General features: G+C 36.7%; 3 protein-coding genes and 2 long non-coding RNA genes across 6 annotated transcripts; 3 read left to right on the forward strand and 2 right to left on the reverse strand.

Moving 5' to 3' along the window:
- Positions 1 to 7,468: 7,468 nt before the first annotated feature.
- LOC129267037 (collagen alpha-1(I) chain-like) lies at positions 7,469 to 48,304 on the reverse strand. Its single transcript, XM_064104160.1, has 10 exons — positions 48,169 to 48,304; positions 30,502 to 30,685; positions 23,617 to 23,698; positions 22,086 to 22,569; positions 19,204 to 19,364; positions 16,143 to 16,312; positions 15,480 to 15,657; positions 14,228 to 14,449; positions 11,719 to 11,788; positions 7,469 to 11,237 (listed from the first exon to the last, which is right to left on the reverse strand). Exons 1-10 carry the CDS (start codon positions 48,302 to 48,304, stop codon positions 10,306 to 10,308), a joined length of 2,619 nt encoding a protein of 872 aa, XP_063960230.1. The 3' UTR covers positions 7,469 to 10,305.
- A 4,467-nt stretch (positions 48,305 to 52,771) lies between these two features.
- Positions 52,772 to 56,604, forward strand: LOC135155101 (uncharacterized). Of its 2 annotated transcripts, XR_010294453.1 has the most exons (3): positions 52,772 to 52,925; positions 53,781 to 53,816; positions 54,666 to 56,604. It is a non-coding gene; the product is annotated as an uncharacterized LOC135155101 (long non-coding RNA). The 2 variants fall into 2 exon arrangements; XR_010294452.1 differs by having other exon boundaries at positions 52,772 to 53,816.
- Positions 56,605 to 59,170: 2,566 nt separating this feature from the next.
- LOC129266233 (platelet-activating factor acetylhydrolase IB subunit alpha2-like) lies at positions 59,171 to 80,714 on the forward strand. The gene is made up of 4 exons (XM_064104161.1): positions 59,171 to 59,224; positions 68,652 to 68,855; positions 70,297 to 70,419; positions 73,110 to 80,714. The coding sequence occupies exons 1-4, from the start codon at positions 59,171 to 59,173 to the stop codon at positions 73,356 to 73,358; spliced, it is 630 nt and encodes a 209-aa protein (XP_063960231.1). The 3' UTR covers positions 73,359 to 80,714.
- A 7,278-nt stretch (positions 80,715 to 87,992) lies between these two features.
- On the forward strand, positions 87,993 to 95,031 carry LOC129262883 (uncharacterized). Its single transcript, XR_010294454.1, has 3 exons — positions 87,993 to 88,120; positions 92,025 to 92,141; positions 92,685 to 95,031. It is a non-coding gene; the product is annotated as an uncharacterized LOC129262883 (long non-coding RNA).
- LOC129267036 (sperm surface protein Sp17-like) lies at positions 94,415 to 103,123 on the reverse strand. Its single transcript, XM_064103759.1, has 3 exons — positions 103,004 to 103,123; positions 98,298 to 98,474; positions 94,415 to 97,264 (listed from the first exon to the last, which is right to left on the reverse strand). Exons 1-3 carry the CDS (start codon positions 103,011 to 103,013, stop codon positions 96,984 to 96,986), a joined length of 468 nt encoding a protein of 155 aa, XP_063959829.1. The 5' UTR covers positions 103,014 to 103,123; the 3' UTR covers positions 94,415 to 96,983.
- Between the last annotated feature and the right edge of the window lie 1,682 nt (positions 103,124 to 104,805).

Raw genomic sequence — 104,805 nt, forward strand, 5'->3', positions numbered from 1 at the left:
CAGTTGTGTGCATTATAAAAGGCATGACCGCATTGGTCAGACCATGCCATGAGGACGCGCACTACTGCATATTGATCAATGAGATTGTGCGTTGCATTTCATGTACACGTTGGCATTTAAGTGCGACTTTTTTTTTAAAGCCGTACTTAAATCTTTGTGAAACGCCCCCCTGGAGTCGGTTTTGCATGTGTGATTGAGTATATGAGTGGTTCGAGGACGATGTTAGTGAGTGAAACAAGATTTTTAGCAAGATCATCAAGGTGTGCAGTGGCCCAAAGATTCATTAATTTTGTGACGTGATGTGCAAAAGCAGCTGTCCCGTATGTTGTGTAATGAAATTTACATAAGTTCTCATTTCTTAATGGTTCATGACAACATAAAAATATTTGTTAATGGCCAGAAATCCATCTTATATCATTTCCTCTCACTTCTCCCTTTTCTAGCTTTGAAGCATATTTCAAGTTTGGTTTAGAAGTATGATTAAAAAAACTATTTCAAGTCAACACAAGTGACTTTGTACAAGTCAATATTATACAAATGGGACCCGTCATTCTATTATCCAATGTTATCCCTTTCCCCTTCTTGATTTCCTTTTTATCATCCCTCTCTCCTTCCCTCCCTGTCTCGCCCCCTCTCTCCCTCTCATTCTCCATTTCTACCTTTTTTCTTTTGTCCCCTCACCTCTGTTTAGCTTGAACAATCAGGAAAGAAACAAATGATCACTAAAAATGTTTGTATACCAATTTCATTTAAGTGAGTTTATTTATTCTTGAATACACCTTTAAACATGTCTACAATATCATCAATAACAAAATTTGAACATGTACTAGTATGTAGCAGAAGACATGAAAGTATAAAGCTAAATGAAAGTTGAAGAAAAAGAAAAGACTTTTGAATGGAACAATTATCGTTATTGCTGGAAAGGTCTTTTCACATCAAAAACGAAAACTTTTACACTAGCATTGAATCTGTTTCATGCTCGTAAAAAACTACTGGATCAAAGATTTCACAATTGGTTCATTAAAATATGAACTATTAGGGTGTAATGAAAGAAATATAGACATTGTGTAACAGCATTATCATTTATATGGTAAATTTCATCTAATTGAATTCTTACTTTATTTAGTCCTAAACTTTCAAATATTAGGATTCGTTAAAGGCAAACCATTCATTACTGATGGTGAAAGACTTGTCACTTTAATAAGTTACAACTTAATAATCAGACACAGTATTCATTACATTCAAATTGCTTTTTAATGTAGCTCGGGATTCATTTAATAGCTTCCTGAGTAAAATATTCATCAAGGGTGAAAAAAATATAGGAAAAATTGACATTATATCATAAGCAATACATAGTATATCTGATAAATATAATTAAAGATATGACATTTAATACAACTGAGATGTCTCATGTACCACTGCAGGTTTCAAGAAAATGAGATGTATTCTATTGAAAAAGATTTTTTTCACACATGACACGTTGCAAGAAACTTGTGATCTGTTGCAAATCTATCGAGAGATTCCCAAAATCATTCATACGCAATGCAACTAATTATTACAAATTTGCAATCAGTTGTTGAACTGCTTCTTGAAACAAAAAGTTTAAATTGATTTTTACAGCTAAAATTGATCAATCAATCATCATATTGCAACAGAAATTGACATTTGATCGTAAATATTTTCTTGCAAAATCCCCGAAGGCAGCGCCATTGCATACTGATCATGGGCAAGACAACCTAACAGGTCTTCTTTTCTCTCCGTCTCAATTGAAAATTAGGAGTGTTACGGAGTTACATGCATGGGGGCGATCCAAGGGGGACGTGTCAGCCCCCCCCCCCCCCGGCCTGTATGTGTGACAGCCTATGGGAGATGTGCCTCTTCCTTATTCATTCTTCTATACATTGATTAATCCATTTATTTATTCATTCATTCATTGATTCATTCAATAATTCATTTAGTCATTCATTTATCTATATAATCATTTATTCACAAATCAATTTATTCGTTCATTTATGTCAAGTATTTAGGACTTCAAATAACTTTGGGGCAAGTTAGCAAGTAAGTACCAACTAATATTTAAAATACATAATAGGGAACTACTTAAATATACTAACTTATATTTAGAAAAAATTCAAAAAGGTATGCTAATTTTTGAAATAATTGATAAAAGATAAACCACCTGCAAATATTTTGATTCCTGTTTGATGTCTGAATTATTTGTTCTCTTTATCTTTTTATTGTCCCAATAAAGCATATACCAATCAAGAACATGAAAACTATTATTTTCCAAGATACCTTAACATAGCAGAAGGAATGTAAATTCTAATGCGATCTGGGGCATTTCATCAACAATTTTATCCAACGAGTTGTCAGATCTGACAACTTTCCTTGCTTTTGACTGGATTAGAAGCAATGTTGTAATGATAACTGGGATAAAATGGGACTTGTCAGATAAATCGTCCGACAGCCCCTTTCATAATTCACTCCTTTGGGCTATTATGAAAGAATAGCTATACAGTGCGTCCCAGAAAAAAACGAAACCGAGATTTAGCGATGATTTATCATAACTTAATCACAAATAAAATAGACAAATGATTATTTCTCCTTAACGCAGGAGTGAGCAAAAACAATTTGAAGAGGGGATACCAAAAAGTCATTTGGCGGGTTGTATCTAGCTTTCAAAAGGAAATGCACATTTTTAAAAAGTTCAATATCTGCTCTTTAATTTGATAACTCAATTTCAGAAAATGGTCAAGAAATAACAAAGTTCTGGTTATTTGAAATAAGGCTTGAATTTCAATAATTTCATAAAATGAAGAGGTTTTACAGGCTAGCGTTCAAACTCACTCGACACTCCGTTTTGTTTACGATCAGCCATGCATTAAGTCTTTTGTTAACCATGCGATAGCTTCTGTGGGAAACCGGTGAAAACAGTTTATTTAATGAAATTATGGAAATTCAAGCCTTATTTCAAATAACCAGAACTTTGTTATTTCTTGACCATTTTCTGTAATTGAGGTATCAAATTAAAGAGCAGATATTGAACTTTTAAGACATGTGATTTTCTTTTTGAAATTCATATACCCCCCGCCAAATGACTTTTTGGTATCCTTCCTTCAAATTGTTTTAGCTCACTCATGCGTGAATGAGGAATAATCTAAGTAATATCAGATGAAAGAGGAGATTCTAATAGCTTTACATTGGTAGGTAATTTGTCTATTTTATTTTTGATTAAGTTATAATAAATAATCGCTAAATCTCGGTTTCGTTTTTTCTGGGACGCACTATACATGAAGAAATGTGACTTTCTCCTAGCTCTACTTAAAGGGGAAGTGAACTGTGTGGGTTATATTATTGACTGTGTGTTATAAATACAGTCTTAAAATATACGTTTTATACAAAGAATAAGTTGACCGATAATTGTATATGTATAGAGAAACTAAATTGTTTTGAGAGGAAAAGTAATTGTTTTGCTACTTGGTAACACAATTTTAGCGGTATAAATGTATTGGGTAGTTGATTAACATGTTACTATTCAAGTGAGTCTATATTAGTAGACTACACTAGCATTATGGGTCAGGAAAATGGCCAGATACGAGTAGTTGAGGACTCAAGATGGCGCTATTGGTTCGTATCTGCTTTAACAGTTCCCAATTTGAAACCAGAGTGCATCTTTCAACTGGTAATAAAGATAGTTGTTACTTCTGGGTCGGTTTCATAAAACTTTTTACAATAACAAATTTATAATACCAGTTATAAGCTACTGAAATCCTTCAATCTGATTGGCTGTTAGTAAATTTGTTATAGAAATCTTGTGTTTGCAATTGTAACAAATCTTTATGAAACGGGGCCCTGAGGGCATAAAACCAGGATTCATACCTGACTGATATGCATCTGTTTACCTTTGATTATATGTATTCTACTTCTAATTTCACTCATTCTTATCAACTCAATTGGGGTATTTATATTGATTAGTACGTGAAACATAATGACTTGTCGTGCAATTAAAGAAAAAAAGTGCATTAATAAATGTAGGTAGAAAACATAATTTGGCAAGTTAGAAAGCAATTAAAAATGTTATAAATACAATAATCTTCATCTCATTATATAAGAATTTCAATATATACAAACAAAAGAGTTTAGAATGGAAGGAAACAAAAGGCAAATATATATATATTCATGTAATTAAAATCAAAATCATATAAACCAACTTTCCCATTATCTTTGACAGAGTATAGTGTCATTTCAATCTACATATCTATATTTCTATATGTATATCAACAATATGTATCTACAATGGTAAGAATCACAAAGCGGGTCATGATACGTAGGACATTAAAGGTAAATGCCAGTTGTGGTAACGATATCAAAATGAGTTTGTACAGAATCCAATGGAATGACCACCAAAGTGTCTGTTTGTATAAATAAAACATGTGCCAAAGAATTCTGGAAGAAATTGTGTAATTGCTGAAAAATCAGCAAAAAAAATCAGCAAATAAGCACAGGATTCGGGTCAAGCATCGGGCCGACATTCAAGGCAATAATAATACACTGTCCCACGTGCGCTTATCTGTGTTGGTGATCTTCAGTGTGAACATTTTTCAGCGTAGATTTCAAGATTTCACAAAGTTCAGTTTATGTAACTGTACCAGATCTAGATCCTCGATGATATACTGACAATTAAACCTGGTTTACAGACTTTCTCATGAAATCAGTGTTTACTGCAACTACTGGCATTTCTCTTTAACCACAATGCATCAGGAATTACATTCTAAAAATAAAAGCAACACCCAAACTTTAGCAAAGGATTATGGAAAGTAACGTCCGCTATGCTACTTCACACCGATGAAACCAACTATTAAGTGACCGATGATACGTCATTCGAAGTAATGTAAACAATTTGTCAGTGTTACTGTTGCATTATCATTGAGCTTGTTAACCATCACTGATTTTGTGCCCCAATCGGGGATTGCATAACTTTTCTGGTGTTTTATACCTTAGCCAAGAGTTGTTTACTTTTTACAATCAAAATAGAACCAAAAAAAATTACAAAAGGGAAGCTTGCTTTGAACAACTTACAAAATCACAGGCATTTTCATTCGAAGACGAGTAAACTCTTTCCAAATCTAATTTCTGATTTTTGCATTTTCCCTTTTATAAGTTTTGGAATTGCATACTCTTTTCTTAAAAGACAAAGGGGAGGGGGTATTTAAATGCCTCTGCCCCATTCCCTCCCCATACCAGACACAAATTGACAGTCCTACATGTTTTCTGAAATATGATTTCTAATAATAGGGGTTCAATCGAAAAGTGTTGAAATGGAATCTATCAGGTGTACTGCCAAAAAAAATCATGAATCGTAGTACTTCTAGAACACAATGAAAAATAAACATGTTAAATTAAACAAACAATAATAAACAACTAATAGTACAAAAGTTGACAAAGAAATTTCAAATGTTAAGAGCAAAAAAAGCGAACATAAAAACTGTTAACTTGAGCTATGGTTAACAAACTAAATTGTTATAAATAGAAGTAGAAATCCAGAGAATAATTTGGTGGCAGTTCAGATAAAAAAAGGGGACAAAGAAAGGTGTATATTTTTTATTACACAAAATACTTTTTAGAGACAAATTGGTAGAAATAAAATAGGTTAACAGTTGCCCTTGATTTCCTTTGCATTGGTTTCAATGACAAAATTCCTTGAACCTTCACATTTTTTCCTGAAAGTAAATGGAGTAGTAAAATCATGTAAATTAAAGATTTCCACCATGATAGGCATCATTTTTTTTATACCTTCTAAATCAGTAAGGAATAAAACATCTTTGATAGACCTAAAGGGAATTTTAAAACATTCAATGAAATTGAAACATAATAGTGTAAAGCAGTTACATAATACTTACAAAAATTACTTTCCACACTGAAAAACATATTCATGAGTTTTTCTCAATATCAGAATGAAAAAATATTTTTCTTTATACCATCAGTTGTTCAACTAATAAAACAGTTTAAAGCTTGATATATAAATGTAATAAAACCGTTTTTCACCTCCACTTGGTGTTTCCTTTAAAACAACATGTTTTGTTTCAAGAGTAAGCATGCCTTGAGTCAATATTTGACCCCCTTTTCGCTCTTAACAGATGATTCTATGTCAAAGATAAATATGTTATAAACAATGAAAGTTGTGTATGAAAGGAAAAAAATGATTTATGAAAGGAGAATTATCAGAATAAAATATCAGATTAAAAAGTATTTATCTTATCAGCTGTACAACTTTTCACCTTTCACCTCCACTTGCTTTTTGCTAATAACATAATTGTTCCAAGAGTAAGCATGCTGAGTTTATAAAGTTCTACCCTTTTTTTGGATCTTAACAGATGATACTATGTCAAAGATAAATATGTTATAAACAATGAAAGTTGTGAATGAAAGGAAAAAAAAACTTATTTATGAAAGAATTTGTATAAATTGCTCTACGCATGAAAGAACATCATCACAACAATATTTTCTAGCCAGAGATTATTAAAAAAAAGAGAGATGAAAGACAGCTTACATGTACCTCTGCAGAGTTGTAAACAAGAACTAAAATACATCTTCTTAAAAACAAGAACAAATATCAGCTTCATATGAAAGATATTTGTTCAGCTTGAAGTAGTTTGTGCAAAAGCTTTACTACCAACATTATTTGAAGTATATGGAACTCATGATGCACATTATTCTTAGTAAAAATAATTTTTATTTTCCATGTACATTTTATAGATTCCTGTACATGTTCATAGTTGTATAAAAAAAAGGTAGAGCTCTGCGTCTCTTTAAAATGACAATTTTAACTTTATATGTCAACAGATATGTTCATCTTGAAGAAGTTTTTGCGAAGTTTTATACAACCAACATGATTTTAAGTATATGGGATATGCATATGATTTTGAAGATATTCTCATTTTCTCCCATGATCTACAATAGATCAACCTGTTCAGAGTTGTGTTTTTCCAATGAAAAATATATCTACACACTTTACCTATAAAACCTGTAATAAATCATAATTTGAAACTACAATAATGATTTCAATTTACGAATAGCATGCAAATAAACTACGGTATTTAAAGCTTGGTATATAAATAAAATTAAAACAAATATATATATATATATAACATTGATAATCTCAAAGCATGTTTATATAATATACAGTATACATCAACACTTCCTACTACAGAGATTCTTGATAAAAATAGAAAATTGTACAAGATATTTCATTAGTAGTATACACAGCCAATTAAATGTATATACATAGATAGGTAAATGTACATTTATATTAAAATTTGACCTCTGTTGGTATAAGCACAAGGCTAACATTAGGCCTAAAAAAAATTGGTATGTTGCCCTCATCCGACCGACCGTAAATTGCAAAAAAACAGTCACATGATTTTTGCACGCAAATGCAATGTTCCTGTGAGAAAAAGGTCAGATTTGAATGAAGAATTAGCTCAAATTTGTATTCAATAGCTTAACAAAGCACTTTATAATGCTTTTTGACATGTTTGATGGCATAAATGAATCATCCCTTGCAAGATTTTCTTTGTGCAGCGCAGCAAGCAAAATACTTTTTTTTTTTTTAGAAGAAAAAGAAGGCCGACCGACCAGCTGATTTTGGGCTGATGAAGGCAACGTAACAATTTTTTTATGCCTTACAATAATAAACATCATCCGTTTGGAACAAGATGGGTTGTCCGCTTTATAGAGATTCCGAGGCCATGAAATGTTTTTGAAAATGGTGTGTGCAAGCACTTGCTTCCTAAAAGCACCTAGGCTGTTTCAAGGTTGTTATTAGTATAAAGGTACTTCTACTGCATTTAGGATGCTCTTCAGAAAGTGACCTCTGGGGACCGTTTCATAAAGCTGTTTGAAAGTTAAGAGTGACTTTGAGAAGAACGACTGGTGATCCTTTCTTGTGGTAAATGATAATCACCATTAAATGTTCATTGGTGATTATCAAGTGTGTAAGAAAGGGTCACCAGTCGTTCTTAAAGTTGCTCTTAACTTAAGAACAGCTTCATGAAACACCCACCAGGGAAAAGTTGGCTCTCATTAGGGTTTGGCCATTCAAAGACAACATGGCAGAAATCTTCCATTTCAATTCCAAAAAGATGAGATTTTTACTTTGGTAGACATGATAATAGACTGGTATGTATCATTTATATAGAATGATGACCCTTGGTTGTACAGAATATGGTAAACTGCTTCAATAACGTAGAACATCATTCAGAAATGATAGGATAAAGTAGTTTCGTTATTACTCATTATAATCTACAGAGCATACATAAGTCATGAAAATTTGCTAGCACCCAACAAAGCAATGAATCTTTGACAATTGAAAAAGCGTAAAAATCAGTCCTACGATCGAGTGTTAACAGGGAAGTTCACTCCAACGAAAAACATTACCAGAAAAAAGTATTGGTGAAGGTTTGAGGAAAATCCATCAAAAATGAAGAGAGATATTAGAATTTTCAGTTTTTTATATGTGACGTCATGTACGAGCAGCTGCCCCATTGGGCATGTAATATAAAATGCATAAATTTCAACTTTTTAATGGTTTATGATGACTAAAGATTTGTTTCTTTCAGGAGCAGATGTTAAATAATATGTCTGTTGATAAGCTCTTAATTAAAGCTCTGTGTTTAAAATAGGGCCTTGTTTTCTACAGAAGTTAGATATGTATTATTTGCCTTTAAAATGAAAATTTGTTAATAAACAACTGTTTTGTATAACACTGTTCACATCAACTTTATTCCAATGTCATATCATATTCTTATGAGTTGTCTTTAGAGCTGTAAATATATACATGTATGAATTACTAGTAGCACACGGAAATAATGAATGCTATGTATACCTTTCTGTATGTATCAAATGGCCTAGGAGGGCGACATTCCCCAAGATATTTCAGGGGGAATCTTTCTGAATTGTAATTCACTTATTACCTATTTTATTATATTTCGATATGGTCTTTCACATACATGTTATACTGTGTTTCTAAGATGTCATAAGGTATTTATTATCATCCCCCTTCCTTCTATCAAACACTAAATATGGATACTATCATATACAAAATTGCTTACTTTAATTTTGGATTTTAGATCAACGGCCATTCTCTACAAGCAATTTGCTTTTATTATGGTCCTAGCCATATTTTGTATTATCTATTGCATATGTACACTGTATGATTAGTATATTGATACTTTTATGGTTGAATAAAATGAAATTGAAATTGAAATGCTCACTTCTTTACTTTTTATAAATTTAATATTTATTTGAAATATCTTGATTTTATCAAAGTTTTACAAAATACTAGGTATGAAACTATCAAAAGTGTAAGAAAGCATTGTCATGGTTATTGCCTTTAATATATCAAGAATTTTATCAATGCATTTATTATCAAATGAGAGGCATACAGTCCCATAGACCCTCTAGGGGGCATTTTATCACTTTTCCCTTTATAATGTAGGTTTTGATTGGCTGAGAAAATAGATGTCTGACTGTTACTATGGTAACTGTCAGATAATGACACCTTTTTACAGGTGACAAAGTTCATGACATAGTCCCCTGATACAGACCTATATCTTGGTGGGATGATAATTGCTGCCATGGAAAAAAGATGTGGTCATACACATCTACTTCTTCAAGGAAACTAGATGGAACCATAGAAAGAAATCAATGGTAAAATTCCTTTCAGCCTCCCCCTCTTACAACAATAACACTACAAAATTTAATACTCGGCCTATATTCACTAAACAGGGAGTAATTTTAGTGGTATCGCATCGCAATTTGCTCCACATTTTTGAAAGACTGCTTTGCATTAAGTCTTTTGTATAGCATATTTTTACATAGGACTGTACATTACTTAGTTGAGAGCTTTTCACTGATGACTAAAAATGCTATTCAAATTTGTAAAGCAAAGTTATTCCTTGCTAAACCTCAGCTCAATTTCATAAAACTTGTTATCGATTATTTTTTACAAACTACTGTTATAAACTGCTGAAATCACTACATTAAGATTGGCTGATCATAATAGTATTTGTTATTAATAATAATAACAAGTTTTGGTTGATAGCAAATTTTTCATAGAAATTAAGTATTTGTTTTTTGATCACAAGTTTCATGAAACAGAGTCAAAATCTGCGCAGGTCAACTTCACAAGATGAAGTAAACTTCATCAGTATTGGTTCTGCCCTTAACAGAAGAAATTTTCTGGTTCTCATAATAGATCATTCAAGCGGAAGATTGAAGTCCCGAATTCCTCTAGGTGTAATATGCTTATATCCTTGTCTCTTTTACTGGTAGACTTTCGATCATATGATTGTTATTTGTGTTCTTAGCTTTCACAGTCACAAGATTCGGCCTCACCCGTTCTTCTTTGGAAAGGTGCCGAGTCGGGGGGACCGGTTTCGATTTCTTCCGTGACGATTCCCCCTTGCTCACCGAGTCGTCTCCTTTAGCACCGCTGCCTTCCACCGGTTTGACCGCCTCGTAGCTATGCTGCGGCTGATGATGCCATACGTCGTTCTTTCGCTCATCCTCGTCCCCTTTGCTCTTTCGGTGTCGCGACTTCTTCTTCTTTGCGTTCTCCTCAACCGCCTGGTACGTGTGTTCCCTGCGCACCCAAAGATCGGGGTTCGGCCTATGCTCACTAATATGTACCATCCCCTCGTCGACCGGTGACCTACTGGGAGACGGGAGGTCATCATCATCAATCGACTGATAGTTATTCTCCGCGATTAAAGAGTCATTCACGTAATTCCTGACGTCACTATTCGGCAGGGGCGCATCATCCACGTCGGCATAAATGTCTGAATAGCTATTCATAGCGTGATTGTTCGGCGACGGCGTAGCACCAGTTGAAATATTCCTCGGGACACCATGGTTAGGGGATCGGTGCGACTGCATGACGGCAATCGTCTTACGACCCTTCTCTACTTTCGCGTAGAGAGCGCCGAAATCTTCCCCCTCGGCCGCGTCACTGTTATTTCTCTTGTGATTGTTATTATTGACGTGGTGTGTCTCCGGCTTCCCTTGTTTGTTGGATGTCTTATCCACTTTGGCGTAAAGCTGATCAAAGTCTTTCTGCTCTCCCTTCATCTCTTCGTGATTGCCATTGCTGTTTGAGCTGGCCTCTAGAGGGGGCTTCTCGGTCTGTGTCTTCTCAACGACTGCATACGGCTCAGGGTCATCATCGTAATTGGAAGCACCTAGACAAAAGATGTAATAACAAGTTAAAATGTCGCAACTATTACTTCGTAATAAGAAAATTCCAATAACCTAAGTATAATGTCAATATTTAAAGCAAGTGAATTTTTTCAGTGTAAAAATCTCTGAAAAGAGTCTCTTAGTTACTTCAAAACAAGAATAAAATTGAGATAAATGTTCAATTAAATCAAGCAATATGCATCATTGTGTAGTACAATGTAGGAGGAAAAAAAGGAAATGGCTTGTTTAACATTAACAAGTTTATGATGATTATTTGTTTTGTGTATCATTATACATGAAAGTGCTTTTTCCCTCTCCAAATTAAACAATGTCTAAAAACATTTCTTGTTTTATTGAATGAATGCTAGCATTTAGTCTCAGTTGAAAACAAATTATAACCAAATCCTGTATCCTACATCATCTACAAAGTAAAAATTTGACTGAAGATAACAGAAAGTACTTTAAATCAAACACATCTCTTACCAGGTGGGCGGGGCCTGTTGTCCTCGGTGATTTCTTCATAGACACGCCCCCTTCCCATGCCAGGGAATGTCTGGATGGTTTTAATGAAGGAAAGAAAGAGGGTGTGAAGACAACGACAGAAATGGTTGCCAAGATGATTCAGGGTTAGTCAGAGTGGAAAATACTGGTGGATAATACCGCCTTGCTAACATTTGAGGGAATTGGGAAATAGTTGGGAAATACTATGAAATATACTTCTTGAATATTTCCAGGTACTGTCAATGTGTATTTGAAGCCTATTTTAGCATTTCCCTGTACCGACCGGTACATCTTTAGTACTTCTCAGCATTTACAAATATTTCCCAGTATTTCCCACCTAGGCAGGAAATACCTATCAAATTTTCCTGGAAAACTGCTAACCCTGTTTCATATGATTGCTTATCAATGATTTCAGATCTTCTGGGCCCTGCCTTACAAAGAGTTATGATTGATCCAATCAATCTCAACTGTACGGAAATCCATCCATATCATAATTTCATATCATACTTTCCCTCCTCGCCCCCCCCCCTTCCACTTATACATTCAGATGGTATTGTTGAATATACATGAAATTTGCAATTGTTTTCCGGGTTTGCCACAAAGTCAAGCTAAGCTTATAGTGGAAACCTCTGCAACCTTTTTAAATCTTTGTTATAGAAAATACAACCTTGTTCACATTTTTCATTATTGTTCAATATTTTGTTATGAAGGCTAATATGTATTTTCTTTGCTACTTTGTATAATCTATGAAAAGTTGCAGAAACAATAAATGAAAAGAATGAAATAATTTTTTCTAACAAGAAATTTGCAAATCTCCTTAATAGTAAACAAAGAGAATCACACTGAATCTTCAAGAGAACGATGAATGTATGAATACACATCACATCTAGAAAATATTTTGAACAAATTATCATGTTAGATGTTGACGTTGCTGGCCATCCATAGTTGTGGTGGATCGGATCAATCGCAACTCTTTGTAAGATATGGCCCAGGTGAATTTGAAAAGCCCATGTCAGAAATTGTAAAACCCACTAATATCTTCATGATTTGGGTAAGATTTAAATCGAACCATTTCTACATCTATGATTTTCCAGATGTCAGCAAGAAAACATCATAGGACTATTCAACCATTACACTATACCTGCCATTCAGTGAACAAAATCCCTATGTTGCCAATAAAGGGCAGACTTATGAAATCATTTTTGGCATGAAATTTATGAATGAATGTAAATTTATCAGATGTTTTCTCACATTCCCTGATACCAGTCAGTTTTACTAAATGGGCCTGAAATGATGCCAGAACATTTTAATCCCCATTAATGGTGTATAATACAAATCCTGAAAAGCCTGGTGGGTGTTTCATAAAGCTGTTCGTAAGTGAAGAGCAACTTTAAGAACGACTGGTGAACCTTTCTTCAGCGCTAAATAATCACCAATGAACATATAATGGACAACATCATTTACCACATGAAAGGATCACCAGTCGTTCTTAAAGTCACTCTTAACTTACGAACAGCTTTATGAAACACCCACCTGAAATGGGGGGTTTTCTGGGACTAATATCAGTCAAAAACCTGATGACTGGCATCTTTCACATGGATTGGTCGATAAAAAAAAAAAAAATCAAAAACTATCAAAAAGGGATTTAAAAAAAGGGATCAAGATAAGATATTATCAGATAAGATATTTATTCACCTTTCCTTCTATACATACAACATTATAAATATTGATTTAAATGTTATATTTTGTAAGTTTGTATATTGAACTATCATTGTAAATATAAAAAGATTAAAAGAGGAAATAAATGAATTGAAATTGAATTGAAGAAGGTGATTTCACATTCTGGCAATAAAGATCAAATCAAAACTATTAAAGGGGAATGGAACCTTTGGAATAAATAAGCTTGTGTCGAAAACAGAAAAATCAAAGAAACAGATCAACAAAAGTTTGAGAAAAATCGGACAAACAATAAGAAAGTTATGAGCATTTGAATATTTCAATCACTAATGCTATGGAGATCCTCCCATTGGCAATGCGACAAGGATTTGTGATGTCACAGGTGAACAACTTTCCCTTTGATGGACTCTGGAATACCCCCTAAATGTCTCTTTTTTGCTTTTTCTTATGGTGATACAAACTCTTTATCCATGATTTATTCTTTAAAAATTTGTATTACATGCCCTCCTATAGAAAGAACACATGATCTACTGATGGATGTGATGAAAGAGGCAATTTAAGTGAAATATATACTAAAGTAATGGGGAGAGTTGTTCACAAGTGACATCACACATCTTGGTCGCATTGCCAATATGAGGACCTCCATAGCATCAGTGATAGCAATATTCAAATGCTCATAACCTTCTCATTATTTGTCCGATTTTTCTCAAACTTTCGTTGATCCGTTTCTTTGATTTTTCTGTTATCACACAAGCTATCTTGTTCTAAAGGTTTCATTCTCCTTTAAACTGTCTAAAAGAGATCAAGTTCATACCTGTCTTCCTCTTGGAAGGGGCGGAGGAGAGGTACTGTTCTGCCCCCTTACGCTATTATCATCCACCTGTTCGTAGATGCCATCGAAGTCCTGCTCCCCTGGGCCACCGGGCGGGGCAGCCACGCCCGCAGCCGCCACAGCCCTCAGGGCCTCCTCAGTGAGTTGGGTGTGGTCCTGCTGTTGCCTTGCACGAATGCTCTCCAGGCTTTCTCGAGCACTGACCTAGCATCGCAACAAACAAGGGTTAGGTTAGGGGATGAGAAATACTTAGAAGAGACAATTAAGTGACCGCTTTTACTACATGTTTATCACTTATTATCTGTTGATAAGCTGTACTTTTTCTAATGTAAACTAATAATGTGTATGCTGCTTTTTTATTTTTATTTTTTTCTTCTTAATTTTATTTTCAAATTACCGGTACTTGTATTGTTTATATGTGATTGTTACACAAAATCATGAAAACCCTATAAAAATAAATTAAAATTAAAAATTAAAAAAAGGATTAAGAAGTCTTGAAACACTACACCCATATATTAATAGGTAACATTAATATTTCAATCAGAGAAAGTTGAAATTTTCAATATAATGAATATTCACATGGCTTTCCTGAGCACTAACCTAATGTAGAAACAAATAGGAAATGATTGACTGAATCAAAAATCATTCATGACTCAACACAAAAGAGTAAACATCAATGTTTAATCCCTGATGTTTGGAAATTGAAGTATGTGGAATTTTTTCAGGTATTAGATAATGGTCTAGAAAAAATTCAAATGTGAAATCATTAATAGTCTTAAAAATTTTCATTCAACACAACAAAATGTAACAACAATATTTAAAAGCAAAGAAAGTGGCACTGTTCCAAGCAAATGCATAATGACCAAGCAAACCAAAGAATACACAATAGTTAGGGTATCAATACATCTACTAAACAAACAAAAAAATAATAATACATTTAATAAACATAAGTAAGGCAAATTTATTTCACTGCTCACATGAGCCTAGGGTAAGGAAAGTTGTCGACCAAGTCTGAAATGCCCTAAATTTCTCCATGTCTCAACTATGAATAGTATTGCATTTACAATAAAGAAATATTTGAGAGAATTTCTGAGAAATGATTCTTGAACACTGCACAAATAATATTAAATTTGATAAAAATTCCTCATATACTACAAAAGAAAATCTTTTCAGCAGTGTAGTAATCCAGTCCAAGTCCAGACTTGAGTCCTACAAAAAAGTTTTTTTGTCTTACTTGGGTGTATGGAGGTTCTTTCCGGCCTGGTCCAGCAGCACCAGGAGGACTATTATCAGGACCAGGTCCAGGTCCATCGGGTCCACCCGGACCGCCAGGACCACCTCCAGGATTAGGGCTCCCTCCTCCATCTCCCCTCCCTGATATGGGACTGCTTGGCGAGGACATAGACCCCGCCCTATAAGAAAAAGAATGTACATGTATGATATCATAATTCCTAGAATACAGAGTGGGAAGGTCGTCATTCCATTCTCAATGAAATTATTACCATTGTAATTGCCGCCTTGTAAGGTATATAGAATATCAAGCAAAAGCTTCGCTAATGGAGTTGTAGCAAACAATGATTTCATGAAAAAGTTTTAAAAATCAAGGATAATGTTCACCATATCATCATAGACCTACATGTACATATAAACCTTGTACAGACACACAAATTTGTGAAATGTACAACCCTTAAAACTGATCACACTTGCCAACACAGATATCAATAATAACAGTCTTTCCAATTCCTTCCATCAAACCTATCCCTCCTACCAGATATATTACCAAACTGAACATTCCTACTAATTGGAAGCTCTGCCATGTTATACCAGTGATGAAAGGTGTATGGATTCTACCCCTCCTACCATACCCTTTACCCCCAACAAGCCACGCCCTCCGTACCTCTGTGATACCGGTGACGACGGGTTCTCAGGCGACTCCAGATCATGGGGTTTATGGGGCACCGGTGGTACCTCCTCATCGTCTGGATCTGCGCCCCCTGCAGCACCCTCTGTGTTGGTGCTGGGTTTGACATGGACGTCCTTCACACGAGCGTAGCCGTGCTCCCTCTCCTGGTGGAAAGATATTGATGAAATTTGAATGATATAGTCCATATTCAAATACTTCCTACTGCAAATGTGAAGGTATTAATCTGAAGGATCATGAGGAATCTATCTATATGGGCTTCCAGCAGGGGTGTGAGTGGTCACAAATAAAAAGATCTGAAAAAAGCTGAAGAGTGTTGAAAAAGTCTGAAATAGAAAGAGCTCCCATACTTTTTGTACAGAGGAAGGCCAAAAATAAGCTGAAATTAAGCTGAAAATCAAAACAAAAAAATCTGAAATCAGATAAAAATCTGAACTCTCACACCCCTGGCTTCCAGATCATCATAACAATCATCATCGTTATCAATCAGTCTGGCCTACATACAATGAATATACATTCTCCACACCCTGGGGTATATTTATGCCAGCAGCTTTGTAAGGCAAACACAATCTTGGGCAAAAACAATAACTATTAACAATAACTATTAATAACCACTTTGCTATCACATCCTCATACGTAGGAAGTCATTCATTGTCATCTCTGTTGGATGTTTCACAAAGATTCGAGTCGGACCAAAATAAAATTTAAAATGCCAAATTGCATAATTATGGTAACTAACACAACACCACTGATCAATGGGACTCGCTTTCCAGCATACTAATGGCATTTCGCGTTACAAATAGACTTCATGCGTTGTCGTCATTGTGCCGCCATCTTAACGGCTGAAGTCATTGTCTACATGTACAGCTGGCGCATCTCGGACAACCTTTTTTAATAAAGTGTATTCCTATATGCTCTGAGAGAGGACGCTATGGCCCGTATTCTGAAGTCAGGTTTAACTTAGACCACGGTCTAACTCTGTGCTAAAATTATGGGAGCCAAAATTTCACAAATTCTGTTTATATTGTATATGTCCTACGTTTACTACTTTGTTTCCTTTTGGTTTCATAATGAAGAAAAATACTTTAACATTCCCAGTTAACATTCCTAGACAATTATGAACAATTTGAGTGTCAAATTAGTTAATAAAGTGGATTTGTACTGTTAGGGATTTGTGCCCCAATTGGCTATCCATAGTTAAACCACAACTTAAAACCAGTATTTAATTTAAACCCAAGCTCAGATTACGGGGCTATGAGATTATGTCGTTATATGAATAAGGTCTATCAGGTGCACGATGGGACTTTATGGTCATAATTTAATTCTCTGTGAAAAACTCCCCTGTTCCATACCTTTGTTTCCTTTGTTAAGAGCTATTTTAAGAACGACTGGTGAACATTTCTTACGTGCTGAATCATCACCAATGAACATCTTAGTGTATACCATTTACCACGACAAAGGATCACCAGTCGTTCTTTAAATCGATCTTAACTTATGAACAGCTTTATGAAAAGGCCCCCTGCACAGTAGCATACATGCATGGTTGATTATTGTTGTTGCCAACATGTACAATGTCTACACATTCTCCACTCCCTGGGCAAGATACTCACAATGCCTTGTAAGTACAAAAAACTGTAACCACACTGCTATGACAGGCAATGCCTTCATACCTCCTTATCCTAATAACTGTAGCGTATGGATGATTACTGTTATTGCCAACATACAAAGTCTACACATTCTCAACACCCTGGGCAAGATAATCACAATGCTGGTAAGTACAATTACTGTAACCACACTGCTATGACAGGCAATGCCTTCATACCTTCTTATCCTTAACAGTAGCATATGGATGATTACTGTTATTACCAACATACAATGTCTACACATTCTCCATACCCTTCGCATGATAATCACAATGCTGGTAAGTACAATGACTGCAACCACACTGCTATAACAGGCAATGCCCTCATACCTTCTTATCCATAACTGTAGCGTATGGATTATTACAGTAACTGTTATTGCCAACATACAATGTCTACACATTCTCAACACCCTGGGCAAGATAATCACAATGCTGGTAAGTACAATGACTGCAACCACACTGCTATGACAGGCAATGCCCTCATACCTTCTTATCCTTAACTGTAGCGTATGGATGATTACTGTTATTGCCAACATACAATGTCTACACATTCTCAACACCCTGGGCAAGGTAATCACAATGCTGGTAAGTACAATGACTGTAACCCACTGCTATGACAGGCAATGCCCTCATACCTTCTTATCCTTAACTGTAGCATATGGATGATTACTGTTATTGCCAACATACAATGTCTACACATTCTCAACACCCTGGGCAAGATAATCACAATGCTGGTAAGTACAATGACTGTATAACCACACTGCTATGACAGGCAATGCCTTCATACCTTCTTATCCTAAACTGTAGCGTATGGATGATTATGGTTATTGCCAACATTCAATGTCTACACATTCTCAACACCCTTGGCAAGGTAATCACAATGCCTGGTAAGTACAATGACTGTAACCACACTGCTATGACAGGCAATGCCTTCATACCTTCTTATCCTTAACTGTAGCGTATGGATGATTACGGTTATTGCCAAGATACAATGTCTATACATTCTCTACACCCTAGGCAAGGCAATCACAATGCCTGGTAAGTAAACCACACTGCTATGACAGGCAATGCCTTCATACCTTCTTATCCTTAACTGTACCGTATGGATGATTACTATTATTGCCAAGATACAATGTCTACACATTCTCCACACCCTTCGCATGATAATCACAATGCTGGTAAGTACAATGACTGTAACCATACTGCTATGACAGGCAATGTCCTTGTATAGATAGGAAGCCAACCATCTCTGCTCTATACCTTCTTATCCTGTAAAGTAGCATACATGTATGGGTGATAATTGTTATTGCCAATAACAACGTCTACACATTCTCCACACTGTGGGTAAGTGAAATTACTGTAACCACACTGCTATGACAGGCAATGCCCTCATACCTTCTTATCCTGTACAGTAGCATACGGATGATTATTACTGTTCGCCTGGACATCTTTCACCTTGGCATAGGATCCGTCGTAGTCCGACTCGTCAGCTCCGCCCTCAGCTCCCCCAGAAGGAGCAGCGGCTGTCTCCATGCTAGTGGAGTTCCTACTCGTTTCTGGAGAAAATAAGTAAACATTTGTTCAAAAATCTTTGACGAGTACCAGCATATGTTATATCAAAGTTCTATTACCAATTTGCAAAGATTTTAATCCTTTCAGAGATTTCATAGAAACAGCTTTGAAGTCAGTAAAAATGTGTAAAACTTATCATATCGGTTCGTAGAACAGAAAACACACTGGAATACTATAAACTTCATTTTCTTGTTACAATACAACAAAACAGATTTTTTTATTGTATAATTACATGTATGTTCATACCACCATATCGATTTAACAAAATAATTCCTAACCATTTAACTGAAACAGCTATAAATTGTGCTTCTTCTCTTTTAGTTTAACAGGAAAACAGCTGTATTATGACTGCAGTATTATAGGCATTGCATTAACTTCATATCTTTCCTTAACACACTCATGTGATAAAGATGACCTAAATAGTGAAACTGAATTATTCTTGGCATACAGTGTATATTAAAGATAACAAGATGAATATTGATGCCCTATATAAAATGAAATTCCTGTTTTGGGTAGTCGACACAGCCTATAGTGCTTTGCTTTAATAATGAATTTTTAATGTATAGTGTACATGTCGTGTGTATTGTATAGACTTTATAGGCTATATTACAATGGCAAGTTTTCTTTGATCGTTATTTTTATTTATCATAATTACCCCTATTTGTATGATCTGTTCAGAAAAAAACATTAAAAGCATATAAGGGCAATTCCATAGGTTGGTGGACATGAGCTCAATGTGTCTTTGTACATATAGCCCATCTGAACCGTAACGTGAGTAACCACTTTATCTGCACCCCTTGTAAAAACCATGTGTTCTTTATTTTTTTTATTATATACAAATTTGTCTCCCTAATATACTTCTTTGAAATGGATATAATCAACTTTCATAATAGCCTTGCATGAGGACACTTTTTACTTATGTCCACTTTTCATTTTATGCAGGTCCAAATCATGTAACATGAGTAACCGACACATTTCAAAGATTTGCCAGGAGCATAATGAAATTTCCCAAGTTTTGTTTTTATACAAAGGATAGTCAGACTGCGTACTTTGTTGTGATAAAGAGATGTTTAGTTCAGGACTATCAATAATAATGGAGTTACAGCTCCAAGTATGAGTCAAGGTGTCTCCAAATGTAACGTGAGTAACCGTGGAATAGCCCATAAGCATTTTCCTATTTTGACAACCGTTTGACCGTATGGGGTAAAAAAAAAAAAAATCCCTAAAAAATGCTGGAATTTCACATTTCACATCCTTACTTCCATGAAATATTGTAGTCCCACATGTACATGAAAGATTTCATATACAGTAGATAAATTGAGTGTGACATCAACTAAAAATGATCTTTCAGGGTCAAGAAAGAAGGAAATATACTTCATTTCTTGAAAGTTTCCAACTAAATCAAACAATTTCAAGGAAATGTGGAAAATAAATGGGCTTTTCCTGGAAGAAAATACATGAAATGTGAAATTTTAGCAAATTTGGGGGATGATTTTTTGTTTACCCCTGCAGGTTTAACCCTAACTGCCTGTTTATAAGTAGCGTTTTAGTATTAAGGTCTTACATAATAAACATAATGACTCGGGCCTAATCAAGATACACAGTATTCATTTCGCAACTTCATATTCCTCAACACTATTCAAGTATCCGTGTGAATATTCTATTGGATTTGTATAATTGAGTTGTAAATTTGAATACAAAACAAAACTACATGTACATGTATGTAACCTCAACTAAACTGAAACTAAATTACTGGTATAAGTTCAGCTGGACTGAACAAAATGAAACTGCTCCACTAAAAATCAAACTACTGTACACTCCTTAAAGGGGTACTCTGGGTTAAAAATATGTATTCAGTATCTAAGTAAATAGAGTAAAATTCACTGAGAAAAATGCTGAAAATTTCATCAAAATCAGATAACAAAGTTAATAAATTTTAAAGTTTAACAATATTTTGTGAATATAGTTACATGCACGTCATCATGAATATTCATTAGTTGGGCTGATGATGTCACATCTCCACTTTCCTTTTTCTTATTGTTATTACATGAAATCATAATTGTTTTATTTTTTCATACATGTGTGAATAATGTGTCTCCTTTATAATGAAATAAATTGCAGTAATGAATATAATGCACTAAATCAGTTGTCAATCCAATTTTTTAAGTTCTTGGCAGAAAAAATTTGAATAAACCTAATTTTATATAATACAAAACAAAAGAACAAGTGGGGATATGACATCATCAAGTTGCTCATTGAATATTCATGAAGACATGCCGAGAACTGTTTCACCAGAATAACGCAAATCTTTAAAATGCCATGACTTTGTTATTTCTAGTCCGATTTTGATCGAATTTTCAGTATTTTGTTTGTCTGATTTTTCGTTATCTGTTTAAATCATATTATTCTCAGCCCGGAGCATTCCTTTAAAATCTATCAACATTTTGGATGATATCAATGTGTACTGTTAATTTCGAGACACGTCGCAGTCACTGGGATGTTGCTTTAATTCACCAGTCGTTTTTGAAAGTGTACTGCAACTCCCTTGCTGTTGAGTACTTTACGTGAAACCCCAAATGACATTACTTTTTTCAATTCAACCATGTTGACTCAATCCTCTTTTCATAAAAAAATAAAACGAAACTTTAAACATATACTGATATAGGTAATAATTGGGTGCTCAAATGGTAATCTGAGCATCTTACCCTTGACACTGGCATAATCACCCCCATCTTCTTCCAATGCTCCGATACCCCCTACCGCCCCTCCTCCTCCAACCGCACTCTCCTTCCTTGTAACACTCGCCCCACCCATCGTATCCTCAACACTGTTATATGCAGGATCATCATCCGTCGTCGAGGGCAACTTGCGACTCGCTCCAGCCCCGCCCGCTTCCTTCTTCTTATCATCCTTGATGGTATCGTACGTTCCGTTGTAATCGTTTTCCTCGTTCTCCGGTATACCGGGCACCTTTGAATGCATAGGAGGTAGTTCTGGGAGACGTCGGTCGATGGTGGAAGAACGCTTGATGTTGCTCGGGGAGGGGGAATCGACGATGGGAGAGGGGGCGGCGGCGGCACCCCCGTTGGGAGAGGGAGGGGAGGGCGTGAGACTCAATGATTGGGTGAGGGTCGTGTTGGGGTCACCGTTGGGGGCGCTAGACTTGACCTCCTCGTCACCCTTTGGAGACTAAGAGGAGAAATAGAAGAACAAAATATTGCTCTTTTAAATACGGTACATTAAACACATACATCAATAGTAGAGCATTGATTTGGAAACACATTGTGTATCTTTTTATCAATCCACTATTACCAGACTCTAATACTAACAGTCTCTTATAACCACTCCCAATATAAGCGTGCATTTAATTTATTGAACCGTCATCAATTATGTAGATCAGTTTTAAATATGTTTTTATGTAATATAATTCCTTGTCTAATTCTTACCTCCTTCATTTACACCTATACCTGTACAAAGTCCAATAACGAAAAGATTTTACGACTTTTAGCATTTTATTAAACTCCCTTCCGATTGGCTCCGAAGCTATATTTTTCCCACAAAAATACTTTCCATCAGTGCTGCATGCTTTGGGTATTAAAAATAGAACCCCGTGGGAAAATTTACTTAACTCCATCTGGGAAATGAAATGCTATTTTCAACCTCAAAGTGGGCAATTGAGACCACTTCAATATCAATCATTACATGTATAATAATTAGTTTTGTTACTGCACAGAATGATTATATGTGTACTGCAGTTTATTATTAAAGCACTCATTTTCTTGAATTGAGTTTTGATTTTCTATAGTTGTGTAAATGCTGCATGTGCATGTCCCGGGGGGGGGGGCACTCACATATATTGGTGGTACGGGGACGTGCCGGTTTGATGACCCCCTTTTTCAGACCTAATATTCAGTTCTCTAGATACTACGAATGACAAAGGTTCATACATGTATAACTAGTAGCCGCTTCATGCATGGCGCAAGCACAGCACTAGCATGCAACGTACCTACATGTACAGTGCCGCGATCCCGTTCCGTAGACCCTGTTTTTCACACACCGTGGTGTATATTTAGTTCCCAAGACCCTGTATTCTACGCTTGTAGTCAGTTCCTTAGACCCCCATTTCAGAGTTTTGTGAGTAACACCATGGTCACACCTCCATCAAAAAATAATTTCAGTGCCCCCCCCCCCCCCCATGCATGTATCAACAACCAATGACTCATCAGCCATACTCACCACAATCTCAGCACCATTTTCCTTCTGTGTATCTCTTGTTTTGGATTTGGATTTGGTTTTGGCTTTGGCTGGTGGTTTTTCACTGCAGGAAAAAACAAAAACAAACAATAACCAGAGCTTAATAGACATCCAGTGCAAAAGATAGAACAGGAAGGATGAGTTGGTTAAACATTATGCTCATATCTACATGTACATCAAAGCTAGACGTGAGTAAATTGCAACATGGAATAATTTCATGAGAAAGAATTTAAAGATAAATGCCAGTTGTGGTAACGATCTCAAAATAAGTTCAAACAGAATCAAATAAAATTAACATCCAAGTGTTTGTATATGAATAAAAAATATGTGCTAAAGTGGATCTGGAAGAAAATGTGAAATTGCTGAGAAATCAGCAAAATAAGCACGGAATATTCCATCAAATGTCGGATATTTTTCCGAGCAATAATAATACATTGTCCCACATATGCTTTTCTGTGTTAGTGATCATCAGAATTATCGGTTTTGAGTGAAGATTTCATGATTTCCCAAAGATAAGTTTACTTTAAAGGTCAAGTCCACCCCAGGAAAATACTGACTTGATTAAATAGAGAAGAATCAAACTAGCATAGTGCTGAAAATTTCATCAAAATCGGATGTAAAATAAGAAAGTTATGACATTTTAAAGTTTCGCTTATTTTTCACATCACAGTGATATGCACAACTAGATGAGTCAGTCGATGATGTCCATCACTCACTATTTCTTTTGTTTTTTATTGTTTAAATTATACAATATTTCATTTTTTATAGATTGGACAATAAGGACCAACTTGACTGAATCGTAAGGTATTAAACAATGCTAATTCCGCATGTTCAGGGAGGAATTAATCGTTGTATCACTTGACAATGAGGAGAAAATTAGAATATTTCATATTTCATATAATAAAATACAAAAGAAATAGTGAGTGGATGATGTCATCAGTCTCCTCGTTTGCATATCCACCAGGATGTGCATATAACTGTTTTGTGAAATTAAGCGAAACTTTAAGATGTCATAACTTTCTTATTTTACATCCGATTTTGATGAAATTTTCAGTGTTATGCTTGTTGGATTTTTCTCTTTTTATTCAAATCATCTTTTTGTTGGGGTGGACTTGTCCTTTAAATTAATGAACCAGATCTATATGTAATGATATTTGGACAATTAATCATGATTTTTAGATTTTCTCATGAAATAATTGTTTGCTGCAACTACTCTCTTTTACCTTTAAAATCAAGGTTAAGGGTTAATTGTTATAAAAATTCACGCATGAACTATAAAAAAGTTTATAAAAAGATCAAATCTACACTGAAAAGCCTCGCTGCACACCGAGGATCGTCATAACTATGACTGTATTATTATTATTATTTCACCTGGCAAAAATGCCATGATTTTAAAATATTTTGCTCATTTCTCAGCACTTGAGCATTTCTTACCAATCATTTCATGTACATGTATGTGTTGCCTCATAAAATTATTAAAATGGGCAGAATTTGCATACATGTACATGTACTGTATGCATAGTCTGCAAGCACAGACTCATTTGACACTTTAACCAATACCAGGTCTAGAGTTAAAGACTAGATGCCAAAGGCTCTGTCTGTGCCACAGTACATAGTGAATCTAGTCTCACTTCTTCAGAGTCAGACTCTGCATTAAACACAGGGCGAATTGCGAAAACCAAAGATCTGTGCCTGCAGACTACTGTATGCATATATTAGTGCATGGCTACATGTACATGTAGTCTGCTGTGCAAACCCTTCACTCGACTTAAGGGTCTGAATGTGCAGCCTACTGATGCCTTGTGTACTGAAGGCCCTCTCGCTCAGCAAGTTTTGTATGTGCTAGTCTTTGCGTGGAGACACACTTCCTGATCAAAGTTTCAATCAGGGTCTGCGCCTGCAGACTAGGATACATGCTTGTACTACCGCACTGATAGTGTCCCCCACAAAAAATAAAAATTTAAAAATTACATTTTTTTCTGATCACCCTTCATCAAGTGTGCAAGTGTAGGATACAATACAATGTCAATGCCTTTAGGTGTAGAGTATTCTATTTTTTCTCATCAGACAGGTAATTAGTCAAATCCTTTGATAACCAATTACGGGGTAGGAATTACACCCCATGACTGACGCTCTCACCTGTTGAACCAGGTAGTGGCCTAATTCAATGACTAATCACCTATTGGATATCATAGAATCTCTAGCCATCAGCTGATCCCATCACGCAGGGGGGCGGATCAGCACCCCCTACGTCCCACCATGGGATGTGGATTACGGGTTGCTAGGCAACCGTTCCTATGATGCAGCGGCCTCGCCCGATGAGTTGGGCTGTTGTCATGAATGCGTGGAGATATTGGAGTCATGTACATGTATTGAGGTTGGGGGAGGGGGTTGGGGGTTTAAAGGTGACAAAGAATTGTTCACACATTGTACATGTACTGTATGGACTTGATTTGATGGTAAAAAATTCTCTTTGATGACAACAATTCTGTGAAAGTACAGCCAAGTATGTCTTGAAATAACATGAGATTTATAAAGTAACACATTTTTATTTTGTTTTACACACAGGTCTCGAGAGGTTAAAGCATTGGACTCTTTTTGTGAGTTTGTGAGTTCAAATCCCTCCAACATCCCAACTTAATACAGGCCTGAGAGTATTTTTTTCTTAATTGATAATCCATACTGTATTTTGTTTGAAATAGAATCTAAAATGGAAATACACTCTCCCGGGGGGGGGGGGGGGGGGGTTGGGCAGTCAAATATGTTGCTGTACACATGCATGACACAAAAAACGTGTTTAAAGGGGTGTTTTTTCAGTTTTGGCCGCGGGCCGCGCGTGCACTTGTTAAGGGTATCAAAAACACTGATTTTCAAAGAAAAGGGTGGTTTTGAAAGACTGGTCAATGGTCATTTGCAGGGTCAAATGTATTTAGGGTATGTTTATTTTTCCAAAGCTTTTATTTTCAAGACTAGCCAAACGTGTTTAGGGTATGTTTTTTTGCCCAAGCTTTTCCCTGGGGTCATATTCTGGCAACCACTTGTTTAGGGGCCAAATGTGTAAATAAAGCCCACGAAAAACTTGTTTAGGGGGTTATTTTGCACACAGAGAAAAACTTGTTTAGGGGTGTTTGGAAACAATTTGGTCACGCATGTGTACAGCAATACATTTGACTGCCCCCCCCCCCCCCCCCCCACGGTCCACTCTGTACTTTTTACACCGGCCGGCCAGTCAACACCAGTTTTTGTTGTGAATGCTGTGACATTCTACCATTTTGAACCAATTATCATGATTGAGAGATCACTAAAAAGCTTTATAATCCCGATTGCATGCTGGATTTAATTTTATAGGATCAGCAAATTACCAAAAATGGATACATTTCATTACATGGCCCCTTCATGGATCAAGTAATCCAGGAGTTACTAATCTCGTGGATCATGTTAGTATCATGACTAGCATGAAACGTATTAGCAGCAGCCAGGTACTTGTTAGAAAGTCTCACAAAATGCAATTGATTTTAACTTTGTTCAAGAGGAACAAAAAGCTGGTATAAATAGCTTTCGTGGACCATTACATTGTAAAGCTCCTTGATCCTATAATAATGTACAGGCATAAGTCTTTTTTCATATTGAAAGATGAAGTCCTGATAACTGGATGGATTTCTTTTACGAAAGTGCTGAGAGTGCAATACTTTCTCAATGGTTTCTTGCATGATGCTTTATAAAAATGGTAGTGGTAATTGGTCATGAAGGAAAAGACGAAAATGATCATGATCATGATGATGTTGTTGATCATGATCAAATCATGACCTTCATGATCATGAAATAAGTGATGATCATCAACAATGATGATGATGATGATGGGAATGATGATGATGATGATGGAGATGATGATGATGATGGAATGATGATGATGATGATGATGGAGATGATGATGATGATGATGATAATGATGGTGGGGATGATGATGATGATGATGGAGATGATGATAATGATGATGACGGTGATGATAATAATGATGATGATGATGGGGATGATGATGGTGATGATGATGATGATAATGATGGGGATGATGATGATGATGATAGTGATAATGATGATGACGACAACGACGTCGATGACAACAACGATGGGGATGATGTTGATGATGATGATGATGATAATGATGATAATGATGATGATGACGACAATGACGTCGATGACGACGACGATGGGGATGATGTTGATGATGATAAAGCTGATGATGTTGATGATGATGATGTTGATGATGATGATGATGATGAAGATGATGATGATAATAATGATGATTATAATAATCATGATAGTCTGAAAATGTGGAGCAAAGACAATCATAAACATTACAGAAAAAGAACACTGAATAAATGACCGAGCTATAAAAAATGTGCTTGCATGCTGATTTTAATTAGAACAGCTTTCAGATGATTTGAAACGGCCCCATTTAACTCAAAATAATCTAATACAGCATCGCAGGCATGACTTATCCCTGTGGGAGACCAGCCTATGATAATAAACTCACGTGGTGGGGGCTCCAAACTAAAGTATTATACTGGAGATAGGGAACTGGTATCGCCACAGGCTAAAAAGAATAAGTAATTTTAGATCTTTAGACTAGGAAGTGGTTGAAATCAATACCGAGGCAAATGCTGCTAAAACAGTAGGTGGTGCTACACTTTGCTTTATTTTTTGTTATAATGAAAACATGTTTGAATAAACATAGATCATTGTTCATTAATGATATCAAGACAATCAAGTTATTTCCTTTCCTTTCAATTCCATCCCATATAGCCATTTCACATATCATATTTTTATAAAAGGAATATGAAACCAAAAATCTAATACTACATTATCATTGATAAATACAGGATGATCAAAATGAATACACTTTATACCCCAATCTGATTACCCAGTATGGGAAAGTTACATGTACATGTATACAGGTTCAAAGTTTCTGGATGGAGATCGCCATTTTCGTGGGTTAGTTCAAAATTGTGAAGTCAGCAATGAACTACATCTTTACTATTTACACTGTATGTTTGCCTATTATAGATTAAATTTTACAAGTATCAAATCAAATACACATGTACAGATAAACTCACAAAAAGTATTATTCAAAATTTGTTTAATATAATATATCACACATTTGTATAACAGTTTCACAATACGATTTGATGAGTTTTCATAAATTTTACACCATAACTACGACTTCCAAATTGGCAAAATTATCTATAGAGAGAATATCGCTAGCTTACATGTACATGTATTTGCGAATTTTGAAATCGTAGATAAGGGTGTAAAATTTGTCATTAAAATACATCAAATCGTATTTTGAAACTAATGTATAATATGATATTAAACACATTTCAAACATATTTTTATGACTTTTATGTGTATTATTGTTTAAAAAAAAAGGAATTTAGGCAAACGTTAATAACTAATGAGAGATGAAGTTCATTGCTGACGTCACAATTTTTAACTAACCCCGCGAAAATGGCTCCCTCCATCCAGATACAGTACTTCGAACCTGAAGAATCCCATTTTTGAAGAGGTGGTGCTCCATACCAGGAAATCGGATTGGGGTATAATTGGATTCATTTTGATTATCCTGTATTTATCAATGATATAATGTGGTATAGGGTTATTTCAGACCGGAAATGGGATTGTGGTGCTGGTGTATATTCATTTTGATTTTCCTGTATTTATCAATGATATAATGTGGTATAGGGTAATTTAGTATCTATAGGGTTTCATTTCAGACCGGAAATGGGATTGTGGTGCTGGTGTACATTCATTTTGATTTTCCTGTATTTATCAATGATATTATGTGGTATAAACGATTAGGGGTTTTGTAAAGTGGGTTAATAAGCCATTCTTTTGATATTTTCATAATAACAATATCTGATATTAACAGCTACTGAAATCATGCAATATGAATGGCTGACTGGATTTTTCAGGAAACAATGCATTTGTAAAGTCTGTCTGAAACAGATCCTGGATTTATCTAGATCTACATGTACTATGACACATTGTATCTAGAACTGGTCGATATCTAATTTCAATATCAGTTGTATACCACTGGTCACCAAAATATTGCCTATTTATGAAAGACATATATCATCGACATCGAGTCTGAAAATTCATTACATAAACTGTATAAAGTTCATTATGTAAAATTCAGAGAGCAGGAAGAGGAAAAAGGCAAGCAAGGCTTTCATTTCATCGTTACTTGAGAGAGCACTTGGGTACCATCTTTATACTAAGTTCTGACTAGTTTAAAGCAATACAGAGCAGCAACAAATATTAATTAACTTTTACATAATCAACAATACTCTGGTCATACCATGTTTCCGCTATGTATCAATAAGATCATAAAACCATAATAATATTATCTATATTGACCAAGGGAAGCCAGTTCTGAAAACTGTTCTCCCAGCGGGCCCTGCTATTATTATTACCCCGGCTTTAGCTGGACTGCCTAGGCGCTCAAGCATTCAAGGAATTTCATCCTACCGGGTACCCATTCACCTCACCTGGGTTGAGTGCAGCACAATGTGGATAAATTCCTTGCTGAAGGAAATTATGCCATGGCTGGGATTCGACCCCACGACCCTGTTTCAATGTCAGAAGACAAATGCACTGTTCCCCAACGCTCCACATTGAATATTTGAATATTCACCATAATTGAATATTCAGTATTTTATATATCGCATAATTTCGATAATGTCAAAATATTGCCAAGCACTAAAGGTGACAATCACCCTTGATTTTCATAAATGCGTTCTCATAGTTTTTTGCAAGTTTTACTGGTTCAATCAAAGACAAAGAGTTAATAAGCAATAAAACTCCACTTACTCTTTGGGTTTCTCCCCGCAAGCACAGAGAGCTAGCACCGTCAGAAGACAGAGCGCTGATGCAAGAATAATGAAGACGGTTGCCGGCGGTGATAGATGACCGAATTCTGCGCCTTTTGATGAATCTGGTGAAGGAATAAATAAACAGGAGAAAAGGTTGTTTAATGAATAATTAAAGATGGATTCTGAGACAAAGAAAAGAAAAACATGGATTAATAATTTACATCTTTGGGAAGGGCCCCAGCTGCTCAATCCATATATCGGTATAACTCCTTCTTCATAGGCAACAATACAACTAGCAATGCAAACTTATTGTCAATTTAAAGTCAATTGCCCCTGTTTTGGCATACAATGATGTATCAAGTACATGTACATGTATTCCTGTATACCTAGCAAAAACTGTGTGTACATGTATCTGTGGAAATGAAAATTTTATTAAAGACAGAAAATATAATCTTCTTCCAAAATGTGAGTCATCTGTATGTTATTATTGTTGTTGTCATGTTTCTTTTGGGGTCCTCATTGTGTTGTTGGGGTTATGGAAATTAAAACTTTTAAAATGCTGTTTGAGATGCTTGTGAAAAAAATAAAACTAACTGCGGATTTTCAACTCCAAATATGACATTATATTTTCAACAACCGGTGCTCTCCCTTTACTATGAAAGGAAATTGAAAGCATATTTCTTGATGGAATAGAGTTGTAAAACTATAAAGGAGAATCACACGATACTTCGTCCCTTCTTTTATAGCTTGTCAATACACAACTGAAGTACTGAACACTGTGCCATTCATCATGTGTCACACTGTCAATGAGAACCGATACCAATTTCACTCTTTACTTGAATAGCATGGCCTAATAAATAATAAGGACATGAAAAGCAAACTATGAAATATTGACACACTGTTTTATTTGCTTTCTTAAATAACCAATTTGATTAATACCTAAACGGTTTCTCTTGTAAAGGTAGCTCTGTGTGAACAAAGGGAAATTCCCTCTTTCAACTTTGAGCTTTATAATACAGAATAAAAGTATTTCAGCAATCATGTTATTTTGGTGATATTTTTAGAATAGAATCCCTGCAAAAGTTAGAGCAATTTTGAAAATCATGTACATGTATGTACCTGATTATAACAAGTATTTACTTTTCAGCAGGGGCAGCCATGCTGGCCATGGGATATTTTCAATTGGATAAGAGTGGGAGGGAACGAGATGACCTAAAAATATGACGTCATATTTATTTTTCTTCTAAATTTAATAAAAGGGGTTTTTTGAGTAACAAAGCTTGACCTTTCATCATCTTTTTGCTCGTTTTTATCCTTTCTTCCTTTAAAAACTCTGACTAAGAATTCTAACTTATTTATGAAGTATATATATGTATTCAGAAAATACCCGGCTCTGATGGCACCTCATAATACCTTTTTTATTGTTCCACTGCAGTTTATTGAGCATTGAAATGATGACAACATGCATTCATGCTTTCCTTTGTTAAACTCATCATTTTAAGGCCTCTTTTGTTGCCTGGAAACAGCCTAAAATCTTGTTTCCCACACTTTACTTCCCATTTTGAACAAACAATAGCAGACATCAAACTTGAATAAATACGATAGGATGGGGGGGGGTCGGGTGTCCGGACACTTTAAAATTTTGAATCCTCCTTTTTTAGTCTATGGAATGTACAAAAAATATAAAGTCAATAGTTGTAATTTTTCATTTTTTTTCTCTATAATATTGCCAAGACTTTGCACTAAACATTGATGAAACTTTGCTTGCTAACTTTGTCAAATGGCTGTTTAAAATTGATTGTCCGGACACACAACATCTGGGTATACATATATGTGCATACTAGACTACTAGTGATGTGCATACATGTATTTAATAGTACTAGTATTTTTTCACAACACTGGCCTTCTTGGGAAATCCATGAGAAAAAAAAATGATAAAAAAGAGATGATATTGAATATTTTCTTTCAATTCGCAAACTGACATAGCTAACACAGTATACATGTACATGTATAGTGCATGTGTTCAGGAATGGGAAGGATAACATTCATACTAGAAATGCATATATGATGATGATTATGATGATGATGATGATGATGATGATGGCGATGATTATGATGAAGATGATGATGATGATGATAGGTTCTTGTATAGCACCAGTATCTGCCTCTGCTGGGCATTCATGGCACTTGCTCAAAACTAGGTAATGTCTCACAAATTTCAGTGACTTCAAACAGTGCTTAAAATCATCATTCAGTTCAAACACGTAAAGTTCTATAACAAATCAATAAATTTAATTGACTTTATATGACACCTAGATACATGTAGATCCTTGAGATTTGATTGGTTGTTTGATATCGTTCATTCAGCCCATTTGGCAATGACGTCATCAACCATACAATTTTCTATCCATTCATCGTGCAATTTCGGATCCATACGATTTTATCCACTGTACTCGCGCACCGAGACTGCAGCTCATGCACCATCAGTGCGCATGTTGGAACGACGTAACAATCAACAGACCAAACTCGAACTGCATGAGCATGTTTTGCATCGAAATTCATGAATTTCATATGAAAAAAAAAATTAGGTGTCATATAAACCAAATAATGAATGTATTTTCATTCGTGCAATGGACAGAATACTTCATTCGGTGAAAGATGAAAATGAATTATCCATTCAACTTGGCTACACCTCATTGAATGGATCATTTCATCTTTCACCTCATGAAGTATTCTGTCCATTGCACTCATAAACATTCATTATTTGTATAATGTACTTGATAACTCTTTTTTAAAATCTAATTGCAACTTTCATGTCTCTATACCCCCCCCCCCCTTCACAACTACATGTATACAGAAACTTTGCACTCTACATAGTGGTCCATCATAAATTGCAACCCCTTCAAAAAGTATAGTACGCACAAAGATTATTAAAGAGTGGCATCAAATGGATGCATCCAATGCTTTAAAAAAAATTATCATCAGGGTCGCAATGGTTGTAGCCAGTCGCACCACCAATTGTGAAAGGGGCTTTTTAATAAGGAAACCTTTAATTATTTGCATACACTATATGATTTTTTTTTTTATCACGCAAATGATTTGTATTACAATGTTCAGTTGGCCCTCCCTCCCTTTCAATTATTTATATTTCAATTTGATTATTGTCTATTGTAATGTTATAATGTTATCAATTTTTGTATCTATACTTCATAAGTGATTTTATGCTACTATGTCAATTGTATAATAATTGTAAATATGAGATTGAAAGTGGAAAATAAAAAAACAATTGAATTGAACTTTCCCTTTAAAGCAGATACAAACCAATAGCGCCATCTCGAGTCCCCAACTACTCATACCTGGACAGTTTCCTGACCCATAATGCTAGTGTAGTCTGGTAATATAGACCCACTTGAATGATAACATGCTAATTAACTACTCAATACATTTATACCGCAATAATTATGTTACCAAGTAGCGAAACAATTATTTTTCCTCTCAAAACATTTTATTTTCTTTTTACAAATACAATTATAGGTCAATTCATTCTCTGTAGTAGTAGTAGATATCTGAAAACGTATATTTTAAGACTATATATTTATAACGCACAGTCAATGAGAGACCACACACAGTTCACTCCCCCTTTAAAGGTCAAGTCCACCCCAGAAAATTGTTGATTTGAATCGATAGAGAAAAATCAAACAAACATAACGCTGCAAATTTCATTGATATCGGATGTAAAATAAGAAAGTTATGACATTTTAAAGATTCGCTTATTTTTCAGAAAACAGTTCAATGCGCAACTCAGCGATATGCAAATGAGAGAGTCAATGATGTCCATCACTCACTATTTCTTTTGTTTTTTATTGTTTGAATCATACAATATTTCAATTTTTACAGATTTGACAATAAGGACCAACTTAACTTAACCATAAACTGTTAAAATAATGGCAATTGCACATGTTCAGGGAGAAATAAAACTTTGTTTCACTTGACGAGGAGAAAATTTGAATATTTCATATTTCATATAATAAAATACAAAAGAAATAGTGAGTGGGTGACGTCATCAGTCTGCCAATTTGCACACCGACCAGGATGTGCATATAACTGTTTTGTGAAATTAAGCGAAACTTTAAAATGTCATAACTTTCTTATTTTACTTCCGATTTTGATGAAATTTTCAGTGTTTTGCTTGTTGGATTTTTCTCCCTCTTTTCAAATCAACTTTTTGTTGGGGTGGACTTGTCCTTTAATAAGCACCAAAGTTGAACTTGAAATCAGACAAGACAATGTGATACTGTATATTAATATGCAAACATGTACAGAGGGAAAAATTGTGTACATATTCATTATAATGCCTTGTTAACTCTACACCGGTGAATAAACAATAGGCTACTTTCTGGCCTACTTTGTGATAGTAATAATTAGTCATTCCAGGGTTTGTTTGCCTAGTCAAGGGGAATATTGACAGGAGGCAGGGCACTGTTTACACGCTACTCAACTTGGTCTGAATTTATGCAGGACTTCCCGAATAAAACCATGGACCAATTATCGACTGGACCTTATACTGTAAATAGGTAGTTTTGCAGGTTAGAAATTAGTTGACTGGCAATGGTTTTACACAGCTATTCCTTGATGCTTGAACTGTATTAACTCTATTGTAGTGCGTAATAAAACACATTTATGTTTCTAATAATTTGAAGCACTGCATATTATTGCCCTTGTAGCTGTAGCCCGGGGGGGCACTCAAATTATCTTTTGATGGGAATGTGCCTCACGAAATTCTGAAAGGAACAGAGTAAGGGGTAAAAGAACGGGGTCTTGGGAACTAAATATACATGTACATGTATACTGCGTGGTGTGAACAACAGGGTCCACAGAACAGGATCGCGACACTGTAGGTACGGTGCACCATTACGCTGTGAATGCGCTAGCCATGCATGGAACGGCTACTAGTTATGTGTAGGGAGTTGCGAAGCCGTACGTGCATCTCTCGCCTGCGGTGCTCGACAATTTTGGCAGGGCTGGGCAACTGAGATGTCTCGTAACAGGGGTCTTGCGAGCGGGGCTGGGCGGCTTATGAACTCAACTTTTCTCATTCTGAGAATCTAGATCACTGAAAATTGTGTCTGAAAAAGTTGGTTAACAAAGCGGCACGTCCCCGTACCACCAATATATGTGAGTGCCCCCCCCCCTCTTGTTTGTAGCTGCCAATAATTTGGATTGATTCCCCTAGCTCCAAAATCTATTCAGAGTTTGTAAAACTGATCCAGATCACATGATTGACATCTCAACAACTAGTGAGTGACTTTTCAGGACCATCTTCATTATATGTTTGGTGTTATACTCGTGAAAAAAAATTACCAAACACTATTAAACACCAATAGGTCAACACTGAACTTGAAATCACCCAATGTGAATCATGATCAAATCGTGCAGGCAGAACTTCCAATCCATGCCATGGGAATAATTGTAAGGAAATGTAATTTTCAATTTCAATTTCAGTTTCAATTTCAAGTGCATAGTGTGCTTAAAATGGAACTCACTCTTGGTACAATTTCCTTTTCTTATGCATGAAGCACTGAATTGAAATACGGTATTACAAATAGTTACCATACTACATGTAGGCCCATGCACGTTTAAATGTACAGCACATTTTGATAGATCTGATTATTTTTACTATCAAGACATATCCTGCTTTCCATGTAAAAGCATCCATTAAATAAATCTCAACAACACATTGTATTTTTTAAAGTAATAAAGACTCCAATTTAGGAGCGAAGAAATATCCTGAGTTTGTTTACATGTACATTCAAAAAATAAAAGTGTTTTTAAAAATAGAGGTCAGTCGACAGTTTTAAGTTTCCTCCAATTTTCTTGATGAAACAGGACATTTTTGTATCAAAACCAAAATAAATTCCGCCGCAACATAAAGTTGATTTTAAATGGTAAAACGTAAACTCAAGATTTAATCAAAATTGGATGAAAAATAAGAAAAGAAAGCACAAAATTTCACTGAATTTTCAAACAGTTTAATATTGAGCAACATAATTCATTCAATGCAGAAGAAAAAAGTGAGTGACAGGATCAACTCTCTGATATCACCGAGATGTGCATAACCTTGTGAAAAAAGCAAAATTTTGAAATGTCATCTCTTTCTCATTTTACAAACCTACACCCAATATAGACAATATTTTTCAGAATCATGCTTGTTTGATTTTTCTCTTTTTTCTCACATTCAAGTCAACTCTTTGTTGTACGTGTACATGTACAGAAGGTGGTTTCAAACCGCCGCGATCACAAGAATCCCCGTTAAATTACGAGAACATTTTTAGGCTAAAAAATACCCATTAATTATTCCTGCATTCACACCGCCCCCCCAAAAAACCCTTTGGGATAAATTCCTGAAGTTAGAAGCATGCGCAGTATGGTCTAATAAGCAGGCAAGGCGCGAGATTCAAAACCACTAGCCCAGCAGCCACCCACGGCGCCCGCGCCCAACGACACGCTGGGCTGTAAGTTCCCGTAAATTGCTAGCACATTGCCAAAATACCTGCGACCTTGGAAAAATCCCCGCGAAAGTTCTCGTAATTTCGCCAAGTACCTACTTTTTAGCGGGTATTTCGTTTCGGGGGAAATTATGCGTAGTTTGCTTTCACATTACCAAAATACCTGGTATTTTCTCTGATCGGGGTAAATTTCCCGATCAGAGAATACCTGGAACTGACAAACTTCGAGGCGGTCTGAAACCACCTTTTAACAGCTTTAATGTTGCAGATTTAGGCAGCAGGATGTAAAGAGTTGCCCATGAAAATATTTTGCCTGCTGTACTTTCTTATTGCAGGGCCTGTTGATAAAGTAGTCTTGAAGGGTCAAGTCCTCCCATGGATTTTTTTTATTTAAATCAATATAGAAAAATCAAACAAGCATAATGCTGAAAATTTCATCAAAATCAGATGTAAAATAAGAAAGTTAAAAAAATGACAATTTAAAGTTTTGCTTATTTTTCACAAAACAGATATGCACAACTCAGTGAAATGCAAAATGAGAGAGTCGATATTAATGTCCCTCACTATTTCTTAAAAATTGTTTTTTGTTTTAATCAATCAGATTTGACAATATGGACCAACATGACTGAGCCATAAAATGTTATAACAATGGCAATACCACATGTTCAGTGAGGAATAAAATTTGTTTCACAGGGCAACAATAAGAAAATTGGAATATTTCATATGATAACGTACAAAAGAAGTGAGTGATTGATGTCATCAGTCCCCTCATTCGCATACCATACCAACCAGGATGTGAATATAACTGTTTTGTGAAATTAAGCGAAACTTTAAAATGTTATAATTTTCTGATTTTAGCGATTTGGATGAAATTTTCAGTGTTATGCTTGTTGGATTTTACTCTTTTTATTCAAATCAACTTTTTGTTGGGGTGGACTTTTCCTTTAAACTTAACTTTTAAAACAATAATAATATATTTAAGAGTAACTTTTTATATTCATGCATACAAGTGTTAATGAGTTCACTTTAATAAAAAAAATAAAGTGGGTTTCAAAAGCAGTTTTAAAGTCGTCCAATGTGTAGCTTGTTTGAGTGAATTTTAAGTTTATAAAACTGAGGCGCTGGGGGCAGCATGAGTAAAATGAATGTTCATCATGTGTTTTTGTCAAGATTGGAGGAACAATCAACAATTCTTATGGTGTGAACTTGAACAAAGATGTCGTGTTTGCTTGTAAACACAGTTTTAAATCATAAAGTAAATAGTCTTTGATTGTAAAAGTACTACATTTACAGTATTGCTTTCTAAAAAGCAAAATATTAGAGATTCCATGAAATGGAAGTTGACCAATGATGGATGACAATGTCATGAAATAAGGTCATACATGTACTTTCCAGATTATCCAGAAGTGGTCACGCAACAACAATTTTGGTTGAAGTCGAGGTGGAAAATATATTTTCAGATTGAATCCAGCCAATTTGTAGGTCTAAATACATATGAAATTACCCAAGCTGAGAAGATGCGCATTTTTCATATTGTATATTTGCTTTTTGGGATGGTCTCTCTCTGTCTTTCTGTTTATATTTTCCAATATCCCTTCAAATTAGGAAGCAGCAATACACGACAGCTTGCGAGAGCCATGCCCTAATTGATCAAACAAAAAGTTCTGTTTCATTCATTTTGAGTCAATTTGACAAGAGTTTAATTTCGGCAGGATGAAATGGGCCCTTTCAAGGGCTTGGTTGATATGTGTAATACTGGAAAAATCTCTTCAGTTTGACAACTTGACATGGTGAACAGTCAATGTATCTGGGCCCCGTCTTTAGAGCTGCAATTGATCTGGGGCCCGTCTTACAAAGAGTTGTGATTGATCTGATCTATCGCAACTATGAAAGCCACCATCGTCAACATCTAAACTACACGTTTGTTCAAAATAATAGTACTAGAAATGATGTATATTCATACATTATCTGTTTTCTTGACAATTCAGTATGCTTCTTTTTGTTTTCAAAGGACATCAAACAAAATCTCCAAAAGAAAAAAATTATGACATTATTGGATTTCCATAGAGTTACGATCGATCTGATCAATTGTGACTCTTTGTAACTTTGTAACCACAACTATGGAAAGCCAGCAACATCTAAAATGCGATTTTTTGTTTTTTCACAATACTTTCTAGATATGATCATATATTCATTTCATACATTCTCTTGAAGAAACAGTGTGATTCTCTTTGTTTACTGAGGATATTGTGCAAATTTTCTGTAGAAAAAATTATGGTATGGATGGATTTCCAATACAGTTGAGATTGATTGGATCAATCGTAAACTCTTTGTAAGACGGGGCCCTGATGTACAGGTATTCAGGGGCTAGTCTGCAAGCACAGACTCAAATTGGACACTAGCCTTTAAACAAGGCCCTGTATCTGTTATGATATTTATGTATATCAAACACCTACCGGCTGAAAAAAAGACTACCGGTAATCGCGAAAGACCGGGTGAATGCAAGGATTGAGAGCCAAGTTGCTTAAAGTTGAATTAAGAAGACGATTCCAAATATTGAGATATTTACATTAATAGCAACCTTACAACCCCCAAAACACTAATAGGTGATTCGACCCCCCATTTTCTTTTTTCAAAATAGTGAATTTGAACGATTTATCCCTACCCATTTTCCCTGAGTTCGCTCCTGCAATGCCTACCGAGACGGGTGTTCTTTGAGTGTGACGTCACCGGGGGGTATTCGGTCCCGGTGAAGTAAACAAGGCAGTGCCGTTTTGTGTACTATGCACGTACTCCTTCATATATGGAATAACTGCAGTTGAAGTTGTATCTGCGAGCCATAGAACTTGCAAAGAGGAAATGATTAAAATATTTGTGGCCGCGCGTACTATTATTCCAAATATGTGAATTCCCTCAGAATGATACCATAGACCCTAAAGGAATAATTTCAAGGTGAATAATATGAAATTTGATCGAGATCTTCTCACCAGTCGATAACGTAGCAGACGTGTTATTATGACATATTTATCCGCGTGTGACGCGGCTCTTGCAAAAAAACACAGTTGGTTGCGGAATTGCTTTGTGCCGACCGGCCGCCCGCTCCGGCGCAGCTAGCTGTCGAGCTACCGTACCGTTCTTGTTGTCTTCAACCATAGAGATGTATACTAATTACTATATATCTTTCTGTCTTCAACTCACTTCCGAATTGCGTTTGTATGTGTGACGGTGACCCCTAGCGTAATTAAATATAGAAAACAACTCAGAAGGCCGAGAAAGAATACTATACGTTTGGTTCAAGATTGTTCTGTGGAATGAGCTATGAGTGGAAATGATCCAGAGGATATAAAAGTGGAGTCAAAGACAAAAGAAAAGAAGAAAAAACGCCAGGGGATCGCTGCACGGCCATGAACTAAGTCGACATACCTGACCATAACAGTACACTCAATGCCTGGGTGTTGTGTGTACTAGTATTATGCGTTCAGCGCGCGCTGAGCTAGCCGCCGGAATTACTTTCCAGCTACTCACTTGATTGAACATCGTGATAAAATAAATGAGAAATAGTGAAAATATCATTCAATAACTCACTGTTTGCTATCTTACATCATGATTGAAGAGTTCATGGTGGTTATTCATACTGTTTTTTATACAGGGAAAGTAAAGATTTGTACATATCAGTCCTATTTGTTTGATTTGAGTTGCTTTGAAAAAAAATTGTAAAATATCTTTCTCTCTCTGCATAGCATTTCTGTATGACATTCAGGCACCTCTTATACTAAATTCCCCCCGGTGACGTCACACTCCGAGTGACTTTTCTGTACACTCGTCTCTCGGGCTCTGACAGGTGGCTAATTTCATAGACTTTCAAAGCAAAATATCGAGAAGGCAGAGGATTATTGTGACATGCTATGTGTTTGAACAACTTATATATACTATATATTGTATGTAGAACCTATATTTATGGAAACTCACCCCCTTCTTAATTCAACTTTAATCTCGCGCTCACTCGGGTCTTGCCAACTCTCTTCGTCGGCTGCTAGTCTCTTCTCAGTCACTACTTGACAAGGAATATGTAGCCAAGTCTCGAGGCCTTGTCAAACGACTGGGTGGAGACAAGACTCTAAAGCCCTGTAACTGCGGCCACAGTACATTCTGAGTGAATCTACATGAATCATGTACATGTGTATGGTAGTCTCACTATCAGACTGCAAATGATGTGCACTATGCAACAACCAAAGGTCTGCGCCTCAAGAGTATCCAGGTGCAGCACCAGGGTATTTTATTATATTGGCAAGACGACCTACATGTATTATTCGGCGTGGAATACAGAAATAATTTTCTTTCCCACTTGGCATGAGATGTCACAATGGAAATCCATATTAGAGACTATGCCTACATGTATGACCTACATGTAAGTACATGTAGGACGACCTAAAGGCCAAAGGTGGCATTTTTTCTGAATTGTTTTTAAAGTATCTTCAACAATGCAAGAATACTGTACATAATGTACATGAAGAGAATGATATTTAGGATGTGTCCAGCAAATCAGGAGTTATCTTTTTTTTTTTCTTGCCAAGGTCAAAAAGTCCCACTACATGTACATGTATACAAACTGCTAAAAAAAGGGTACAATACATAGGGGAAACCAAGACCACACTCAAGAAACGATTCTACGGGCACAGATCCACCGTCAACACAGCAAAGCTGGACACTCCAGTTGGCCGCCATTTTAACCTCCCCAACCACTCCATCACTGACATGATGCTACAGGGCATCGAATCTTTAGGTACCCGTCCTGACTCAGTCCGTACTAGCAGGGAGAAGCTCTGGATGAGACGACTTCGCACCACCCAACCTCATGGCCTGAACATCCAAGAGGGGAACGACTGATTTTTCTTTCCTATCCACTTTCAATTTATATATACATATAATTTTTCCCCTCAGCTCTTTTGAATAGTTACATTATAGTTTCTTACTCTACTTTCCTCCCATATCTCATACAAGCTCAGCTCCAATTTTTCCTTCCTTATTCAGGCGATATAATAATTATTTTATATATATATATATATTTGTCTTTTCTCCACTCACCTCTTTTAGATTTACCACATTTGCTTATTTACATGTATACTATGGTTTCTTCATAATACACCCCCTCTCTTTTATATTTGCTTTTACCTTTTTAGGCAATTTGCTTCCTCTTTTTCACATATACAGGTTTTTTGGGGTTTTTTTCCTACTATATAGTCTTATGTTTTTTTCCCGTCACACCTAGCGGATTACAATATCAGTTACACCATATGTGTATTTATATATTTTTTCATATACATTTCTTTTTTTGGATATATTTATATACATATCACTTATAGATACATATTTACACTTACCTTCTTCTCTTAGTTTGTTTAATGCTTTATCATATATACTTATATGTCTTTTGCACATTATCAGTTGTTCCCCATTCTTTTTCTTTTTTCCCCCCACTCTTATGCACCAGTTTATTAAGCCTTTCTTTGTAACCTGTTTGACCCACCTCTCACTAATTCTCTTGTTTTTCATCCCATTATCACTGTTTTGTTCCAGATCCTGTTTGATGTTGGCTGCCTCATTATTTTAATCCCTCTTGGCTTGAGGTCTTTTACTGGCCTTACTTACACTAACTTCCCTTTGTGTCTGCCTACATGTACTCCTTTTCTTTCATCCCCTTCACTAACCTGATTGGTCTTCTCTACTCACTAATGCCCCTTTTGTCTCCTTGTTTCTAGTGTTGCTGTAGCTTGTTTGTGGTCTATATTATGGTTGTTCCACTTTAAATGTTTGTCATTTTGCCTCCGACGAAGATTCTGCTAGGATCGAAAGCTTAGGCCCCTTTTTGACTTACTAAACTGCTAAAAATTCAGAAATAGGTTGAAATTCACCATTAATCATATGTTCAATATAAATTATCAACATTTCTTGCAAATTTTTACAATTTTTCCCAGCCAGGGAAAAAAAATACACGGGGGCTGGGAGTGATCAAGCCCCCACTTAAAAGGGCACTGGAAACTATGAAACGAAGGGAGCCCTGCCTGGAATCCCCATTCATTGCAATGTTCCAATGATGCAGAATTAGGCATTAAAGCAGATACGAACCAATAGCGCCATCTCGAGTCCTCAACTACTCATACACGTGTACCTGGCAAGTTTCCTGACCCATAATGCTAGTATAGATATATGGACTGCTTTGAGAGGCATGGTTGTTTCTAGAGGTTCAAGGGGACCGCAACGCGACTATGCACGAGGGCTTTGCCCGAGGGCATGGTCTGGCCGATGCGGTACCCGCGAGCCGAATTGAAACAACCATGTCTCGAATATAAAAGCAGTCCATATATATTTTATGAACCGAATTATTAAACATTAGATCTAACGTTAGGGGCTGGTATCCGCAATCACCGCAGAAAGCAACATTTTGCATGCAATCAAATGGGGATCTCAGCCAAATTTTGCTATGCCCGTCGTTAAGGGGCGGGTCAGGGGGCAACGGGCAGAAATCTTGTTAACTATGCCCGTTGCCCTTGGTTACCACCTTAGTTTGTTGTTTTGAAGGCATGGTCGTTTACATGACCTCAGTTTTGACCAATCAGAGGAACGGATTATTCGACATTCTTAAAGAGAGGTTTATAATGTAGTCTATAGACCCACTTGAACTATTCAATACATTTATACTGCAATAATTATGTTACCAAGTAGCAAAACAATTACTTTTCCTTTCAAAACATTTTAGTTTCTCTATACAAATATAATTATAGGTCAATTAATTCTCTGTAAGTAGAGCACTGGAAACTATGAAACGAAGGGAGCCCTGGAATCCCCATTCATTGCAATGTTAAAGCTTATCCAATGTTGCATAATTAGGCATTGAAGCAGATACGAACCAATAGCGCCATCTCGAGTCCTCAACTACATGTACTCGTACATGTACCTGGCAAGTTTCCTGACCCATAATGCTAGTGTAGTCTAGTAATATACATGTAGACCCACTTGAATGATAACATGCTAAATAACTACTCAATACATTTATACCGCAATAATTATGTTACCAAGTAGCAAGCCAATTACTTTTCCTTTCAAAACATTTTAGTTTCTCTATACAAATACAATTATCCGGAGGTCAATTTATTCTCTGTAGTATTACAGTAGTAGATACATGTATATCTGAAAATGTATATTTTAAGACTATGTATTATAACACACAGTCAATGAGAGACCACACACAGTTCACTCTCCCTAAGTTGTGAAAAGTAGCCCCTGAAAAAAAAAATTTGCATGTTCCCGGTGCTCAGACAATCATCATTCTAGTACTTTAATACGTCAAATATTCTTTGAGCTGCCAACTTCACAGCCAGACTGGATCAATCCCAGTTAGAAACATCCTTATTTTCTTCTGGCAATAATCCGACAGGAAGAAGTTATCTAAATTTAACAGCAAACATCTCTGTCCATAGATCGTCACTGGACACATCAAATGGGATTTGGGGGGGAGGAGGAGGACACAATGACAGATTCGGCCTGGAATTCGTGCTTGGCATGAGATGTCACAATGGAAATCCATATTCTGGAACAGATTCGGATCAGCAATTAACGAGGCATGTCACTGTAGTCAGCAATGAAGACCCCAACGTTTTCATTATTAATAGGATATGCTCAATGTATTATCAACAATACCCTGTACAGGTGTAAGTAACTCTGGGTGTACACAGTACATGGACATTGAATGAATACAAGTGTATACTTTCCCCATTCTTGTAATTAGAGAACTGTAAATAGAAATCAGGCCTTTTTCTTTTTAATGATTTAAGATTTTAAGAACATCATCATTTCCATCATCATCATCATTGATCACCAACAAAATCAACATCATCACCATCATCCCCATCATCATCATCAGCAGCAGCATCATTAGGCCTAAAAAAATGTTGCCCTCATCTGACCCACCATATACCAGGGTAGCTACAGTTCTTTATCAGACCAAAAACATTTTACAATGTTTTTGTGAGAAAATTTCATATTTTAATAGACAGAGAATTTGCCAAAATTTGTATTAAATTGCATGCATTTTATATTAAATATGCATTTTGATTTTTATCGTTTGTAGTGCAGCAGTGAAGGTAGAGTGTATGTTTGTTTTGTTTTTTCTTTCTTTTAAACAGGGTGCTACATGTACATAAATTTTTAGAAGCGCTTGCCCGGTCGGGCAAGTTAATTTTTTTATAGTTTGAATATACTTGCCCAAAAATCTATTTTACCTCTTCAAAAGAAAGTTTTGCGGTTTTATAAACCTTTGACCTTTTTCTCTCTTTTGACATGAACTGATCTACCTTGTTATTGCATTTCTTTTTCCAAAGTGATTTTATCTTGCCTGCCATGACCAAAATATCATATCATATCAACCCTAATTCGGTCATTCTACTGTAATAATTTTGCTTTCTACAGTGTGAATTTTGCTTGCCCGATTCGGGCAAGTAGTTTTGGTCTTTACTTCAAAACACTTTCCCAACTCTAACTTTTACTTGCCCCGGGCAATCAGGCAAGTGCTTAAATGTAGCACCCTGCTTTTAAATCAACTAGGCGATAGGCGTGATCAAACTTTCTGATTTTGGGTTAGGGACATGTAGGGCAAAATTTTTTTTTTAATGCCTTGCAGTATTATTAATCATGCTTTGTCATTATTTCATATTCGTAATTAATTTTCATCATATTGTCATCAGCAGCAGCATCACCATTATCAAACATATCACCACTCAAGCCTAGGTGAAGGATAATCCCATTATAAATATCTTCATTTGAATAAAAATTTGTGGGAAAAGGTAAGACTCAAATCTGGGCATAAATACAATCATATCTGGTGATACCTACATGTAGAATGCTGAACACACTACAGTCAGTACATGCAGGGGCGGATCCAGGATTTTTCGAAAGGGGTGCACATTTTCCCCGGAAAAAAATTTGACAAACAAAAAAAAAAAACTTCACTTTCAAAAGGGGGGCACACTTCTGTTTTAAAGGCATTTTTACATTACACATTTTAATTGTGCCTCTCAAAAGGGGGGGGGCATGGGCCGACTGTGCAACCACCCCCCCCCCCTGGATCTGCCATTATAGCAACCAATTTCCTTGGAGGAAACCAAATGTTGCCAAAGTGCTAAACTAAGGAAGTCCAGAAACATGTCGGCCTACATGTACATGTACACTGTAGGTCTCCTTCCTATTAAGTTTGTTCCTACTTTAGCCTCCTCCTCAACATAAAATGATCATATCCATGTACAATGTATGAAGGGGAGATTCTAGAGTGGGGTACTTGAGGCCCTGGGGTAAATAAGGCCCCCATATAATAGGTTTTTAGCTCACTACTTGAGTTTACCAGTCAATGGGATTGCTGTTTGTGTGGTATTTGAGACAATTCTTTAGCACAGATCTTGACTGAGCATAAACAATGTTTCATACTATCCTTTCCTAATGCACATTGCCAGGAGCAAAAACCTAGCAGCACCTCAAAATCAAAATTTTGGAAGTAGCATCACCATTTTAGAGAGGCGAGTCCTGTACCCACCCAGTAATGTGTATCAACTTTAATCTCTTTATAATTTACTTTTTGTCAGGCATTGTACATTGTACATGCCAGTACCGTACTGCATTCATGCTTCAATAAGATTGAGGCACTAGGGGCAAGTAACCAAGTAGGGGATAAAAAATTTGAGTTCTTACATGTATACATGTAAGGACTGGGGATCATAATGCCTGTCATTCCATTGTCAGTCGATCCTGATTATGAAGGTGACTTATATACATGTAACTACAATGTACATTGTTGAAAGACTTCCCCCCCCCCCCCCCTCACCCCTTTTCATTTTCTGGATCTGAGATCAGGGACCCATTTTCATAAACAGACCGCAGGAATCCCAACGCTAATGACACATGAACAGGTCAGATTCATCCAAATCCTTATGTAGCTGAATGTACTACCTACATGTATTTGTGATTCACAACATTTATAATATAGGTACATGTAGGAGGATTTTCTATAAGAATTCAACAATGTTGATGTATCTTCAAGTCAAATTAAATATTATTGCACCATACCAAGGCTCCACACTAACTTTTTTTCTTGGTGGCCCAATTACAATTGGCATGATTGGTCCACCAAAATCATCATTTTCATATAATTGGTGGCCCTAAAACAAAAAAATATTACAATTTATTAAAACTTTGGTAGCCCAACCGGGCCACCAAGTGTGGGCTTTTACAGAATTTTGATGGCCCGGGCCGAGGCTCATTTTCGTTGCACCGGGCCACCGAGCCACTGCTAATGTCGAGCCCTGAGTCCATACACTGTCATTAAATTTCATTGTGTATACTACCATCCTTGCTTGCCATCTGAAGTTCACAATAGCTTACTCCTACTATCCCTCTTTTTTCTCCACAAAATCCATACCTCCTGCTCTACGTCTCTTGAAATAACCTAAAACGGATCTGTGATTACATACATTTACATTCTATCTGGACTCCAGCCCAGGAATCTCCAAAGAAGTGGAGGGATCAGTTAAGAGAGAGAGGTAAAGGTAATTTCAGTTCTGAAACGATCCCTCAAATCTGAATTTTCTTATGATTTTTCTACCCTAATTCATGTAATTGATTGCCCCGAGCTGCGACCTGCACATTTACCCATACATGCACATGCAAGCAATATCCCGCAAGCAATAGTTGACATGTTTTAATCCTCGGGTAAAGGTAAATTTAAGATAAACAATCATCATCAAGAATTTCTTGCAATCAACCTCAAGTCAATCAGTCAATCATGTCATTGACATTGTCAATTGATTGAGTGTGATTAAAATTTACATTTTTATTTTACTAATGTTAGAAAACAACACATATAATACGTATATGAAATCTTCTAAAAGTTCTAGGCTCAGGCCTCAGCTCAGCCTGCCTGTTTATTGTACAATGACATACCAATTTCACTCAGCATTCAGATTCCAAACTAGATATAGTTAAAACTGAAACCAGCACTGCACTGTTTAAAGCTAGCTGAGCTGAGCAGCAGTGCAGAGCACAACATGTTTTCCCCATCCCTTGCCCCCGCTACTGACGGGCGCAAGACTGCGCAGCATGCGGTGAACTCTTACCAGCTAAATCTCGGTGTTGCTGATGTTGATTTTGGTGGTCCGAACTCAGAAGAGATCTCGCTAAAGAACCCGTCGCAGAAGCGATCACGGTCACCAAAACTGCTACGCAGTTCATTTCCTTCAAAATCACAGTCATGACTTCGATACCATTGAAAATAAATGATCCATTTAGAAAAATTCCAATCAAATTCACTGCATTTCCAACCCGGAAATATCCGTAATTTATCTCTCTCGCTCCATGTTGTTTACCCAACGAGACAGACTTGACTGGAAGACGTCCGTGCGATTTCCAGTTACAACCTAATTCCAAGAGTTTATCTGTGCGTACGCACGGAAATGCCTATTTTGATAACATGACTCATCGGTCTTGCAACCAACACGAGTGCAGCTTTGCGGAACGTAGGTTGTAGATGAAAAGGTAAAATGAGGTCACTTCATCACATCCCACCCTTCCCCCCCCCCTCCCCTTCCCCCCCCCCCTCGTTATGCTGAGCATGTTTGGGTGTTTTTTTTTTTCCATACAAATCGGAAGATGACAATATATTGCCTTTTTAAAACAATCCCAAAGAGTAAACCAAAATTCCAATAAATAAACAAAATCGAAAGATGGCCAAAAGCAACAAAAAAGAGTATGCCTATACAAGGGGCTCGTTCCATAAATACTTGCTAGAATAACAAATGTACAGTTTCTGTCGCAAGTTAACTGTCAGCCAATCAAATTTCAGCTTTAAACTGTTATTGTAAATTTGTTATTATTTATGAAACGCCAGCAATTAATCAGCCTAATTTCATAAATTAAGAGGGGCTTCATAACAGGGGCCGCGGAAACAGGGGGGGGGGCTTGGTGGGCTTCAGTCCCCCCCCCCCCCCCCAACTTTCAAAACCGTTCCGCGTACGGCCCTTGCATATATTACTAGTCATGCTATATAGTAGTACAAAATTGATCAAATAAAATCGGTACCAGCTTTGCGCCCTGTGATAATTAAACAGTTCAAATGATAAAAAGAACATGATGGATGGATGGATGTGTGGATGGATGGATGGATGGATGGGTGGGTGGGTGGGTGGATGGATGGATGGATTGATAAATTGATTGATCGATCGATCGATCGATCGATCGATTGATTGATTGATTGATTGATTGATTGATTGATTGATTGATTGATTGATTGATTGATTGATTGATTGATTGATTGATTGATTGATTGATTGATTGATTGATTGATTGATTGATTGATTGAATGAGTTTATTTGGCAAGTCGTCAAAGTATATTTACATCCAGTAAAAACAGTTGGTTATTATTCATAAAACAAAAACCTATAATGGCGGTTGACTTGTGCTGGAACATTGATTCCTCTGGCCATGACTGTACACATGCAGCAGGGCCAGAGAGACAGTTGCCCCAGGAACAGGGGCGGATCCGGGTTTTTCAAAATCGGGGAGGGCACATTTTTCCGAGGAAAATTTGACAAGCAAAAGAGTTAATTAAAAAAGGGTTTTAACCAAAAATTTAGGATATTTCATCCCCGAAAAAAATTAACAACCCCAAAAAAGGGTCTTCACTTTAAAAAAGGGGGGGCACACTTCTGTTTTAACTGTATTTTTAAATTAAAAATTTTAATTCTGCTTCTCAAAAGGGGATGAGGACGTGCCCCCCCCCCCCCCCCTCCCCCTGGATCCGCCAGTGCCCAGGAAAATCAAGTTCTATAATTGGACGACGTACCATGGATGGACCAAATCAAAATCTATAAAATAGATAATCTTAAAAAAAATGGTCGGATATAAATATATTCCCCATATTCTTAAATGTTTTGGTAAAGTCTGTAACGTACCTCTCCGTCGGGCGGGCCCAAGTTTTTTGAGACAGCAAAAACAAGTAAAATTAATAACCATCACGCCAAAATAAGGCACTTCTGCACACAAAAAAATTGAGTGATAAAAATGGGGTCTTCCAAACGGGCACAGCTAGCACACCACATGCAGGGTATATTAATTGCATGTGTGCAAACTTAGGTCACAGTCGGTAAAACTGTATGATTATAATGCAAGATATGAAGGAGCAATGGGAACAGGGAGGAGCACAAAGTGACCACCCCCCCCCCCGGGTCCCCGCATCCTCGTGATTAAGGTAGGAAAATTGGATCCAAGACCAGGGGAGGAAAGAGGGAAGCAAAAATGAAGAGGATAAAAAAATATTAGGCTATAATTCTAGTAGCAAATCGTACCCCTGTAATTCAATGTCGAGAACAATATAAATAAATAATCATCACTGAACATTTCATCAAAATCCATAATTCCACAATACAGTACCGGTAATAGTCGTTATGCATAGGCGGATCCAGGGGGCCCCCACCCCCCCCCCCTTATTGGTGGAGAAAAGAAAAGAAAAAAGGGGAAAGAAAGAAAGAAAGAACACGAAATGGAAAGACAGGAGAAAATAAGAAGAGGAAAAATAAAAGGAGGAAGACGAGTAAATAAAGTGAGGCGAGGGAAAGGATTGGAAAATAAAACAAAATATTTCATGCCACTATAAAATAAAATTATAATCAATTGTTTAGTTATGTACCTATCCTGTTCATTAGTAGAAAATGTCAGAATGTCACAAAATTTCAGCTCGCGCTTCGCGCTTGCATTATTTGATTGTTGAAATATGTATCCTCTTCATGGGTAACTGCAAAGAGCCCTTACATATCCCTTTTAGATCAGGCAAGAACATAATAAAGTTTGGTTGCAAAATAGGGGTTGGATCCACTTTATTCTCCCATGATATTGCAATATTCTTATGAGAAACTAAATTGTCATGATGGTGCATATGTACTACCTGCCATGTGAACATAAAATTGGGTACACAAGAAATTTACCTGTCTTCTTTTCTTTCCTTAAAAAAATTACCATTGTCGATTTAACCCCTTTTGCAAGCAACTGACATGCCTGGATCCAATCCCTTCTGAATTAAAAAAAAAAAGATTTTTCTTTTTTTTAGTCACGTACGTTTTAATGGGAATTTCAAATTTTCTTTGGTATCATCAGAGCGACTAAAAATATATAGGTTTGAGAAAAAAAAACAATAAAATATTATGAAAAATGGATCTAATCCCTTTTGACAAATGCAGGCTCTTCAGGAGTTTGTTTGCAAAAGGGGTTAGATCCATTCCAATAAAATCATTTATTTTTTCATTCTCCCATATTGCAATATTCTTATGCGAAACTAAATTTTGATGATACCCTACCACGTGAACATATAATTGGGTATATCTACCTGTCTTCGGTTTTTTTTTTGTTATATTGTTTCCCAAAAATTTCCTTCCTTTGTGGATCTAACCCCGTTTGCAAACAAACTGAAATGGATCTGACCCGCGGCCCTTTTGAAAAAAAAGTGATTTTTCTTTGTCGTTTTTGTTCACTTTTTAATGGGAAATTCAAATTTTCTTTGGTATCATCTTATAAAGATACTAAAAGTCTATACATTTAAAAAAAAATGATGAAAAATTAATCTAATCCCTTTTGCAATTGAGCTCTTCGTATATTAACAATTCAAACAGTTGAGCTGATGATCATGCAAATCTGTATGCGAGAGAGCGAGCGCGAGCAATTTTTTTTGATTGATTGATTGCATTTATTCTTTTTTATTCAAAAATTCAACAAAAGTTACAATGAAAGGCAAAACACAACAATATAATATACAGAAATGAAAAAAGGGAACCCACTCACTGGAAAGCAAAGCTTGAAGTTGTTAGTATGGGTTCCCTGCAAGTTAATTAAAGTATATCTTTGATCAATGAAATTCAAATCGTAAATTACAAAGGTTTGCAGAATGAAAAAGAATACTAGTGGGGTCAAGCTTTCCAGTGGTTGGAAGACTGAATGGTGTCCCAAACCGTGTTTCTTTGAAAATAATATATATAAAACACACACAAAAACAAAACAACAATAAAACAAACAAACAAACAAAAACTTGATTGTGTCCGAAGTGTTTACGCCCTCTACCTTTGATGATCAATATTTATTTTGGAGTATCGACAGCTGTCTGCGATCCCGACCGAACAATTCTGCGACTTTAATTTCAACTTTATGATGGATCAGCCCGCAGATGTAGCTTGTCCGGTGGAAGATGTTCAAGGAGACGGAAGATGGAAGAGTTTGGTAATTAAAATCAAACATTCATGTTTGATTTTAACTGAAATTTCAATCTGAAATAATTACGAGGACCCCAAAATGGGCTTGTTCCAGCACACAGAAGGAACCATTCCCATTTACCAGCGCGCGTAATTCTTATGCACATATCGAACGGCTGTTTCACGATTCTGTGATACAGTGGTTCGAATTGCATTGTCCACCAGGAGCTGTTTTTCCTGGTATGGTATATTGGTTATGACTTATGTGAGTTTAGTTCACTGTATGAGCTGTTTTCAGCAGACTGAGTGGATTGTGAGTGGGAAATGGTGAATCAAAGACCAAAATAATGTTTGGACTTTGGTAGGCACGGCCGTAGTCACTAGATGGCGCTGTCGCGGAAGTGCTCAAAATTTGTACGCAAGCTTCGTTCGCATGTCAATCATTGCAATCGCATAGCGATGCGATATCGTCAAAATTAAGCCCCTGTTAGCGCGGATGTATATGATATTTTCTCTTTGTGATTGTCCTCCCGTGCGATGAAAAATATGTCATCGTATTGCACAGGACTTTCGCGAGCTACCGATACAATTTTCGTGCCCCAAATTCCATAAATCTTCCGAAAATAAACATGAAAGTGTCGGTAAGTCGAAAATGTCTTGAGTTGCTTTCAATTCTTACCTTATTTAGTTGTATTTCTTGTAAAATGGGTCTCGAAGGGTTCCGGATTTTCCGTTGATTGTGAAACTTGAGTTGATTTCCTTTCTGTGTATTGCAGTGAAATTGCAGCGCGGGGAATCGCAAGGGCTGGGGAAGCCCTTCTCAGTGAGGTTTGCAAGCTGAGCTGCCCTTGAATTTGGTCGAATTTCGAGCCATTTTAATCGCGCGCGGGATGATTAATTTACATCATAATAGAGATTAAGATTACGTCACGTACGTGCGTACCTGTGATACACACAGAAATGAAATTGAACTTGAATCACACGGAATCACAGTCAAGAAATGCTTTGTTTTCTTCGTTTGCTGAATGATTTCCTGAATTTAAAATCATGAATAAACACCAGAGTAATGACATGAATAAGATAATCATGGTCATATTTGAGAAATAACTAAATATTTTCTGAAAACGAGTGAAGATGATGGGGCAGTGATGTGCATGCACTGGAAAATGAACATTCACTGTCAGTGTCAGTGCCGTGGTGTCAGTGTTTTACTGCCAATACTGGCTTTACTTTTGCACTGGTTTTTCTTTTGCCAACTAGATTTAAAACTCATTTATTGATATGTTTATTGCAATTTTTGAATAAATGGCAATACAAAGTGGGAAAAAAAAGGATAAATGAAGATAAAAATGATTTTGACTAAAAACTTGTCATGCCATCACCCCCCCCCCCTAAAAAAATACCCACTATCTTGAATGACTCAGGTAATTTAATTTGTATTGAAAAAAATAAACAATTGTATTTATGCATTTTATATTTCTGATTCTTTCTGCCAGAATACCAGATGCCATCATGAATAACCTCACCACCAGGTTGAACTCCTATTCCTAAACATCTTGATGATGACTATCTCCCGAGATATATCTTGCCTTCTTCATTTCTTGAGATTTGAAGTTTTAAGTTCAAGTCAGAGCGACCTAAGGCCCTACTACCAAGAAGAATCCAGATTTACATAAAAACAAATCCCACGAAAGATACAAACTGATTTTACTATTAATGTGTAGTGTGTGTGTGAGACACTGTGTTTGTGTTTATTTTGATGAGGATCTCCTGTCTCTTTTTATTATTTCATTGACTGAATGAATGATCAATACCTAAAAGTGAGAACTGATTTTGAGGAGAGTAGATAAGTGTATGGTTTTGAGTGAATTTGAGTAACTTTTGTTTTTATTACCGGTATTTTTTTCATCATTATTATTATTTTGCCTTTTATTACATATTTTCAGTTTATTTAACATTAAGTTTAAGTAACCAAACTTGATCAAAGTGTTCAATTTTTGGGATAGAATTTTGTAATTTCATTTATCAGGTAATAAAACTGAGTTTGGTAAATCTAAAAAAGGACACTAAAAATATGAACACTTGGAGATGCTCACTAAGATGAGGAAAAAACATGAAAGGAACTGGAACTTAAGTGGATGTTATAGCATGCCTTTCGAAGATCTCCAAGCACCTGGAATCATAGGCGGTGGAAGTGGGGGGGGGGGACGTATCCCCCGAAATTTTAGGTGGGGAGGGGACGACCCCCCCCCCCTCAATTTTTTGTTGATAACCTTTTTTTTTTCTTTTTTTTTTTGGCTTGTCAATTTTCACTTTTGTTTCCTGTGTCCCCCCCCCCTAAGATTTTTGGTCACTATTTTTTTTTTTTTTTGGTCAAAAAGTTTTGGCGGTTCCCCCCTAAAATTTTTGGCTTCCGCCGCCAATGCCAGGAATGATGATGTTCAACTGAGAGTCGCTGAAGTGGAACTTGTTGCAGAGAATGATTATTCCAGGACAAGTTAGATGATATTACCCAGCCCATACATCACAACAATGGAAGGGAGACAATATACCCCTGTACTACGTGAAGTATCATATTATCTTCAGGTTGGTTTGGAAAGTAATAATAGTCCTCTAGTCAATAATAACGTCTGTCCAACATAATGGTACTATCGAGCGATTTGGGGGTTCAATCACAAACAGCAAAAGTTTAGTAAATTGACACTAGTAAGATAATTAAACAAATATAATACAGCCAAACTGTCTGACCCCTTACTTGACTACTGACTTAACTACTTATTAAAAAATGACAAGTGATGCTTAGGCCCTTTGTAACCATTGTATTGGGCAGACTTTGAAGCAGATGACTAGAATTCATACTTTCATGAAGATGAAGGAAGATCAAAAGAATTATTACAATTTAGCAAATATGAAATTAGAACACTGTCATGGTTATAAAAAATAATGAATTTCTATCAAGTAAAATGACAATACAATGTAAGAAATAATTGCAATCAAGTAATTTCATTTGCAAAAGATATTTTCTATAATTTAATAACCAAATTTCTCAAGATAATATTCTTCTGCACAGAAGTGTATGACACGCTCAGTGTAAATCATGCTGTTTATAAATCTCTAGGAAACCTTTTTTTTCAAAATGAAAATACATGTAAACTTAATAAAAACCAGGGGTGGATCCAGGATTTATCCTGGGGGGGGGGGCACATTTTCATAATGAAAATTTGTCAAGCAAAAAAAGGGCCTTGCTTTCCGGGGGGGGGGGCATACTTTGGTGAAAATGGCATATTTTCATTACAAATCCCGACTGAGGCTCTCTAAGGGGGGGGGGGGGGGTGAGCCAGATGTGCCCTCCCCCAGATCCACCAGTGATAAAAATCAACATTTGTGAAAGATGGCATACGTACCTTACACTGAATTGGTAAATTCAATGCATATGTCTACAAAATGAAACTGACATGTTTGAATAAATTGCTTATTTTTGTTTCTAGAAAGAATTCATTAATAACAGCTTAGAGTTATTGAGAAAACATCAGGCAAACATAACATTCTGATATGCAATAACTAAATCTGTTTTAAATATGCTTTGTTTATGTCAAAGGCTTTATCGAAATAAATTATGCTATAATTTATAAATTACTGCATTTTGGAGCCCATTAAAATTCAAAATGAATCATATAGGGCAGTGCCACACCTTATTCACTAAAATAAAGGAGGGGTGCAGCTGAAAAATCTCATCAGCAGGGGCAATAATTTTCACCGCCATTTCAATAGTACTATTAGATATCCTGAAAACACATAATTAAAATAAAATTAACTTTCTCTCAGGAAGTGCCCCTGTATACTATTACAGCCCTTGACCAGTATATTCTCTCAAGAGGTTCAATAATTCCTTCTCTTCCCTTAATTGTAGAGTCCGTTCGGGTGCGAATGTGTCTGAAAAAAATGATAAGCCAAAAAAAAAAGATCATTAGTAAAAATTGTAGAGTGAACAGAACATATCATTAAAAAAAAATGACAAGCAAAAACAAAGATTGATCTGGCATTGGAAAATAAAAGGAAATTAATGAACACCACACCGCCCCCCCCCCCCGCTTCAACATTTTTTGTTGTTTGCTTCTCCTGCTTACAACTTTATAACTTTACCTGATACACCATATATGGACCTTTCAAAACTTTTGGCTCCATTATCATGACTTTGCCACTGTTCAAGTATTATTTATTTGAAACCAATGCTAAGACTATAAGGTGAAATGAAATTATATAAAGAAAAAAAAAAAATTCACAAAGTATAAAATCATAATGATGTAGGTCATGTTGAAATTAGACCCTGGACTGGACTCAAAATTAGATCAAGTGTAGTGTAGACCAAATGTAAATTACACAAAGTGTAGACCAAATGGCAATTAAAAAAAATTTATAGACCAAATGGTCAAGCCCATTTGGTATAATTTATATATAAGTAAAAAAAATATAATTAAGTAGGTCATGCTGAAATTAGACCAACTGGACATTTCGCAAAATGAGGATTAGACCAAGTGTAGACCAAATGGGTTTAGCCCATTTGGCATTAGACTAAATGAGAAGTGGGCAAACTGCATGTAGACCAAACGAATATATACATATTTCACACTGTGGAACTGCATGATATAAAGCCAATTTTATGTACCGGTATTTGACAAAGTAAAAAAATTGTAATTATGTAGGTTATGCTGAAATTAGACCAACTGGACATTTCGCTAAATGAGAATTAGACCAAGTGTAGTGTAGACCAAATGTCAATTCAGTAGACCAAATGGGTTTAGCCCATTTGGCATTAGACTAAATGACAAGTGGGCAAACTGCATGTAGACCAAATGAACATACATGTACACCATGTACACATATTTCAAACTTGGGACTGATAAAGAGAGCCGTAGCAGACGACGGAGATGCGTACATGATCTGCGTCCGCAAATAACGTGCACGCATGTATGTACTAACATGAAAAACAGCATATGGGACGATCTTACAAAAAATTGCACATGCGGGGCTATTGGAGATTCACAGCAGATGACGGCTAGCAGACGCCGATGGGCGCGCGCATTTAGCGAGCACATCGTGATCGTTTTAACTATCGATAGTACGTACAGTGTATTAAAAAGGTACCGCGATGTCTATGGCTATTTCGGACCATGTTGGTGCTATGAATTTGTTTTTTTTTACAGTTTAAATGAATTTTACGTAAGTTTTAAGTGGTTTCACATGATAAATTAGATATTAAGGAATATTTTGATATCATTCTCTCGACAACAAACACATTTTGAAATTCTTGTTGTCCTGCCTAACTTTGGTAAAAGACGAAACTCGAAAGCCTTTCTATAAATTTTACTAGGGCCTAGGCTAAAATTATTTATAGCCTACATTAAAAAATTATTTTATTTTTGGCTTTTGCATGCCGGGAACATGACAATGCAACATTGCATGTGATCCGTTTCATAAGACTAACGTTATATAAGTAGGGTGTCTGAAGCCACACTGAAAAGTGTCAGCATAAAACAGGCTGATTTAGGGGAAAATATGGCACATATTTTGGGGGAAGTTCAGGCTACTAGTAGAGTTACCAAAAGGTCGGCCGATCCACTGAGCAAAATTGCTATGGGCAAATGAAAAGCCAATTGCAAGTGCGTAAACAGTGTGCATTGCCACCATCGTCTGTTCTCGACGGCAAAAATGAGCATTGAAATGCTTTTCCTCAGCAAATTAGTTCATCTTAGTGAAACAAATTAGGCCCTGTGTATTCTACATTTAAATTAACTTATGTGGGATGAAGTGTCTTACCTTCATGTGGTATCGAAAGTGACGTTTGGAGGTTAAATCCACGAGAAATCCACAGAGTTTCGTCGCGTGTATTCGCTATGGAGAAAAATGCGTGCGATCGCATGCGTTATTGCAAGCTCGAGACGGCGCTGTTGAACTTGGTCTGGAAATTCATAAAAATAAACAAAAATCCTTTGAGTAGGCTCACAATAAAATCATAAAAAATATGCTTTATGACTAAAACGGTAGTTCTCTTGCCCACACATATCATACTTGTTGTTGCGTAAGAAATCCTTTTTTCATGATAAAAATATAGCAATAAATGTTTTAAAAATTATGTTTTCCACATGGAATATGTTTGAAACATCTATATTAGAAGAAAAATGTTTTTTTTTAATGAATTCAAACTAAAATGAAGTTTATACATGCTTGCACTTTTTCATACTACTCAAAAAACAAAATGGGCCGTCAATCAACGTTGGTTACCTCGGCAAGTAGGCGTGGTCTATCGTGAAGTTCGCTGGTGACGTACCTTTCTCGCTAGACTTTACTCAGCCGCCGAATTTAATTCATTCTCCGCGCACGTGCAACTGCAACTTATTATCGTCACTGCACTGCTGGTGTTTGCCGCATTGAGGACAGATGAAACAATTCAGATAGAGTTGCGAGTGTACAATGAGTGAAACAGCGCGATCGTTTCATGATCGAATGAAACAGTGTGCCTGTTGAGATAAAATTCATCTGCCATGTTATTTTCTATCGTGTTTTATGCAACTGCAATTGATTTGTTATATTATTTTCTTTGATATTTCCTGTATATGTATGTATGAATTTTATTTGAAGTGAATTAATTATGCTGGTGTCCTTGCCATTGAGGACAGATGAAGATGAAACAACACTGATAGAGTTGTGCGTGTACAAGGAGTGAAACAGCGCGATTGTTTTATGATCGAATGAACAGTGTGCCTGTCGAGATAAAATTCATCTGCCATGTTATTTTCTATCGTGTTTTATGCAACTGCAATTGATTTGTTATATTATTTTCTTTGATATTTCCTGTATATGTATGTATGAATTTTATTTGAAGTGAATGAATCATGCTGGTGTCCTTGCCATTGAGGCAGATGAAGATGAAACAACACTGGTAGAGATGTGCGTGTACAAGGAGTGAAACAGCGCGATTGTTTTATGATCGAATGAACAGTGTGCCTGTCGAGATAAAATTTATCTGTCATGTTATTTTCTATGATGTTTTATACAACTGCAATTAATTTTTTTTTCTGTGATATTTTCCTGTTTATGTATAAATTTTATTTGAAGTGAATTATTATAAAGATTAATCCAAAACAAAGCAAATAATTGTCGGCTTCATTGTATTCGTGATGAACAAGTTAAGGTATCAAAAAATGATGCTTATTTTTTTTATTTGAATGACTTTGAGTAAATTGGAATTGACAAGGACGTTTAGTGTTTCCTGTTCAGTGCAATTTTTATTTTCTTTTTTTCATTTCACATTCTCGGGATGCGAACCTCCACTATAATTATAATTAATGAATACCATTATAAACAAAAATATTTGAAAAATAAAGACTCGCAAAAATTTTAATACTAGTGCAACGGTGATTTTTTTGTTTTTGTTATTTCATTTACTGGGAGGTACGACAGACAAATACCCGGTGTAGATCAAAATTTTGCTAATGGGGGGGGGGGGGGGCTACAATTTTTACCTTTTTAATTTTCGCACCGCCAGTAGGAGGGGTTGCCGCCGCCCATAATTGGGTCCGGCACCTGGATCTGCCTATGGAATGGATGAGGAATAAGGAAAGGGGAGAAAAATAAAGGTGCCCCCTCCCGTAATATATCAAATATTTGTTAGTGGATTTTGTCGTTCATTCTCAAGTGAGGACTTATTTTTCAACTTTTCCCAGGAATTTTGTGTATGGAATGATTTTTTCTTAGCATACTAGGTCTTGAATGCCCCCACTTTGGAAAATCCTGGATCAGCCCCTGTCAAGGTGTATATAGATGAAACTAAACTTGAATAGGGCTCCACATTAATGATTTTCAAAATTTAGCCATTTCCTATTTTCCCCGTTTAACACTGTGAGGTGAATAATTCAAATGCTTTCCCCATCGCTACCATAGAAGGATCCAGGGGGGGGGGGTCATCCCCCCTTCCCTGTTGGCGGATTAAAGACCAAAAAATGGAGAAAGGAAGAAGAAACAGAAGGAAAAGAGAGGGGGAAAGGGAGGGAGAAAAGTGAATAAAATTAGGGAGGGGAGACTTTGATGATTTAAAAGCACTCGCATTGCTTATTTTCGATGAGTACATATTGCTCAATAGGCTGATATATATGAGCTTGACATTTAAGCTTTGTAGTCAAAATACAAAACAAATACTGTACGGTCAGCTAGGACATTGAACTTTCATTATTCTTTTTGATTTATACCTCGGTCACATTTGCTCTGCGGCGGCCGTACGGAGAGTCGAAATAGCCGTTTTATTCATTTTTATTCAAACCACCTATATTGTGCTTAATTTGACCTTTTCACATCGGAATATCCAATATTATCAGTTCGCGCTTCGCGCTCGCATTATTGATTTCCGTGGTAAAAAGTGTATTAAGAATGCACAAATTCTAGAACACGCATGTTTATTGAGACGGGCTGCTTATCCTTTATTGAAAACAGCATGCTTAAATTATCTCGCTTCAGATTAGAATATAAAAAAAATTCTTCTCGCTCTTGCATTATAAAATAATGTAAGACGGTAACCAATTACCCACCCTTTTCACGATTTAGAAAACATAAATATAAAATAGTGTTCCTTTTAGGTCTATATATCTCAATTGTTATCCGCTCACGCTTCGTGCTCCCACTGTGTTCTGTTAGTCATACACAAAGTGCTTGGAATGTCCATTTTTATGGTCAGAATTTCAAACATTTTAGCTCGAGCTTTGCGCTCGCATTATTTTGATTGAAATATGCATCGTCTTCTTGGCTAACTGTAAACCGCCATTAGCAAGTCCCTTTTCGATCAGGCCAGAACGTATATTTCTCTCTTTTCTTACTTACTTTTTTTTTGCTCCTTCGCGCTCGCAGCAATTTTAGTAAAATACGCATCTTGTTCAAGTTCACAAACATTGCCCAGAATGTTCAATTTTGAGGATAAAAAACATGAAATTTCAAAAATATTTTAGCTCGCGCTTCGCACTTGCACTATAGGGGCTATGATATTATTGTATATTGTATTTTGTGTATGCTGTTTAATGAGAATAAAGAAGTGACTGTTAGGACTACCCCTATTAACTTTGAGCGGCTGATTGTGGAAAATACGGGTGCAAATATTTTTCGGCCCCTTCCCCGGTTTATTTCCAATTTGTCTAATTGCCAACTCGTCTACTATCGTTTGGTCCATCAGTTCGTCAACTCACCACATAGTCTTTTTTCTTCTTCATTTAGTCTAATGCCATTCCGTCTAATGACCAGTGGACCCAAAAGCCATTTGGTCCATATACCATTTCATCTAATTGGACTATAAGTGTATTATTGTGAATGAATGAAAATAAAATGGGTATTAGACCAACCGGTTATGAGACTAAATGGTCATAGACGAGATGGTTATTAGACAAAGTGATGATTGGACCAAATGGTCAATGGACCAGTGGCTGTTAGACGAAATGTTGATGGACAGATTGGCATAAGACTAAATGAAAGTAGACCATGTAGTGAGTGGACAAGTTGGCCGTAGACGAATTGGCACCCCCCCCCCTATTGGCGATAGATCCGCCCATGCACTACTACTTCTTTCTTATCTCATTATGATCTCTCAGTTCCATATCCCCCCCTCTCTCTCTCACTCTTTCTACGAGGACTCTTTTATCGTATGCATATCTTCCTTCGATTTCCTCCCCCCCCCCCTCTCTCTCTCTCTTTCCCTCTCCTGACTGCTGTTCCTTTATAGTTAATTCCCCTCTTTTCTCTCAAACCCCCTTTCTGTCTCAACATCTTTGCCCCCCCCCCCATAAATTTCATTCAATTATTCTACCCCTTTCAATATCTCCAACATGATTCTATACTCCTCAATGTGCCATACACACCTTGAGAGAGAGAAAAAAAAACACTCAAGAGATAAATGGGCAGAAATAGCATGGGTCAAAGAAAGAAGCATTAATGGTTCAAGATTATGGGATTCACAGAATTTAATGCATATGTAGAGTAAATACATGATTTATAATGTAGTAACATATTGATAATGGCAGTTAAAAGGAGGGTAATCCTTGTGACTTGGCCTTATAAAAATTTTGGCTCGCGACTTGCGCTCGCATAAACGGTTAAAAATATTACCTGATACATCATATTCATAATTACAAAAGTGCTTGAAATTTCCAGTTTTCATACCATGTTATCATCAGATTTCGCGTCTCATTAGGCATTTATAGATCAGATATTAATTTTAATGGTTTAATTGTCCTTTCTGTTTCATCTCGCGCTTAGCAAGAGGAATAGGAAGATATTCATCACTTTCATGTCCCGGTCCTTTGTCAAATCTATCAGCTCTTTATTAAGTGCGATCCAAATCCACCTCACAAAGTACTTGAGCTGAAATTGACCCCTTTTTCAGATCAGAATGTCAAATATTTTAAGGTCGCGCTTCGCGCTCGCTTTGATTTTCAATTTCATGTTAAAATATATATTCAGAATGCCTAGATTGTAGGCCTAAATCGGAAACACGCGAGCGCATGTCTATCTAGATACTCAACTTGTTAGTATTTCAATCATTATCCAGTTTCTGAAAAACAAAATTCTGCTAGCGCTTTGTGCTCGCATTTTTTATGTAGGAAGAACCCCTATTACTCATCCTTATTATACAAAACATGAATAGAGTGTCCCATTTTTTAGGTCTAAATCTCGATTTTTTTTCCCGCTCGCGCTTCGCGCTCGCATTAATTGTTTTATAGCGACGATCCTGTTCATGGTCACAATAATCGATTAAAATTTTCCATTCTTTATGTAGAAGTGTAAAAAAAAAATCGGCTCGCGCTTGCATTATTTTATTGTTGAAATATGTAACGTCTCCATGGCTAAGTGAAATAAGCAGTCCTTAACAGGTACCTTTTTGATCAGTTCAAAACGTATACAAAAATATTATGCTCGCGCTTTGCGCGAGTATTATTAAAGTAACAAAGATCGGCAATTTGACATCCTTTTCCATGATGATTTAAAAGACATGACTAGACATGTCTCGTTTTTAGGTCTAAATCTTCCAATTTTGTGCCCGCGCTTCGCATCAATATTGCTAAGTTATATACCTATCCTGTTTAAGTTACAAAAAGTGCCTATGATTTCAATTCTGTTCGCACTTCGCGTTCTTAGTAATTATTTAGTTGCATACACATCTTTTTCATGATAAACATTGCCCAGAAATTTCAAACTTTGGGGAAAAACATAATTTTTTAAATAAATTAGCTCGCATTATATAAAAAGGGTTATGATATCATATATTTATGTTGATTTATAAGACAAAAGCTAAGAAGTGACAATTTCTTCATAGAAACAAATATAAATCATATTCGCGCGGCCGATTGGGGAAAAATAATGGTGAAAAAAAAATTGGCCCCCCCCCCCCTTTGGCGAAAGCTGGATCCACCCCTTCATCCTATTTATTTCTCTCCTTCCGTCCATCTCTCCATTCTTCCAGGAGCCGCGGAATAGTTTTGAAAAATGTTTTTTTAATTTTATTTCTACCTTATTTCTACCAATAAAATTATTAATGAAAATAATGCGGTACAAAAATCAATGTCATTCTTCTTCCTGTTTTAAACTATATACGTGTACAAAAAACGCACCACCAGCTAAAAAAAAACAAAAAAACTTGGGGGTCACAACCCGAGCACCCCACTTCCCAGGGCCATATACAAGGATTCTAATTTATTAATTTTAAAGAAAGCATGAGACATCAATTGTTGGAAAAAAAATTAAAGAGACCTATTAATGACTGCATGTGGTCCTACCGGTACGCTAGATCTGCGCACAAAACTGCTTTCATATGACACGCAAAAGGGATGAATCTTAGTGGAAAAGTGGAATAAAGCAAACAGGATTTAGAAACTGCCTTCGTTGGCGTTCAATAATATGGGTAATATGATACAAATTCTGCTAGCTTATTCGTACTATTATTTCTGGCCATTGTACTTAGATCAAAATTTTAATGTGGAAACATTTTTTTTTTTTTTTTAATGATACAAATCGAGCGAGGCAAGCACAATGATATGGGGCAGAGTTCCAAGTCTTCATGCCCCAGACTGAATATATTTTGCATCAACTTACTCTAAAAACAAGTGTTTATGTTTTATTTTTTATTATTCATTTTTTAAGTATAAGGTAAAATTATAAGTCTCGGAGTGTCAGTTAATGCTGCAAAAGATGTATAAGGCCTACTCTTTTGCAGCACTATCCAGCTACCGCGGCGAGGACGCCCTCCGAGAAGGTAGCCATATCAAAACTAAAAACAAAAAATTCCCCTTAGATTACTGGTGGATCCAAGGGGCATAATTATCGAGAGCCAAAATTGTAATTTGTAATATAAGCATGCCCTTTTTACCCAAGCATGCCCCCTTGAAAGTGAGGATATATATATATATGCCCTATTTTTTTTGCTTGTCAATTTTTATGGACGAAATGACTTTCAATTTTTGGTAAAAAAATATTTTGTAATGCTCATCAAATTTGCATCGGGAAAATGTGCCCTCCATAGGCCATGTCCCCCCTAAATTTTAGGTGGGGACCATTGGCAGCGGAAATCAAAAATTTAGGGAGGGGGACCACCAAAATTTTGTGACAAGCCCCCTCCCCCAAAAAAGTTTATCAACCCAAATTTTAGGGGAGACCACATGAATTTTTTAGGGTGGTCCACTGGAATTTAGGGGGCATGCACGCAGGAAAAAAAAATTGACAAGCAAAAAAAAAGGTTATCAACAAAAAATTAGGGGGGGACGATCGTCCCCCCACCTCAAATTTAGGGGGGCACACCCCCCCCCCGCTGCCTATGGGGGATGTTGTTAGCTTTTTGGGGGGGCTAAATTTTTTTTCGGCCCCCCCCCCTTTGATAACCTTTTTTTGTCAAAAATTTTGGTGCCCCCCTAAATTTTTTGACTGCCACCGCTAACATGGCTAATAGTGCCCCCCCCTTTGGAAATCCCGGACCCTCCCTTAATTGCCTAGATATAGATGTTTAAATAGTTAATTATTTTGAAAGTCAGAGTGCCCTCGCCCCCCCCCCATGCTTTAGTTATCATGGCATAAAACTTATGTCATATCTAATCCTTATATCAGCAAGAGGTCAGAGCATACTATCCGTCACCAAACGACTGCATTTGAGCCATTCATTTTCCCTTTTCTCTTCTTTCTATTATTTTCTTGTTATTTAATCATTGTTTATTTGTATAAGCTCGGATCCGAGACTAACTGATACGGTGAACGTACTTTCGTTCGAGTTGTGTATTTGCGTAATAATAGACCGAGACGAGAAAGGACACGCCCACAATCCCTCGTTCAGTGCCGAGCTCTGTGCCGTACGTGTCGACCAAATTTCAAAGAGAAATTTGTACACAAATCTGTCACAATTCGGACCTAATTTCGCCTCAGATTAACAGATATTTAGATCTCTTTGGAACACTAAAAGTCATTCACTTGGGGTTTTTGAATATGCTGATTCAGGTGAGGTACTTTTCAATGCTTTTAAACATAGATTTCAAAAATTAGATTTTCGTTTTGGGATCCCTACTACTAGAAAAATGTGATCTGAATTGATTATTTACTTGTGTTTGGCATGTATGGAAAGAGAAAATTCAGGGGCTTCTTTTGACAGTAAGGACAAGTTTATATGATCATTTTAAATAAGGATTTAGAGATAAATTGCAAACCCTTATTTTTGTGTGTGTTGAGATTGCCATTTCTCCATGCGTTTTCTATGGGAAAATGAAATTTCTGTTTTGCACAATTTTTTTCACTTTGTTGCAATTTTTCATTGTGATCTGGTTTCCAAATCTTTATAAAAATCATACCATCAGATAGAGCATAAAAAATCCTATTGGACTCTTTATGGACAAGTTTTTGGCATTAATAATAAATTTGTAACAGCTCTCGGAAGCAAAAAATTTGGATTTGTGTGTGTCCATTTCTTAACTACACAGTCTATGGCAGAGAAATGCTGAAAATTGACCTAATTTCTTTCTTCTTTTTTGCAGCCAATAATTGGATTTTTTTCAAAAATGTTACATTTCTGTCAGTCTGAAGGTAATTTCTCTTCAAATTCACAAAGAAAATGTGATATTTTCTTGAAAGAAGAAAAAAATAATTTTTCTCCAGACACCCTAATATAAGTAATTCTTGTAAATGATCACACTCAACAGTAAAATTACACTTGTACAGGGAATAATTTTGCTTTACAAATTTGAATAGCATTTTTGGTCATAAGAGAAAAGCTCTCAACTAGTCTAAGTAATGTACAGACTACAGTCCTATGAAAAAATATGCTATACAAAAGACTTTATGCATAGTATTAGCAGTCTTTCAAAAATGTGGAGCAAATTGCGATGCGATACCAGGAAAATTATTCGCTGTCGTAAAAATGGTGAGTGAAGGGAGGCAGCGTAGCTCAGTCGGTTAGAGCGCATGTTCGGATCGTAGATCTCAGCGTGAGGGGTTTGAGTCCCGCTCATGCCGAAACTTGTCTAACAAAGAAATCTGATACCACAGCGCTGTGTGTTAGCATTCATTGCCGGTGTGAATGCAGTTGGAAAACACTTTGTCCATCGGAAAGGACGCAAATGTTGGTCCCGTGTATAGGAGAGTCACAACCTATGCACGTTAAAACCAATACACTATTCGTCAAAGAGTAGGGTGTTCACTTGGCGTATTGCACCTGCCAGTCCCGGCAAATTCATGTCGAGTCACCCGATGCGTTTATGCCCAGGAGGGCCCTGCAACGTTTACATCCAGATCCAGGATCAAAGTCTGACAAAGATGAATATTTTTAATGATAAACATTCATCATGTACAGAGTACAGTCCCTCTTTATTTGGGAAATGTTAGACCGAAAGTATTTCAGAGCTGCGAGCAAAATTTGCCGATGTTTATGCTGCTTTTCTTGACTTTTGACATTGTAATGGAAAACATTTGCCGTTGTACAATGGCAGTGGGCCAATAATTGGCCAACCAATGCCGTATAAGTTCCATTGGGTGATTTCAAGTCCGGTGTTGGCGTTGGTGTTGGTGTTAGTGTTGGAATTTTGATTGCTTCTCCTTGCTCCAAACCTATTCTGAGTTTGTAAAACTGATCCAGATCACATTATTGACATCTCAACGACCAGTGAGTGACTTTTTAGGACCATCTTCATTTTATGTTTGGTGTTATACTCATGTAAAAATTGACCTAACACCAACACCAAAAGGTCAACACTGAACTTGAAATCACCCATTGTCTGGCTGGCGATCGCCCCGAAGTTTGCAAAAAGTTTAAGTTCAGGGTCGATTGTCACCTTATCATGTTGGAGCTGCATGTAGATCCTTTTCTTATTTTAAATTGTTTTTTTACATATAGTTCCTCTTCCTTACTCTGTGGAATCATGAAAACTGAATTCAAACTACCACACTCATTTACGATCACTGACACAGATAAGCACATGTTGGACCGTGTATTACTGTGCTTTGAAAAAGACCCAACATCTTGTAGGAATGCCATGATTGTTTTGTCCATTTCTGAGCAATTACTCATTTTCTACAGGAATCATTTGGCTGTTATTTCTTATTCATACATACACAAACGCTTAAATATAGTCAGTCTATTTGATTCTGTTTGAACCAATTTTTTTATTGTTACCACAACTGTTATTGATGTTTAATTTTTGTTTCCTTTTTTACATACATGTACATGTATTTTCATTTTATGCATACTAAAACTTGGTAGTCAGTTTATCTGATTCTGTCTCAACTCTGTTCTAGATTGTTACCACAACTGGTATTCATGCTTAACCCTTTGCGCGCTGATGTTGCAATCTTGCATATTTGTACAATTAAATTCAACAGTCATAATAATTAGTTTTCTCCCCTACCTTCAAATTAGAGAAGCTAATTGGATGAATATACATATTTATTTTGCAGTTATTTTTTATCTATTGAATTATATGTTTGTATATAATATGTATATGTATGTAAGAGACATCCCTCGCTGCCTTACCTGGAGTCGGAAGGAATAACTTGCGGGTTACAGGAATTTACCATTTCTTTTTTTCTTCCAGGCAACTCCAGGAATGCAGCGGGGCGTCCTTTTTAAAATTCTGTCATATTTTGTAATGTCATCATTCTATGGTTCTGTTTGTTGTTTGAAATGCCATATAAATAATAATAATGATAAAAGATAATAGTTCTCTGATAACATCTTTACAATAATCATGAGTATCAATTTTGCAATGTAGAAATCTTGAATTAAAGAAAATAACATTCAGAAAAACATTCAAAAAAATTTATTCACCATGCAAAGAGTTATTTATTTTCTTTTTCTCATGTAGCATAAACACTACGTACACCTGACAGGGGAGAGGGAGCCAGAAGTCCTGTTCGTTGGAGATTCACTCATCCAGCACCTTGGTCAATCGGAGGTTTGGAAGATGTTCGAGCGCTACCATTGCCTCAACTTTGGGGTCGGCGGTGACCAGACGCAACACGTTCTATGGCGGCTGGAGAATGGAGAACTAAAGAATATACAACCAAAGGTATTGGAAAATAGCCACTTGTTCTATACCGTGGTCGTATGCAGACAATTTTCCCAGGGGGGGAGACGCTAAGAGAAATTAAAAGACACTCAAAAGAGAGGGTGTGAAGCAACCAAGCTTGTATTAGGGGCACTTTAACATAAAAAAGTGAAATTGAAGGATTTTGTGCACATTTTTGTTCCCCCCCCCCTCCCCATTGTGCATGGTCAAGGTCTGCACCAACTTCACCTACTTTCCCTTTGGTCTCATCCCACATAGTTTGTCTACAACCTGTTCATCTTTTACCTTTTGGTTTTGTTAATCTCTATTTACCATTTTGTCTAATTTCCAGTCAGGCTATACCCATTTTCTCTAATGTCCACTTGGTCTTTCAGCATTAGACTAAATGAGAATTAGACTATTAAGTGAGTATTAGACCAGGTGTAGCATGGACCACTGGAAACTAGACCAAATCGATGGACCAAATGGGGTTGGCCCATGTGGTATTAGACTTTCTCAGAAGTTGAACAACTTGTTGTAGACAAAGCTAATATAAACTGAAGAAAGTATTTTAAAAGACTTACAGAAGAGCCATAAAGAGGAACAGAATTTACCTGTTTACCTCACCAACAGAAATATGATTGGCATTCTGTGTGAGAAAAAGAAGTTGCTGAGAATAGAGAGAGTTCCCCCCCCAAAAAAAAAAAAAAAAAAAAAAATCCAAAATATCCCTAGGGCTAGACATTAATTTTCATTATCTCCCTTCATGTATGTCAGTCTATGACCCAGTTCTCACTTACTTTCTCGAACCAGTTTAGTGGAAACCAGTTTAACGTGTAGTGGGAACACTGAAAGCATTCTTGGAAACGATATCAAGTAGATTTTCAAACCAGCTTGGAAACCCACCTTGCGATGTGGTTTCAAGATCGCTTTGCCTCTCGTTAAAACAGATGAGGACACCACTGGGGCCTGTTTCATAAAAGGATTTGCATCTGTTGTAACTTTGCAATAATGGCAACTTACCATGGTAACCTTGATTATGATTGGCTGATGAGCCCTGTTACCATGGTAGTTGCCATGGCAGTTGCAAGTCTTTATGAAACGGGGCCCCTGGTCTTCTGGAAGCAAACTTCACTCAGAAAGACAATAATGTGTATATTTAGGGCAGTGGGCACACTTCTCCATACATTGCAGACAATGTGTATTATATACAGAACATTGATGATTATGGTTTACAGATTTTCCATGAAACATGTGACCACACTGAAAGCATTCCCTTAGCAAATATATCACTTTAACCTCGAAGTGTTTCTGGAAACCAGTTCAGGAGATGTTGATGAGAACTCTAGTGTAAAAGCGATCCTCTAAACTGGTTTTACAAAGCTGTTTAAGGGAAACCAGTTCAACAAAGTACATGAAAATGGGGTCTATACTCTTTCTCCCCTCCCTTTTTCTCTTCCAGGCTATAGTACTTCTGGTAGGAACCAATAACCACAGCCACACGGCAGAAGAGGTCACAAAAGGAATCGAGGCAATTGTAAAACTCATTGTAGAGAAACAACCACAGGCCCACATCATTGTAATGGTAAGTTAAGCTTGTTATCATAAAAAGCAATCAATAATTGCAATGCGAAATGATTTCATTTCAGTTGCAGAACAGCACCAGATCTGTAGCGTATGGACAGTGAGTTTCCATTACCTGGTAAAATGAAACATAAAATTTGTTTTGGTTCTTTACTTTTCATCGTAAAATTGATAGATTTTTTCTGTGCAAAAAGGAGGACACACTTTTTGCTTCATGCATTTTCTATGACAAAACAGAATTTACATTTTGATCAAGTTTGAAAAGAGTTAAGTGTGACCCCTGTTACACCAGATTTCCTAAGTAGTCTCGGGGCACCCCAAGACCAGTCTCGGACAGGTTTCTAATCTGGTGTAAATGCACAAACCTACCCGAGACCCCTTCTGAGTAAACCTATCTCAGACCACCTCGCGATAATATGTACCGAGACTTCTTCGTATTTAGTGTAAACGCAAACCTGCCCGAGACTGGTCCGAGACAGGTTCGCGCTTGATGCGCTACACGTGGAATGATTATCCGAACAACAAACGACAGCACGCGCTTGGCGCCCTGCCAAACCTATCTCGGACAGCTTTGGTTAGTCAGTGTAAATGCACAGAAAGCTGTCTTGGGGCTCCCCGAGACTCGTTAAGATTCCAGTGTAAAAGAGGGTCAAAAACTTTTTGGAAACCAGTCTCGGGGTGCCCTGAGACTAGTCTCGGGTAGGTAATCCGGTGAAACGGGTCTTAAAATCATGCTTAAACACCAATGTGCGCACATGTTATTAATCTAATTGATGGAAACGAGTAAGTTCATGCCACACATGATCTGACAATGCAGTGATGCGTTATACTGTATACCGCACAAAATTAGGAATTTAAGTACGATTCTAAGTGACGCTTAAAACTTGGTAAAATGCCCCCAGTTTTTCTAAGGCAGATCTTTTGTGATTTAGAAGAGACAAATAGCACATGCTTTGCATATAAATCTTGTCTGAAAATTTGCTTTGACTTGAAGCAACCGCACACCTTTAATAGGTCTGCGACCCGATTTTGGAACAAAGTGTTATTACATTTGTTTTAAATATTGAGACATAAACATCTTACTGTGTAAAGTAGTAAATCCCTGTATGAATTTGGATAATTGCAAGGCTTTCTTTTGGAGTAAAGGCCAAACTGATTGCAAATTGTATCTGCTATGACGTAGTTATGATTAGTTCACTTTCAGTCCAATATTGTTAAAATGAAAGTGAACTAATCATAATTACGTCATAGCAATTGTACGATCTAGTGCTGTTGTCGGGAACAAAAATCCATGTCGACATGTCGCTTAAAAATTAATCCCGACATCGACAATGTCGACATGAAAAAGGGACCGTAATTCAGCCTATGGCATGCTCCCTAACGTAAAAAAAAAATCATTTGATTGCGGCACATAACACTCAAATGTGTTCACCTTGACACGAGTGATATCCTCACACTAGATCTATATAATACAGGCTCAGTTCGGGATAACATATTTTCACTAAGCTAGAGTGAATTCACTTCCAAAATCACAGATTTAATCCACATTTTCTCTGGAGAATCAAGTTTTTGTACCACGATCCGGTCTCGAAAGCATTGCGCAATAACACTTGGAGCCAATTTGAGAATCACCAATTACAACAGTGATCATTGCGTATTATACGCTGGTACACATGTGCTGCAAACGCAAGCTCCTCAAATTGACAATAAAAAATAATGAAAATCGATCGATGATTTCAGTATCACTTCCGCGGCGATCCGTGCAACGATCTCCAAATGAAGGAATGGAAGTTTTCTGTGACTTCGTGAAATGAAGTAAGCGCTCAATTACGGCGGTCACAACTTTGACAATAATACGTGTTCGCTGCTGCTCACGTTTATGTGAAAAGTAATGCATTGAGGAGCAGCGTATTATCAAAGACGGTGAATAGCGATGGGTACACATTTCCGTGGATGGGTACGTGCATGCATACAGCTAGATCTAGAGCGATCGATCGTCGGGATCAGGGGCGGCTAGGGCAAGCTGGCCCCGCACTGACGTATTTCTGCTGCCGCGCAGCTCGGCGAGCTCGCACTTATTTTAATGCGCTGCTAAGCTGAATAAACCTTTTAATCGCGCCAATTAATGTTGAACTTTTCAGGTAAGCTTTACACTCGTGAAGTTTAGGATAGACCCCTTTTTATTTTATGTTTACATGTCGATGTGGGTGCGTGCATGTCGACATGTCGGAATCATTGAAAATCCTTCAAATGTCGACATCAATGTCGATATGAGGCCTATCGACAACAGCACTAGTACGATCGGATATGATCTGCAATAAGTTTGGCCTTTACTCCAAAATTAAGGCTTGAATTATCCAAAATTTCAATATAAGTATTTTTCATATCAATCAACATAGAAAAGTAAAATGTGATTTGTTCTAAAATACGATCGTAGGAGTCGTAAGATACGTGATTTTTCAACTTATATTATGCAGACTCATCTGCAAAAATTTACGATTAGCAACTTTTGCAATATGATTTGGGGAGCGTTTCATGAAACACATATAGTACATATGTTTTTACTGAAAATTTTTCTTTGAACCAATCATATGTAAGAATTTCAGTAGCTTGTAACAAATAGTCATTAGAATCACTTATTATTTGTATCATGAAATGGTCCCATGTTTTACCTCACACTTTGATACACAGGCAATCCCTCCCAGAGGTCATAGGCACAACAAACTTCGCGATAAGAACTCCGCCGTCAACGCTGCCCTTGCGACATCTCTACCGAAACTGGGCAAGGCGGAGCTTCTAGAGTCGGCGAAAAGCCTCCTGTCGTCCGAAGGCCTCATTTTCACTTCTGATATGTTTGACTTTCTACACTTCACCAAACAGGGTTACAAGAAACTGTGCGAACCACTCCAGGACAGACTAGAAGAGATCCTTTCTGAGTGAACAGTGGTGTGTTGAATTCTTGAGTATAAATCCCAGCGCACACTATGCGATGCGATCGCACGAAGATCCGATTGCAGCAATTTGCCAATCGCATCTCGTGCAATCTCATCGAAGGCCATTGTGCACCTTGCGACAGCGCTGCAATGCGCCGCATCTCCATTGCACCTCCGTTTTTACCCCCATGGCGTCTGCGCTGCAGCAACTCAGCAAATTGGTTGTGACGCCACCATCAAGGACAAATAAAAATCGCAGGAAGATTTGACATGTCAAATGTCTCAGATTTGGTCCGCGATTCTTCTACAACATATCGGATCGCCGTTACGCGCATTGTAAATGTAGTTGGCGCACACTGCAATTTTGTTACAATTGGATCTTTATAGTGCAATGGCATCTCATAATGTGCGCTGGGCTTAAAAATTCCTGTCAACAATGTCACCTTGCCATAAAGTGATAAGGTAGTCCAATGTTTTCTCGTCGTCATATCTGTGAATCAAGTGTATCCTGAAATTCCTATATAGTTTAATATAACTTATAAGAAAGACCTTGATGTGTGCTTCATCGTGTGATTTACATTTAAAGGCAAAGCACAAACAACTCATGATCATGTTCAAACAAAAACATTAATTAAACCTTTAAAGTGCTATGTATTGGATGAGTTAGAAAGACCTGGCCATGTCCATCTACATGTAATATGGCCTAATTATGTCTACTTGGCAAGATACGTTATCGTGCAAAGTTAACTTTATTATTTTTTTTATTTACATGTCAACATGGTAAAATATAAGTTTAATTACAAAAGTTATATGTTAATATGGCAAGTTATGCTATGTATTGCATATCTGGCCATGACGACATATTACTTTTGTACTTTATAGAGCATTGTCTAGTGGTTCTGACTTCTGCCTTTGAAACCGAGGGTCATGGGTTCGAATCCCAGCCATGGGGTAATTTGCCTCCACAAGATATTGATCCACAGTGTGTTGCACTCATCCCAGGTGAGGTAAATGGGTACCTGGCAGGAAGTATTAAATTCCTCTAAATGCTGTGAGCACCGGAATCGGTAGACTAGCTTAGGCCGGGACATATAGGAGCACCTTGAGCATTTAAGGTGGATGTGTGCACAATATAAGAAACTTATATTATTATCATAAGTCAACTGGCATGATAACATATCTTGCCAAATGCCAAGTCCACATGCTCACCGTTTATAAGTCGACTTGGCAATATGGCCTATCTCGCCGCGTCAACATTATTAGGGTATTATCAAATTCAACATGGCAAGATAAAACAAAATAAAATTATCTTGCCATCTTATCAACCAGATGGCACTAGAAAAGCTTCTGTAGAAACATTCCTTGTAAAAGATGTTTGAAATATTGTCATGGAATTTCACACTGCTACCCATCCCATTAATTGCAATGTACAATGTATGTATACATTATTCTATACAACTCGATATAAGAGGCTGTAAATAATTTTTGAATGCAATGTACATGTATGTATATGAATACTTCAAAATGATGTAAGCACTTCTGGGTTTTTGTCTGCTCTTTGTTAATGATAACATGTAGAAGTGAGTCTTCGCAATATTGCATAATGGCTGTTCAGTAAATTGCTCAGCAAATTGTTTATGTTCTCTATGAACCTACGCGATTGAATAGTTTTTACTAAGCCTAGTACATGTACATGTTCATGTAGGTGTTTCATAAAGCTGTTCATAAGGTTACAAGCGAATTTACAAACGACCGGTGACCCGTTCTTTGTAACCAAATCAACACCTATTAAAATCTGGTTGATATCATTTACCACAAGAAAGAGTCACCAGTCATTTGATTGGCTGAGAAGCACTGTTACTATGGCAACTGTCAGATAAAAAGGACTTAACAGATAAATTGTCGGACAAGTATTTCGTAGATACGCTCCCCTGGGGAGAATTTCATGAAATGACCTGTCGTGCGTTTTATCCAACAAGTTCCATTTTATCCGACAGTTGCCAGTTGTGATTGGCTGCCAAGTCCTGGGGAGCGTTTCCTCAACATTTTTGTCCGACAAGTTGTTAGATCTGACATCTTTCCTTGATGTTTATTGGCTGAGAGGCACTGTTACCATAAAAACTGTGGGATAAAACAGGACTTGTCAGAAAAAACGTCCGACAAGTCCTTTCGTGAAATGCTCCCAAGTTACCATGGTATTTGCTATAATGGCGGTCACAATAGTTGTAACTCTTTATGAAACTGGCCCCAGCTCGGTGTTTAATAAAGCTGTAAGTAAAGTGATGCACGTCTTTACGCACAACTGGAACATGTTCTTTGATGCTATGTCAGCAACATAGGGATATATCATTTAGCGCAAGAAGGGATCAGCAGCCATGCGTAAAGTCATTCGCAACTAAGACCAGCTTTATGAAACACCTACCTGGGGGTGTTTCATCAACATCAGGGGGGCGTTTCATGAAAGGACTTGTCGGACGTTTTATCCGACAAGTCCCATTTTATCCGACAGTTACCATAGGAACAGTGCCTCTCAGCCAATCAAAATCATGGAAAGATGTCATATCTGACAACTTGTCGGATGAAAATATTGATGAAACGATCCCCTGATCTGACAACATTCATTGGTTCTGATTGGCTGAGAAGCACTGTTACTATGGTAACTGTCTGATAAAACAGAACTTGTTGGATAAAGCGTCCGACAAGTCCTTTCATGAAACGCTCCCTTGGTCTACAAAATCACTTCGACTTCAGGCGATTAATTATTCAACTTATTGAAGGTAGATTTATGCAGACTTGACTGTATACTGTAAAGTAATCACAATTACTTCTGTTTTTTTATTTACGAAAACCATCCTTGTTCCAGTGCCAACATTCATTCCTGAAACGTAATGCAGTGATTGACTGCAAATTAATACAAGGTATTTTTTGTGATGTACATGTATTTTATTTCCTCTTCAAGTAATTTTAAGTACTAATTGTTTTTCATTATCTTGACATAGGCATCAATTGTAAGTAAGTGTAGAATATATTTTTAATTGATTATTTATATTTGTTTGTGGTATGGCATTTTATATTATTTCCATTATTTTTGGTGTTTACATGTATGAAACCTCCCTATCAGTAAATATATTTATAGGTTTACTTGCTATATCTTAAGTGCACTTCATTTGATTGTTATTGTTTCAGACAGCAAATGTTTGATAATATGTTTGTTTTCAAAATTATGAATATTTAGTTATTTCATTTGATCAATAGGCTGCAAGCTAACTTGCCAAAATTATTTATGTTTTTATTATTTTATTGCCTTTCATGATGTTAATAGATACAATGTTTTCATCAATTTCATGTAATACAATGTTTTATGTCATAACGTGCACAGATACAATAATTGCACTCGTGTATTATGAATAATAGTGGTTTGGTAGAGGATAGTTTTAAATCAATAATACAATTATTGACCCATATCGGCGTGTTTCTACAGAGAATCGTTAGTGGTATTACCGTGTAAGTATCCAGAATTCTGGAAAACTTCCCCGTCGAAACAGACGCGATGCGGTTTATTGATTAACCGCATCGCGCAAAATACGGTTTTTCATAACTACCTCTGGGAGGTGGTTATTGCCGTGTTCCACAAGGTGGATTGTGAGTTAATCGGATTATTTGCTCTGTAGACACAGGTTGGTTTAACCCTAACTAGGCCGGGCTTTTTTGGCTGTTCTGTGGCTGGGGGGGGGGGTTGATTCAACCCCCCCCCCTGAGATCTTAGCCGCCGATTGCGCGAGCGCCGCAAAAATTTGCACGCTGGTAGTGTGCGATGTAATCTACAAGGCTGCATGGTAAAATTTTCCAAAATAATGAGATTTTATTTTATATGAATTAATTATGCTAATTTATGCATAAATCATACTTTTTGCTCTAATTCACTAAATAAAGCTCCTAGAATGCTAATTTTTGGTAAAAATATTCTTTGTAGCATTCTTAACAATGGCAATTGAAAAAAACTTCGGTTTGGAAATCAATTTCTTATGTATTTTATTGTTTTATGAATTTCTTATGTATTTCTTTGTTTTTCAACCTTTTGATTTTCGTTGTTTTTTTCACCAGATATATTGCACAACCTTTTTGAAGCACAATTATGCTAAAATCAATTGCTTTCAGCTGTTTAAAGTAAAAATAATCATATCTTTATGAATAAGGTGAGAAAACTCAATTTTCATTGACTTTGTACACAAAATCACGTTTTGGAACAATTTTTGGTCTGACATGCACTTACAAAATGTTGCGTAATTTCGAAACCACGCACCCGGGCGTCGTAAATTTGGTCTCAAAAGATGCGCGAGACTTAAAAGTATAAACTCTGCGAGTGGCGCGGTCAAAAAATTTCGCGCGGCGAAATGATTGCAGAAAATGTGGAGGGGGGGTTGATTCAACCCCCCCCCCCCGGCCATTTTAGGGTTAAGGGCCATACAGTTTTTCGATTCCGGAAAAGATAAACCGTTTTTTGACGATTCTCCAAAGAAACACGTTGTATGACTGACAGCTTCTGTTCTCAATGAATGCTACTTGTAGGCTTCTATTCTAATCAAATGAGCAAGGTAGCTGGTGTTTAAGAAAAGCATTTTGTAGAACAAAGTAAGGTCATATTATAACATTCATCATACTTTATAGGGCTTGTTTTTCCTCAAGATTTGCAAATTATGCAACTTTGCTGTTATGGATTGGTAACTCATTGAAATATTGATTTTAACTTGCTGCAGGGCACTGGTAGCATTCCCAGTTCTTCTACTTCTCCTCCTTCTTCACCTCCTCCTTTCTCCTCCTCTTACTTTCTCCTCGCCTCCCCCTTCTCATCCTCCTCCTTTCTCCTCTTTTCTCCTCGCCTCCCCCTTCTCATCCTCCTCCTCCTCCTTTCTCCTCCTCTTCCTTCCTCCTCCACCTTCTTCATTATCATCACCATTATTACTATATTATTAAGTATGCTCTACTCTGAACTTTTTTCAGGGATCTTGATAATGAAGCTTCATTGAATGCCATTCACAGTTCTCTGTAGACCATTGCGTTTTAAAATCAGGGATAAAGTGCCATATTTTCTTTACGCTTTTGATATAGCAAATATTTCATTGATATTGTATTAAGTTTTTATCATTTTTATTGCATAAAACCATGTTGAAATGATTCATACTTACAGACACAAAGTGAATACATTCGTAATAGTGGCCTACAAATCTTTATGTATAGTTTTAAATGTCATTATTTTTTGCCTCGGCATTCAGTGAAAACATATTTCAAGGAAAATATCCTGTAAATCTTAAATTACTGCATTTCATAATACATACGCCGCCAAGCATGTAGGTCACATGTCCCTGGGAAGCGGGTTGCTGAAGCACCCTAAGACTTCCCTGGGGATGCTGAGTGTTTTATTCACTGTAGGCAGCACCCCCTGGAAAACTTACGTATGGTCAATAGCAAATAGTGAACCAAATGACCTTAATTTTTTTTGCTTGTCAAATTTAAACCAGCACCCCCTGTTAAAGAAACCATTTCATTGGGAAGAATAAAGATTAAAAAGTGGATTTAAAAAATCCCTAGTATTTTTATGTAAGAGGTATTGTGTTGGTAGAGCGTCCGCTGCACAGTGGCTGCCAGGCCCACAATCAATTAGGCAAAATACATTTTTGGAGTATATCATTTCTGGTGTCTATTTCGAACAATAAAATATGGATTTTAAGATTTTTAATCAAATTTGATTAATGTTACTTCAATCACTTTGGAAAAGAAACACTATTTAGTACACAGATGTGAACCAATCTCTCATGGAGTGCTGTCACAAAAAGTCCATAATTTGTGCATATGTACAGTATAATGAAATGTACAAATTGGTATTGCAGGTAGTGTTTTTTTCTAGGCAGAGAGCAATTTCCATGATTCTAAAATTGAAATTGTCGCATTGAATGAAAATGGTCAATATGATCAATGCTGACCGAAAATGGGGCTTCAAAGTATCAATTTTCCCGAATTGATTATTTTTTTGTGTTAAACTTGTTGACAATATTCATATGAAGTGGAGATAATGGCAAGACCAGTATGTAGCTATGTGTACATGATATATATGGTGATTCTGTCTGTTGAAATATTTGAATATGTTTTTCTTTTAAAGAGAACAGTACTATTTGATGCCCCATTGCCCCCTTCATGAGGCATTTCAAGCATCTTGTTTTGTTTTTTTCCATTGGATAAATGTTGTGAAAAAGGGCCAATCGTCATTATGCTATGAAGTATAGCTTTTTTTCCGAAATGGAAATAGACCCTGGTCTGTTATGGGTGACATTATTCTTTATTTTTGTACAAACTCTGCCCATCTTTAAATGCATCATTCCTTATATTTGTTTCTGTTGCCAGTTTTGTTAAATAATATTCTGTGTTAATTTCTGTTTGGCACCAGAAAACAGTACCAAATTAACAGAATTACCTCATACACAGATGTCAAATGCTTTTATTTTTTCTTACTGTACAAGTTTTGCACCTCCCCCCCCCCCCCCCCCCCCCCGGAAAAAATAGAAAGCCTTGTGTACTTTGCGACAATATATCCTCCATAGAGCTGAAGGAGTGTTAATTTATATGGCCTAAATGCTCATTTTGCAGTTCTATATTAGTGATACAGTGTCATATGTAATGTGTACATCTCTGCATTCATGTTAACCTGTAGAAGAAGCAATCCTTTCTGTGAAAAATAACATATATTTTCATTTAAATAAGTTATATTATCATCTTGCCAAATATTTTTTTTTCAGTTATCTCCCCCTCCCGAACAGTTTTCAGTCAGAAGTTAATGTATTCAGACCTTTTAACATTAAATTGAATTGGTCATTAATTTTTACCTTGATAAGATCTGTGAAGTAGTAACCTATTGTTTTATTCTTTTGTAGATCTAATCTATTACCTTGCTTGAAACAAGTTTGAAAGATTGTATTTTTTTACTGTCACATGTAGAATTTAATTTTCTTAGAACAGAATTAAAAAATGGGTATTGTGTCCCTTCAAGACTGAAAGAAAGGCTACATTTTCTGGAATAGTTAAACAGACTTCTTTTTTTCATCATTGTATCCTGAAATTGCTCAAAGAAATTGTATTATGTCACTTAAAAGTGCAAATCATGTATGCAGATATTGGTGTGAAAATTGAAAAATGCAACGAAACAATATTTAGATATAGTATGGAAAGGAAAAAGGCAGTTTAGATAGTATAAAATGTGAACATGAATATATACATGTTAATGTAAGTGATACTGTGAAATTGATTCTAAATGTGAATGTATATATTAGTGCAGAAGTAAGTACAATAAATATATTGTGATCTTAATGTATGATAAAATGTGATTGTTCCTCTGTTGTTTGTCTGTGGAATATGACCACTTTTCTTGCAAGTCTACATTTACACTTAACGTTAATAATAATACCAACATGCTTTATATAGAGCATATCACTGCCAAATGCATCCCTATGCGCTTGATTGAATATTATTACCCTGGCTTTAGCCCCGCAGCCTTTTACAGCGCAGTGGCATTTCAAGGAATAAATTCCTGCCAGGTACCCATTCTTCTCACCTGGGTTGAGTGCAGCACAATGTGGATATATTTTGCCATGGCTGGGATTCGAACCCACGACCCCGTTTCAAAGTCTGAAGACTAATCCACTGGGCCACAACGCTCTACGTTCTCTGCCCCTCTCTCTCCCCTGTCTTCTACCACTTTCTACCCCTCTCTCCTTCCCTCCCTCTCTTTCACTCGCACACAAATACACCCACCCTATTCCCGTCTCCATTTTCTAATGCTCTCTCTCTCTTTACCCCTCTCTCTCTCACCTTTTCCCTTTGTCCTTCCCCCTTAGCCCGCCCTCTCTTTTGTTCTTTTTCTATCCCTCCTCTCTCTCTCACACACACGCACACCTACTCTCTTTTCCTTCCCTTTTCCCGTCCTCTTCCTCTCTCCCACTCATTCCCCATGTCAATCTTGATCTCCATGCAAATCAAACAGTTAAAGAAAAGGGGGGGGGGGGTTCAAATAAATGAATAGAGAATGAGAAACAAAAGATGTTTAAAACATAAACTAAGGAATTTTTATCAATACAAATTTTTTTTTAAGTCACTAATACTTATTGTGAATGACTATTGTTCACATAGATTTCAATTTATTAAACAAAACCAACCGAACCATTTACATTGTACGTTAATATACTTCCTCAAAGGAGATAACCTTTATTGATCATTTGCAAACTAAATTTGACGGTAGGATTCAACAATAAAATGAGTTATGATTGAAACAGTATGAGTGAATGAATTCAAAATTTTCAATGTGTATTCACAGCTGTTACAATGTAAAAACTTGATGAATAATATTTATTACAATAGACGTGGTGCAGATATACAGGAATCTGTATAAACATATGATATTGTATAATTATGTACAAGCAAAAATATATGAGATAAAAATGGTGAAAATAAATGGCAAGAGGTAATATTTGGCAATACTTGAATACATGTTTTCTTGTGCATTTTTATGAATATTACGCCAATGAGTATCGCATATACATGAATATGAAAGATATTTAATATTTCATTGATATACAAATCTTTATCATCACTAAATAGGTTGAAAATAACTCTATTTTGTTGTTCGCAGCTTCACATACACAGGTTTCACTATTTTAAGTTGGTGAAATATAAAATTTTGTTTACAATGCGAGTGGAAACTTTCACTCTTCCACTCAATTCTAACTAGGCAATATTTTTTCCGATGACATTGAAAATATAAGACTTTTTTTGAAGAAGTGTGTATATTTGTGTTGTATTCATTTCTTTATGTTCGATCTTGAAATACATGTTTTGGTTATGTGTAAAAAGACAAATAACAGTCAGATATATAATTTGTGTATACAAAAGATATTAAGTTAATACCACTAAACTGTCCTTCTTATGCTTTTGGGTAAGATGTATACCTTTTATCTTTAAATTTAAACAGGTTGGAGACATCCAGAAAAAACCTCTATTTCAGACTTATGGTATCACTTAGTGGCAACCTTCTTTTGCCAGAAAGATTTATCTACAGCAGTTAGACTGTTTTTTAGACAATACAAGGTTACCATTATTGCCACAATTTCTAAATACAGCTTTTTCTGACCTGTCCTGTTTAAAATTATGAGATACCAAGTTTTTACATGTAGCAGCCCACTAACAATATAATTTTGCTGTACATACACATAACCACAGGACATAGTTTTCCTGCAGCAAACTTGGATTTTCAAAAGTTCAAAGCCAAATTGAAAAAAAAAAATCAAATCCTGGCATACATGTAGTTTGAGCAAGGTGAACATTATAAAATAAGAAAAACTACTTAAATTGAGTATACTGAAAATCGACAACATGAAATACAGAATGCCTTGCTTATTATCAAGTTGACTAATTTACTGATCATTGACAGAATTTCTATCTGCGCCATTTGGCACATGATAATCATTTCATGCACATTTTGTAGGAATTAAGTGACTGTTACCACAACTAGGGCATGTAACATAGAGAAATACAATCAATAATTACAATCGGTTGTAAATTTATATACATGGTTGGCCATAGCCTTGCCATGCACATTGTAGTTATTGTAACAATCAGTTATATGACTGATTGTACCATTCACATTATAAAACCGTAAATATAATCTTTATTCAATACTACTGTAAGTACCATTCATGTGAAATTAACTGCTGTAGTACTTCAAACTTTTGAATCACACTCATGGATTTGGACAGAGATCTTTTGTTTTTTAAATGACCTGATGAAGAAAGTCAGATGGGATGTTTGGAAGTTCGGTGTGATAAAAAAGTTCATAAACTCGGTGATAAAAATGGGTTTGAAATAAAATCAGTGCATTCTATTCACCCTAGGTTGCTTCTGAAGGTTCTTCTGTAGTAATGCTTGGTTCCTCGGTGGTGATAGGAGGTTCTTGTGCAGGTTCAGTCGGCTCCGGTGCCGGTTCAGTCGGTTCCTGTGTGCTTGCTGTACCCTCTTCTGTGGTTTCAGCTGGTACATCTTCAGTTTCCTGAGGTGTTGGCTGACTTTCTTCTGGTACAGCATCACTTTCTGATGGTACCTCCTCGGTGTCTGGCAACGCTGCTTCTGCTTCTAACGGTACCCCTTCATCTGCTTGTGGTGCAGTCTGTGCTTCTTCAAGCGCTGTTTCAATATATAATACAAAATATTACATATGATAGAAACTTTTTATCAAATTTCTTCCTAAAAATTGCCAATACATGCAATATAAGCAGCTATTTTTTTTAAATCTCTACATTTCAATTTGAATTGGGTAGTCTTTTCATAAATTTTATCAAAATTCAAAGTCAACTTGATTAGTAGCCAATGACAAATACACATGGGGAGATATACAACTGAACTCTTCTCAACAGAGTGTACAATTGAGTTTTAAGCAATATAAAAAATGTAAATGGTAATTGAACAAAAAGGTTTGTCAATAATAGCAGGATCCATTCCAGTTAATCTTTTGGGACTGGTAATCGCTAATCTTAAAAAGGTTCATGCTTCCCTCTGTACTGAATAAATACTTTTAAGATGAACTGTAATAAAAAAAAGGGTCTTAATTTACATGCTACAATGATGATGAACGACTTTATCAAAAAAACCTGAAATATTACTTGCCTGCGTTAACAGGTGTTTGCTCAGGCTCTGCCTCTTTTGCCTCATCTGCAACCTGATTGGTCGATTCCACAACTTTCTCAATGACATCACTTTCTGGTGCTGCTGGTGGTTCTTCTGTTCAATAGGAAAAGAAAAAAAATATGGAGTGAATGAATATGAAGTGCAAAAGTTATTGAAATCAAGTAGATATTGCCGCTGATAAGACATACTGTATCAAGTTCATGCTTTAATACAGAATAAAAATTAAATATGTACAATTGAATTCTAATTAATAGACGTCATGCCCGAGGGGGCCACTTACATTGACGAGTGGATACCATGCGCGACCAAAAAAACACGTAAAAAGGATGTCTTTTTCAAGATAGGGCACGTTACGTAACGTGATAAGGGTGTCAAAAACACAAAAATAATGAAAAAAGGGTATCTATTTTGCTAGGAAAGCTACGTGTTTAGGGTCAAATTTGCGGGGATTGATCAACAAAATCATGACGAAAAACCTCCATTTGAGAACACTATACCCCAGTTTCCCTTGCAATAAATTCTCTTCTCCAAGTACGACAAACCCTACTGCCCCAAGCATGCAATGTAAGTATCAAAACACCTGTTTCTTGACCTCGGTCCGAAGATAACACAACAGCCCGGCATATACAGTCACAGCAGGGGGCCACACACGATGGGATGCATGCGCAGCGCTGAGTGCGGACCCGGTAAGCACGCCGTCATTTCTATTCCCTTACTTTCCTTATTTCGAGGTCGATTTTCTTCGTTCGAAAAAAAACCATTGAATTTCTGAATACAAGATGCCTTTGAAAACGTGATTAAATATCGAATACAATAATTTCATTCAGAAGGTCCTACTACAGGCAGAGAAGTCTTACGTAATAGCACAGCTGTTGTTTATCATTTCGTCCTTGGCTCAACGCTCATAATCTGGCCTGTGGAGGTGAAATTGAGACAGCGGGGATTACCTGGCCAAGCGGGGTTGATCAGGCGGGTGTTTCATAAAGCTGTTCGTAAGTTAAGAGCGACTGGTGATCCTGTCTTGCAGTAAATGGTACACACCATTGGCGATAATCACCAGTCGCTCTTTAAGTCGCTCTTAACTTACGAACAGCTTTATGAAACGGCCCCCTGGGCTTGGAAATGATGTTTTAGATTTTCAAATGCAAAATGGCCCTTATAAAAATCGCCAATGGTATTTGAATGGTGGCGAATGGTAGTTGAATGGTGAATTGAATGGTAAATGGTACGTGATTGGTATTTAAGTGGTGTTTCAATGGTACGTGCTTAATGGTAAGTGGTAGTCTGTTTAATGGTAAATGGTATACCATATATCCAATGGTGTCTCAGTGGTATGTTCCTAATTGTATGATTGGTATGATGAATGGTATACCATATACCAAATGGTGTTTCAATGGTATACAATGGTATCTCATTTGTATGTGTCTAATGGTATGATTTGTATGGTGAATGGTATACCATATACCCAATGGTGTCTCAGTGGTATCGAATGGTATCTTAGTGTTATGTGTCTTCAATGGTATGGTTGTATGGTGAATGGTATACCATATACCAAATGGTGTTTCAATGGTATACAATGGTATCTCATTTGCATGTGTCTAATGGTATGATTTGTATGGTGAATGGTATACCATATACCCAATGGTGTCTCAGTGGTATCGAATGGTGTCTTAGTGTTATGTGTATTCAATGGTATGGTTGTATGGTGAATGGTACACCATATACCAAATGGTGTTTCAATGGTATACAATGGTGTTTCATTTGTATGTGTCTAATGGTATGATTTGTATGGTGAATGGTATACCATACCCAATGGTGTCTCAGTGGTATCGAATGGTGTCTTAGTGGTATGTGTCTCCAATGGTATGGTGGAATGGTGAACGGTTTTACCATACCAAATGGTGTCTAGCTCAGTGGTATCCAATGGTATGGTGTGTGCTTGTATATGATTGGTATGGTAAATGTGTCTCAGTAGAATGTGCCTTAATGGATAGGTGTTTTAAAGGTGAATCGAATACCAAAAGATAAATTGTAATTTAACGATGGCTTTAATAGTGGTGTGTGCCTAATGAGTTGTATTTATGCTAACGGTGAATGGTATGCCCAATTGCATTACCCAATAACACAATTCCGAAGATTTAAAGAAAATCCATCAACGATTAAAAAGTAATTAGAGTTATTATAATTTTTGATTTGTGACTTTTATGCGAACAGCTTCCCCAAATCAAGCCTAATCGCTCACGATGGTAAACATGGTCTCTTGCATTCTTTTAAATTGTCTTTGTCTACTAAGTGAAAGGCCTGGAATTGTTTAGATAAGATCCAGTGCGTATATTAATTTGATATATTTTACAATTGTACATATTACTTTGTAAATTTATATTTGATGCACTGAGTGCAAAAAAAGCAATCAATCAATGAAATCTTATTTTATAAAAGGGTTTTTATTGTACCTTGATATCAACATACAAATTATTTCACAGCCGCTCCTGAAAGGGAAGAATATAGTCATCATTTACAATACAAATTTTGAAATGTATACATGCAAGTTTTTGGGAGCAAAGAACATGAAAGAGCATGAACAAGATGCGAATCGTACTAAATAGAAAATTGTACATTTCACCATCCTTTCTTTTCTCATTTTGTTTCTTGGTATAATTTGAACGGCACACCGCCTGCCCTATCTGTACGGTATACAGTTTTTTTTATGAAACGTCCCCCCCCCCTTTTTTTTCAAAGTTTTATTCTATTTTTAAATTAATTTTCTTATTCAATTATTGCCCCTTTTTATAAAGAGAGCTATGGGGTGTTGCAAGAAAATATTTGCAGTCAATCCCAAAATCGGTTGCAAATTTATACGTGATAGACTAATTTCATCTAAAGTAAACCAATTTATAGATTTATTGATGGAAGAAACAATAAATCAGTTGCAAGTTTGCAATGAAAAGTCAGACTTTCAACTGATTTTGGAGTTTGAAATTGACTTGCGTTCAATTGCAAGTTTCTTACAATGTCCCATAGGTCATTATTTTTCTTAAAATGAATTCACTGTTGGTTGTCTTCCTCCCCCAACCCCTATCGAAATTTCCATCGGCAAACCCTGATTTTGGTCTGCAACGACCAAAGCCCCCTCCCGGCCAATTTATATATCACTACTACTGCTTTCGATCATGAAACGTTCCTCTTTTAATTTTTTTCAAAACAAATTATATTTTAATTATTTTGTCTCCCTTATGGACGGTGTTTATAAAGAGGAGAGCTATTCTAGGCCGGTCATTACTTGCTTAATTGAAATGATTTGTCTGTTACATTGTCTTGCCCCCCTCCCCCCAATAAAATTCCCTGACGCCATACAATGTAACAGAAAAACTACTAAACGAAATTCTCAATTGCAATCAAAACAAAAGCGAAATTAAACAAAGAGAGAAAAGGAACCAAAAAGAAATAAGTAAAAAAAATATATCGAAAAAAAGAAAAATAAATTTAAAAAAAGAAAAGATAAAGACTAAGACAAAGTAAAGAAGAAAGATTGAACAGAAAAAAAAAGAAGAGAAAAAAGAAGGAAAAAGAAAAAAAAATGGAAAGAAAAGAAAGAAAGACATGGAATTATATAAAACAGAAAAAAAAATGAGCGAAATTATTTTTTCATAGATCCTTTCAAAGGATAAAGCAGTGGCAAAAATTGACTGCATGGTTGCCAACCCAGAACCAATCAAGAAAAAGACACCCCTGATTTGGTCTTACATGCAATTCACCCCATATCGGGATGTATCTTGGCGAAGAAGCCCCCTCCCCCTGATTTGGTCTTAATTTACCCCCCCCCCCCCCATATCGGGATGTGTTGGCTGCACTGCTATGTAAGTGTCGTTCTCGCACGCGCGCTCGCGCACGTACGCATGTAACCGCCAGTTGCAATTTTTGAAAAAAAAACGATCAACCACTGTTTCGCTGTTGCAAAGTCCCTCGATAATTCATCATAAACTAAAGGAACACAGGTCAGATTCGGACAACGACTTCAAAGTCATTTGCAGAATAGGCTAAACAGTAAGTTAGATAACAATTTTCTTTGATATTGTTTTCGTAGTTAGTGGCTCGGCCTGATTTCTTAGAATGTTACTGTTACTGTTAGATGTCGTTGTACCGCCACGGGAATTCACTGCCACGATCACCACCGTCACTGCCCCGTTGGCGCGGGCCGGGACACGCCTGGCTCTGGCGATATTGATTATGGGGTGCGTTATGCTTTGTATTGGCTGAGGTGAGCTGAGCCAAGCATTGAATAGTAATTCGCTCGTATGGCCTGATATTTATTGTCAATGTTTTACAAAACCATCTCTGAATACCGGTATGAATTTATGAAGCAATGACTTGTTGAATTAATGCAGTACAGTGCAGTACTGTCATGACATTGACTGTCAAAGTGTCAATTAGGCCATTGGTTACTGCACAACGTTTTTTCACTGAAATGGAAACCTTGCCGAAAAATATTGCTCTGGAATGAGGCCTATAATTTGTTGTTGTTGGTAGGCCTAGATAATATTGGTAAATTTAAGATGACATGGACATGGTAGTATTCAGGTGAAACATGGTAAGGTGTCCTACATGATATTAAAGTAAAGGCTACGCAGGCCCTAAAAAGCTCGCACCACTTATTTGCGCATGCAATTTCAATGGTAAAATGTGCACTTTGTGTGCGGAACTGTGACTGGAGAGAGTGACAAACGATTCCTATTCATTTTTCTAGAGAGGCTACAATAGTTATTCAGGGAAATCCTACAACTGTTTGGAATTAACATGTTTTAGAAATTGAGGCCAGCTGACTAAAATCACAATTCCTGAATTTTTTCCTTGGGATTTTTCCGTGGGATTGGGCGCTAAATTTGCACCGAACAACTTCGAGCATAATTCCCCACCAAATAGTGTTCTCAAATGTCATAGCGAGTCTGAATTGCATTTGAGTGTCCATATGCCCACTGCTTTCCGAATATTGGGAACAGCTGTACCGGTATATTGGCTTCGATCTCTACGTCATTGTTTGAATCTTAATGCGTTGCTTTGCCGTAATTTTGATATGGACTGAAGTAACGAAATCATGCAAACTGCCGCAGATAAATCTTTTGGTCGCTAACTTCAGTCCTTATAAACTACGGTGAAGCCAAGCAAAGTGATGTCTGACTGAGAATTTGAACGATAACATAATGTTTAATCTTGGGGCCCGGAAAGTTTAGCAAAAAAAATCCGGGCCCTGGAACTCGGAGCCACCGCTCAACACCGTTGCTGCAGCCCTAGAAAAAACCTGGCCCCGATAATCCCAAATGCACTTTCTTACCCTGCGATGTTAGCGAACTAATTTAACCTTAACATTTGTCCGAATCAATTCATCGGCTTTTGGTTCAGAACCAAAACCCGATGCAGAATCGGCTTGTGGTTTATCTTGCACTGCGTTTACACGCTGTTACAGCTAGCAGTGCAGAATCGGCTCGCGTGTCAAAAACCTGAATTGATACGCACACCAACAATATACGTCATAATAAAGACAACGCTGGATCCGTGCGCTTCCAATTACGTCACAATGGTAATGTAAATGAAATGTGCATTAGCAATGCAGAATAAATTTACTGTTTACACGTAGTAAAAAGGCCAATTCTGCATCGGCTCGCGGTTCTGAACCTACTACTTTGTTGGTGCAAATTGCCGATTCTGAACCGCGAGCCGATGCAAGTTAATCGTGTTTACACGCTATGAAAAATCCGATGCTGCATCGGCTCGCGGTTCTGAACCGCGAGCCGATGCAAAAGCCGATTAAGTGTAAACATGGTATATATTTCCATTGGAAATATCTTCTGTAACTTTCAAAAGGAGGGAAACTCTTGTGTAAAGACGCCATATTTACATTAAACACATTGGCCCAAATTCACAAAGGTGGTTTTGAAAACCCACGGTTGAGTCCATGGTTTATGCAGATTTCCTGTATAAATTATGCTTAATTTAGCACGTATCTGGCACGTGTATAAAAAATGTCAAATTCTGATGCGCGCTTTTGTCGCAGTGCGCCAAATTGACGCCTGTTACCATGGTTAGATACGCTATTTTATTCATGAGTCCACTGTTGAATAGTGGACTCATTGGCCCGAATTCACAAAGGTGGTTTTGAAAACCCACGGTTGAGTCCATGGTTTATGTAGATTTCCTGTATAAATTACGCTTAATTTAGCGCGTATGTAAGAAATGTCCAATGCTAATGCGCGCTTTTGTCACAGTGCGCCAAATTGACGCCTGTTACCATGGTTATATAAATACGCTATTTTATTCATGAGTCCACTGTTTTTATTCATGAGTCCACTCTTTAAACAGTGGACTCATGAATAAAATAGCGTATCTAACCATGGTAACAGGCGTCAATTTGACGCACTGTGACAAAAGCGCGCATCAGCATTGGACATTTTTTATACACGCGCCAGATACGCGCTAAATTAAGCGTAATTTATACATGAAACCATGGGTTTTCAAAACCACCTTTGTGAATTCGGGCCATTAATTCAAAACAGTGGACTCGTGAATAAAATAGCGTGGATAGCCACAGCAACATGCGTCAATTTGGCGCACTGTAACACAAGCGCGCATAAGCCTTGGACATATTTTGATATATGCTGTAAAATAAGCGTCATTTATACAGGAAATCTCCATAAACCATGGACTCACCCGGGGTTTTAAAAACCACCTTTTCGAATTCGGGTCATTGACTATTGCTCTCAAGGGGGGGGGGGGGGGGGCACAGGTCAATTGTGCCCATCTGGATCCGCTACTGTGATTGTCAATACCAAGAAAATCATATTGAATGTTATCAATTAATTGATTACCTTTTGAAAACTGCTGCTCTGGAAATATGATTTCAGATCATTCTTTTTCTATTAGATAATTTTCTCTTGCATATCTACATGATTGATGATCCAAACACGTTATGCAGCAGAGTAACTGTGTTATATTGATCTAAATATTTCCAGCATGCACACACAGAAAATCTTGGGTGGGGGAATTTTATTTCTGTGACATCAATGTCAAACGTATTCCCAAGTGAATAAAATAGCGTATCTAACCATGGTAACAGGCGTCAATTTGACGCACTGTGACAAAAGCGCGCATCAGCATTGGACATTTTTTATACACGCGCCAGATACGCGCTAAATTAAGCGTAATTTATACATGAAACCATGGGTTTTCAAAACCACCTTTGTGAATTCGGGCCATTAATTCAAAACAGTGGACTCGTGAATAAAATAGCGTGGATAGCCACAGCAACATGCGTCAATTTGGCGCACTGTAACACAAGCGCGCATAAGCCTTGGACATATTTTGATATATGCTGTAAAATAAGCGTCATTTATACAGGAAATCTCCATAAACCATGGACTCACCCGGGGTTTTAAAAACCACCTTTTCGAATTCGGGTCATTGACTATTGCTCTCAAGGGGGGGGGGGGGGCACAGGTCAATTGTGCCCATCTGGATCCGCTACTGTGATTGTCAATACCAAGAAAATCATATTGAATGTTATCAATTAATTGATTACCTTTTGAAAACTGCTGCTCTGGAAATATGATTTCAGATCATTCTTTTTCTATTAGATAATTTTCTCTTGCATATCTACATGATTGATGATCCAAACACGTTATGCAGCAGAGTAACTGTGTTATATTGATCTAAATATTTCCAGCATGCACACACAGAAAATCTTGGGTGGGGGAATTTTATTTCTGTGACATCAATGTCAAACGTATTCCCAAGTGAATTTGCTGCATATGTTGAAATAACAATGATAATGATGCTGTATATGAGTGAATCATTGAATTTTTGAGCTTAAAGGAAGCTTTACTATATTAGTATTATATTTTTGTTTGTATTTGCACATGCATATTTTCCAAAGCTCAATTTTTTTATTTCATTTAAGATTGGACGACGGATACACTGGATGATAATGTAGATGGTCCAGGATTATCAGGGAAGGATACTACAGGTGCTGAACACAGAAAACCGTTTACAAGAAAACAACTGGAGTTTGTGAAAGGTAATTGTGTAAGAATTCACTTCATTAGAAAAAATTGCAAAGCTTCATTAGATAAAACAGATTGTACTCCTGCAGTGGCATAGATGGAAAACAACTTGTGAGGAATGGTAAAAATCCTAAAAAAGGCCAACTGTCATCCCCATTTATAGGAGTACAAGTCCTTTCTAACACCCCCCCCCCCCCCGGAAAAAAATCAATATGCTGGCTGGGGAGGGGGGGGGGTGGGCACTTTGGCCCCAGGTATGCATGTGGTATGGCATTTGTCATCATTTGGGCAACTTCCCATTTAATATAACGGGTCATTTTCTGCTCATCTATGGTTAAACATGAATTTCTTTATCACATTGTACAAAATGTTTTGTTGATATTTGTTAATTGGTACTATTCAATTGAAGGGTGGTGTATAATGCAAATTTCTCGATATTTTAGAAAAAATCTATGAATTTCTCAAGAAAGCTTGCACACATTGATTGATTGATGTTTTGAACCTGTAGCTGACATACTGTCCTTTGCATTGTTTTCATCTTATATTCCGTATTACAGCTTCAAGGAATTAATCCTGCTGGGTACCCATTCACTTTACCTTGCTCGAGTGCAGCAAAGTGTGGATAAATGTGTTGCTGAAGGAAAACACCATTGCTAGGATTTGAACCCATGACCCTCTGTTTGAAAGGTGAGAGACAGAACCACTTGACCACGACGCACCCACAATTTACAAGCTGATGTCATATTCCCACTTGTTCTTTTGTATTTTAAAACAAGAAGTCCTGTTTATTCACATTTTGACCTCCAAGAACTAAATAGTGGAGTGAAAATGTATTTAATGTGAACATATGCATTGCTGGAAATCACTTCATGATATGTGGGACAAATCATACACACGTGTATGAAAATATGAAATGATTATGATTTCATTTAATTACATAAGCCTAACAAATATTCCTGACGATCGTGTGCACATTCCAGTAATATTTCCCAAAATGTTGCTAAACTTTCAAATTAAAGACTTCGTTATCAGATTTTAATGAAATTGTCAACATTATGCTTTTCTGATTCATTCTCTTCCTACCTAAATCTCCCATTTTCTCATGCTTTCTTTCTATGGTCCCCTTCATTCTCCTTATCACTATGTTATAGGTAAAATGTAACCGGTCGTCTAACACATTTGATTGAAGGGTTAGGTACTCACATTTAAAAGTTATGTGATTCAAACACACAAAGTGTACATCAGACAAAAAAAAAACACTGAAAATTTCATCAAAATTGAATGAGTATTAACGAAGTTATGACGAATTAATGTTGTTAATTTTTTTGGTAAAACAATCATAATTTATATATTTTTTTGTATTATATGAATTCAAATTTTGTCAGCTAGGTTGTAAGAATTTACGATTGACTACTGATTTACTGTGTAAGACAATAATCTTATTATTTCTCACACATAGATAAGTAATTCATCTGATTCAACACAACAAAAAAGAAACAAGTGTATCTTGTATTTATTGTTTTATATATATTTTGCAAAATATTAGAAAAAGAGGTCTCTATTTTTCTTCTGTTTTTTTCAGTATTTCAAATTGAATAATTTCTTTTTCCTATTTTCATTATATTATCTTTCTATTTGTGATAATTCATTTATTTCTTTATGTATCTTTATTGTATTTATGATAAAATTTTGGCGTGTTTCTACAGAAATCATTAAGAAACGGTTTATCTTTACCCGATTCGAAATAACCTTATCGCCCTTAAACCAACCTGTTTCTACAGACTGAACAATCTGATTAACTCGCATTTCGCGTCACAAATACGGCGGAAATCGGAAAATTCAACCTATAACCTCACATAGCATCTCGCTAGGAAAATTTTCAAATTTTATGGTAGATCTCACTCAATGTAGCAGGTATACACATTGTGCGATCAGCTGGCAAGATCGAAAAGGCCAGAATATATGCATACTGCGAAATTGCACTTCCGGGTTCAAGCACTTCCGCCAGACACAATACGCTATTTTGCCCTGTGTTTTTACAGAAAATTTAAACGGATTAACATGGCAATAACCACCTCTCAGAGATGGTTATGACAAACCGTATTTTGCGCGATGCAGTTTATCAATAAACCGCATCGCGTCTGTTTCTACAGGAAAGTTTTCCGGGATTCTGGATACTTACGCGTGTAATACCTTTTAACGATTCTATGTAGAAACACGCCGTTTGATAATCTTTTTAGGTGAAAAGAAAATAGAGAACGATTTTGGGGTTCTATTTTTTTTTTTTGGGGGGGGTACTATTATCCCCCTTTTGGGGATAATTAATTTCTTCTAGGTTTGGTACCCTTTATTCATTTGGCCATGTGAAGGCTATCACACATTTTGAGTTTAATCTTCGAAACTTGGTGTTCATTAGTTTGTTGTCCAAACTATGTCTTTCATGTAAATTTGTTTATAGGAAGATTAACATAATATCTATGTGGAGTGCAATCATTGATCTCTTGTAGAGCCGCACAGTCACATGTATTCATAATACTGGTGCTTTTATGCCATACTTGTCAATACTCTTTTGTACTTAAACTTATTAGTAAAAAAAAATGTTTTATTAATGTATGCAGAACAGTGGTTTTGCCAGGTACTCAATCCATGTAAAAAAAGCAATCAGAGAGAAGAGGTTTATTCTTGAAAATGTTAGTCTTCATTTGTTGTGTTTTTCAATCAAACTCAGTCTTGATACATGTTTATTTTTAGATACCAAGATTGACAGAATATAGATGTCATCGAGTAGCAAAGTCATATATATTCATAACTTATGTGCTTTAATGATAAAGTCTATACTTGTGAATACTCTGTGCTATTTATGCTTAAACTTCTTATAGTAAAAACATTTTATTGACGTTCTTGAAATAACTGTTTTCATCATTTTGTTTTCTTGTGCATACTTAATCCATCATTGAACCTACTATTAACCCCAGATATATGCTGTTCACCATTGGTCTACCATTCACTGTACTTTATTGGCCTACTATACATTGTACACCTTTGATCTACTGTCTATCATTCAGTGTAAACCATTGGTCTACCATTCACTGTACACATGTGGTCTATAGTGTATGGCCAATGGTGTAAATTGAATGATTGACCAATAGTAAAGAGTGTATGGTATGACAATGGTGTACAGTAAAAGGGTAGGCCAATGGTGTACGGTAAGTGGTAGGTCAATGGTGTACGGTGTATGGTAAGCCAATGGTGTACGGTAAATGATAGGTCAATGGTGCACGGTGTATGACGAATGGTAGGTGAATGGTGTACGGTGAATGGTACGCAAATGGTGTATGGTGAATGGTACGCGAATGGTGTAAGGTGAATGGTACGCGAATGGTATACGGTGAATGGTACGTGAATGGTGTACGGTGAATGGTACGCGAATGGTGTATGGTGAATGGTACGCGAATGGTGTACGGTGAATGGTACGCGAATGGTGTATGGTGAATGGTACGCGAATGGTGTACGGTGAATGGTACGCGAATGGTGTACGGTGAATGGTACGCGAATGGTATATGGTGAATGGTAGGTCAATGGTGTATGGTAGGCAATGGGGTACGGTGAATGGTGGAAGGTGAATGGTAGGCCAATGGTGTCCAGTGAACGGTGGCTGAATGGTAAATGGTAGGCCAGTGAATGGTGGTCAATGGTAAACCTGTCTATAGTGGCCATATGGTAGATCAATGGTGAATGGTGTTTGATCAATGGTATATGAATGGTAAATGGTGCTCATGAATATGGTAATAGTAACGCCCCAATTATTTAAATTAGTTTGAATGGTATACCATTGGGGCTTGAATGGTATACCATTGGTGTATGGTGGGTGCTGTGCGAATGGTATTCCAATGGTATATCAATGGTGTATGGTAAATGGTAGTCAATGGTATACCATTCAATTTTTTTTATAAGGGGGGGTGAAATACCGCAGTTTGCAATCTGAACTGCGGTACGTTCTCAAACAGGGGTTTGACGTAATGATTAAAATATTGTATAAAGGATGTCATTTTTGCCCCAACACTACGTGTTTAGACTCCCGATTTGCGCGAGGTGAGGAAGGTGTGGCCGTACTAAACCGTGACACAACAATAAAATATCGCCGTATACTTGTTTAGGGGGTTCATTTCAGGGAATACTTGCCAAGAGTATAGTTTTGTTTCCAATACTTGTTAAGGGTAGGGTTTCAGACGCCAATACTTGTTAAGGGGTGCATTTTCAGAACATGGAAAATACGTGTTTAGGGTGCTTTTCAAGACCCCGTGGTCGCGCATGGTATCCACTCGTCAATGGAAGTGGCCCCCCCGGGACGTCATGCATGTGACATCTTAATCTCACAACGCGCTCCCTGAGAGGATATAAGAATATGTATTGAATGAGTTGTCAGAGATATACCAAATGCAGATAACCAATGGATTTAGCCTCAAAGATGGCAACTTTTTCAGAATGAGTTCACATCTAACCAAGATAGCAAGTACAGGGTCCCATCTTAGAGTTGCAATTGATCTGATTGACCGCAACTGTGGAAAGCCAGCACTGCAAACATCTTAAATGCATGTGCATGTTTGTTCAAAATGTTTTCTAGATGATGTATACTCATATATATTCACTGTTGTCTTGGTGTGGTTCCTCTTTGTTTACAAATGACATTGTGCAATATGACAATAATGGATTTTCATATGTTTGAGGTCGATTGGATCCATCACAACTCTCTGTAAGATGGAATCCAGGGTAGCATTTCATGAAAGGACTTGTTAGACGGTTTTTATGACAATCCCATTTTATCTGACAGTTACCATAGTAACAGCCCTTCTCCGTCAATCAAAATCAAGGAAAGTTGTCGGATCTGTCAACTTGTCGGACAAAAATGTTGATGGAACGCTCCCCAGGTCTACCGTACCTGTAGCGAGTTTCTTGGTAGCAGGGCCGCCGGTATCACCCCCTGCCTCTCCTCCGGGCCTGCCCCTGCCTTCCTGCTCGGGTACTGGTCTCTTTGCTTTCTGCTCTGCCAAAGCTGCTCTATCCTTCCTCAGCTGGCTGTACTGGGCCTGGACACGCTCGATGAGGTCTCCCTGTAAGACGGGGTCATATCCAGTACCTGTATGCATTCAACATTAAAATAAAAGAGTTGTATTGGTTTGAGTTTGATCCTCATTAAGTGTCACAAAATGGTTCTTGATAATGCAAAGAATCAACCATGTATACCCAAAATAATGATGGAAGACTTCCCAAAGACTGGAGTTCTTGAACCATTGTGCGCGGGCAAGCAAAGATCCAATGACTATGGTAATAATATATAAGCACTTAGAGATGTTATGTTGCATTTAGCGCCATACAAAAGTGAATTTTGTGAAATATCATTATTATTATAATACTAAACATACAATTAATATTTCCTTGGAAAAGACAAGAGTGGGGGCTAGGAAACGGGGGGGGGGGGGGTTCCATTTCATGAGGGAAGCACTTAACCTGTTTTATATCCTTTTCATTCTTTACCTACCCTAAGATTGAAAATTTTGATATTTTCTCTTTATGCCTATCCCAATTAGACTATATGTCCTCCATTCCCTGTCTTGGCATTTGATTACCTTCTCATCCTGTTTGAGACTGGCTAATTCTGATATAACAAGTACATGTATTTGCGATCTACCAACACTGTATATGGACAGGCTCAGTCTCTCACTCTCTAATTATATGGGTTCCCTTATGAACACACTAATCAATTTTATAATAGTGGCAAAAAGAAGCTGCTGAAAACTGCTTATCTAAAAAAAAGAGAGCCAATGGAGTAAATTAGAGAGTAAAAAGGGGCCTAAGCTTTCGATCCTAACAGAATCTTCGTCGGAGACAAAATGACAAACAATTTTATAATAATAACACTAAACTTATACACACAGGGTAGCCACTTCAACTGTTAGCTGATTTTCAAGAAGGCACTGCATAACATGTTAAAATTATCCTTCTCCATTCTCAAAAGTCAAGGACTTGAGAAAAAGGCAGAAAGTCCGATTTTTTTCAAGTATTTGGTATGACTTGACAGGGGTTTGAACCCATGACCTCCCATTCAAGAGGCGGATGTTCTACCACTAAGCCAACACGTACGCCTGGCTAAAGTAACAAGTCATACTCACTGTCTCTGATTTTGAGTACATCCTGGAGGAAGTCTGCAATGAACTTGATGTTGTCCTTGGGTTGCTCCCGGAGGACCTCGTGAGAGATGAGGCGGATGATGTTCTGGAATCCGGGAGGGACGGAGAGTCTCACCGTCCCATACCTCATGGACTGGTTGGATAGGCTGTCAGTTAGATCTGGAGATAATATCGTGAAAACTGTTAAAATCTACTGAAATCCTTGCATCTGATTGGCTGAACACAAATTAGTCAGTAAAATCACCAAGAGGGTGCTTCATGTAATACATGAATGAAAACAGTTGATTATTAATATGACATATGTATTCAGGCTTTGAACTGTAAGGTCCAGGGATCAATACCCCCTGTAACGTTCACATCCTTAGCAAAGGCATTTAACCCGTTTTTGCTAAAGTCAGTTACTGATTTAAATACTGAATATCTGACATAAAACTATGCTTGCTCTATATGTACATTTCATTCATCTCCATCAACTTCAGAAAATGATATGACCATGGAAAGATAAAGGAGACAGTAAAAAAAAAAGCTTTACATAGATAAGCCATGACCTGGCTACAGAGGAAGTAAAATAAGGTTAAAACAGGGTGCAAAATTAATATATAATATATCAATCCTGAAATATATAATGCAATGTAATGACAATATAAAATGATATGATATTATTTATTACATCATATACATGTTTACTTATAATAGAGAATCCCGAGTTACAGCTTTCTTGCTGCAAACAGAGAATATGCATGCTGTATCCATGGACAACACACACCAACAGAGATCGTGTATAAATCATGCAGTAGCTATCAGTAGCAAACACGCTCCGTACCAAACTGTAATAATTGCATGCCTCCGGGGAAAAGAGGCACAATCATCTTGCTCTCCTGGCCTTGTTTAGATGCACCTACAACAAAACGGCTTGAATAATGCATTATTTCCCCCAAGAGCATCACTGGCATCATGCAGCGTGTAGACAGCTAGACTGCATAATAAACTGTCTGTCACAATGGTTGATTGTGAAAGAATGAACCTTGCATTAAGAAAGAGGATGTATATTGAAATGAATTCAATTCTTTTCAATTAAATTCAAGTAAAAACTTATAATCAACAAATTGAGCATCAAATGTTCCGATAAATTTGTAAAAATTCAAAGGCTTATGACAAGAACAGGGAAAATTGTATTATTCTATATCCAGACAGGCCTGAAACTTGTAGCAGGGTTCCCAGCTTTTCGAGAAAACAAAATTTCCTGATATTTCCCTGGTTTTTCCCTGATGAAGTTTAAAAATTCCCTGATCTTACCCATTCCCAGTTTTGCATGTTTTCTAGGTTGTTGCAGTGAATTACATGTATTTTCAGTATAAAAAACAATGTAAAACTAATAACCAGTCATTCAATGGATGTTGTTTTGATATGCAACAAAATATAACAGAGTCTGACTGACTACCGTGCTTTTGACTTTTGGACCGATCAAAATTCTCTGATTTTTCCCTCATTTTAGGCATTTTCCCTGATTTGAGGTATTTTTTTCATCAAATTCCCTGATTTTTTCCTGACTGGCAAAAAGGAAAATAATTTTCCCCTGATGGGCTGGGAACCCTAGCTGTGTAGAGTATGCCATTGTATATTATATTGGAAAATATGAACACAGAAGGTAGTATGTACATGCAGGAAAGAAAGAAGAAGGAAACGTGGTTGGAAAAAGGCTGCAACTCACGATATCTCAAGAACAAGATTTGCAAAAAGGTAGATTGATTTTAATACAGGATGGTAGGAAAAATTCATAGTTTTCTGAACAATGATATTTATAATCATCAAAATACTTGTACAATAATACTTTAGATGAGGTTTCATGAAATCACACTTAGCTTGATTATCAAAATCTTATTTTTATCATTTTACATGTAAAATAGAATTTGTATCCTGAATTTCAGGTAATGTATTCCAACATTTAAGATATGATGTAACGAGTATTCCATGAATCACCAAGATTAAATTTAATGAAATTATGTATAACATATAACATACATGTACCAAATATACTTTGATTATGATTTATTAAAAGCTACAGTAACTATGAATCTAATTTTCAAACGTCTGTGTGTGTGTGTACTTGTAGCGATAATGCAAAAGATCTCTCTACAAGTTGATGAACAGATCCATTGAAATGGATGCTCAACTGTGAAGAGGGGAGGGGGGTGGGTTAAATATATTCATGGTCAAATTGCTCCCATTGAATGAATACCACTCACACGTACTTTGAATGTTTGAGCATGTTCCCCATGAGCCCATCTTTATAATCAATGTACTTGTAGTACTCCTGTAGACGCAATCATCACATTGACTAAAGTTTAACAACAAAACTAAATTGTATTTTACTAAAAGTAAAACATGCATGAAGGTACTTCATTTAACTCTTTGCCCGCCACGTACACTATCCCCTCTGAGCCACACTAATTTTGGGGTGCCACATTCAGAGGGGGTTTGCATGCACTGTCTTATTCAACTCGCAATAACTTTTTACTGGTTTGTGGTATTGAAAAAAATTGTGTAGCTAAGTTTTAGAAACATAAATATTCTTGCCAATGGTATCATTTTTGCTATGTATAAAATCATAGATTTTGAGAATTTTAACTTTACATTCTGTTTCCAATTTTTTGTTTAGGAGGGTATCTTATACCTCTTATATTCAATACTTCCTAATGAAGGTTAAATTTCTAAGTTAGTCCATTGAAAAAATGTGTTCTTTAGCTTTCATTACATACCTAATCCATGTCTTTATGGTCATTATGAGCTAAGCAGTTTAGGATTGAAATGGGGCATTCAAAAAGAGTAAACTGACAATGAACTAAACTCTTCTATTGAAATTGTCCCTGGCTACTTCTCAATAGACTTCCCGTCCTGGGAGACTTCCCGTCTTTTGATACTTTGATCCCCTTATTGTTATAGGGAGGTGGCAATTTGTATCATTCTTTTATTACAAGGAAAGCAGTGCAAGCTATTGAAAGCTCATCGAAATATATCCTAAAGCAGTTCAAAAAACTCAATTTTACGCGAAAAATCTCTATGTAAACAACGTCGGCGAAAGCTATAACACGAAAGCTAGACTCGTAAACAATGCAATACACACGTCGCTATTGTATGTGTGTGCACACAATTACAATTAAATGCGTTCCGTATGCATTGTGTGCAAACTGTGACTTGAGTCGTCGTTGGCAGTCCGCTGTATGTGCCGCGAGTCGTCCGTGGCGGGCAAAGAGTTAAAGACTAGGCCAAGTGCACTTTGAAATGTAAAAAAGAATGAGACCAAAGTCAAAGAACATTTTTGGCTTTTAGGATTTTGTTTAAGTCATCATAACCACTATCAGAATGCTACTAGCAGATAAAATGGGGAAAAGAAATCAAATGTTAAAGGTTATCTCAATAACCTTTTTTTTTGTTCTCATTTTAATTCAAGTCAGTGGTTTGACCTAGGCCTAACTTAGATCTAATCAACAAATTATACGTGTTTGGACATTTACTATTAACTTTATGCATTTCTTTAATTTTTTTATTTTCGCAAAGGCCCAATTCCAATTTATTAACGAATAACAGTTAAGGTAGAGTCTAAGTCTACGATTATGGCAATTCTGAAAAGTTAAAGTTTAAGAAACAGTGCTGGCTTTCAAAGACAAACTAAGTACAGATCTAGCCAGACCTATACTACGTTAGGACCCCAAGCCAAGGACAAGGCCTGCCCTGGCTAAACTTCTAAAGTAAGGCTTAAGCCTAGCCCTAGGGCCTAAAGATTTTTTCCCATTTTTTTCTTACCCTGCACTCTACAGTCTACAGAGACAATTATTAAAAGATCTGATTCAAGACAAAATGGCAAAAATTTCAACTTCTTAAATTTCAAGCAAAGCCAAAGGCAAAGGACAGCCGGGCCCAGGCCTTGCCTTGTACTACTAGTTGTAATGCATTATTTCTCATTATAAATCCTGGATTGAAAGGTGTGTAAATAATGTCATGACTCCGACCTATGACTAGATCTACATCACATGTAGGTCTCGAAAGTAGAAATCTAGAATATATGTCATGTAAGTATGTAGGGGGTCCTAACTTAACGCGAGACCTAGTCCATGACTGAAACCCGGGTGTTGGACAAGCATGGCCATGGGCGGAAATCTGTCCCCAAAGGTAGGGGGGACCAGGGGCTGGAAACTTTAACAAGCCAAAAAAAAAGTTATCACCCAAATTGCCAAAATGTAACATTTAAATTTTAGCCATTTTGACCAAAACAATTTCACAAGCAAAAAAAAGTTTACCCAAAAAATGTAAGGTCAGATATAGGCCCTAGTCCAAAATACATGTATTATTCATTTAAAAAAAAACAGTAGGGGGACATTTCATGTTGTGTCCCCCTACTATTTTTGGTAGGGAGACGCGTCCCCCTGACCTGTCCCAATGAGATTTCCGCCCATGAGTTGAACTAAGTGAGTTGGACAAGGTAGAGTTACACTTACCGTACTGCACACAGGCACAGCCACAGGTGCTAACGCGGCCGCAGCACTTCTGTGCTGCTGCATGCAATGCGCAAGTTAGTGAAACTGACATCAAACAAGTTAGGTCAATGATGATTTCATCAAAAAAAAATACTTATAATAACTTAAATTGATTCAAAATTATTTATGAAAAGGAAGAATATCAATCCTTACCATTCATCATTATAATGCAATTCCTGTGCAAGGATTAATGGGTGAATTATCACTGAAAGTCGGCCTTCTTCTCGAGGGAAAAAACAACTTTCGATCTTCTGAAGATTTCAATTATTGTTCAATTTTGACCAACAGCTGGCGCTAGACTACAAACGACAACGGATCGATCGGAGAGACTACAATTACCTTTGCATTTTTTTTCAGCATTAAAATAGTTGTATGACGCCAATATTATTTGAGTTTGTCACTTAGATGAGAGAGAGCTTCCACGATATTAAAAAACGTGTAGATGAACCTACGTAGAAAAATGTGTTCTGATTTCCACAACAAACCGGTATGGTCATAGGTGTTTACAGCAACTTCCTACCCAATTTTGACCAACACCAGCATTAATGGTGGAGGTTTGTAAGAGAGTTTTTGTAGGCCTACTAGTATTATACTGAAGGCTTTGAAGTCCACTCCATCCAAGCAGTGGCGTAAAGTTGATGGTCCTTTGGGGCTCTTTTTCTCCCCCCAAAAAAATAAAATAAATAAATGAAAATAAAAAAACGATCATGACCAAGAAAATAGAGAAAAAGGCAGATAAGGAAAGAAAGAAGGGTAAGATATGATAGGGGCTTCTCATTTTTTGATGATGTCAAAATCTATTAAAAAAAATGTGCCCCCCCCCCAAAAAAAAAAAAAAGTAGAAAAATCATTAATTATTTAAGGACAAAAGTTCGAGTAAACGCGCCTTAGTGATATCGTCTGAAACGGCACCCTTGCCCAGGGCCCTGTAGTAAGAATAAATATCTTACAAATAAAGGCCGTCGACAGCGAACTAAGTTAGAATCAAATCCAGATTGCAAAACCATAGCGGCTCTGTTCCCGACTGAGCTATCACGCCTCGATCATAAATTTTAGAAGCAATTATATTTTGACGGGGTATTTGCGAAACCTTAAAATAGGGGTAGGCCTATAAGGAATTGATGACTACCGGTTACTTTAGGCTAAATCACTTATTTTTAGGGGTAGGCCTACGCTCCAAGTCGTTATTCAAAATGAATAAATCTTTGTTCACTTTTCTTTAAAATCTCACCTTCATATTCCATTTTTTTTTCATTGTTATTTTTACATCTGCCCCTGCAAAGTGGCTTTTTGTTACATTTATTCAAGCATTCACTTCTCTCTGACTCCCATCATTTGAATACCAATTTCTTATTTGAAACTGAGATTTGATTTATTAAACAGTGCTGGTGTTTTTTTTTTTCTTCAAATGCTACAAGCCATAACATGGCATATAAGGCAAATGAGAACTTAAAGTAACATGAAATCATGCACTCTCTCACTCATAACGAAACATATGAAAAGGCATAAGGGTATTTTTAGGGATTAGACCAATAAACTGACGAGAACTCAAAACTGAATACTGGACAGATATGAACAAAAACTCATTTGCATTATTTTGAATTTGAAATGGGGCCTATTTCATTTCATTTCTTGATTTCTGCAACTTTATCATTGACATTATCAGAGAAAATAAATAAACAGGGTTTGTAACAAAATATTTGATTTTAATCAGATTTGAAATGGGAGGGGGAGGGGCGGCGTCTCTTTACATTGTCTTGGGGGCTGGGAGAACCGATGGTGTCATACACTCACTGTTTCTTTTGTCTCAACTTATTTAAAAAACATCAATTTTCGTAGCTTTCATAATTTGTGATAGAGAATTTATGAAAAAAGAAGCTTTCCAGCCTTAATTCACTCTTTCACAAGAATCTGAAGAATTATAATTTTTCATGTTCCATGGATTTATTCTTGGA

Source organism: Lytechinus pictus, chromosome 8 (genome assembly GCF_037042905.1).
Source record: "Lytechinus pictus isolate F3 Inbred chromosome 8, Lp3.0, whole genome shotgun sequence".
Classification (NCBI taxonomy): Eukaryota; Metazoa; Echinodermata; class Echinoidea; order Temnopleuroida; family Toxopneustidae; genus Lytechinus; species Lytechinus pictus.

Excerpts from the sequence above, each read along its gene's own strand:
- LOC129267036 (XM_064103759.1), bottom strand. Across the intron at positions 97,265-98,297 it reads TGTACTCAAAATCAGAGACA|GTACTGGATATGACCCCGTC; the intron begins GTGAGTATGACT and ends GAATGCATACAG.
- LOC129267037 (XM_064104160.1), bottom strand. The coding sequence starts at position 48,304 with ATGACTGTGATTTTGAAGGAAATGAACTGCGTAGCAGTTTTGGTGACC. Across the intron at positions 19,365-22,085 it reads TGATTATGCCAGTGTCAAGG|AAACGAGTAGGAACTCCACT; the intron begins GTAAGATGCTCA and ends TATTTTCTCCAG. Across the intron at positions 16,313-19,203 it reads CTACTGTACAGGATAAGAAG|GAGAGGGAGCACGGCTACGC; the intron begins GTATGAGGGCAT and ends TCTTTCCACCAG.
- LOC129266233 (XM_064104161.1), top strand. The coding sequence starts at position 59,171 with ATGAATCATGCTGGTGTCCTTGCCATTGAGGCAGATGAAGATGAAACA. Across the intron at positions 59,225-68,651 it reads ATGAAGATGAAACAACACTG|CATAAACACTACGTACACCT; the intron begins GTAGAGATGTGC and ends TTTCTCATGTAG. Across the intron at positions 70,420-73,109 it reads AGGCCCACATCATTGTAATG|GCAATCCCTCCCAGAGGTCA; the intron begins GTAAGTTAAGCT and ends TTTGATACACAG.